The sequence below is a fragment of the Schistocerca gregaria genome, chromosome 5 (genome assembly GCF_023897955.1).
Source record: "Schistocerca gregaria isolate iqSchGreg1 chromosome 5, iqSchGreg1.2, whole genome shotgun sequence".
NCBI classification, from domain to species: Eukaryota; Metazoa; Arthropoda; class Insecta; order Orthoptera; family Acrididae; genus Schistocerca; species Schistocerca gregaria.
Genome location: NC_064924.1, coordinates 514533261 through 514653798, shown reverse-complemented (window position 1 = coordinate 514653798; position 120538 = coordinate 514533261). Strand labels below are relative to the sequence as shown.

Here is a 120538-nt window from a genome sequence, read left to right as displayed (position 1 = left end):
AACGCCTCCGAGTTTTTTGCGATGTGAAATATTTTAAAATAAAACAAGAGTTATTAATATTCTACAACTTCATTCTTCATGTCTACATATTTGCAGCCCTCATCCGTTAAAGGGCTCCGAATTGTAGCGTGTAACATGGAGGTTTGTAACGTAAATAAGTCTGTGCGTGAGAAACGACGTGCTGTAATCGAGTTTCGAATTGGTGCACCATTTCCTGCAGCATGACAATGTCGGGACACAAACGGGCGCTGTGGTATCTGCAACAATTCGACGCATTGCGTTCACTGCAATCGATCATCTTCCGTACAGTCCCGACTTCGCCCCATCCGATTTTCATCTGTTTCCAAAACTCGAAGTACACCTTGGAGGACTTCATTTTGATAGTGATGTAGCGATGCAATCACAGATGATGTGGCTCCGTTAGCAAAGTCAAACATTCTACAGTGACAACAAACTGGCCTCTCGTTGTGAGATATGCGTTCGTCGCCAAGGTCGCTACATTGAGAAATAAATATGTAGACATGACTAATAAAGATGTAGAATGTTAATAACGTTTGTTTTATTTAAAAAGCCTTGAGAGTTTTCATGGAAAAATTCGGGAGCATTACTTTTCAGCACATCCTTGTAGTTCGAGTTTGTTCGTCCCATTCACGTTATCTCTCGCTTATTTTCCAGAATTTGAGGTTTTTGAAATTATTTTGATTTTCTTCATCAGTGATTTTCGAACCATTAATTAAATAGTACTTATTTAGTACGAGGCAACAGTGTACTTCCCAATTATGTCGATTGGGCATACTCTAATATAACGGGCAGTCAAACAGAAACGATAGACATGGGAAAAATAAGTAAGCTGTTTGTTATTTCATAAGTAGTAGCCATAATTGTTAAGGCATTTATTCCATTGTCAGACAAGACGATCAATGCCTTCTTGGAAAAACGTTTGCGATGTGCGTGCCCACGTGTTGCCAAGGTTGTTTCGAGCATGTTGCAGAAGTTTCGCTAGTAAACACACACGTCCTCCGGACAGTCCCGACCTCTCCCCAAGCGACAATCGTCGCCGTCTACTTGCTTCGGCCGAATAGGTGCACGCCTGTGTACATTCATGGTTCCGTAGGCAAACCCAAACATTTTTCCATAAAGACATTGACTGTCTTGTCTGACAATGGAATAAATGTCTTAACAATTATGCCGATTACATTTAAAATAATATACGGTTTACTTACTTTTTTCCGTACAACTGCTCCTGACAATTACAAATAGGGCTGCAGCCGGTGTTGCCTTGAAACCTCTAGAGAATCCTACGTGTACATTCTTATCATTCGTCTCAGTATGATGCTGAAATTTTCAATTGTGATCCGTGCACCCAGTCAATCACTCAAAGGCTGACCGAGCGAGGTGGCACAGTGGTTAGCCCACTGGACTCGTATTCGGAAGGACGACGGCTCAGAGCAGCGTCCGACCATCTTGATTTTGGTTTTCCGTGATTTCCCTAAATCGCTTCAGGCAAATTCTGGTTCTTTTAAAAGGACACCGGCTATTATTTTCCCCATCCTTCACTAATCCGCGCTTGTGCCCTTTCTCTAATGACCTCGTTGTCGACGCGACTTCAAACACTAATCTCCTCCCACTCGAAGGCTGATTATTGCACTGATATGGTTTTATGATACAAAGAGAGTGCAGAGATGTGTTGTACTCTGCAGTGATGGCATGGCTATCATGTTGATAAAATTTGTTTTTAATTTTTTATTAGCATGCACACCTAGAAATATGATGCAACCTAACAGTGGGGTTCCTGGTGACAGAGATCCTACTATTAAGCACGCTATGATTAGACGCCTCTACGGGGAGGATATCAAGTAGCAGTTAGGCAGTTTCTTGTGCAGTTATTTTCAATTTATTTCCCGCACATTACTGCTGATTGTGTGAGATTGCCTCATTCACTCTTTTACCTGACTTCAGTCTGTATTCAGCAGACACCAATAATGATGTGGTCAACATAGCCAACTGTTATGTCCACTGTATTCGCCCCTTGTAATAACTAGCAAAGTAGTGTAGTCTGTAACTATGGAGCAATGGTAGTCAATCTGGTACCTACCGCCAACTAGTAGCCGTTCGAGCTTTCATGGTGAGTGGTAGGTAGTTGGGGGTGAAAGATATTTTCGTTAGGTTTTTATAAACTTTTGACATAAAGTGTTTAGTAAGTAAATGTCAATGCAGCTTTAACTTGTTGCAACTCTGCTTCATAAATTTTATGACATAAAGTTAGTTTCTTACTGTATAAATCACCATTACCAAACAACTGGTGTACAGTTAAAAAAATTTTACTACCGACGCAGATACAAAAGTGAGTGGTAGGTAAAAAAGATTAGCTGTATAGTAGGGTTGTTAAGTGCAGACACCATGCAGGTTGTAACATAACTACACACATCCACCTCCGTCTCCCCCGCCACCCCCCACCACACACACACACACACACAAAACATTGCATATTCCAGTCAATAATACAGTTGCAAAATTTATTGCATTTTATTTATGTGATTGTAAATTGTAAATTACATTAATGTAGTATTAAATTTGAATTTATTCTTTTCATACTGAAATTTCCATATTGGGAATGTTATTAAGAAACTTAGCTTAACTAATTAGTTGCTTCAATCCTGTGCAAGCCGATATTCCCAGGAGGGAAAATTACCATAATATTTTGTATTTACATGGCACCATCCAGCAAGCCGAGTTTTGTAATTTTTTTTTATTTACGGTATGTGAAGTTCAGAGCTCAAATATCAGTCAGCTTCAACAGTTCGATGTAAATCCCAAAATTCTCGAGAAATTCGAATTCGGAGTTTTCCAAAGAACTATAATTCACAAATATTAATGCAATATGTCATGACGGGCGACAGGGACCACTTGGTAGCACATCATCAGTTATTCTGCTGTCCAAATAACAAAATACGTCCATTACTTTAAGTGTTTCCTTCTTTAATCTAATGCCCTCAGCACCATCTGACCTAAATCAGTTACATTCTATTATCTTTGTTTTGCTTCTCTTGATGTTCACCTTATATCCATCCTCCTTTCAAGACACTATCCATTTCGTTTAGCTGCTCTACAAACTCCTTTGCTGTCTCTGATAGAATTACAATCTCATTAGCATACCCCAAAGTTTTTATTTCTTCTCCCTGAACCTTAGTTCCTTCTCCAAATTTTTCTTTGGTTTCTTTTATTGCTTGCACAGTGTACAGATAGAATAACATCCGAGATAGGCTACAACCATTTCTCATGTCCCTTTCAACCTCTGCTCCCTTTTCATGTCACTCGAGTCTTGTCACTGCCGTCTGGTTTCTGTACAAGTTGTAAATAAAGTTTCGCTCCCTGCATTTTACACTTGTATTCTAGTCAGCATTGTCAAAAGCTTTGTCTACGATTGCGATTACTATATATGTAGATTTGCCTTTCCTTAACCTTTCATCTAAGAGAAGTCGTAGGGTCAGTATTGCCTCAAGTGTTCCTACATTTCTCTGAAATGCACACTGATCTTCCCCAGGCTTGTCTTCTACCAGTTTTTCCATTCTTCTATAAATAATTTGTGTCAGCATTTTGCAATCATGACTTATTAAACTGATAGTTTCGTAGCATTCAGACCTGTCAGCAACTGCTTTCTTTGGAATTGGAACTATTACATTCTTCTTGAAGTCTACCTACCCGGTCTCACACGACTTGTGCACCAGTGGAATAGTTTTGTCATCAATGGATTTTCCAAAGATACCAGTTGTTCTCACAGTATGTCGTCTATTCCAGGGGCTTTATTTCGACTTAGGTCTTTCAGTTCTTTGTCAAATTCTTCTCGCAGTATCATATCTCACAACTCATCTTTCTACACATCCTCTTCCCTTAATGTAACATTTACTTGTACAGCCCCTCTATATGTAACTTTCACCTTTGAGTTTTCCCTTCTTTGCTAGGTACTGGTTTTCCATCTACGCTCTTGACATTCATATAACTGCTTCTCTCTTCTCCAAAGTCCTCTTTAATTTTCCTATCGGCTGTATCTGTCTTTCCCCCTGTTAAATACTTCTATAGTCTTCTATTTGTCGTTCATGCATTCCTGCTTAGCCATTTTACAGTTTCTGTCAGTCTCATTCGCTAGACGCCTGTATTCCCTTTTGCCTGCTTGATTTGCTGCATTTTTATATTTTCTCCTTTCATGAGTTTATTTAAATATCTTCTGTGGTATACACAGATTTTTACTAGGCCTTGTCTCTTTACCTATTTGACCCTCCGCTGCGCTCATTATTTCAACTATCAAAGCTACCCATTCATCTTCTACTATACACCTTCCCCTGTTTCAGTCAATCGTTCCCTAATTGTACCACTGAAACTCTCAACTACGTCTGGTTCTTTCAACTTATCTAAGTACTTAACCACTGACCCTTTGGCAGTTTCTTTAGTTATAATCTACAGTTCATAACCAATAAAAATATTGTAGTCAGAGTCCACATCAGACACTGCAATTATCTTAAAGTCTAAGAGCTGACTTCGAAATATCTGTTTTAACATTATGTGATCAGTGTGAGCCTTTCTGCTGTCTCTAGGTCTTTTACACGCAATACAGTCTTCTTTCATGGTTGATAAACCAAGTGTTAGCGATGTTTAAAATAGCTCTGTGCAAAATTCTACCACACGGCTTCCTCTTTAATTCCTTTCGGTTCGTTCATATCCTACTACTTTTCCGTCTCTTCCTTTTCCTACAGTCGAATTGCAGTTCTCCATTACAACTAAATTTTTCCCCTCGCTTAACTATCTGAGTAACTTTTTTTAATCTCATAATACATTTTTTCAATCTCTTCATCACCTGCAGAGCTAGTTGGCATATAAATTTGTAGAACTGTGGTAAGCATTAGCTTCATGTCTATCTTGCTACAATAATGCGCTCACTATGCTGTTCATAGTAGCTTAGGTGCATTCCGGCTTTCTTATTCATTATTAGACGTACTCCTGTGTTACCCTTATTTGATTTGGTATTATTACCCTGTCCTTCATGCCAGCCAACTTCACAAATTCCCACTATACATAACTAGACAAGACAGTGAGTTAATAAAAACGTAGTAAAATTTGGCAGAATTGGTCCAGGCATCCCTAAGTTCTGTTTTTGTATCACCCTTTTTTCACTTTCGCCCTTTGTGGTTGCAAGTGATATGTGTGCTCAATTTGGCAGGAATTGCGTCAGGTATTACAGAGGTGCACATATAAATCGAATGAGCTATCACAGGCTCTTACTGCGCCTGTAGGGGCTGTGACACTATCTGCTAAGCACAGCCATCGTGCAGGAACTCCAACTGGACAGGTGGTGTTCTGTATTATGCTCTTTTTGTCACCTCGTTTTCAGTCCCACCTCCTTCCCTGTTGCAGGGAGGTGGTTCGTACCCCATACTGTTGCACAGTCATGCAGTTATGAATCATGTTAAAAATTTCACGTTTCTAGTTCATCGGAAAGTTAGTTTAATAATAATTGCAAATTTTGTACCAAACAGAAAGAGAGACAAGAAAACGACCTAATAAAATATGTTAAAAAAGCTGAGACACAACACCTAAGGCATTAACAACTGTATTTCAGAAATGCATTGTAGCTGTCCACTTACTTTCTTTGTGAAGCATTTGTTCATCATCATCTGGAGCCCAAGACGGATGTAGATGCTTCAGTGTTAGTTGCAGGTAGAAAAAAATGGAGGGAAGTCCATTTGACGATGAACTCGTTAAAGAAGGCCCGTGTGCTAGAACAGGACAAGGATGGAAACGGATATCATCCATGTCCTTTGCAAAGCAAGCATTCTGACAATCATCTTAATCTAGTTACGGAAAACTTTTAACTGCATAGGAGCTATTGCTGTAATCTATATTTCTAATATGAGCTATTTTTACGAAACACTACTTGTTCTTAAATCATGCATTTTTAAACAGAGTAAAATCGATACTGATAACTTTTGTGTTCTTATTCTGTTTCAAGATTTATGATTTTGTCTAAATTCATCTCCCATGAACCATGGACATTGCCGTGTTGGGGTAGAGGGTTTGCCGCAAAAATACAAATAAGCATACCATAGAGTCAACCACAGCAGAGGGGTATCTGTTGAGAGGCCAGACAAAAGTGTGGTTCCTGAAAAAAAAGGGCAGCAGCCTTTCCAGTGATTGCAGGAGCAACAGTCTAGATGATTGACTGATCTTGATTTGAAATATCAGTCAGCATGACCTTGCTGTGGTAGTAGAAGCAAGGAGACACTACAGTCGTTACTTTACCCAAGGTCATGCAACTGTATGGTCACGTAATGATGAGATCCTCCTGGATAGAACTATTCCGGAGGTAAAGTAGTCCATCATTCATAACTCTTGGTGGGCACTGCTCAGGAGGACGTCGTCATCAGGAAAACGAAAAGTAGCATTCCACAGGTCAGAGCATGGAATGTTAGATCTCTTAATCAGGCAGGTAGGTTATAAAATTTAAAAAGGGAATGAATAGGTTGAAACTTATTTGTAGATTTATAATATGTCATGTTGTTGTAAGCAAGGATGGAAAGTTGATTTAGTGTTAGTAATATTCTTAGTCATGTAAATAATAACATTACCGACGTGGTATCGAATGCATTCTACATAGGGATTTTGCTCAGCTTTGAGCGTGTCTTTTGTTATTTCTATATCTTTTGCCGAGTTACTCGTATGGTTTTGAATTGATCCACAATTATACGCAAACTTTGATTGTATCTTGTGTATAGACAATGTTGTCCTATCCCACATAAATTTTTGAGAACGCCACAGTATTACGAAGTCTGACAAGAAACGTGAAAGAAAATAATATTATTGATAGCAAACTCCTGGATCAAGTGCAGGAAAGAGACGCATCGAAGTGGAAGTCACAACTGCTAAAGCGAGAGCAGTAAGAATCATAATACCTGCAGAAACACTTTGGAACGCGTGGTTTAGAAGCTGCTGAAATTTCAAAAATTCCTTCCTCTGCTGACACAATCAACTGCCGAGTTTCTGACATGTCCAGTGACATCTCAGACATTTTGAATGAGAAAATACAGAGCGGTCGTGAGTTCTCTTTTCAGATTATCAAGTCAGTCTATATTGGCAGTCATGGACAGCTTCTTTCCTACATAACACATGTTGATGGGTATGCAACTACAAGTAATTTCTTTTGTTGCGAAGAACTACACAAACGAGCAGCTAGTGAAGAAATATTTCATGTGATTAATTAATACTTGCTACACAATGAATTAACATGGGAGGATTCCGTTAGTGTTTGCACAGATGGAGCTTGTGTGACAGGCCAAGTATAAGTATTCATGGGTTAAGTACGTAAAACAAATTCTAACTTATGAACTGACCAATGTCTCGTTCACCGTGAAGCCATTGTTGCTATCTCTTTGCCACCTCTTCCTAGAGTTGTGAAATCTTACTAGCAATCTGCCTACATTGAAGTACTTATGAGTCATATTCCAAGCTCATATGGGATACAAAATGGGAATGAAGCAGCTCCAGTTCTTAAAGCCATAATCTCGGAACTCGCCTTAAGCCTTTTAAAAAAGGAAACCGTGGAAAATCTAAATCTGGATGCACGAACAGAGATTCGATCCCAGAGACTTTGGGAAGTTGTAAATATCATGTATGAAAGAAGAAATTTTATAGCAGATGTAGGTAACATGATGTAGATGTGTAATCGTAAGATAATTAGTAGCCAGAGAGAGCACTTGTATAGCCATCAGTTGTTCACCGGCAGCCAGTGTGTGCTATTGAATAGAACAATGACTTTGTTTTATTGGTATTGTTTTGACAGTGGAGTGACTTGTCAACTTATGAAACGCAGAAGAAATAAGCGAGGTTATGGACTCATTCTATAAATAGTGACAGATATTCCTTAGATAAGAACTAAAAAAATTTCATGAAAAATTTTATTTGTATTGTTGTTGTTGTGGTCTTCAGTCCAGAGACTGGTTTGATGCAGCTCTCCATGCTACTCTATCCCGAGCAAGCTTCTTCATCTCCAAATGCCTGCTGCAACCTACATCCTTCTGAATCTTCTTAGTGTATTCATCTCTTAGTCTCCCTCTACGATTTTTACCCTCCACGATTCCCTCCAATACTAAATTAGTGATCCCTTGATGCCTCAGAACATGTCCTACCAACCGATCACATCTTCTAGTTATGACATAGGCGACATAAAAATGAAAAAGCTTGCATAATTTGCCTACTTTCATTCCATAATGTCATATGGTACAATATTTTGGGGTAACTCTTCAAGTCAAACAAAAGTTTTCAGAGTCCAAAAGCGTGTAATATGTATTATTTGTGGAGTTAATTCACAGACGTCCTGTAGAAACCTCTTCAAAGAACTGGGTATACTAACTACTGCCTCTCAGTATATTTACACATTAATGAAATTTTTCCTAAACAATATATCTCTTTTTCCAACAAACAGCTCTGTTCATACATACAATACGAGGAACAAAAATGATCTGCAAAAGGAGTTAAAAGCACTTACTTTAGTTCAAAAAGGGGTCCACTACTCAGGAACACTCATCTTCAATAATTTGCCAGCAAACACAAAAAATTTAGTTACAAATAAAAATCAGTTTAAAAGAAGCGTGAAAGACTTACCCGTGGCCAACTCCTTCTACTGCATTGACGAATTTTTTAGTAGAAACAAATGATGTATTGTATTTACTCATACTATTAGTATTGTTACTTCAGCTTAAAAATGATGTATTGTATGTACTCATACTATTAGTATTGTTATTTCAGGCTTTAAAAAAGTGACATATTCCGCATCCACAAGTTTCTCCTCAGTATGGATCTATGGAACGAAAAACTAATCTAATCGAATCTAATCTAATTACCCACAACCACACAGCTTAATTGATGTCGCCAAAGGTGTATCACAAATTCATGATCATTGCTTCACGTCGTTCGGTTCATTTTAAAAGAGGTTTTCTCTTCATTCCCACCGCTACCTTTATCCCAACGACTACATTTATTCCAAACACTGTCATTTAAAATTACAAAATTGCGAAAGTTTCGCACACGTCCCCTGGTAGGAAACTACCACGGAAGCTACAGGGAAAAATCAGATTCAGTCCTTGTTGATCAACCTTCGTACGTGCAACTGTTGACCAACTAACCACCCAGATGAACCAAGGAGCAACCATCAGTGTCTCGTCGATGACTGGGCCTCTGCAACTGCGTCTTGGTTCATGCACCCACGCTGACTGCTGTTCTTCGGCGACGAAGGTTGCAGTTTGCAGGCCAATACCACAACTGCTCGTCCACTGAGTGGCAAGAGATGGTCTTTTCAGATGATTCACGTTTTATGCTCCATCAGACAGATGGCTGTTGGCGTGTACACCTTAAAACGTCTGAAAGCAAACACCCTGCGGCAATCGTTGGAATGCTTCATGCTGGAGGGAGGGTGTTATAGTCTAGGGAATGTTTCCATAGTATTCCCTGGCTGATCTCGTCAATCTACAAGACACAGTGGATCGACACAACTATGCATCTTTCCTTGGCGTGTGTTTTTTTCTCAGCACGATGCCATCTACCAGCAGGACAATGCAATGTGTTACACCACTCGCAGTACGTGTGTGGTGTGGAGAGCACCAAGATGCGTTTACCATACTCACCGGATTTAAACCCAATAGGGCGTCTGGGGACCAGCTCGATCGGGCTGTACACGCCATGGATCCTCAATGGACAAACACAGCGCAGGTTGCTAACGCACAGAAGTAGGCATGGGTCCACATTCCTGTCGGTACCGTCCACTACATCACTGACTCTCTTCCTGGGCGTCTCGCAACGGTCCACCATGCAAAAGGTGGTTATTCAGGTTTTTGACAGGTGGCCACATTGATGTGACTCTACAGTGTATGTCCACTATCAGGTAGGCAATTTTGGCTATAAATGAGAGAGAGAGCACATGACATTATATAGTAGTCAACATCTCGATGAGCTGAAAGTTAGATATCAGTTGCACGCGGCTTACCCAACGAACGTTAATGTTTATTTGATGTGGTCTTATTGTTTTGGTGGTGCATTATGCAACATTTGACTGCCTGTAAAAATTATGGAAGAGAATAATGCGTCGTTCCACAGGCAAAAATGATTTAGAAATACCAGAATTTTGATAAGACGTTTCTCTAGATCAAATAATAGAATTATAGCATGAAAGAAAGGAGGAACATCACTGCTGAGCAGATCCGGGCGATTTCTACATCTACATGACTACTCTGCAATTCACATTTAAGTGCTTGGGAGAGGGTTCATCGAACCACAATCATACTATCTCTCTACTATTCCACTCCCGAACAGCGAGCGGGAAAAACGAACACCTAAACCTTTCTGTTCGAGCTCTGATTTCTCTTATTTTATATTGATGATCATTCCTACCTATGTAGGTTGGGCTCAACAAAATATTTTCGCATTCGGAAGAGAAAGTTGGTGACTGAAATTTCGTAAAAAGGTCTCGCCGCGACGAAAAACGTCTATGCTGTAATGACTTCCATCCCAACTCGTGCATCATATCTGCCACCCTCTCTCCCCTATAACGTGATAATACAAAACGAGCTGCCCTTTTTTGCACCCTTTCGATGTCCTCCGTCAATCCCACCTGGTAAGGATCCCACACCGCGCAGCAATATTCTAACAGAGGACGAACGAGTGTAGTGTAAGCTGTCTCTTTAGTGGACTTGTTGCATCTTCTAAGTGTCCTGCCAATGAAACGCAACCTTTGGCTCGCCTTCCCGACAATATTATCTATGTGGTCCTTCCAACTGAAGTTGTTCGTAATTTTAACACCCAGGTACTTAGTTGAATTGACAGCCTTGAGAATTGTACTATTTATCGAGTAATCGAATTCCAACGGATTTCTTTTGGAACTCATGTGGATCATCTCACACTTTTCGTTATTTAGCGTCAACTGCCACCTGACACACCATACAGCAATCTTTTCTAAATCGCTTTGCAACTGATACTGGTCTTCGGATGACCTTACTAGACGGTAAATTACAGCATCATCTGCGAAAAGTCTAAGAGAACTGCTCAGATTGTCACCCAGGTCATTTATATAGATCAGGAACAGTAGAGGTCCCAGGACGCTTCCCTGGGGAACACCTGATATCACTTCAGTTTTACTCGATGATTTGGCGTCTGTTACTACGAACTGCTACCTTCCTGACAGGAAATCACGAATTCAGTCGCACAACTGAGACGATACCCAATAGCTCCGCAGCTTGATTAGAAGTCGCTTGTGAGGAACGGTGTCAAAAGCTTTCCGGAAATCTAGAAATACGGAATCAACTTGAGATCCCCTGTCGATAGCGGCCATTACTTCGTGCGAATAAAGAGCTAGCTGCGTTGCACAAGAGCGATGTTTTCTGAAGCCATGCTGATTACGTGTCAATAGATCGTTCCCTTCGAGGTGATTCATAATGTTTGAATACAGTATATGCTCCAAAACCCTACTGCAAACCGACGTCAATGATATAGGTCTGTAGTTAAATGGATTACTCCTACTACCCTTCTTGAACACTGGTGCGACCTGCGCAATTTTCCAATCTGCAGGTACAGATCTATCGGTGAGCGAGCGGTTGTATATGAGTGCTAAGTAGGGAGCTATAGTATCAGCGTAATCTGAAAGGAACCTAATCGGTATACAATCTGGACATGAAGACTGGCCCGTATCAAGCGATTTGAGTTGCTTCGCAACCCCTAAGGTATCTACTTCTAAGAGACTCATGCTAGCAGATGTTCGTGTTTCAAATTCTGGAATATTCCATTCGTCTTCCCTGGTGAAGGAATTTCGGAAAACTGCGTTCAATAACTCCGCTTTAGCGGCACAGTCGTCGATAACAGTACCATCGGCACTGCGCAGCGAAGGTATTGACAGCGTCTTGCCACTTGTGTACTTTACATACGACCAGAATTTCTTCGGATTTTCTACCAAATTTCGAGATAATGTTTCGTTGTGGAACCTATTAAAGGCATCTCGCATCGAAGTACGTGCCAAATTTCGCGCGTCTGTAAATTTTAGCCCATCTTCGGGATTTCGCGTTCTTCTGAACTTCGCATGCTTTTTCCGTTGCCTCTGCAACAGCGTTCGGACCTTTTTTGTGTACCACGGGTGATCCGTTCCATCTCTTACCAATTTATGAGGTATGAATATCTCAATTGCTGTTGCTACTATATCTTTGAATTTGAGCCACATCTCGTCTACATTCGCATAGTCAGTTCGGAAGGAATGGAAATTGTCTTTTAGGAAGGCTTCTAGTGGCACTTTATCCGCTTTTTTAAATAAAATTATTTTGCGTTTGTTTCTGATGGATTTGGAAGAAATGGTATTGAGCCTAGCTACAATGACCTTGTGATCACTAATCCCTGTATCAGTCATGATGCTCTCTATCAGCTCTGGATTGTTTGTGGCTAAGAGGTCAAGTGTGTTTTCGCAACCATTTACAATTCGCGATTTATTTACGAGAAACTATTTGTGTATCAATGACGTGTCTTTATTTATAAAATAGTTTGTGTATCTGTCTCATAAATGTTCGTGTAAGGTATTAATAGATCGTCATTCCTTTTTTCTGTCCATGCTACGAACTTCTGAAGTTCTTTTTACATAATTATAAATTCTGTTAATGGTCTTTTGCTGATTAAATACGAAGGAAGATTTAGACCCACTTGTTTTATGTTGGAATGAAACTATATCCAGATGCTGTGTCATCGCATTTGGCACCTGTTGGTACCAGTAGGATTCTAGGATAAAGAGTAGGGTATTATTTTATCTGTACTTTTATCCGTATGACTGTAAAGTAAATTGTTATGCAAAGGTTTCAACAGCTTAAAGCTGCGGTCTCATATCATCTGAGACTGTATTTAGCTGAAGTTTGCTTTATTCTGATAAAAGAAATTCCTATATATTACATTAGTTAAAAGTAGGACTGAACTAGGTGCTCAGTTTGAAAACTCGATGAATGACTAACTTTCTGAGGTGATAATATGTTAATATTATCTTACATATACGAGATATTTCTGAGTACTCAACGTTTTGTAATATACTGTATTCTACTTCTTGTCTTCATATTATTTCAGTATCTGTACTACATGTACCAAAAACCAATAAACGTAAGCGGTTTTGTGTAAAAACCGGCCATAATGAAAAAGAAGCAGATGTCATTTCTTTCAGCAATAATAAATCGGTCTCACACATAGTATTGAGGAATTGTCTGCGGTAGAAATTCTTTCACAAACGTTGATAATCTCGCAGAAAATACGATAGTTATTGCTCGGCTTTACTCCACCTTACGTGACTTCGATGTTCGTTTTAAGGCACATCACAGTAAAGACAGCGGCATGTGCAGTCTATAGAGTAGCAACTGTCTTGTAAAACTGACGATGTGTTGCTAGTTGATGAGCTGTGCTCCAGCGTCCCTTTGTACAGTGCTGTTTTCAGACATATATTTTTCTGCTGTGTGTTTGCGACATGTTGCTGAGCAATTTTTCAATTTCACATACGTAACTTTGTTTGGATAGTTTTGCTTAATATTCAGAAGGTATCAAAGATAATATTGCAGATTCGCGATGAATATCTGCCAACACGGCTAATCGATATAGCTGCAGTTTTATAAATTGTTTCATCGAACATACATGATACTTTGGTATCTAGCCTAGTGTGAATGGTACAGTTTGCAGTGCTTTTCTTTACAGACTGTTTGAATTTGATGTACTATGTACACCAAAGTACCAGAATTTAATGTCACCTTCTCTCCAGTGATTCTCCTTGGAGTTCCCGCAGCATTTCCGTAACACTAGCCTGTTGTTCGAACATGCCGATAACAAATCTAACAGAGGGGTCTCTGAACTGCTGCTATATCTTCATTTAATCCGACATGGCACGGATCCCAAACACTTGAGCAGTACCCAAGAAGAGATCGCACTTCTGTATTATATGCGGCCTCCTTTACAGATGAACCACACTTTTCCAAAATTCTCCCAATAAATCTAAGTTGACCATTCGCCTTCCCTGCCATAATCTTCACATCCTTGCTCCATTTCATATCACTTTGCAACGTTTCAAACATATATTCAAACGACGTGACTGTGTCAAGCAAGACAATACTAATCCTGTAACCGAACATTATGGACTTTTTCCCTTCTGATCCACATTAACTTGCATTTTTCTGCATTTAGAGCTAGGTGTAATCCGTCACACTAAAAAGAAATTTTGTCTGAATTATCTTGTATCGTCCTACAGTCACTCAGTTTCGGCAGATTACAGAGCACCATTGCATCATCAGCAAACAACTGCAGATTGCTGGCCACCATGTTCGCCAAGTCATAGTGCTCCTACCACACTTACTCCTTACGAAGAGCCGGCTGGAGTGGAGGAGCGGTTCTAGGCGCTACAATCTGGAACCGCGCGACCGCTAGAGTCGCAGGTTCGAATCCTGCCTTGGGCGTGGATGTGTGTGATGTCCTTAGGTTAGTTAGGTTTAAGTAGTTCTAAGTTCTAGGGGACTGATGACCACAGCAATCAAGTCCCATAGTGCTCAGAGCCATTAGAAATATCTTTTGAATCTTTCGAAGAGGAAGCCCTTGGTGTCAAAGGCAAAATCATACAGGATGCAGATTTGTAAACAAGTAGGTCAAATCTTTCTCAAAGGCGCTTTCTTGTCATTCTCCTTAAACCACGCAAGGGAAGCATGGAAAACATATCTGTATGGGCAGGGACGAGTACCCAATCACTCTAAATGTGGGTCCAGTGCCTTAACACTATGCAACCCCTGTCAACAGAATTAGAAAACTCTTTGGAATATGGATGCTGCATCTGTTGAACGCTAACTGAAAGTAAAAAAGAAAGAATCAACTCATTCGTAATGTATGCACTGTCTTGAAAGGAACACAACCGATATTGTGTGTCAGCTTCAGGCATGGAAATAAGTTATTTGACTTATTCACTTCAATAGGATCAGTTTACTGATAGGAAAGGAGCTGAATAAAAAGTACTACTAAATTGAGAAAAATACTCTTTGAACATTTATTGATCGTTTTCTAATTTCACTTCCTGCACACAAGTATTAATGTTTGTGATGGTATAAATACTGTGCGTGAAAGAAGAAGTGTTACAGCAGATGTAGGTAACATGAGGTAGACAAGTAATTATAAGTGAATCATTTCCACACAGTTTGACCTGCAAGAGACATACAGGAATGGCGAGTGCCTTGACGAGGCCAGAGATTGCGGGCAGGGCTTGGGCTACTGCCAGTTGCCGTAGTACACGGAGGCTCCAACAGGTGGTGCTGGTGCAGGTGCCGGTGCTGCCGCCACCACAGGTGCGTACGGGTACGTGTAGTAGGGATACGTGTAGGCATACGGGTAGTAGTAGGGCGCTGCGGGGACGACGCCTTCACCGTCCGAGCGCGCCACTTGCGAAGGCGCCGCGAGAGCCACATACGGCCAGTAGTACGTCGAGTATGGATACCTGGAAATGACAAACAGTCTTAGTGTGAGATCCATTTCAGTTTGGGGCAAAGTGAGTCCGCACTTTCATCTTCCTAGTGTAAACCTATTTGCATCCTGCACCACACAATGCGTATCCAGCATCATCTATATTCTCTTAGAAAAGAGACCACTTAAATGAAACTGCAGCTAAAAAAGTGTAAAATCACCATGTTTATCACAGCAAGCCTCTCAGACTTCATTAGCTGACTGTGCAGTTTGATACAAAGATCTACAAGGTGGCGTCGACCAGTCCCCCTAAGAAACATTTAGTGACGCATGTGACACTATCTCCCATACATTTTAATCACACTGTTCATGAACCACTACTGCCTGACCATGCTGCATCCCCAATTTACTGCAACCAGTTGTTGCACTCTTCCCCCATAACTGATACACATATACCATAACATAAAACATTATTTTACATCTCTCCTCCCACACTTCCAGTGAGCTAAATATCTAATATTTTCGAACCTATGTAAAAAAATACCTCAGTCGGTATATTAGTGACACCTTACATATGGCTACCTAGCCTTTCTTCCAGATTTCCCATGTCTTCCTGCAGCATACCCATATCCCCAGACTACGTCACGTACTCTTTATAGATAGTAAATTAGTTCAAAAACGAATGGGAGGCTATCTGTTTCCACATTATCTGAGTATATGATTACCTTTACCAGTCTCAGCTCCCTCCCACGTCTAATTCTGACGATCCAATTCCTCTCAGCAACTTAGTGAATTGCCTTGAATGAATCTTAGGTATCACTGTAACATACATTCTCCAGTTCACTGTTGATCACCATAAAGCCACCTTTAAATTAAGTTTCTAACTCAACACTACCAGTTTTCTGGAGCTCATCAAATGTCTTGATCTCTTAGTTAAAGCAATTAAACCTTCACTGAACCAGCACTACCCTCCAATCCGTCACAGCTTGTAAATGTCTGCGAATGTTTCAGATTTGCAACTGCCTGCCGACCTTTGTGTTTTCTAACCTGTATAGCACATCGAGTCAGAATGCTCCCATAGCTTATAATATTCCATAATCACCTCGATATACAGCTTCATTTCCTAAAAGTGCATAATCGAAACATTTTCACACTATCAATAAAGGTACACTATTGTTACATTTTATTTTTTATCTTCAGTCCATTCTACACCTACTGCATTTAATACCACAGCAGCTTCCGCTACTTTCTACATGCTTGTCTTTATTTGTATCTACCACCGGGAGGAAACTTTTTTTAAGTTTATCACCGTCCTTGTAATGTTCCTGTCTTCGTCTTCTATGTGAAACAATGATATATGTCGAATATTCCGTCAATACAGACAATACAGTGGTTATCCTGCTTATTAACAGACGTACTGAGCTACTGCTACTGTTACATTCTTTTATCCATCCATTTCTCCAACATTATACTCTGTTTTTACTACGTTGCAATTGTTAACAATTTTCTTTACAGTATCTTGATGACCACGCAACGACTCAGATAAAATATGTTCCTTACTTCACTCTACCAGTCATGACTCAGGAATTATTATTTCGTACATACGTTCCTACAATCCTCTGCTGGTTCCTGGGTGCAGGATTTTTATTCATTACGGTATTCGCACACATTTCTAGCAATGGTTACCACCCACTGTAATGAAGTGCGGATTAAACAGTGCTGAGCACCATGGGAAATACCGTGATTTTAGCAGTCTCTGTATGTCGATCTTAGATTTTTTGGTTGTCAGTCTTTTCACTGGAAATTACATGTTCTCTCTATGGACTGGCGCCGTTTTAAACCCTATGGAATGCTATGCAGCGCCAGATGCAGCGGTAGAGCTACAAATACTGCTGTCCAGTTAGCATGAATGCACAATAATGTGAGCAACTGAAACAATGAGGACCGCCTTGTTTCAGCCTCAACTGTTAAAAGTTTCTCCACCCAGTTTGAGGGTAGTTTTGGGAGACTTCTCACATTCATCCAGTCGAATGCTGCTCCTGGTTTTCACTACTTCCAACCAATAAAAAAAAAGTAACTTTAGAAACACATTCTTTTTTCAGTTTTAGTCATGGCAGTCAACATTCAAAATAGAAACGTTGAAGTTTACAGTAAATCCATTAACCTGATCAGATGTGAAGTTTTGCAAGCAAACAAATATAAAAAGTATTTTTTAAAGTTTATTCCTTGTTTCTTCGCTTCGTAGAACATTAATGTGGCACTTTTTGCCGATATCCAACAGGATTTTCTCAACCATTCCGAACTTTTATATTATAGATTTTATAATTTCACTGTTATCCAAACACCGTTGGAATATAATAGCTTTTTCGCGAATATTTTTTTTTGTATGTATTTCATAGGTCGTTAGTTATCCTGAATGTAATCATATTATGGTATCATTTCAGATTATTAAATGTTAAAAGATTTCATACACTATTGAGATATGCATATTGCTCTGGTATCAAAGTGATCTATTTTAAAAGTACAAATTGGATGATTCTGTCATTTCAAGTAAGTTAGTTTTGCATAAGTCCTATCTAAATTAATACTTGCGGCATAACACGTTTTTACATTCAAATTCAGTTATATCAAAAATGGCAGTTTTAGAATTTTGCCTGCTTTTGGATAAATTTCTGCGGACACACACGCTCTTTCTAAGGTTATCACACATCCGCAATTTCTATAATTGGTCAGTGTTTCATCTCTCGCATAAGTACTGCTGTGTGTTTGCACTAAATTTTAAGCAATTTTGACAAACATCTCCAGGCTCACGGATGCTGTCAGTACCAAGAGTATTAAGAACATTACCATTGCTATAGCGCGAAATTCCTTTCCTTTCCTGCTATATACAGCGAAAGCAATTTGAAGTATGAGTAGATGTATTCAGTGCAAGCATTACAATTACGTAACTCAATGTGTCAAAAAAATACTAAGCTAGAAATCCGGTGCGTGTTCTAGATTACAGCTGCACTGTTTAAGTGGATTGCTCAAAACAGATACTAATATTCGCAGCTGTGGATATAAGCTATGTTATGGAAATATAAAATGAATAGCCATCTGTTCTTATTTCTTTTCAGCCTCCATGTGACACCGAAAATTTGATCTTACGATGATATTTATTTTAGAGAAGGAACTAATTGTTATAAAGAACAGAAAGCAGTAATTAGGTCTAATGAAAAAATTTCAGACAGGCAATACTGACATTTTGAGGGAGATTTCTTACAACGAAAGCTTATTAACAAAATTTATTAAAGCTGGAAGTTTATGTGGAAGCAACTGAACTAGTGAAAAAAGAAAATTATCATTCATTGTACCTGATGACGAACCTTATATAAAGAACGACTGATTGCAACAAAAAAATAGTTAGATAATATTGTGTTCGTTTCTTCCATGTTTGGTGAAAGGGAATACTTTTGTAGAATGCGACATACCAATCACTTTTGGTAAAAAAAAAAGAGATTTCATATTCTTGTTTCTGCAATTTCTCCCTCGTGCACGACACCTCATGGGAGCGTCAGGGATCATGTGGCGGTCGTAATAGCCGTAAAGTCACGTCTTTCACGTTCCATGTATCAACTGTTCAAGAAAGGGAAAAATTGTGTTAATAATAACAATGGTTCACTGTTCCAAGATTTAAAAGCGGGAATTATGTTACACTTGTTGAATGCTGAATTCTTTAACACTAGCGGTAACTTCTTTTTGTTTTGATCACGATATTACTTTTTTAACGATTCAACATACATTACGAGCGTCAGGTTAGCTCCAGCATCAAACAAAAGTAAGTGTTGTTACAGATCTGAACGTGGGGCTACTACGAAACGATCAATGCCTGTCGACTGCTTAATAAAGATTTTTGGCAATCGAGACAAAAGATAGTTACGAGTAGTGTTGTATATGGCAGCAGATCTCGTGAAAGACTTTCGGTCCAAAACGATGGTGACGCCGTCAGTGAGGGTTTGTAGCCTGTGACTAGAGTGCCACCAGACGAGTGTCGAGCGGTACTCGGTTTGTAGCCTGTGACTAGAGTGCCACCAGACGAGTGTCGAGCGGTACTCACGGGTAGATGGGCGCTGCCGGGACGGCGCTCCTTTCGCCGATGTCGCCGACCGCAGTCCTGGAGCCGAGGTCCACCTCCTTCCCCTCTGCCTTGGCTTCAACCGTCTTCCCTTCCGCTTTGACCTCTTGACCTTTCTCATCCATCACGACGGGCTTCGCCACGTTCACTGCTTCGTCCGCAACGACGGCGCCCATCACGACTACCAACAACTGCAATCATATTCCATATCTCCATTTACCTGTCACATTTGGTTACAAACGGAGGTAATAATAACACTTTCACACGCTTTGAGGAAAGTTGAAAAGAATATAGAAATGTTTTAAACATTCTCTGATCAATGGTCAGTGCTGTTTCTGAACTTGCTGTGTAAGAAGAACCTGAACAAAAATTTTAGGAAAATACTTTAAAACTTAATTATTTTCCACCTTTTGTCAGTTACATTGAATTTTTAATAAATTTCTGGCATCCTTGGAGGTTTATATGTGCTATAAGACATTCGTAGACACCAAATGCACATAAAAATGTGTTCATATCCAGAGACATTATTGTAGCAAAAAATCAGGCTATAATTGTTTATTGCTTGATTTTTTTATCTGCTTTTTCAGTATTACAATATTGTTAAATGGATGCCGAAGATGTATTTTGATCAAAACTGCGCTATTGTTGAGAGGCCAACTTTCGAAAGTCAATCAATTCGAAACCCCTATTGCCTTTGCCATTGTTGTAAATGGATTAGTAACGAAAATAAATATATTCAAGCAATTATTCAGGTACATAAAATGGCCTGCAACAGACCGTGGAGAAATCAAAATCCCATGCTATCAATATTGTACGGTGTGATGTGCACATCCAAATTTCTTTATCTTATTAAAGGCAATGTTTTCGGAATAATGGTTTCGAGGATTTCCACCAAACTTTCAAGTCTAATCTGTAAGGGCATCAAGCCTTGAACTTGTGCTTCAGAGATGAAAATATAAAGCTGGGCTTGAACAACAAGGAGCAGTGTAGTATTTTGACTCAAAAGCTACTCAGATGTAAAAAGCCAAAAGAGAAAATTACCTAATACCAATCTACCCCACGTACTGCCCAACTCACATCCACCATCTAGGACCGAAATTAAACAGATTTTTGATGGTCTCACTAGCATCATGAGCGTTCTGCCTAAAGGCAGATTTTCACATGCCCTCTTGTCTTCTGCCATCCTCTTCATACCCACGTACTTTCCGTTTCCCTTCATGTCGTCTATCATCTTGTATCTATCCCTTCCCCTCAATCTCCAACTGTAAACTAGACCTTCGAAAGCATCTGTCAGTAAGCATATCTGTCTCAACGACTGTCCCATCCAGTCCTTCCTGTCTGTGCACGAGTGTTCTTTTCTCTCCAGCCATTTCCGACACCCTTTCGTTACTCACTCTTTCAACCCGGCTTATCTTCTCCACTCTCATTCACATATCAAACTATTTTAACCTTGTTGTTTCCATCATATATTTTAACCTTGTTTCATCCTGTCGTCTCATTGTCCATGTTTCCCCCACACTCCAGACAAAAGACTTGCCAAGCTTTCTTCTCAGACCTTTATCTCCATTGGTACATAACAAACTACTCTTTCTATTAAATGCCTCCTTCGCTGTAGCAGTATCTTAATATTTGTCGTTCTTCTTCCTATGCCGATCACCTTGGTTTTTTTTCTGTACTGGTTCCCAGTCCAACTTCCACAAAAGCTTCCGTCAGATCTTTTAGAATTTTATTTACAGGTCGTTCACTTTCTGCCACTAATACGACGTCATCAGCAAAAAAGAATAATAAAGCAGTTGGAGACCACTCAATTGTGGCGGAGCTCCCGAAACTGGCCAATGAAGATACTCTCAACAAATCAGATGAACTCTTTGACGAGATATGGAGAGCTGGTAGGGTACTATCTGGCTGCCAGTCGGCACTAATCCACCGACTTCTTCAAAAACGAGACAAGAAGAACGTCAGAAGGAATTAGGAGTAGATAATAATGCACAAAAAATGAAATGAAATGATCGTGTTACATTGTTGGCCTGGAGGCCCCAACCGGGGAAGTTCGGCCGTTCGGCCGCCGGATTGCAAGTCTTTTTGAGGTGATGCCACAATGGAAAACTTGCGCGACCGTTATGATGAAATGATGATGACAACACAACGCCCAGTCCACGAGCGGGAGATAATACAGAAATCTGATTAAACAGACTCTGATAAACATAGAGCTAAAAGTGAATTCTGTTCGACAAATCTCGGACCTCTTCGAGATCAAAACTGGCGTCAGAGAGGTCATGGACTCTCGCCACCCTTTAACTATGTTTTGGAAAGCCTTACTTGAAAACGTAGGAAGTCTCTGACCCAAGTGCAGGGGAATGAAGACCAGTTCAAACTAGGACCCAAACCGAAAGCCTTATCAGGTGACTTATCCACTTTTGGCCAATAGTATTAAGTGAGCAATCATAAAGATTGATCGACATACAGAGGTAGCTGAGGAAATAGAACACAGATCTCCTTTTCGAAGAGAAAATACGTAGTAAACGTCATCGATGGACCAGGTTGAATGGTTTGAAGCCAAGGAGAGGTTAATGTTGTGAAGAAATTTAGATACCTGGGTAAGGCAATTCAACAGAAATAGCATACAACAGGAACTGATCAGTCTTAGGATCTGTAAATTGAAACCAGTATATCTCCTGACGGAAAACTTCTGCAATAACAAGTCGCTCAGCATTGAAGTCAAACTAAGACACTACATTAGAGTTGTTAAACCACAAGGATTATGAGCTTGAGAGACTTTGACTATTAATAGAAGGGAGCTGGTGGATGATTTATTTAAAAGAGAAGGCAGGACATTTAGGAAGATTTTAGTCAACAGCTATATTAATGGGTGGACATATTTGAGATCAAATGAGGAATTGTGCGACAAGCCGTCAGAAATCATCTACTGAGTTACTTAGCGACGATACTGGCACCGAAGTCGAAGACGACAGAGAATATCCCGGGTTACTGAATTTGGTCTTCCGAAATTGTTTCACTGGGGAAGATCGCAACACGGTCGCTAACTTCAATCACCATACGATCGCCAAAATGACAAGTGATTGCGGAACAGAAAAGCAACTACAGTCGCTTAGCAGTGGAAACGTATCTGGACAAATGAGATACCTGTAAGGCTGTACAGAGATTATACGAAAGACCTTGCTCACCCTCTAGGTCTCTCTAGCAACGAAGGGTACCTAGCGACTGGAAAAAGTGTAGGTCATTCCCGTTTTCAAGAAGGGTCGTGGGACAAATCACATGATTGAAGGCCTACATCGCTGAAGTCATTATGTTGTAGAATTATGGAACGTGTTTTATGCTCAGGTATTATGACGTTTTTGGACAATGAAAATCTCCTCTAGAAAAATCAGCATGGATTCCACAGTCATAGAATTAAACACGGCGCTCTTAATGGAACAAAATCGTCAGATGTAAAGCTAATTTCTGGAGTTCCCGAAGGAAGTATGATAGGACCTACTGTGTATATTACACTACTGGCCATTAAAATTGCTACACCACGAAAATGACGTGCTGCAGACGCGAAATTTAACCGACAGGTAGAAGATCCTGTGATATGCAAATGATAAGCTTTTCAGATCATTCACACAAGGTTGGCCCCGTTGGCGACACCTACAACGTGCTGACTTGAGGAACGTTTCCAACCGATTTCTCATACACAAACAGCAGTTGACCGGCGTTTCCTGGTGAAACGTTGTTGTGATACCTCGAGTAAGGAGGAGAAATGCGTACCATCACGTTTCCGACGATGATAAAGGTCAGATTGTAGCCTATCACGATTTCGGTTTATCGTATCGCGACATTGCTGGTCGCATTGATCGACATCCAATGACTGGTAGCAGAATAAGGAATAGGTGGGTTCAGAAGGGTAATACGGAACACCGTGTTGGATCCCAACGGCGTCGTATCACTAGCAGTCGAGATGACAGGCATCTTATCGACATGGCTGTAACGGATCGTGCAGCCACGTCTCGATCCCTGAGTCAACAGATGCGGACGTATGCAAGACAACAACCATTTGCACGAACAGTTCGACGTCGTTTGCAGCAACATGGACTATCATCTCGGAGACCATGGCTACGGTTACCGTTAACGCTGCATCACATACAGGAGCGCCTGCGAACCTGGGTGCACGTCATTTTTTCGGATGAATCCAGATTCTGTTTACAGCATCATGATGGTCGCATCCGTGTTTGGCGATATCGCGGTGAACGCACACTGAAAGCGTGTATTCGTCTTCGCCATACTGGCGTATCACCCACGTGATGGTATGGGGTGCCATTGGTTACACGTCTCGGTCACCTCTTGTTTGCATTGACGGCACTTTGAACAGTGGTCGTTACATTTCAGATGTGTTACGACCCGTGGCTCTGCCCTTCATTCGATCCCTGCGAAACCTTACATTTCAGTAGGATAATGCACGACCGCATGTTGCAGGTCCTGTACGGGCCTTTCTGGATACAGAAAATGTTAGACTGCTGCCCTGGCCAGCACATTCTCCAGATCTCTCACCAATTGAAAAAGTCTGGTCAATGGTGGCCGAGCAACTGGCTCGTCACAATACGAAGCTGTATGGGCAGCTGTACCTGTACACGCCTTCCAAGCTCTGTTTGACTCAATGCCCAGGCGTATCAGGGCAGTTATTACGGCCAGAGGTGGTTGTTCTGGGTACTGATTTCTCAGGAGCTACGCACCCAAAGTGCGTGAAAATGTAATCACATGTCAGATCTCGTATAATATATTTGTCCTATGAGTATCCGTTTATCATCTGCATTTCTTCTTGTTGTAGCAATTTTAATGGCCAGTAGCGTATAAATAAATGATTTTGTGCATAAGGTCTGAAACTCCACAATGCTGTTCGCAGATAATGTGGTTGTCTAGAAGAAGGTAGGAACGCCGCAGGAAACTGTAGCGGTTTGGAGGAAGATCTACAAAAGATTGATGAATAGTGCGAAACTGGCAGTTGACCCTGAACGCAAATGAATGTAACATGACGTCCATTCATAGGAGAAGAAATCCACTATTGTAAAATTACACTAAATCCACTACTGTAAAATTACACAATTAACTACAAACTGCTGCGAATAATGACTACCATAAAATATCTAGGATACAATTCGCCTGGTAACGAGGTATTTGGCTACCTTAAGAGAGTCACAGTTACTCCTGCCAGGTGTTCATCCAGTTTGACTACCTCAAGAGTGTCATAGTAACTCCTGGCAGTGGCTCCTCCTTTCTACCACCATCACATCTTCAACTCAATCTGGTCACTCCACAAGAAGCGATTTGCAAATATTAGGTACCAGAAGCTTTTCATAGTTACTCCTGCCAATTGCTAATAGAGTATCGTGATGTATTTCGCCTGGTGACGAGGCATTTGGCTACCTTAAAAGAGTCATAGTAACTCCTGTCCGTTCCTCCCCCTTTTTGACGACATTCACATTTTCAAGCTTACTGTAGCTATTCCAGCAGAAGCGATACCCCATTATTTATCCACCTTAATACTGTCACAGTTAATCCTGCCAGGTGCTCCTCCAGTTTACTGATGTATTTCACCCGATGACGAGGCATTTGACTACCTTAAGAGAGTCATAGTTACTCTTGCCCGTTGCTCTTCATTTTAACCACCACCACAACTTCAAGCTTAATCTGGCCAATCTGCCAGAAGCGATATGCAACTACACTCCTGGAAATGGAAAAAAGAACACATTGACACCGGTGTGTCAGACCCACCATACTTGCTCCGGACACTGCGAGAGGGCTGTACAAGCAATGATCACACGCACGGCACAGCGGACACACCAGGAACCGCGGTGTTGGCCGCGCAGCATTTGTGCACCGCCGCCGTCAGTGTCAGCCAGTTTGCCGTGGCATACGGAGCTCCATCGCAGTCTTTAACACTGGTAGCATGCCGCGACAGCGTGGACGTGAACCGTATGTGCAGTTGACGGACTTTGAGCGACGGCGTATAGTGGGCATGCGGGAGGCCGGGTGGACGTACCGCCGAATTGCTCAACACGTGGAGCGTGAGGTCTCCACAGTACATCGATGTTGTCGCCAGTGGTCGGCGGAAGGTGCAAGTGCCCGTCGACCTGGGACCGGACCGCAGCGACGCACGGATGCACGCCAAGACCGTAGGATCCTACGCAGTGCCGTAGGGGACCGCACCGCCACTTCCCAGCAAATTAGGGTCACTGTTGCTCCTGGGGTATCGGCGAGGACCATTCGCAACCGTCTCCATGAAGCTGGGCTACGGTCCCGCACACCGTTAGGCCGTCTTCCGCTCACGCCCCAACATCGTGCAGCCCGCCACCAGTAGTGTCGCGACAGACGTGAATGGAGGGACGATTGGAGACATGTCGTCTTCAGCGATGAGAGTCGCTTCTGCGTTGGTGCCAATGATGGTCGTATGCGTGTTTGGCGCCGTGCAGGTGAGCGCCACAATCAGGACTGCATACGACCGAGGCACACAGGGCCAACACCCGGCATCATGGTGTGGGGAGCGATCTACTACACTGGCCGTACACCTCTGGTGATCGTCGAGGGGACACTGAATAGTGCACGGTACATCCAAACCGTCATCGAACCCATCGTTCTACCATTCCTAGACCGGCAAGGGAACTTGCTGTTCCAACAGGACAATGCACGTCCGCATGTATCCCGTGCCACCCAACGTGCTCTAGAAGGTGTAAGTCAACTACCCTGGCCAGCAAGATCTCCGGATCTGTCCCCCATTGAGCATGTTTGGGACTGGATGAAGCGTCGTCTCACGCGGTCTGCACGTCCAGCACGAACGCTGGTCCAACTGAGGCGCCAGGTGGAAATGGCATGGCAATCCGTTCCACAGGACTACATCCAGCATCTCTACGATCGTCTCCATGGGAGACTAGCAGCCTGCATAGCTGCGAAAGGTGGATATACACTGTACTAGTGCTGACATTGTGCATGCTCTGTTGCCTGTGTCTATGTGCCTGTGGTTCTGTCAGTGTGATCATGTGATGTATCTGACCCCAGGAATGTGTCAATAAAGTTTCCCCTTCCTGGGACAATGAATTCACAGTGTTCTTATTTCAATTTCCAGGAGTGTAGATAAAAGAAACAAGAAAAGCAGGTGCCAGACAGACTAGTAGGAATGATCTTAAGGTAATGTCATTCCTCCTCGAAAGATGTGGCTTACAAAACACTTGCTCCATCGATTCTTGAGTGTTGCTCATCAGACTGGATTAACAGAAGAGAGAGACAAGATTCAACAAAGAATGGGGCGTTTCGTCACGGGATCGTTTAGTCGGTGCGAGAGTTTTACCGAGGTTCTCATCAAGCTCCAGTGGCAGTCGCTACAAGAGAGGCAATGTGCATCGCGGTGAGGTTTACTGTTGGAGTTGCGGCAGAGTAAGTTCAGGGAAGAGTCGAACAACATAGTGCTTCCTCACACAACGTCACGCGAAATGACCACAACGACGAAGTTCGAGAAATTAGAGCTAATACTGAGATTTACCGACAATCATTCTTCCCAAGAGAATTCGCGAATGGTGGAGGGAAAGGGGGATCAGTTAATAGTTCCAGAAGTACTCACTGCCTCACACAGTCAGTTCTTTAGCGGGGTATGGATGAAGATCCACAGAAAGACAGAACCACTAACATCAGTTAAAAAGAAAAGGTGTTGTTTTGCGGGCACATCTTGTGAATGCCCAACGATCGTTGGGCAAGCACAAGATGTGCCCGCAGAACAACAAACTTTTCTTTAAGATTTATATCACGTTCCGTTAACCATCCCAATATTTTGAAAATCTTAAAGAAAAATCGGTATCCCTGAGTACACAACCACGGCTAGGATAGAATTTAGACAACTGATAAAATAGTACCCGGCGATTTAAACAGAGAGAAGAACTCAGTAGACGACGGGGGTCTGTGTCAGAACGGAAGAAGGCTCTAAATGACGGGCTCACGAGATGCTGACGGGTCACTATAGTAGGCAGATGCACAAGGGCTATAAATAGAAAATTACCTAAATCTGTGAATTCGTAGTTCTTAGTGGCTCAGTTCAAAGTTAAGAATAAACCAATATGTAAATGACTGTACATTCCAGTAATGTACATGTACACTGTAAATGATCTCTGAATACAGGATTAAAATGAGCCATAAATAGATAGTATCAATTTTTATCACGTTGCATATATAACGTTACTAATAATGAAAAGTTTTCCAGGACAATACAAGCAGAGTAAAACGCCGTTAATGGAAATATTTACCACGACAGTAGCTACCTTCATGGATTCTCACTTTCTACTTGGCGGTTTTAATCAACTCTTTAGAAGTGTACATGAATACTGCACTGACAGATATTTATAAAACAGAGAAAAATGTGAGGAATTTCAGGAGCCGCTAACACGCATGACAGGTTTTTTAAAAACAAGATCATAATTCCACTATCTTTGGTTTTCTTTCCCTTTCTGTATCCCAGGTCATTGCATTTTGTTTAACCTGCGTTAGTAGCCTTACATTCCGAAGTCAAAAGAGAACTGCAGATCTATGTTTTCTTTGGTGGTACGGTAGTGAGGACCTTTGTTGGTATTCTGCCAAAATGTAGTTATACCAACAAGGAATTTTTTATATAAAATTTTGAGAGTGGATCATGAACATTAGATAATGTTACTTTATTATTCGTAGTAAATTTGAAATACCTTTGCTAAAACTTGTTATTGTTTTATGGGAGGGTGTGCTGAAAAGTACTGCGTCCGAATTTTTTATTGAAAACTGTTAGGGATTTTTAAGTAAAACAAACATTATTAACCCATCCTACATCTTCATTGCTCATATCTACATATTTATTTCTCAGCAAAAGCACCCTGGCGATGAACACCTCTCTCCCAAAGTGAAGTTCTCGAATTGAATCGGATGGGGCGAAGTCGGGATTGTATGGAGGATTATCGATGACGATGAATCCAAGGCGGGAATTGTTGCAGATGTCGCAGCGCTCGTGTGTCAAACTGAAGAAGAGGGTGCTCTGTATGTGGAGGAACTCTTCCAATTTGAAACTCAATTACAGAACATTTTTTCTTATGCTCCGAATTACCGTAATTACGTTACACATCACTATGTACATGCTAAAATCCGGTGTACTCTAGCGACGGAGGGCTGCAAATACGTAGACACGAAGAATAAAGATGTGAAATGTTAATAACGTTTGTTTTATTTGAAAATCCTTAACAGTTTTCACCAAATAATTCGGAGGCATTTCTTTTCAAGACGCCCTCGTAATTGTCCTGGCATTTACCATTAGCAGTGGGCAGCACTTAGTGGACACATCGATGAAATTATGTAAGATCTGGATAGAGCTTTCGGACACTGTTGAACTCAAAATATCTATCACGGAATGCAGAACGACGTGTGATCAAATTAGTGGGAGTTCTAATGTCACGACACAGTCCAGTTTTATGTATAAGTGATAGTGGTTGTCAATTTTAGGACGTTAATGTAACAGCGTTTTGTAGTGAAGTAAACGCAACAGTTGTTCATCCAGAGAGAGCTTCAAAAGCCATGGCCCCGCTACAAGCAGCCACGAACATAGCTTTCAATTTTTGAAGCCGTTATCTCACAAATCTCCGCTCTGTTCTACATCTACATCTACATCCATACTCCGCAATTCACCTGACGGTGTGTGGTGGAGGGTACCCTGAGTACCTCTATCGGTTCTCCCTTCTATTCCAGTCTCGTATTGTTCGTGGAAAGAAGGATTGTCGGTATGCTTCTGTGTGGGCTCTAATCTCTCTGATTTTATCACCATGGTCTCTTCGCGAGATATACGTAAGAGGGAGCAATATACAGCTTGACTCTTCGGTGAAGGTATGTTCCAAAAGCCCGTACCGAGCTACTGAGCGTCTCTCCTGCAGAGTCTTCCACTGGAGTTTATCTATCATCTCCGTAACGCTTTCGCGATTACTAAATGATCCTGTAACGAAGCGCGCTGCTCTCCATTGGATCTTCTCTAACTTCTATCAACCCTGTCTGGTACGGATTCCACACTGCTGAGCAGTATTCAAGCAGTGGGCGAAGAAGCGTACTGTAATCTACTTCCTTTGTTTTCGGATTGCATTTCCTTAGCATTCTTCCAATGAATCTGTCTGGCATCTGCTTTACCGACGACCAACTCCATATGATCATTCCATTTTAAATCACTCCTAATGCGTACTCCCAGGTAATTTATGGAATTAACTGCTTCCAGTTGCTGACCTGCTATTTTGTAGCTATGTTAAAGGCACCACTTCTTTAAAAAAAATTACTCTGCAACTTCCTCGCCATTATTTTACTTCTTACTGTTTCTGATTAAAAGTTTCCTATTCAACTTCTTGCCAAAGACCTTGTCGCAGTGGTAACACCGGCTCTCGTCAGATCACCGAAGTTAAGCGGTGTCGGGCTGGGCTAGCACTTGAATGGATGACCGTCCGATCTGCCGAGCGCTGTTGGTAAGCGGGATTCACTCAGCCCTTGTGAGGCAAAGTGAGCAGTTACTTGATTGAGAAGTAGCGGCTCCTGTCTCAGAAACTGACATACGGCCGGGAGAGCGGTGTGCTGACCACATGCTCTTCCACACCCGCATCCAGTGACGCCTGTGGGCTGAGGATGACATGGCGGCCGGTCAGTACTGTTGATCCTTCATGGCCTGTTCGGGAGGAGTTTAGTTGTAGTTATTCAACTTCTTAGAGACTTTGAAATAACTTTTAACGCAATTACTGCTGGCTTCCGGCCGCGGTGGTCTCGCGGTTCTAGGCGCGCAGTCCGGAACCGTGCGACTGCTACGGTCGCAGGTTCGAATCCTGCCTCGGGCATGGATGTGTGTGATGTCCTTAGGTTAGTTAGGTTTAAGTAGTTCTAAGTTCTAGTGGACTAATGACCACAGCAGTTGAGTCCCATAGTGCTCAGAGCCATTTGATCCATTTTTTTTTTGCTGGCTTCCTCTATTAATTGCGTAACTATGCCTAAATACTTAACGTGTAAGATATTAAACCTGTTTTGCCTGACAGTTAACGTCAGATCAACCCCAGACACAAAAACAAATAGGAAAGCTATAGGAATAAATATATTTTGTCTGTATATGACATGTCGAAGGTGACCGTAAAAGTGTAAGATATTAAACCTGTTTTGCCTGACAGTTAACGTCAGATCAACCCCAGACACAAAAACAAATAGGAAAGCTATAGGAATAAATATATTTTGTCTGTATATGACATGTCGAAGATGACCGTAAAAGTGTGAAAAATAACAAACTTGTTTAACAGCTACCAGCCACCAAATAGATTCCAAATCTGAGGACTGGTCGGCAGAGTTTTTATCGATCCTTTAACTTGTAGGAATGTTTTTTCGTCTTGAGAAACTCTACGGACGTGTAAAAATTCCACATATATGTTACATAAGTTATAGACAGCTTTAGGTGGATAAATTTTTAACGAAACAGAGCGGTCATCGAGCCGAAAGGGGCTTAAAAGACTGCTTTCTTTACATGTCGTGGTCATTGTAGGTGGTACCACGTCGTCGTCACACTTCACAGCACAGCTAGTGAATGCGGCGATATGTAGTTTAATGCGAAGCCTAAACCATAGTGCGACGTCAAATTTTACCAGAACACCTTCCATCCACGCATAATACAAGAGGTGCCTCGAGCACGAACGTCTGAGTTACAACGTTGGTGCTTCATCCACCGACTGACAAAAGCATCAAATAAGAGTTGGGTAGCCATGCTCACTGAGTATAATGAACTTGAATGTACTGTGTCAAATTGCTAATTAATTATGCTACTTCTCACTGTTGGTTGCAATCTGGCGAGCGCTGTGGCACGGGGTTTAAATCCCTGTCACACTCAAATTAAATTCTTCGTGGTCGACTCACATCACCAAAGAACATGCCAGGAGCTGGCTTTAGAATCAATACGACAGGTTTGCCTCCTCATCCTTGATATAACCCAACTTTCGCTGCCAATAATACCCTCATCGTCGACGAGATCTTAAATTCCAATCTGACTTCATTATTTTTCGTTGCTTGTAATAAATTAACCCGATGTTACTACAGTTAGTAGTAACAGGTGGCGTAATGCACTGCTACTTCCTTGCAAAGTCTGCTAAAAAAATTTTCCTTCGAGTTTTCGCGATCAGTAAGATCACTCTTTCTTCTTTTCACGGTAAGAAACAGCTGCCGAGGTGAATACTTTGTGTATGTTAAGCTTATAAGAAAAGTTGTGGTTCGTTCCACAGAGATTAACTGTAAACAACACTGATACACTTAATCACATGAAACTACAAAAACCTCCCTTTGGATGGTTATGCTTTGCGTATAATTCCCGTGTAGTTTAGCTACTGTTCAGTCAGTTAAAGGGCAACCCAGTTTTTGATCGATGGATATGAGAATGAAAGAAGCACGCTATTACATTGAACATCGGTGAGGAACTGCAGGTAAGGACCACAACCCCACCAAAAATGTCACTACATATATTTTTCATAATTCGGGCCACAGTCATAATATATTTCTTTAGTCAGTACCGCCATTAGCCGGCCGCTGTGGCCGAGCGGTTCTAGGCGCTTCAGTCCGGAACCACGCTGCTGCAACGGTCGCAGGTTCTAATCCTGCCTCGGGCATGGATGTGTGTGATGTCCTTAGGTTAGTTAGGTTTAAGTAGTTCTAAGTCTAGGGGACTGATGACCTCAGAAGTTAAGTCCCATAGTGCTTAGAGCCATTTGAATCATTTTGAAGTACACTGTTGTTTATATACAGTGTTACATTTACAAGACTTCAAAGTGCCATTTTCAAGTGTTTTAAGTGTTATAAATTGCCTAAGATGGATTACTATCGTATTAAAATACAGTGTTATAGAATACAGTGTTATAAATTGCCTAAGATGCCATCTTAGGCAGTTTATAACACTTAAAACACTTGAAAATGGCACTTTAAAGCCGTGTAAATGTAACTGTAAATAAACAAGTCTAATGGTGGTACCGACTTTAAAGAAATGTCATTACAGTCTGCCTTGTTAAATACGAATCAAAATTCGCATTCGATTTATGGAAGTCCATAAGAAGATATAATTTAACGAATTGTTATTTTTGTCATGCCATTGTGGGTAGGTAGCTGGTAACAGTTTTGCTGCACAGCTCGGCGTACACCCACTTCATGTTTACTTCTGCATCTACATCCATACTCCGCAAGCCGTCTTACGGTGCGTGACGGAGGTTACTTTGTGTGCCACACCCACTCTCCTGCTTTTCTGTTGCAGTTGCGAATGTTCTCGGGAAGAACGATCAGTGGTTAAACTCTCTGTGTGCTCGAATATCTCTGATTTTACTTTCAAGGCCTTTCCTCGAGATATGCGAAGGAGTAAGCAATATACTAGTCGATTCTTCTAGGAGTCTACTCTCTTGGAATTACAACAGTAAGCTCCAAAGTGATGCAGAACGCCTCTTCTGCAGCGTCTGTCACTGTAGTTGACTGAGCGTCTACGTGACACTTTCGTGTTGTCACGCCGTTTAACAACGCTTAAAACGAATATTTAAGTTGAAGTGCGACCTTTTTCACTTAAATCAGATAACTGAGACATGCTACTTACGAGAAACGCCCTCATGATGACTCGTTCTGTCTGAAGACTGAGAAACTATTGTTCCGATAGAGCAACCCGCTGTGTATATATGCTGCAGAAGTCGTTATCCAACCTCAGCCTCATATCTTAATAGTATCTCTCCTCCAGGACATCCTACTCACCCGCCGGAGATTTCAGAATGGGATTTCTGTGACGTGTTTCGAGAAGCGTAGCGTGCCACAATGAATGAGAATGAAAATAACTAACGAAACTTGCTGTCGCTTCAAGAAGATGTACAAACGCTGCTACAAAACAGTGAAAAATATACGTAGTTTGTGAACTACTGCGTAATGTTTATACGTTATTTTTTTCTCCGTCATTATCAGTGTCATTTCAGAGATGTATTAGCGATGGGAATGTTACCGATAACAGTGCCAATAAAACGCAGTTACCAAAAACAGTATTCGAAAATTCTTTCGGCAAAGAAAACGAAGTAAATATTCCATAATTCGAAATAAGAGCTGCTGGCGACATAAGTAACATAGAAGTAGATATCCTCAGTGTAGCGAAGCAGCTCTATTCACTTAAGAAACACGTCTTACTGTCCAAGTTGTATACTAGTTAGATTCCTTTCAGACTATGCTCTTATAAAGCTTCATACTTAGCTGTCATATACAGCCGCTCGTTTTACTAAATATCAGTAACTAAAGACGAGAAAGTTGCACAGATTATACCAATAATCAAGAAAGGAAACATGAGTAATCAGGTGAAGTCCACACCCATTTCAGTAATGATGATTTGCAGTAGGATTTTGGAAGATGAACTATGATTGAACGAATGTTATGAATTACGTCGAGGAAAACGATCTATTGACACATTGTCGGCACGGATTCAGAAACTATCGTTCCTGTGCAACGCAAGTAGCTCCTTATTCTCAGGGGATCTCAAAACGATTCTATATTTCTGTATTTCCAGAATGATTTTCATACCGTTCTTCACAAGAAGCTTCTAATCAGGTTGCATGCCTGTGGAGTATCGTCTCAGTTGTGCTACTATATTCGTGATTTCCTATGAGCAAGGTCACAGTTCGTAGAAATTGACGGAAACCCATTGAGTGAAATAGTTGATATGCGCCGTTCCTCAACGAAGTGTAATAGGCCTCTGCTGTTCCTGATCTACATCAACGTTTTGATTGTTTGCAGAAGATGCAGTCATTTACTGTGCCGTAAAGTCATCATAAGACCAAAACCAATTCCAAAATGGTTTACACAAAATATCTGTACGGTGCGAAAAATGGTAGTTGACCCAAAATAATGAGAAGTGTGAGATCATCTAAATAATTACTAAAAGGAAATCGCTAAATTTCGGTTACACGATAAAGCACACAAATCTAAAAGCTGTCTATTTGGCTAAATAGGATTACAGCAGTGAACAACTTAGATTGAAATGATCACGTGGCGAAGACACACCAATGACTGCGTTTGGTTGGCAGAACACTTAGATGTAACAGTTCTACTAAAGCGACAGCCTACACTAGACTTATCCGTCCTGTTTTGGAGTACTGCTGAGCGGTATAAGATACATACCAGATAGGATAGTCGAAGGACATCGAAAACAAAGAAGGGCATCTCGTTTCAACTATCGCGAAACAGGGGGAGGGGGGGGGGGGGGGAGTGTCAGAGATAAGATACGGGAGTCGAGGTGGCAATCATTAAAACAAAGCCTTTTTTGTTACCATGAGATATTTTCACAAAATTTCCGTCACCAACTTTTTCCTCCGATAGCGAAAATATTTAGTTGGCGTCAACCAACGTACGGAGAAATGCTCATCGAAATGAAATAGAGAAATCAGAGCTCGCACGAAAAGATTTAAGTGTTCGTTTTTCCCGCGCGCTATTCGAGAGTGGAACGGTACAGAGATAGTGAACGTGGTTCGATGAGCTCTCTGACGGGAACTTAAATATGAACTGGAGAATAGTACTATAAATGGAGATGTATACCTATTAACAGTGACACAGGGACATAGTGACATCGAACTTTGTAAATTCCTAGGAAAAAGAAGGAAACCACGTACTACGAGGGAATTATCCGAATGGGTCTGAGATCGGTAGATGTGATGTACATGTACAAACGAGCAAATGATTACAATTTCAGAAAAATTGGATGATTTATCCAAGGGAAACGATTTTTACATTTGACCAAGTCAATAACGCTCTGGTCCACTTCCAGACTTTTTGCAACCGATTATTCGCCTTGGCATTGATTGATAGAGTTGTTGGATGCCCTCCTGAGGGATATCGTGCCAAATTCTGTCAAACTGGCACATTATATCGTCAAAATCCCGAGCTGGTTCGAGAAACCTGCCCATAGTGCTTCAAACGTTCTCAATTTGGGAGGAATCCGGCGACCTCGTTGGTCGAGGTAGGGTTCGGCTACGAAGACAGGCATTGGAAACTCTCACCGTGTGCCGGCGAACATTATCCTGCTGGAATGACAGTTCAGGATTGCTTGGCAGGAAAGCCAATAAAACGGGACATAGAATATCGTTGACCTATCGCTGTACTGCAAGGACGCCGTGGACGACAACCAAGGGGGTCTTACTATGAAATGAAATCACTCTCCAGACCATCACTCATGGGTGTCGGGCCACGTGGCAGACGGCAGTTAGGTTGCTATCTCACCATTGTCCATGGCGTCTCCAGACCTGTCTTCGGCCAGGAATCTCGTTGAGTGGAGTAGAACTGTCCTCAATGATGAGTCTCACTGCGAACTGAGCCCCAACGGTCAACAAAGACGTGATTGGGGAAGCACCAGACAACAGTGAGGTACTAAATTGAATGCTGGCCGTGGTGGCAGAGCGGTTCTAGGCGCTTCAGTCCGCAACCTCGCCGCTGCCACGGTCACAGGTTCGAATCCTGCTTCGGGCATGGATGCGTCTGATGTGCTTAGGTTAGTTAGGTTTAAGTAGTTCTAAGTCTAGAGGACTGATGACCTCCAGTGTTAAGTCCCATAGAGCCTAGAGCCATTTTTTTTACTAAACTGACTGTCGCCCGCCATACGCCAAGACAAGTAGGGTTGCTGCTCTGGGGTATCATTTCATGGTATGACCTCTTAGCTATCTGGGGCATCCCTACAGCACAGCGGTAGCATACGTCGACGACATTCTGCGCCGTGTTTTGTTACCTTCATGGCAAGCCGTCCTGGGCTTACATTTCAGCAAGATAATGCCCGCCCTCACAGGGGGAGAGTTTTTACTGCTTGTGTATTCCAAACCCCACCTTGGCCAGCAAAGTCCCCGGATCGCTTCCCTATTTACAACGTTTGGGGTTTTATCGACAGGGCCTTTCAACCAGCTTCGGATTTTGACGGTCTAACGCGCAGTTTAAACGGAATTTGGTACGATGTCCCTCACGGGATCACACACCAACATAGTGAGTGAGGTAAATATAGGAATGGCTGGGGAAATGCCTGCTGACTATATAATAACTCCCAACTGATAGTGAGTGAGGCAAATATAGGAATGGCTGAGGAAATGCCTGCCGATTATATAATAACTCAGAGGTGCTCGACGAGCCTTACAATACATTAATTAGAAGCGGGGAGAAATGGGAAAAAACAGTTCGACACTGTACATGGGACATCGTTTGTTTCACTGATGGGTCGAAAATAGACCAATGCGTTGGGGCAGGGGTGTATGGGCTTCAGCCAAAACTGGAGGGCAACATCTCTCTAGGAAAACTGGCCTGTGTAGTCCGAAGTGGAATTATCGCAATCAGGGCATGTGTGGAGAGAATATGCGTAGGTGCTACATCTACTCAGCCAGACAGCCCTGAAATCATTGACAGCTCCTGCAACAAGATCTAAGATTGTTCTAGAATGCCACAGGGCTCTGGAGGAGCTAGGGGAAGGCAATAGGGTAAACTTAGTGTGGGTCCCTGGCCACTCAGGGATCTGTAGCAATGAACAAGCAGACAGATTGGCTAGGATGGGGGCAACAACTCCATTTATTGGACCGGAACCTGTCCTGACAATCACCAAGGCTATGATTAAATTAGAACTACGGAACTCGCTTAGGAAACAACACGTAGAATATTGGACCAAGGTCCATAAACAAAAATATGGTAAGGTAATGATGCCCAAGCCATGTTTTAAAAGAAGCTCTGTAATCCTGGGATTGAACAGGAAAGAGATCAGACTCATGACTAGACTGATGACCGCCCATGGGAATTTCAAAAAACACCTACACACAATGGATATAACGGAAGAGGACTCTAAATGTAGGATCTTCGAATGCATGGCATTGGAGAGTAAAAGATACAGAATCTTCGGGACAACTAGACCTGAAGAAATTGTGTCTAACAAAAAACTAGTAGAGGGACTCCTTGCACTATTTAAGGGCACTGGTTGGCTTTACTAGATAGACAGGGAGCTATAACGCACAGTAAACTTAGTTTCCGTGCGGGCAGTGGCGGGTTAGACCTAAGCTGTTTTAGCTTTCCTGTTATAATCAAATCAAGTCAAATCAAATCCCTCAGGAGAACATCCAACAACCTATGCCTGGCAGAGGTTCATCGAACCCCGTTCATTCTGTTTCTGAACCGTTCCACTACCGAACAGCGTGCGGGAAAAATGGACTCTATAATCTTTCCGTGTGAGCTGTGATTTCTTTTATTTTATTATTCTTGAATGGTGTGTTGTTTTTTTTGTCTTAGAGTGTGTATTAAAAGTACCACATTCATAATCTTGTTCTGAAACTGTGTTGCTGTCTTAACAATAGGAATATCTATTTTGCCTTTGACAGTGACACAGGAAAACTTATTTGTTTCCCTTGCTCAAATCTATTAGTTCTAGGTTATTTTTGGCCAACACTGCATTTACAACGAAAATTTTTAGTCAAGAAAAGGGCTTTCAATTCGACCTATGGCGTCCGTCTGCCATTCAGACCGTTGTTCTGCCGTGTCAGAATTCTAGCTTTGTGATCCCTAAACATACTCTCCAATGGGGCTTGTCGTTTACGGAGAAGAATTGGGCATTATGGTCTGCCTAAACGGACCAAACCGTCATTTTGATGGGTGCAGTTTTATTTACCTTTTTTACAACAGTGAACAATTTGGTTGCACATATGTCAATTTATTTCATGCTATTTATACAATCTACAGGGACATAGTTTTACGGTTTTTCAGAAGAATTACCAGAATGAAACTGCTCTTGAGACTTATGTACCCACACCATTGAATAGGTTATGAATGAATTCTCAAACTACTCAGCTTCACTACCACCAATGCTTATACTAAAATATGAATACCTGCAAGGATAGATTCGAGAGGTTGTTCCATTACCTGATTGTTCAAAATTATGATACAGTGATTCAATGAAATTGGCTTTCTCTAAGATTCAGGAGGTTGGAGATAAATTCAGAAGATTTCGTAGTATTAAGATGCCAGTGTTGTTATACACTGTGGAGCAAAATGTGTTTTTAAATGTCATAAATTTTCAGGGAAAAGAATTCACTGCCTCACAAGTATCTTCCTGTTTATGTGACACCATTCCAGGCAAAGCAAGTGTTACATCAATACACAGTGGAAGTGGAGATGCTGAGTACTAAGACATCTCGAGGTCTGCACAACATCTCATATGTTAAGGCTTTCTGTGTGAAGGCTTGTGTATGATACTGTGGTGTCACCGCCAGACACCGCACTTGCTAGGTGGTAGCCTTTAAATCGGCCCCGATCCGGTAGTATACGTCGGACCCGCGTGTCGCCACTATCATTGATTGCAGACCGAGCGCCGCCACACGGCAGATCTAGAGAGACTTCCTAGCACTAGCCCCAGTTGTACAGGCGACTTTGCTAGCGATGGTTCACTGACAAAATACGCTCTCATTTGCCGAGACGATAGTTAGCATAGCCTTCAGCTACGTTATTTGCTGCGACCTAGCAAGGCGCCAGTATCCGTACTATTGATATTGTGAATCATGTACCATAAAGAGCGACGTTCACCATCAATGGATTAAAGTTAAGTATTCCACCAGCTACGTCCGTTTTTCTGAAGTCTAAATTCCTCGTCCTGTTCCAGACCTTACGCCAGCCTGCGTGAGCTAAAACGCGTGCCTTTCGGCCTCCTCTAGTAACACGGTGTTGGCTCTCCTGCCAACCACAACAGATACCATAGGGAAACTGGAGATGAAATTCATTTAAAACTGTATGTACATTACAATCATGTGTGGATAATCCTTAACATGGTTTCAGATAAATTTGCAGCATTAGAATCAATTATTTATGTGTGTATGTTAAGGGTAAAAGAATAACTACCGAGTACAGCAAGGAACTTCAAGTTGATGAATATACATGGTCACACAAAGAATGATTATTTGGATGGATCGAATTGTAGATCAGTTTAAAGTGATGTAGGTGAAGGTTGAATGGTAACAGGTATTAAGGCTACAATGTTAAGGTAAGAACTCGATTACTACAAAGGTTTGAGATGAAGAACATAGGGAATAAATATTTTGTATTTTGTATAAGTGGCTATATTTCATTTGTAAGATTTTTTGTGAGTCAATTTTCTACACTGAATGTGAGTTTATGATATTTCAAATCAGATCTATAGATCACCTACGCCTGAGGTACAGGCAGAATTTCCCCATTACGTCCAATGCTGGGGTGCTATTTCCGTGCTGGAGAGCCTCAGCAATTGTGAAGCTGAAGATTTGAATTGAAGTTTGTGTTAGGAAGGGCACTGGACCTGGATGGTACATGCAACTGTGTTAGCAATAACTCTGTGATGATGTGGTGGCTAGCATACCTGCCTAGTAAGCAGGGAGACCCATGGCATAAATGTTAATTCATTTCTTCAGCTTCTACTGTTATAGTAGATAAAATGAGACTCAAATTCCTCAAGAAAAATTTAATTATATCAGACCTGTACTCACATTGTTTTCATTGTCAAGGTATCAGAAGGATCTGTGTTTACTGAAATATAAAATAATAAGATGCTACAGTAGTGACCTGACTTTCACTTTCAGGTGGAATGATAAAGAGTTTCTGACGTCATAACGTGTACTGCTGTATTGTACATTATTATTTATAAGATTTTTCTTTTCAGGTGTAGATGATTCATATCTGTGTTTATTATATCGACATACGTATATTTTTGCATTGCTTTTCTCATCAGTTGGATATTTTTAAAGTTGGAAAGCTCATCCTCAGTGTCCAGTACTTTATTTGACACTTAGAAGCAATTCCCATGTAAGCTGAATAGTTATGCGTTGAACACGGCCTAATGGAAGTGTAGAGCTGCGAGTAGTGTAAAGTGCTACAATTTGTGTATAATGTATCTAGTGTGTAGTTTATGGTAAAGGACAAATGTTGCCTTACTGTAATGTAACTTTCTTGGATCAGAAAAGCAGTTAGCTGAATACAATTAGCAAACAAGCTATTACTTGTAGTGACACATCTGACTGGATTCATTATTTTTTAATCATATAATTTACACCCTTAACATACTGATTCCTCCTTATATGAAAATTTTATTGCAAATCAATGTGAAGAATATTTACACAATAGAATGTACCTGCACAGAATTCCTTGCAGTTATGTGACCACATTTGTACACCACAGAGAAACTGAAGGAAGGAAATTATTAATTGCTAATTTTATTACTTTATGAATATACACATTATCACGCCAACATGAGAGGGACACTATCAGAAAATCATGTGCCTGTACAATGTTTCCTTCTTCCAAAAGAAACTATTATTAATATTTTCATGTTTTCTGATTTATGGACTAGTATAATGTCAAAATGAATGTACAAGCATGGAAGGAAACTGAAAATAACTTATATCAATGAAAACACAAACCGAGTATCTTGCTATTTACACAATGTTTTAACTTTTGATCTGTCTTGGAAGTGATATTTAACAATTTACATGTTGCCCACAAGTGCTGTTTAAGAAAGTCATGCACTCATATCGGTAAATTTGACCAAAACTTAACTCGCTAGAAAGCTATTGTCTGTGAAACAATATTTGTGTAATGATAGTGAAATTTGGAACTTGAGTATAAACAATATACCTGGACACGTTTTAAATACAAACCTTTGAGCAGAACTTTCCTATTATATATTTGTAATTACTGTATTTTGATCTGCTACACTATGTCACGATTCATGATCACTGAAGTCAATTCCATGTTCTACTGATTTTTGAGGAATTTTATACTACGTTTCTGCCAATTAGCTTAAGTTTTATTTTTGACAGAGTATCGTATCTGATTCTCATCTACGATACTCTGTGGGTGGGGGGCGAGAGTGCTCAAACATACCAATATATGATCGATAGCATAACAATAACATGAAGTGTTGACTTCAGGTGTCAGACTACCACATTTACATAAATTTTGTAACAACATTGTTTCAATTACCTGGTCGTTAAAAACTCAATTTTTTATACTGTTTCATATTCTGTCATTAATTTCATTTTGACTTTAGCAAGCATACATATATCTCTGTGCTGGTTCGACTGTTACAAATCGATACGTGAACATATAACGAAAACAAAACTAATTTTGTAATAGGATAGTTTTTGTGGGGGTTGAAATATACACGGTTTAAATACAAACCTTTGTGCTGAACTTTCCTATTATGTATCTGTTATTTTTGTTTATTTGATCTGCTACACTCGCCGTCACGTTTCATGATCACTGAAGTCAACTCCATGTTGTACTGATTTTTGGGGAATTTTATACTATGTTTTTATTTGTATAATAAACTAATGGAAATATTAGCAAATTCCCCAATGGATAATATCCATGATATAAGCAACTCTATAAAAAACATTGCTGGCGAACGTATTTTACGAATTTCAATACTTATTTCCAAAAGCTATGTAAAACTTTATATTGCAATGTAAGGGGAACGAATTAATGTGTAAATGAATGACGACAGTTCGTGTGTACCAGCAAGATTTTGATTGAAATCCATACATTTTCTGTTTCTAATAATGGACGACGAAGGCAATAATAGTTACAAATATATATAAGGGGTGGCGAATCAGCCATGTGTGTCATTATTACCCAATAAACATGTGATTTTGAAAGAGAACGTTGTGACAACCGAAATTTCTCTTAGTAGTACCAAATAAATAGCTACAGTATCAAAAACTCAGCAGTTTGCAGCAAGTTTAGGTGGAACAGACAACTCGCAAATTCTTTTACAACTACTGCAGCCTCGGAGATCGCCGAGAAATTAAGATGAGTATTTGCTAATTAATTGGTACACCCTGGTGTATATCAGCCTCCTCTCAGTCATATAGCGAAATCGCAGATAACAGTGAGCGTATTAGAACTTGATGAATCAAACCATTTCATTAGGGAAAGTAGCACTTCCTGTTAAGTTATATTCAGACACGACAATAATAATAGCTTTCAGGAGAAAACGACGTAATTTGTTACTATTCCCTTCCATCTTTCTTTAGCATTTCATTTTAAATTGTTGCGCCAACTTTGTAGACTCATTAATGTACCCGTTATTAATATACGCATTTTACATTTTTATGGTAGAATTATACCCTCCTCGATTTTGAATTTTTTGTACCAACTATGAGGCCCAATTAATTTTGAATATTATGTCTTATATTTATGTAAACTTCTTTAAAACGTTCATTTTACATGTTTGTGCCAAAATTGTTTTGAACATTACGTTTATGCACTTTTAGAAAACAATATATGCATTTGTGTAATTTATTATAAATGAATATTGTGATTAGCTTTGTAGGCAGGAACTTATATGATCAATTTGGAATGTCTTCTGCTGGTCTTTCAAAAATGTAAGCGGAGTGTGATGAAAGTCGCTAATCAAATAATTTTCAGAACTATTCCTTCTTCTGTGTATTCTCAATCGCAAACATACTACAGAGATGTTTGTGTATCAAGTAGTCAGTTATTTAATGTATCTCAGCCTTTGACGGACTCAGAAGGGGTGTCTCAAGTGCAAGACTTAGCGAGTCGTAGGAGTAACCAATGGAAGGCGAGCGCAAGTGCTTGTTTCACTGTGGGAAGGCCGTTTGAACGGCTTTGTAGTCCTGTCTGAGCCTTCATGTCGGCGCTTTCCGGATGGAGCAGTGCTGAGATGGATAAGTAATGTACTAAGTTGCTTGGAAATCACTTTCTGTTCGTCATTCTGGCTCACATCCCGCAGCATGGTGTAACTTTATCTGCAGCATTTCCAGAATTTTAATATGCATTTATTTACGCCCAAACTTATCATTAATTTTTCAATGAGGTGGTCAGAATTCGAGGCACATTTTACATATTCTGATATTTGATTAATCCATTGGAATAATAGGACTGTTGAATGCACCACATTCTCGTCTAGCAAAATGCTTCCTTCATTTTCTAATGAGTATGGAGTGCTTATTCAGACCTTTAATTGTGGTCATCCACGACGTGTTTCACGCACAGACGAGTTCATGCTTTTACTGTAATAGTGACTGTGTTTTAGATGAAATAATTATCACCTGAATCAAAGCTTATGAGATTTATTCATAATCCCGTGTCACTGTGCAATTCACATTTGAAGATTCTAGTATTTTTACTGTATTGTTTGCGTATTGCAACCTACATCGAACTACAGCACGCAGCTTTACAAACTTGCTACCTTCAGCAATAATTCCAGTCATAGTGAGACACTATTATAACCGATATATATGTTTCTCAAAACTGCAGTCAGCAGAACGTTTCGGTCTTTTCTTTGCATACTTTGAAGTCAGAAAGTGTCATCACCTGGCACACAGAGAGAGGTAACAGTACGTCGTCGTATGCACAATATGATTACCGTATTACTTTAGATTTCTAAATACATTAGGTTAACAACTGAACCACGCATGCTCGTTGCACGGGAGTTAGGTGCAAGGTAAGCTATCTACTCGTTCCTGAAATTTATGAACATACTACAAGTGAGTATGATCACAGAATTCATTCAAATATTCGTTAATGCCAGCTAGTGTTGCACAAAGTAAGTTGTGCCTACCCTTCAGTATGTTTCTTTCCTTTTAAATCTCCCAGAGAGCGCTGCAAATCATTTCTTTGATCTAAATTGTATGTAAAATAGGTCATTTATCCAAAAAATGTTGCTGGATACATATTTTCATGTGCTTCCAATACTTTTAGGTGCGTGGGTATCATACAAGGTAGATATAAAAAATTAAATTTTCTGCTTGATTATCGGCCTTTCCAGAATTCTTTTATTGGGCCCACCAGTAAAATGAACCCGTCAAAACGTTCTACAACTACTGATGTATGCCACTGAATTTGTAGAAATGCAGTTATGTATTACGCATTATGCACATTATGCCAAGGAATAAGTGATTTTATAATAAGAATTATTGATACATGCGATTGACTTCAGTCCTTTGGATGTGTTGTGTATGTTTCATAGTCACTCAGAATCATTAGCTGAATATTATTCTAATTCACGCTAATGATGAAGGACAGAAGCGCGGTATAAGGAACCATGACACCTACATCTACACAGATTCTCCGCAAGCCACCATATGGTGCGTTGCGGAGGGTACCCTGTACCACTGCTTCTCATTTCTCTTCCTGGTCCACTCGCAAACAGAGCGAGTGGAAAACGAATGTCTGTATGCCTCCATAAGAGCCCTAATTTCTCGTATCTTATCTCTGTGATCCTTAAGCGGAGTGTATGTTGGCAGTAGTAGAATCGTTCGTCAGTCAGCTTCAAATGCCGGTTCTCTAAATTTTCTCAATAGTGTTTTTTTTTAAAAGAACGTCGCCTTCCCTCCAGGGATTTCCATTTTAAGTTCCCGTAGCATCTTGATAACACTTACGAGTTGTTCGAATCCACCGGTAACAAATCTAGCAGCCCGCCTCTGAATTGCTTCGATGTCTTCCTTCAATCCGACCTGGTACGGATCCCGAACACTCTGGTACTACTCAAGAATAGGTCGCACCAGCGTCCTATATGCAGTCTCCTTTGCAGGTGAATCACTCTTTCCGAAAATTCTCTCAATAAACGGAAGTCGAACATTCGCCTTCCCTACCACAGTTCTCAGCTGAAATCGCTTTGCAACGTTACGCTCATATATGTAACGACTTGACTTTGCCAAGTAGGAGACTAGTAATATTGTATCCGAACATTAGAGGTTTGCACTTCCTAATCATCCGCATTAACTTACATTTTTCCCACATTTAGGGCTAGCTGTCATTCATCACACCAACTGGAAATTTTGTCTACGTCTTCCTGTATCTTCCTACAGTCACTCCACTTCTAAACTCTACCGCACACCATGGCGTCATCAGCAAACAACTGCAGATTGCTGCCCACCCTACCTGCAAAATGTGTGATGTATATAAAGTACAACGGTGGTCGTATCACACTTCCTTGGGGCACTCCTGGCGATCCCCTTTCTCCGATGTACACTCGCCGTCGAGGCTGGGTTCTATTATTTAAGAAGTCTTCGAGCCACTCACATGTCTGTGAACTTATTCCATATGCTTGTACCCTCTTTAACAGCCTGCAAAAGTCTGCCTGTTGCCCTTCGTCCATAGCTTGCAGCATATCACGTGGGAAAAGAGAAGCTGGATTTCGTGTGAGCGATGCTGTCTAAAAACCATGCTGATTCGTGGACATAAGCTTCTCAGTCTCAAGAAATCTTGTAAGCGTGTCTTGTAAGCGTGTCATCAAGAGGGGGTTGAGCTGGCAAGAAATTACCTTCTTGCATTATAAGTTATTACGTTGCACTCATTGTCTTTACTGACTTTTGAATTGAAAATATGTTCAAGGACGCAGCAGCTCACGTAAGTTAGAGAGCGATTATCAGAACTAACGCTTTGTGGCCCTACAGTGCAAACTTAGAGAGAAGAGGGATCACTTCTTCATAAATTCTTTCTTGTTTATTTACTTGTATGACACATATCCTGGTGGAAATCTTTCCAGTTGAAGCCCGCTGGACGGCTTGTGTACGACGTGTCTAAAGAGTGTCTCCTGTCGGTGACTATTGTGTGTGTGTGTGGTTGTGTGTGTGTGTGTGTGTGTGTGTGTGTGTGTGTGTGTGTAGTGTAACGTCATGTTAGTGTCGTTGATGTTGACAGAGACGGTATTGAGTGAAACCTGGTGCCTGCACATGGCCTACTTCTGTAGAATGGGACACCAGCTGCTGGCCGAGTTCAACGTACTACCCGATAGACGCACCACCATTAACTGTAAGGCAGTCATGTCCTCGCTCCATAAGACAATGCTTAAAGGCATAAAATATAGCCCAGAACATTGGTACAAAGTCTTGGGAACACGAATTCTATGGTACCACCTTCTCACTCCTTGTGAAAATTTCTGTCACCACTAGGATTCAAACCCAATACCTCAGAAACCACTGTGAACTCATTGTTCCTGAATATCTCTAGTCATTGTTGAAAAACCAGAAGATGGGAGAGTAAAATAGCCTTATTGTCCCTGGTAATATAGTTACAACTTCCAAACACGTCTGACACAACACAAATAATTAAAATATTATTGGCGTGGGTCAGTTTCAAATCTTTACATACCTCCGCCACTCTAAGCACAGACTGTATGACTTTGCCAGATTCCTTTGTTCTTGCATCTATCTGAAAACGAAGCCAGTAATCTGTATCTTGTAAGCGTGTCATCATGAGGGGGTTGAGCTGGCAAGAAATTACCTTCTTGCACTATAAGTTATTACGTTGCACTCATTGTCTTTACTGACTTTTTCAAACAAGCACTAGAAATATCTTGACATATTATACGAGATCGATATCTTAAAATGGTATATCCCATGCTAGTAGACAGGCATAAAGTACAAATTTACGATTCGTTTTATAAAGTGCTGCAAGAAACAGGCGTTTAATTTATGAAATGAAACAATATGTGTGTGCGGCGGAAAATGGTCACATCAACAAAGTTGTTACAACTTTACTGTTTGGAATGAAACCGAGATGGTGAGATGAGCTCATCAGTCTACCTAGATGAACCAGTTTCATGATATGTGCAGAACATTTAACCCCATGGCAAAGACAAATATCAGTCCTTGTGTAGCAATACTAACGATGCAGACATTCAAAACATATAAATGTAGATTTTTGTAAGCAACTATGCACATATCTTCATTCAGTATAGTAGCGCCGTAATTTTTCTGTCTCTTTATACCAATGAAGCACCCCCTCCTAAAACTCCCCACCTGTGAGAAAGCAGCTAAGGCTGAGGAAAGTGACACCATGTGGATCTCATAATGGCCATTCGCCTGGATCACAGGAGTGAAACTAAAAAGTGAGTAGAAGCAAGAAGCACCTGATTTTACAACTTTGCAACGAGAACAGACACATTCGTCTCCCTAAGCCAGTCAAGTACTTTCGACTAGGTCTAGATAGGAAACTAACGTGGATTGATCACTTCCTCTTCATTGAACACAAAACCCCAACTACTAACAGGCCGTACTTGGGCATGTACAACGTTCTGCCATTATCCATCAGGGGTCTACGGGAGTCTCTTCATGAGGTTTCATTTAAAGTAACGTCATCTTAATGTCTCTGGGACCTCATTTCACGGTGCAGTGAGTAAATTTCCTCTGGTGTAAAAAGGGCAAGCAACAGAGAGCGTTCGTATCAGCTACAGTTCACATACTTTTCATATCTTATACTAAAGTTTCTCATTGCCCGATTCATGTGCACTTGTGTAAAGTCCATTAAGTTTTAGTACTTCTATGAGTCTCACAGTCGTATTATCAATGACTCAACCCCATATTCCGCGGTACCTGTCCTTTCGATTCCCTCCAGCCATAAAAAAACGATTGAATGTGTTTGTGCTGTTACCAATTCTATGTGCATAGCCACGAGAGTAGAGTAGTCTCCTAGTGTGACAGTAGAACCAACTTTTGTAGATGCTTGGTGGGTAGCAAAGAAGTTTGTGTTTCCCTTGTTAGGTTGGCACAATACAATAAGCCTCTTTTCTGGTCGCTTTTATTGGAGGGATAAATCCTGGTTTCGTTAAAGTGTTCTACATTGCCCGCTGGGATCGACTGTGTGATATTCGCTATTTCTGACTTCATTAAAACAGCAAATACGAGTAGTTAATACTTTCAGCCAGAAGGCAAATACTCGTTTATAAATAATGATTAATGTATAATAAGGCGTCGCATAGCGACGGTGGAATTTTCTAAATAATGTAATTCGTCGTCTTTGCACGGCAATATAAACAGAAAAATACGGATAGATATGCGATCCTTCACTATTTTGTTCGCTGGAGAACAAATGAAGCCTTGAGCGCTAAAGACTTGTACTGTTTTTTTCTTAAGTAAGACGGACGCAGATTTGTGGCGGTCTGATCTAATCTTTTACTAAATAAATAAAAACGTGTTCCGTCTAAGTTTAAGTGAAGTGTAAGAAGAACTGTTATAACTTATCGTGACGACGCACGGGTCACTCAAAAGGATAATGGTTATATAAAAGAGCGCTCAATGGACATGATACGGACATAAAAATCTACCGGCAATGTAGTACTAAGCTTTAGGTACGATATATGTTTTAGCTATAATAAATATTTGTTCTGGGAATACTGAATTATTGAGCAGTGCTCATTCCTATCATCTCCTGAGTATTATTTTCATTTTAATGATGCATTTTGCTAAGATTACAGACACCAAGATCAGCAGTCCAATGTGCGTGTTACATTGATAAAAAGAAAACTGTTTTATCGTCATCCTGTATCAGCTTTAATATTGAATTTCCCTTTTTCCCTTTTATGTGATGTTACAGTTGTTTTTGCGCCCTTAAGAACTTTCTGGTCCCTTACGAAATTGTTTTGTCATAACAATAACTTCACAACCCGGTATGATCGTATCTACGATCATGAAGTAATTAGAAAGACGATAATGCAATTTCTTCATCAATAGCACGCTAGCTGTGACTGCTTCAGCAAGTAAAAACTATTCACATTTCATAATGCAATATTTTATGACAGTGATCAATCCATGATTCTTACGCCAATTGTGATTGATAAAACAGTAAGCAAATCTCAATTTCCAACTTTTCCATTGAATAACAACCTCACTTTTATTTTGTAACATCACAACTGCTCGTAAGAGCTCCTCCTTGTCATTCTAATTAATGTCTGAATTCGTTTAAGTTTTCAATCTAGCTGAAGCCCTAATGCTCTTCTCTTGTAGCCTTATAGTCTGTTAGTTCGCGTGACGAATTTTACTTTAATATCGCGAATGTTGAATATCTTGAAATTTCATAGGCAATTCACCTAGTCATTTGAACACATGGAGTTGTGTTGAATGGTTAACGATTCAGTCCATCAGCTTCTCATTTTACAAACAACTAGTGCGTGTACATTACACAATGAGATGACGGAAGCCGTGAGATACCTTCTAATATCGTGTCGGACCTCCTTTTGCCTGGTGCAGTGCAGCAACTCGGCGTGACGTGGACTCAACAAGCCGTTGGAAGTCCCTTGACGGAATATTGAGCAATGCTGCCTCTACAGCCTTCCATAACTGCTAAAGTGTTGCCGGTGTAGGATGTTATGCACGAACTGACCTCTCGATTATGTCCCATAAATGATCGCTGGGATTAAAGTCGAGCGATCTAGGCGTCCAGATCATTAGCTCAAACTGTCTACAATGTTCTTCAAACCAATCGCGAGTGACAAGGCGCATTGTCAGTCGTAAAAATTCCATCGTTGTTTGAGAACGTGAACTCCAAGAATGGCTGAAATATGTCCCCAAGCAGCCGAACATAACCATTTCCAGTCGACGATTGGTTGAGTTGGAGAACGTGAAGTCCAAGAATGGCTGAAATATGTCCCCAAGCAGCCGAACATAACCATTTCCAGTCGACGATTGGTTGAGTTGGAGAACGTGAAGTCCAAGAACGGCTGAAAAATGTCCCCAAGCAGCCGAGCATAACCATTTCCAGTCGACGATTGGTTGAGTTGGACCAGAGGACCCAGTCTATTCCACATAAACACAGACTATACCATAAATATTCTTTAATTTACGTCTATGGTCACAAAATTTTTGTTCACAGGCTACCGTTTCCCGTCTATAATGACCATCTTCAGATCCGCAGCAAAAAATATGGGAAAAACATAAATACACTCACAGGTTATCTACAGCTTAAAAACAATGCAACAGACCATAAAGAAAATTGCTATTGACATGTATATACATGTGTGCGCTTTAAGTATGAAGAAGGATACCTGTGGTTTATAAAAAGTGTCCCCTCCCCTTTACTTTAAGCTGTTCAATTAATCACTGAAAACTAGTATATGCCTACAGTAGCGACATCTGATGAACTTGCGACACAAACATCTTGTGGCTACTGTATGGCACCTTGTTTTGAACAGCAATGCTACTGACAACATGACTCGTGCATATGCTGTTATTTATATATATTTGACGATGCTGGTACTGATTTTGTATTTAACGTTTGACGATGCCACTATGGCTGCAGTACATTAGGACACTGTTTCTATAAACCACAGGTATGCTTCTTCATACTTAAGCGCACAAATGTATATATATATATATATATATATATATATATATATATATATATATGTCAATAGTAATTTTCACTATGGTCTGTTGCAATGTTTTTAAGCTGCAGATAATCTGTGAGTGTATTTATGTTTTACCCATATTTTTTGCTGCAGAGCTAAAGATGGTCATTATAGACCGAAACCTGTAATCTGTGAACAAAAAGTTTGTGACCATAGATGTAAATTAAAGGAAATTTATTCTATATACGCGTCACTGTTTTATTCGCGACGATGTCGCAGCTTGTGAAACAGGCTATACCATTATGGAGCTATTACCAGCTTGCACAGTGCCTCGCTAATGAGCTGCGTCATAGCTCCATGGGATCTGCGACACATTTTAATCCTCCATCATCTCTTACCAACTGAAATTGGGACTCATCTGACCAGGACACGGTTTTCCAGTCATCTAGGGTCCAACTGATATGGCCATGAGCCCAGGAGACGACGCTGCAGAGAATGTAGTGTTGTTAGCAAAGGCGCTCACGCCGATCGCCTGTTAACATATCCCATTAACGCCAACTTTCGCCGCACTATCCTAACGGATGCGTTCGTCGAACGTCCCACATTGATTTGTCCGGTTGTTTCAAGCATTGCTGCTTGTCTGTTAGCACTGGCAACTCTACACAAACGCCGTCGTTCTCGGTCGCTAAGTAAAAGCCATTGGCCACTTCGTTGTCCGCAGTGAGAGGTAACTCCTGAAATTTGGTACACTCGGCAACTCTTGACACTGTGGATCTTGGTAAACTGAATTCCCTATAGGTTTCCGAAATGGAATGTCCCTTGCGTCTAGCTCCAACTGCCACTCCACATTTAAAGTCTGTTAATTCCAGTCGTGTTGCCATAATCACGTCGAAAGCCTTTTCACATGAATCACCAGAGTACAAATGACACGTCTGCAACGCACTGCTCTTTTATACTTTGTACACGCGAGATTACCGCCATTTGCATATGTGCGTATCGCTACACCATAACTTTTCTCCCGTCACTGTATGATACCACTGTGATTTTGTCACTCATTTTTCAATCCGTTTTATTCTGTAGCTTCCATTGTTTAGTGTGTGCCGTTGTTCATTACCACCACGTGTTAGTGTTCATATTTATCATGTTTAAGAGCTTTCAGCTCTCACGTCTTGATACTTTTGTGATACACGCAGTGCAATTCCACTTGGTTTATTCTGAAATTTCTACTTGTTCCTTACTTACCTTTCTTCATTTCCACCACATGTTTGTGTTCTGGTTTAAGAGCTTTCTGTGCCATTACTTCCGTAATCTTCCTCTTGCGCAGTGTATTTAAATTAAATGTGTTTTTACTTCACGTTTATTCCTTCATTGGTGTATTTCCCTGGTAATTTTAAGCATTCATTCCGGGTGTTAAAATCGAAGGAGCAGCATCTCTCTGCCTGCCACCGTTGGTTATAGTGGAGGAGCTTTGCCCATCTCTTTTCTCCTCCGTGTACCTCAGCAAATGCATGTGGATGCTAAGTGCGTATATGGTTAACCCATCCTTTGATTATTACCGTCCCATATTCCAAGAATTTAGTAACAGACTCAAAACTAAGGTTTAAGATTTATCAAGCACGCAACTTAAGATGTAGCCAATGGCCTTGCCGCAGTGGTAACACCGGCTCCCGTCAGATCATCGAAGTTCAGCGCTGTCGGGCTGGGGTAGCACTTGGATGGGTCACCATCCGTGTCTGCCGAGCTCTGATCAAGTGGGGTGCACTCAGCCCTTGTGAGGCCAATTCAGGAGCTAAATGACTGTGAAGTAGCCGCTCCGGTTACGAAAACTGTCGACGGCCGGGAGAGCGGTGTTCTGACCACATGCCCAGACATATCGGCTCCCGGTGACGCCTTTCAGCTGAGGGTGACACGGCGATCGGAACGTACCGTTGGGGATTCCGATGGCTGTGCGGATGGAGTAAGGAAAATAACTTAAAATGTATCAGGCACCAGCTTGTCATATTTTATTATGTCTACAAGTGCTTTAATCTATGTATCATTTTACCAGTAATTGTATTTAGGCTTTCAATAGCTCAGATTCATCCCACACTCCATCTACCTCTGACCCGGGGCGCAGCGTACAGCATTTCCTCGAGCAATAATTGAATACAGTCCCTTTTTTCATGAATTGTGAATTGTACTTAGATTAGCGCCAGCTTAGACAGGCCTGTTTTTCACTTTCTAAATGCACGGCTTTAAACTATCAAACCAGAGCCAAGACTAATCAGGCTGCAGCCGCAGTCTTTGTTATTGTTGTGGTCTTCAGTCCTGAGACTGGTTTGATGCAGCTCTCCATGCTACTCTATCCTGTGCAAGCTTCTTCATCTCCCAGTACCTACTGCAGCCTACATCCTTCTGAATCTGCTTAGTGTATTCATCTCTTGGTCTCCATCTACGATTTTTACCCTCCACGTTGCCCTCCAGTACTAAATTGATGATCCCTTGATGCCTCAGAACACGTCCTATCAACTGATCCCTTCTTCTAGTCAAGTTGTGCCACAAACTCCTCTTCTCCCCAATTCTATTCAATACCTCCTCATTAGTTATGTCATCTACCCATCTAATCTTCAGCACTCTTCTGTAACTCCAGATTTCGAAAGCTTCTATTCTTGTCTAATCTATTTATCGTCCATGTTTCACTTCCATACATGGCTACACTCCATACAAATACTTTCAGAAACGACTTCCTGAAACTAATCTTTACGTTATCGAAATCCCGTAAAATACTCTAGCTAGCGCTAACAGCAGCGATCAAATTGTATCTCTGTTCAACATTGTAATCTTTTACACCTGACATAGCAACCTTCTATTTTTGCCTACTGAGTCCTCATTAATCCCATCATAACCTATACCAAAGTTGTTTGGGTCTCCATCCCACCCAAATTTTACAAATCTCTTGAAATTCTAAGGACGTGTACTCTTATTTCCCATTCGTACAGACCTGCCTTGCTCAAACTGCTCCCTATACCAGCTCATCCAGTTCCCACACATTCTTCTCAGATTGGAACACATTAGAACCCAATAAATTAACCGGAAAATCCAGTAGCAACACACGAATCTGTGCCCAACAATCAAGATATTGTACTGTGGCGTTCAACCCTCCATGTCTCTCCTATCCTCTACTGCCAAAATTTTAATCCTCTCTCACTCTCCAACAAAGAAATCAACCCCAATGCTATCAAAATTTCGAAATTTGATCAGCAATATTTTCTGTTTGTTTTGCTATCAGGGACCTGTGGCCTCCATTGCCTCGTTTCACAGTAACTGCATTTAATTTGATCTCTTACCCATATTTACCTCTGTATTGCACCGAAAATATGTGCAAAACAGTGCAGATATCGACGGTGTGCGCTGTCTATATCGTTTGGGAACAAAGTTGTTCCATTCATTCACGGTAGTTGCTGTTGACAACCATAATGCACAGCTTACGCTTCACCCCCTAGCTTGCCTTTAAGATTGCTCAGTTCTTTCTCGGCTTTGCTTAGGCGGAAATGTTGGCTGTACGTTAACAGTCGCTGTGCATGATGTCGTGATCATGGTTACCAATAGGGTGATCAATACCTGAAAGGGGAGAGTTCTGCATTTGCTACGTTCTGTACTGTACATTGACATAACACATTAAACACTCTTTTAGTGGAATGCACGTGTTTTGTCTGAGGATTGTTCCATTACTTTGTATTTTCTGTTTTGGTAATTGCATATTACAGATTTCTTCACTGTTGTGAAGGTTTTTCCACAGAGATAAAGGTAATTGGGCTAAATTATAATCAGATTATTTCTCTGTAATGGGCTACCGGGTAGCACGGATCCCTGATACCATAATATTCAGAAAATGATCCCGGATCAACCCCAGACATTTTCTCAGCAGGGTTTTAGTCTAGCCACAGCTAACCACGTCCCACACTCAGTTCACGTCTGCCTAACCCTTCACCTCTTGCCCCTCCCTACACTCCATGTCCTCATAAGAAGCAGTCGTATTTTCGTCTCCGTGATGAACTTGATCATTGCCATTCCCAAATGCGATATCGTTTCACAGTAGTATCTATTTTAAGTCCTTAAAATCGGTTACTGTAATGTGTTAAACATTCCTGTAATTTTACTATTTTAAACTATAAAATTCTCCTTTATTTATAGGTGTAAACACCGCATTACTGTCTAGTTTGTTTGATTTTATAATTTTAAGTTATACTCGTCTTTTGACTGAATAGCGTATTTTTTTCCCGCTACCAGCTAAAATACAGGAAAAAAAGTTTTGTGACTTATTTAGATGTTATGACTGAACTGACGTTGTAAATATACAGAGGGATCAAAAAAAATGTATCCACTTTTTAAAAGTCCATAACTTGCAAACTAATTGTCGGAGTTGTCTCATTTTTGGTGAAAGAGTAGCTTAAAGTCCAACTTAAATATGTCACAGTAATGTTCGAAATGGTCACCATTAACATCCACACACAAACGATGCCGCCGGACTGCAGCACGAACTACTGACTGCAACGTGTTCAGTTGGATATTTGCACATGAATGTAGGATGGATTCTCGAAGTTCATCCAATGTGCATGGCTTCTGTCGATAAACGACGTCCTTTAGTGTTCCCCACAGGTTAAAGTCCAGAGGAGTTAGGTCTGGGGAACGTGGTGGATACTCCACAGCACCTCTACGGTCTATCCATCTTCCTGGTAGATTTTCGTCGAGATACGCCCTAACACGATTTTGGTAGTGGGCTGGGGCTCCATCTTGTTGAAAGTAAACTCTTCCGTCCCCATACAAGTCCCGGATGGCAGGTAAAATGGATGTCTGAAGCTTGTGAAGGTACACCTCACAGGTAACTGTGCCGTCAAAGAAGAATGGCCCAATCAAGCTCCGGTAAGACAACCCACACCTGGCAAATTCACGGCTTTGTCTACATGGACGTTCGGGTTTTCGGCGGCCCAGTAGCTGCAGTTGTGACGATTTACTGTACCACTGAGTTTGATCTGTGCCTCATCAGACCATACAATCATCTCTGCAAACTCTTCATCGTTACGCTCCATGTTAGTAAACCACTCATGGGACTCCATTCTCGCCGGCCGCGGTGGTCTCGCGGTTCTAGGCGCGCAGTCCGGAACCGTGCGACTGCTACGGTCGCAGGTTCGAATCCTGCCTCGGGCATGGATGTGTCTGATGTCCTTAGGTTAGTTAGGTTTAAGTAGTTCTAAGTTCTAGGGCACTAATGTCCACAGCAGTTGAGTCCCATAGTGCTCAGAGCCATTTGAACCATTTGACTCCATTCTAAGATATGGGTCGTCCTCGTTCATTACGTGTAGGAATCGTGGGATGTAGCACATCCACTTTGCTGTCTTCAAAATTCGCCGAACACTTGAGCAACTCACTCCAGTTTCACGGCCACAAGACTTCTGTGGTGAGCGAGTGAATTGTTGTAACACACGACGGGAGTTAGCTGGACTTATTACTGTTACAGGTCGTCCAGATCGTTGTTTATTTACATCTTTAACACAGCCTTCGGCTTCAAATTTGTCTCGAATGCGACGAATCGTTAAACGTGTCGGTGGCTCTGTTTGATACTCGTCTCGCCATTGCCGTTGAACCTCATTAATGTTTTCATACTTAAAATACCACTTCAAAACTGACTTCCTTTCATCGAATGTAAGCCTTGCACCAGCCATGTTTATTCGAGTAACTAGGTGCAACTAAGAACAAAACACTGACCATCTGGCGACTGTCATCTGACAAAACATTGCCGGAACTACAGAGTATTACACCACCAACGATGAGACAACTCCGTCAATTACTTTGTCAGTTATGGACTTTTAAACAGTAGATACATTTTTTTGATACCTCTATATTTACAGAACAGATAAATTAACAGTAGTGTTGGTGAGTCTGTTATGATGTAACTAGTAAAATTTTAATAGGTTGTTGTACAAATAAGTACAATGAAATTAATTTGATATTTCACAACAGTTTTGACTTTTCAAAATGCAAATGTATTTCTACAGCTACCAAACGTGAAAGATGCAAAAAATTCTGCTATAAATAGTAGTAATACATGTAGTATCTAATAGTCATAAGACATCAAACATCAATAATCGATGATTTGTTGAGGTGCGTGAATGAAATTAATTTGATATTTCACAACAGTTTTGACTTTTCAAAATGCAAATGTAATTCTACAGTTACCAAACGTGAAAGATGCAAAAAATTCTGCTATAAAAGTAGTAATACATGTATCTAATAGTCATAAGACATCAAACATCAATAATCGATGATTTGTTGAGGTGCGTGAATGAAATTAATTTGATATTTCACAACAGTTTTGACTTTTCAACATGCAAATGTAATTCTACAGTTACCAAACGTGAAAGATGCAAAAAATTCTGCTATAAAAAGTAGTAATACATGTATCTAATAATCAAAAAACATCAAACATCAATAACCGATGATTTGTTGAGGTCCGTGAAGGCGATATTCCGTGAGAGTACGTTACTTCCGCCAGCTGTCGTAGTACCAACTGTACGGGTAGTACCAGCTGTACGGGTAATAGTAGCCGTACGGGTAGTAAGCGTCGTACCAGCTGTACTCGCTGTACGGGTCGTACGTCCAGTAGTACCTGAAAACGACAAACAACTCGTGTGTGACGTGCGGCTGAAACCAGTACAAGGTAACTTTCTACTTCACTTTTTCTAGGCGCGCAGTCCGGAACCGTGAGACTGCAACGGTCGCAGGTTCGAAACCTGCTTCGGGCATGGATGTGTGTGATGTCCTTAGGTTATTTAGGTTTAAGTAGTTCTAAGTTCTAGGGGACTAATCACCACAGCAGTTGAGTCCCATAGTGCTCAGAGCCATTTGAACCATTTTTTTTTTCTGCTTCACTTTTCTCAGAGTGGGCGAACATCCATCCCTTGCCTCATGGATCTGATCTTGTCTTTTCTATATTCTCCTCGAATCCATTCCAAACGAGTCAAACTACTGCTATCAAAAACTAATATATCTTCTCTGACTTTTCATGACTGTCCGATTGTAATCCCCTGTAGGTGATAAAGTTGATAAACTTCATTACCTTACCGTTTATTCTTGAGATAAATAAATGAAAAATAATCGTGTATGTAACTTCCTGGAAGATTAAAACTGCATGCCGTACCGAGACTGCAACTCGGGACCTTCACCTTTCGCGGGCAAATGCTGTACCACGTTTTTTTCTTTGTTAACAGAAATGAGTATACAGTCTCACCATCAGCAGCAACCCAATTTTTTTTTTTGGGGGGGGGGGGGGGGGGCTCAGGAGAAAGAAAACAAATAGGCTCCAGATAGTGAGCTATGCGTGAAAAGGATAAACATGTGCAAGGAAAAAAAAAACTTAGAAGAGGAGAAAAGAGAAGTGGAATAAAATAGGAATACTTTCCGCGCCATGCTCCACTTTGGCACGCCATCAGAACAAAATGCATTCTATCATTGACCATTAAAGGGGAACGTGGGATAGTCCAGTCTCGGCTGGCACGGTTCGTTGAGATTCGTTGAGTGGAAACCACAAAAGATAATCAGAAACATTTCATTTGCAATAGTTAGCTACACCTTCCAGCTGCTTCTGTACATTTGTGACAAAATAAAACACCTACAGTCGTCCTTCCTTATGATTTTATTTTGTTGCCGGCCACTGTGGCCGAGTGGTCCTAGGTGCTTCACTCCGGAACTGCGCTGCTGCTACGGTCGCAGGTTCGAATCCTGCCTCGGGCATAGGTGTGTGTGATGTTCTTAGGTTAGTTAGGTTTAAGTAGTTCTAAGTCTAGGGGACTGATGACCTCAGATGTTAAGACCCATAGTGCTTAGAGCCATTTGAACCATTTTTTTATTTTATTTTGTTGCAACCAGTTTCAGCGCTTCAATGCGCCATCTTCAGGCTGTAGTTGATGCGGAAAGGGTTGATACGATCTTTATATATATCACATCAGTTGCCAGCATAACTGGATACGCAGATAATGTGTCAGCACTCTAACCATCAACTGCCAACTGACTGGAGAAACATTCAAATACTGGTTGAAACAAAATAAAATAAAATCATAAGCACTGCTGTAGGTGTTTTATTTTGTCACAATAGTAAACGGCCGTCGTCCTAAAGACCTCCTGCCAAAAGGATGGACATACAAAAACTTCTCTACATAGTCGCTGTTTCGACTTCGACATTTTTGGGGGCGTTGTACCAACTTTCCAATACCCTCGACACAGAAGGCAGTCGCCTGAGCTTTCCACCAATTCTGTGCGCTTGTCTGTATGGTGGGTGATCAAACATTTCCTACCGTAAACGCTGGAGGAGCGTCTTCATTGTCCCTGCACTATGCACCCCAGAACTATTATGAAGAAGAAAATGCATGACAGTTACGTTATGTGGACTGCATGAAATCAGGCTAAATCTCTTAGCAAGCACTCATACTTGGCCGGACATGGTACAGAGTGTTTCAAAAAGGATATACGGGTTTTAAGGCTTTGTAGCGCATGTTACATCACGTTACAATTATAAGTAATACACCAAATGAAAAGGAAACAGAAACAGTTTTTCTTACAATTACTCAGTGTGAACACCGATCACACATCGAATCGATAAGCGAGTTGTTCCGAAACCTTGATCAATGTGTCAAGAGTAACTGTTGCAATAACACTGTTTCTAAAGTCGGATGGATCAGCTGGTGACGGAGGCACATACACATGATCGCGTCAGATCGAGTGTGACCATGGAGGTCATGCATAAAAAGCTGTGTCAACCAGCCCCTTGCGCCCAACCCACTGGTCGGATACGACGTCGTTTAACCAGCCGCGTACTGCGTTATGGCAGTGAGGCGGCGCAACATCTTGCTTCCAGATAAGATGTGTTGTCCAGCTTCTTGCCACTGAGGCACGGACCATAGCTGTAGCACATCAAGATAAGAAACATCAGTTACAGTTGATTCACCGAAAAAGAAAGGCCCATAGACTTTCCGCGGTGATATTTTTTGGGGCTAAGCGTGAAAGACTCACACTCATTCAACACGTTTTTCAGTTGCTCTGTGTCATTCCATACTCTTCCCGTTGCGCTCAAGTATACAAACAAAACTGTTTAAGTTGCACTTCCATTTGGTGTATTGTTTAAAATTGTCAGTTGATCCTAATAAATGCTACAACGCTTCAAAGCGGTATGTTCATTTTGAAACACCCTGTATTTTCTAAGCATCTATACTTAGCAGGACATAGTATTTTCTGAACTTCTTTACGTGCTCAGAACTGAAAAGAGCGACCTGACGCAATCGACAAGAGACACTGCCAAACACATCTGTGCAAAGCTTAATCGGATTTTCGCTGTGGTTTCCATTTCGCGACCGATCGGACCTGAATAAACGAGTAGACCTCGTTCGTCGGCGCGTGAGAAATGACATGCTGTAATAGAGTTTCTCACCGCAGGAAAGGTGCCCCAAGACTGAAAGCTGTGTACGGTGATGATTATTTCAACATCAGTAATGCGCGATGTTGGGTTGTTCGTGATCGTAATGAAGGAAGCGGTGGTGCAAACCTCAACCGGTGTCAACGAGAAATACGGGCCCTGCAACGGACTTGTGACGCCAAACTAGTCGTTTTTCCTCCACGCTTCGTGAATGCTAGACTCCGTGCAGAGATCACAGGAAATCAATATTTAATTGAAAAAGAAAGCCTCTAAAGTTAAGTTAAAGTGAACAGTTAAGATCGCAATAATATTTGTTTATTAACCGGGTTCAGCTTAAATAACAGCTATCTTAAGAATTTGTGACCTTGCAAACAAATAACAGCAAAGTTACAAACATTTACAATTTCATATGGCCTTAAAATAAGATACGGAAAAACTATGCTAAAAATTACAAACAGCGCTATTGTATATGGCGTTAAAAAATAGAGAATGGTTATAGCGTTTACTCCTAAGGCTGGTGTTGGCGGCTCCTCGTTTTTCTCGGGGTAACCACGATCGTACAATGACTGATGGCTGTGGAGCCACGGGTTAAATAGTGGGCAATTTGCGGGCCGACTAAGGCTTACGTCATAGCCAGCGAATGGCAAACTCTTCACAAGAGCCTGTATGAAACTTGCACAGTAAGGTTCTTTTTTTTTTTGTTATGGTTTTCGGGCGCAAAGCAGTTATGGACATAAGCACCCATACTGTGTCTTAGTGAAGTGTGAAAACAGGATTTTAAATCAACAGCTATGGGAGCGAAACTCAAGAAGGAGGAAAACTAAAAACGGAAGAAAACCTTAGAAAAGTGCTGTTGAAGGGGGGTTGTTTTACCCGAAAAGAGATTCAAATGACCGATGTCATCCCACTAACACTTATAAAATCAAGGACGCGATCGGCAGAGCGCGCGTCGTCTGCTAAAAAGGAACGTACACACACCAAAAAAAGGTTTGCATCACTTCGGCTCCGAGAGTTCCGGACCCTGTACAGAAAATTGGAATAGAGATCAACATAAACATCATTTCCGCCCTTTTCATTGCTCATGAAGACCATGCATTGCTTGTTATACAACCATACAGCGTAACTCTAAATATAGATAAATGTAAATTAATGCAGATGAATAGGAAAAAGAATCCCGCAATGTTTGAATACTGCATTAGCAGTGTAGCGCTTGACACAGTCACGTCGTTTAGATATTTGAGAGTAACATTGCAAAGCGATATGAAATGGGACAAGCATGTAATGGCAGTTGTGGAGAAGGTGGATAGTCGCCTTTGGTTCATTGGTAGAATTTTGGGAAGATGTGGTTCATCTCTAAAGGAGACCGCTTATAAAACACTAATACGACTTACTCTTGAGTACTGCTCGAGCGTTTGGGATACCTATCAGGTCGGTTTGAGGGAGGACATAGAAGCAATTCAGAGGCGGGCTGATAGATTTGTAACTGGTAGGTTTGATCATCACGCGAATGCTACAGAAATGCTTCAGGAAAAAAATCGAGCGGGAGTCTCTGGAGGAAAGGAGGCGTTCTTTTCGTGAATCGCTACTGAGGAAAATGAGAGAACCAGCATTTGAGGCTGACTGCAGAACAATTTTACTGCCGCCAACTTATATTTCGCGGAAAGACCACAAAGGTAAGATAAGAAAGATTAGGGCACGTACTGAGCCATATAGGCAGTCTTTTTCCCTCGTTCTGTTTGGGACTGGAACAGGGAGAGAAGATGTGGTACGAGGTACCCTCCGCCACGCACCGTATGGTGGATTGCGGAGTATGTATGTAGATGTAGGTGTAGACCTTCAGAGGTGCTGGTCTAGATTGCTGTACACCCCGGTACCTCTAGTACCCAGTAGCACGTCCTCTTGCGTTGATGCATGCCTGTATTCGTCGTAGCATACTATCCACAAGTTCATCAAGGCACTGTTGGTCCATATTGTCCCACTCCTCAAAGGCGATTCGGCGTACATCCCTCAGAGTGGTTGGTGGGTCACGTCGTCCATAAACAGCTCTTTTCAAGCTGTCCCAGGCATTTGGGATAGTGTTCATGTCTGGAGAACATGCTGGACACTCTAGTCGAGCAATGTTGTTATCCTGAAGGAAGTCATTCACAAGATGTGCACGAGGGGGACGCTAATTATCGTCCATGAAGAGGAATGCCCCGCCAATATGCTGCCGATATGGTTGCATTGTCGGTCGGAGGATGGCACTCACCTATCGTACAGCCATATTGGGGCCTTCCATGAGCATCAGCGGCGTGCGCCGGCCCCACATAATGCCACCCTAAACAGCAGGTAACCTTCACCTTACTGCACTCGCTGTCCGGTGTGTCTAAGACGTTCAGCCTGACCGGGTTGCCGGGTTGAAGGCATATGCGACACTCATTGGTGCGTACAGTTCGAATCGTGACACGACGTCCTGTGGATCCACGAAAAGTAATATTCAACTTGGTGGCATTGCCGTCAGAGTTCCTCCGAGCCATAATCTATAGGAAGCGGTCGTCCACTGTAGTAGTAGCCCTTGAGCCGCCTGAGCGAGGTATGTCATTGACAGTTCCTGTCTCCTCCATGTCCGAACAACATAGCTTTCGTTCACCCCGAGACGCCTGGAGCGGTCCGATGTTGACAGCCCTCCCTGGCACAAAGTAACAATGCGGATGCATTGAATGTAACAGTGAATGTAGCAGTTGACGGAAGCAGACTCCCAGTGCTAGTAGAGAGGAAGGACTGCCTGAACACCCTTAATCCAAGGAGGCGTGGAAAAAAAAGGCATGGGTTGGATGAGCAGGCATGGAAAACAGATGACTATCATAACGACTCAGAAAGACAGCTTGCCGATTGGACAACGGAGGTACAGCAGTCTCAGCGTAAAGTCTCTCCACAGAGCTAGTGTAAAAAGCTCCAGACACTAAACGCAATCCACTGCGGTGGACAGAATCTAGACGCTGAAGAATAGACGGCCGTGCAGAGGAGTAACTGTGCTTCTACAGTCTAATTTCGAGCGCACTAAGGCGCGATATAGGAAGAGGAGGAACGCTCCGTCCGCTCACCAGGAGATACCACTCAGAACACGGTGGGTATTGAGGGATCGCAGGTAGTAAGCTGAAAGATACGAAACGTGGGAAGACGAGCACCGTTTTCTGTCAAACATAAATCACAAGAATTTGGCAACGTCCTTGAACGGAAGGTCAATAGGGTCTCGATAGAGGGAAGGCGGATAGAACTTTGTGCGACGTTAAAATTTATACAGACGGTGTTAATGGGAGAAAATCGGAAGCCGGTTTCGATGCTCCATGAATGGAGACGATCGAGAGATCCTTTAAGGCGTCGTTCAAGAAGGCTGATCCTTTGAGAGCTGTAGTAGATTGTAAAATCGTCGACAGAGAGGGAGCCCGAGCCATCGGTAAGGGGACAATCGTCCGCGCGGGGTAGCCGCACGGTCTAGCGCGCCTTGTGATGGTCGGCGTGGCTCGCGGCTCCCCCCCCTCCCCCCCCCCCCCCATCCGTCGGAAGTTCGAGTCCTTCCTCGGGCATGGGTGTGTGTGTTATCATTAGTTTAAGTCAGTTATATTAAGTAGTGCATAAGGTTAGGAACCGATGACCTTAGTAGATTGGTCCCATAAGACCTTACCACAACTGTAACTATATATGAAGAGAATCCATAATTGGATTTATGGTGATGGCAAACACCTAGCACATAGCCCTGGGGCACCCCGTTTTCTTGGGAGAAAGGGATAGAGTAGTGTTCACTTGCACCTTGAATGTGCGCTCTGTTATAAATTCACGGATGAAAAGGGGTCGCCGACCTCGAAAGCCTCAAGACAGAGGATGCCCGTCCTTCAACAGGTATCGTATGCCCACGCACGATCAAAAAGTATAGCTATTGCTTGGCGTTTCCTGAGAAAATTGTTCATGATTCAAGTGGAGAGAGCAACAAAATGGTCAACTGTGCAACGATGCTTTCGGAAACCGCATTAGGCAGTTGTTAAAAGGTTTTGGCACTCCAGCCACCAGCCTAAATCACGATTTACCAAATGCTTCAAACCCTTACATACATTACTCGTGAGAGAGATTAGCCTATAGGTAGAAGGGAGATGATGTTTGTCCTTTCCAGGTTTTGGAAGAGAAATGACGATAGCTTCCTGCCATCTTCTGGGAAAGGTACTGTCCGTCCAAATTCGATTATAAAGGCGAAGGGGGTAATGCAGACTAGGGAATGTTAAATGCAGCAACATTTGGACGTAGACGCCACGCGGTCCTGGGGTGGAAGAGCGAGAGGAAAAGAGTGCGTGTTGAAGTTCCCGCGTAGAAAGAAACGGTATTATAGCTTTCGCGATTTTGAGAGGAGAAAGCAAGAGGTCGCACTTCCGTTGCTCGTTTCTTCGGTAGAAAGGCTAGTAGGCTATTAAAAGAGTTCGAAATCTCAGCAAAGTGTTGACCCAATGAGTTAGAAATTGCTACTGGGTCCACTAAGGTATCTTGTGCGACTGTTAGCCCAGAGATCGGGGAAAAACTAAACGTACCAGATAACCATCGAGTTCGACTCCAAACTACACATGAGGGAGTGAAGGTATTAAAGGAACTGGTAAAGAAATTCCAGCTTGCCCTCTTGCTATCGCGTATGATGTGACAGCATCGCGCACGTAACTGCTTATAGCGGATACAGTTGGCGAACGTAGGATGAAGAGCACGTCTCTGCTCCCGTATTGCGTCACGGCATGCCTCGTTCCATCAAGGAACTGGGGGGCGCCGGGGCGAAGGGAAGGTACGAGGTATAGAACATTCCGTGGCTGTAAAAATAACTTCCGTGACGTGAGTGACCTGATCGTCGATCCTAGGAAATTAACTGCCCTCAAATGTCGCTAGAGAGGAGAAAAGTGTCCAATCGGCTTGGGAAAGTTTTCAGCGTCTTGGTCCCATAGATAGCAGCTGTGTCTGTAATCGAAGGACACATAGAACCCTATTGGAGCGAATTCCTCGGACATTCCAACGGATAATTGATATAGGGTAGACAAAAAAGGGAAAAATCTCACCAAGGTTGATGTCAACTCAGCGACCGCTGAGAGCCAGTAGCCAACGGCGTAGAATGGCATTGTCAGAGGCAGAAGAACCTGATCCAGAGGTTGTTTGGGGGCAGTTCCTGCCGCCAGTGATCGGCTGGTTGATCGGCTGGTTGATCGGCCACCAGCGGTGAGTCTTGGCGACAGGGAAGACGGCCGAGGGCGAATACTGATGGGTGGTGCTGTAGAAGAGACACGCCATGGCGGAGAAGGAGAGGAAGTGTCTTTCTTATGAGCCTTCTTGGAGGCAGGACGTTGAGATGAAGGAGATGCTGAGGGTTGTGAGGTCTGGAAAAGTAAAACATCTCCACGAGTAGGCTTTTTTTGGAAGTCTGGGTATCCGATTTTGGGGATTGTAATTTAGCATGAGCCAATGAAGATTGGGCCTTAGCGTGAGTAGTTGAAAGTGGGGAGGCTGAACGGGCGATCTTTGGGCCGGCCGATCTGACGACTGTGGTGCTAAAGGTGAGATCACAAGCCTGCATGGCCACCTTAGTAGGTTGAGGAGAGGTGAGGACAGTGCTATTTTACCCGCTGGGAGCACAATGGGCTTTCTACTGGCAAATAACTTGTGAGCAGCGAAGGAAGACATCTTTTCCTTCACTCGGATTTCCTGAATAAATCGTTCATCTTTAAAAATAGGGGAATCTCTTGAGGAAGCAGCGTGGTCGCCCATACAGTTGATGCAACGAGGGATGGGGTGGACAATCACCCTCATGGGCATCCCTGACACAAGTAACGCATTTGGCCAGATTGGAACACGTCTAGCAGGTATGATTATACCTCTGACATTGATAGCAACATATAGAATTGGCGATGTAAGGGCAAAATGAAATTATCTCATAGCACTCTTTAATGTGTGATGGAAGTTGAACTCTGTCAAACATTAAGAAGAGAGCCGGAACCTATTCCTTTTCAACTCTTTTCATTTCTCGATGTACAGCCGTTACTCCCTGAGCAGACAGGTAATTCGGAATGCCCTCATTTGATAATCCGTCGAGTGATCTTGTGTAACCACCCAGCACAGTGAGTTTAAAGTATGGTACACTCCCACCTGGTCAGGGAAGGTGTGTAGCAGTGTAGTTCGAAGCAGTTTGTGTGCCTGGAGGGCACTGTCTGTTTCTAACAACAAGGTGCCATTTCGTAACCTGGAACAAGATTTATAGGACCTGCAAATGTGTCATCTTTCTGAATATTGAAAGGGTTTACTGTTGAGAAGTCTTGACCTTCGTCAGACCGAGAAATAACTAGGAACTTTATCACTGACGGAAGAAGTTTCCGTGGCTGAGACTCTCTTGTGGGCAGAAGTTGTATAAGTAGAAGAAAATATTGCGAAAGTATCGCCCATGGTTACCGGCCTCTCCGGCGGTGTGACCCTTCCTAGTGGGGGCCCTCTCTGACGTCACTCCAGCCTTAGGTGATTGTCTATACCTCAGGTCACACCTTCTGAGAAACAAAGGGACCAATCGACATGTTCGGAAGGTACCCGCTCAGGTAATCACCCCTCCCAGGACCTGGTCTTCACCAGGTGTTTTGAATATGTCCTACTTGTCTAGCTGGAGTGGAGAATTACGTGTTACCACAACGCCAGCTGCATGTGGGGATGTATGGTTAGGCCTTCAGACATACGCAGGGAGGAAAGAAATGAAAAGGGAGGATCAAAGAAAAGGAAAGAAGAGATCTCAAACGCCGCAGCAGAGAAGAAGGTAATTAGAAGAATCAAGGAAAGAGAAGGACAAACTAAGGACAGATACTTTACATTGTAGAGATAAGAGAAGAGAAATCACTAGCATCCATCTCCAGACACAGGCACAAATCATACTCCCAAAGAGAGAGAAAAGGGGAAGGGAAAAGGTGGGAGGGGGTGGGGGGGTGGGAGGGGAAGGTTCGGGGACAGGGAGGGATGTGGAAAGGAAAGAGAGCTGCGCAAACTCAGGGTCCCTTGCTCACAACGCACATACCAAAAACTGATGTGGGCCCTCTGGGAGAGCACAGTAAGTCCTCGTAGCCCACGTATGAGTACATAACATGTTAAAACATTATCAAGCATAATGCCAGTAGTCATTTATGAAAATAAATGAACTAGCTTACGAAACAACAGAAGAAGCAGTGTAACCTATTGACACTGGTGTGAGAGACAAACACATCGTTCCTACTAATATTTTGTCGATAAAAGAATAAACAAGAGAGTGGTAATTATATGCACATATATATTACATAAAGAGATAATGAGAGGTAAAATTACATTAAAAGATACAACCACTAAAATATATACACGCCATTGTATATTTACTAAGCAGTGCCCTCTGGTAAGAATTTCAAACGACGCCGTTTCCTAACCAATGTGAAGGTTAAGATGGTCGTCATGATATCATAGAAGGGTGTACTAAAAAGGACGCGGTGGTCATGGTTATGTAACGGCCAAAATGGAAACCGAGAAACCAAAGAAGTACACCTGGGGACACTAAGATCCAGGTATCGATTCAGGTCGATATCACCAAAGACATTTATGCTAATGACTCATAAATAAACGCTGTAAGAAAGTTACTTACTATCCTCCAGCGTCATTATTGAGACCAAATGTGTCAGCTTTCTACGGACATTTACATGGCACGGGCTTCTAAAAACGTGAGTACATATATGACATCATATCGTTGGTAATATGATAATAAAAGGCTATACAGGTCATAACAGCATTCATATATATTAATGTTATTCTATTAATTTACAGGAAGACCGAGACATCCACTACCCCATCACTGTGGAAGATGTATAGGTCACCACCTTTGGATAGCTGTTGGAAATGCTCTACAATGCCACAAACTCTTCCTGTTTCCATATGCTGCAATGTATTCCACATTTTTGTCAATGAGAAATGGAAACGTTCCTATGCTCCAGACTCATCCTATTTCCATGTGTTGCGATGTACTCCACATGTTTTTATTTTTTGTATTTTGTAAGATAACAGTATCTCTTTTTATTTCTACTTCCTTGTGCATGTTGTGAAAGGCACCTTCCGACTATGATCAATACTGGAAAAGTAATCATGTATTGACTGCAAAATGAGGAAACAACACTCTTCGAAATGTGATGCCAAGGCATCTGCTACCCTGTCGCTGTGGAAGATGATATTAACTGTATAGGTTGTCACCTTCGGATAGATGTTGGAAACGCTCTACAATGCTGCAAATTCTTCCAGTTTCTATATGTTGGGAAATCTTCCACATTTTTGTCAATGAGAATCATCGCCTCTGTGTTTCTACCAACCTGTATGTTGTGAGAGCTGTATAGTTTACTCCATGTGATGTTCAGGTTTCTGTGAGAGACAAAGGATCAAAACCTGTCAATGTCGGTTTATCAGCTGACACAGATCTCCAAGCCATGGTAGAAAAACAAGGTGTATGGCAGTGTATAAATCTGTGGTCATGCACTGCTTGGGTGTGTTACAGTCTAAAAAAAAAACAATGTATTAAACTGGTTATAAAGAATCGGTATAGGAACCCTCACTTGTAATGGATAGTCTATCGAATATTTTCTTCCTCCAGTACAGTTGACAAAACATTACACAGATCCGTGCAAACGACTTCGAGCACTGGCCGAGTGCTCCAATGGAGCAATACGTTTATAGGTAATATGCTTGAAGTCAACATACAGACAGTATTTGTCTTTACAATGTACTGGAAGAGAAAGATGCAATATTCTTAGAGGAGGTTGTATTACAAGGAGACGTATAACTGGTTAAAGTCTCGATGCAGATAACTCTCTCAAGACTACACCGATTTTGCTTATAAAACTAATAGAAATCGGCTGTATCTATTCTCATGGAATCATAACGGTTTTTATTATTATCGTCAGAACTGCTTGTTTATAAAATGGATGTTACTGCAACTGCTGTGTTATTTCATACTTTGTAACTTCTAATTATAAAGTAGACACCACTTGAGTTATAATAAAGTACACTAGTCTAACCTTCCTCTCCTGCATCTGGACAGTTTCCATGTGTTGGGGGATGCACTTGGGCTGTCTGCCCAGAAGGACCAGAGTTCAAGTCCCAGAAATGGCAGTGCCGTTTTTAAGGCCCCACCAATTCCCAGAGGGTGGAGGGGGGGGGAGGGTTAGGATGGCACATCAGCACAGCCCTGGGATAAACCAATTCCTGTCAAAACTGGAAGTTCCCGCTAAAATTTGAAATACCTACCAATAGCGTAGGTTGGGAAGAGAGAGGGAGAGGGAGTGGGGATCCAAGTGCTAGCTGAGTAAAACACATGCCGTAATCTGGGGATGTGGGTGGAGGTGGGTGTGGTTGGGGATGGGTGGGTGGGAGCAATTATTAATCAATTTAATTAATTTGCATATCAATTTGATACCAAAATTGCATCAGTGCTGCCCTTATCCTATTGCTCATTGTGAGTATGCAGATGTATCTTGGTTAAGTTTCTAAATCTAAACTTAAGAGTACGAATTTCTGCAAGAGAAGATCATGCAGGTGAGGACATAGCCATAGAATAATGGAAAGAAGGTAGCACAGTATTTAACGATTTAGATAATACACTGCCTGACAAAAAGGTGAAGCAACCAGAAGGAGTTGAGGAAACGAAATGAAATCATTATTTGAGAGGGCATGTGATGTGCAATCGATACAAAGTCGAGTGAAATTTATAGAGAATGTGACAGTGCAAGCCCAGTTATCTGTATGGCTTTGCACCCGTTTTGGTCTTGGTGCATGCACTCATTCAGTTGGTAGCTATACAGCCGTTGTACCCAGTCATGAGTCATGAGCAAGCTGGCTCATAACTGCTGTAACTGGTCCTTGGTATTCTTGATACTGTCACTGGGATGGAGTCACAGTTTGAGACGATCTCACACGTGATCTATTGTGGACATCTGGGAATCTTGCTGGCCACAGGAGTACCTGAACACTACTCTGGCAGATCGTAACAACACGTGCCATGTGTCGATGATCATTGTAGTTTTGAGAAATGGCACCACGATATTATCGCATAAAGAGGTAACACATGAGGACCCGGAATATCCGATACATATTGCAGTACTGTCAAGAATTCCCTCAGTCGTTACCTGCTGTGACCTGAGGTCACACCTGCTGGCTCTCCACACCATGACGTCAGGAGTATCTCCCTACAGTACTGGAAGAATGGGATCTGTCCCCAGGTTGTCGCCATGTATGGTGACGATGGGAATCTGCGGTAGAGCAGAATCGCGATTTGTATCTGAACACAGTGTGAAGCGGCAGCCTACGCATTGGATGGTACACCGCTAGTCCAGCTGCTGCTAGTCTTCCACCAGTGTGAAAGACCACAGGGACACCATTACCTGTTCTCAGAATGCAGGAGCAGATGTGCTTGGTACACAATGTGGCGAACCTCCCCATTGGGTGGTCAGACGTTCTGGACTGGAACCTTGAAGTCAAATATACCTGCTCTCACGCTTACCTGCGGTCCAGTGTCGGGTCACTGTCACATATGAATCTCATCTGGAAATCGGACGATTCTACCAGCAAGCAAATGGAGACCCACAATGAGGCCACTTTCAAACTGTGCCTGGTACCGATAACACTGTATGACTCAAGTACGCTGCATCTCCAGGTCCTTCACAGTGCTCATTCATCATCTGACTCTGGTCACGACTCTTAGATACCCTGCCAGGCCACGTAACAACAGCAGACACGAACAGCAGTAATGCATTCCGGTGGGCGTTCCACCCTGTCACAGGGTTCAAATGGCTCTTAGCACTATGTGACCTAACATCTGTGGTCATCAGTCCCCTAGAACTTAGAACTACTTAAACCTAACTAATCTAAGGACATCACACACATCGATGCCCGAGGCAGTATTCGAACCTGCGACCGTAGCAGTCGCGCGGTTCCGGACTGAGCGCCTTAACCGCGAGACCGCCGCGGCCGGCCCTGTCACAGGGAATTGCAACTTCAACCATGTACATACCAGCTGATGGGACCGAGCGAGGTGGCGCAGTGGTTAGCACACTGGACTCGCATTCGGGAGGACGACGTTTCAATCCCGTCTCCGGCCATCCTGATTTAGGTTTTCCGTGATTTCCCTAAATCGTTTCAGGCAAATGCCGGGATGGTTCCTTTGAAAGGGCACGGCCGATTTCCTTCCCAATCCTTCCCTAACCCGAGCTTGCGCTCCGTCTCTAAAGACCTCGTTGTCGACGGGACGTTAAACACTAACCACCACCACCAGCTGATGGTGTGTGTGTGTGTGTGTGTGTGTGTGTGTGTGTGTGAGAGAGAGAGAGAGAGAGAGAGAGAGAGAGAGAGAGAGTGTACGAATTTACATTGACATCTGACCATGTCTTCAGGGTGCTTCACTATTTTTGTCAGGCAGTGGAAGGGCCATAACAGAAATAACAACTGATGAAGAGACAAAGATGCTGACACATGTTCAACCCGTCAGCAGTTCAGCAAGGGGAGAGACCAATTTAGATTCCATTAACTGTCGATCGCGCTATTCTTACAACATTTTGGTTACGCCACAGTCTACCATAACAGTTATGACACTCCATCTCTCTTTTGGTACCCGCTACGGTTCCAGTGCTCCAATCAACCAGCAAATGACGCCTCTGAATGCGGTATCGGATGAGTGCGAATAATGTAATTTACATTGATTTGTAACAAAGTTTTTAGAATAGGAAGCAGATGCAGTGCGCTAGAAATCGTCATAACTGAAAAAAAAAATGGTACCACATTTGTCATGTTTTAGTTTCCTAAGGACCCTGTGAGGCAAGAAACGGTACATTACAAGACAGTTTATTTATGATTCTCTTGTAACATACAGTTATTTACTGATAAATGTCGTTTTTCTTCAGAAACAAAAAATGCTAGTAATCACGAGAAGACTCTATTTTTTGCAGGAAGGCGTCGTAAATCTACTCATCAACCTAAAGTTTTCTTCGCTACACTTCCAGGAACGTAAGAAAGATACACTGAAGCTCCAAAGAAACTGGTATTGGCCTGCGTATTCAAATTCAGAGATATATAAATAGGCAGAATATGGGGTTGCGGCCAGCAACGCCTGTGTAAGACAAGAAGTGTCTGGCGCAGTTGTTAGATCGGTTACTGCTCCTACAATGGAAGGTTATCAAGATTTAAGTGAGTTTGAATGTGGTTTAATGGTCGGCGCAAGAGCGATGGAACCCGGCACCCCTGAGGTAGCCATGAAGGATTTCCCGTACGACCATTTCACGAGTGTACCGTGAATATGAGGAATCCGGAAAAACATCAAATCTCCGACATTGCTGCGGCCGGAAAAAGATCCTGCAAGAACGGGACCAATGACGACTGAAGAGAATCGTTCAACATGACAGAAGTGCAACCCTTCCGCAAACTGCTCCAGATTTCAATGTTGGCCCATCAACAAGAGGCAGCGTACAAACCATTCAACGAAACATCATCGATGTGGGCTTTCGGAGACGAAGGCCCACTCGTGTACCCTTGATGACTGCACGACACGAAGCTTTACGCCTCACCTGGGCCCGTCAACATCGACATTGGACTATTGATGAATGGAAACATGTTACCTGGTTGGACGAGTCTTGTTTCAGATTGTATCAAGTGGAGGGCCGTGTACGGGTATGGAGACAACCTCATGAATCCATGGATCCTGCATGTCAGCAAGGAACTGTCCAAGTTGGTGGAGGCTCTGTAATGGTGTGGGGCGTGTGCAGTTGGAGTTGTATAGGACCCCTGATATGTCTAAATACGATTCTGACATATGACATGTACGTAATCATCCTGTCTGATCACCCGCATCCATTCATGTCCATTGCGCATTTCGACGGTTTTAGGCAATTCCAGCAGGACAATGCGGCGCCCCACAAGTGCTGAACTGTTACGTTGAAGAGATGAATTGAAGAGTGACCCCAGGAACACTCTTCTGAGTTTAAACGCTTCCACTGGCCACCAAACTCCCCAGACATGATCGTTATTGTGCAAATATGGAATGCCTTGCAACGTGCTGTTCGGAAGAGATCTCTACCCCCCCTCGTACTCTTGCGGATTCATGGTGTCAGTTCCCTCCAGCAGTACTTCCGACATTAGTCGAGTCCATTCCACGTCGTCAGTGTATGTAGAATGCAATACCTATAGTATTTAAAGTACACTATAAGCAACTACTCTTGTAGCTGAATGGCAAACCACATAGATATGACAATAAAACGTCAAACGCAAGATGACTGTTTCCCAACACAGAAGAGAGCAGTTCCACAACTGTTGATACATCCGAGCCACAAACGGCAAGATATTTCAACACATTCACTTTCGACGAAAAATCAACTAAATTCATGTATTAAAGTGAGTGAAGTGAAAGAATGGGTGAATCATTAGGTTCAAGGAAAGTGCCTAGCGTAATAACAGACAACAACAGAAGTATATGCTTCTTATGCATGGAATAAGTGTTTATATTCTCTTGCTGTCAGAGGAATAACAGGCAATTACACACACATTCGAAAGTATTTCTTCATGAATTATTTGTAGCTTGACTCATGGAATCGGTGAGATACGGCTGGTTTTGCATGTACATCACGTTATTTTGTGTCTCATGGGAATTTGATAATGAACAGAATGCATAAGTGTAACCATTATTTCGTTAATTAAGTAAAAAAACTAAAAACAAACATTATCCTTACAATACATATACCATACATAACATAGACCGCGCATGTTCCTATCTCTGCCGCGTTAATGCTTGAAAGCAAAATCAAAGTCATGTAACTCGGGGCAGAAAGCTGAGTTCCTGCCCTTAAGCGCTGAATGAAATGGAGCTGAAAATTACAGTTTCCCTCATTTATAGCTGAAACCAAGCACTGATTTTGGCAATTAAATATTCCCACATATAGTAGTCCAGTTAACCTAATTTCTCCGAAACTGCTGATAATAAAGCAGCGGTTATCCTTTTCACGTGGTCAAGTTGAAACGTATTGAAAGTTCGTTTAACAAGCTACAGAGTGTCTGCTCTTTAGTGAATAGTTTTTCTTTCTATTGTTTTTTCACTGTGAATTCTTGTACTTCACGGCTTCCAGATGAGTGGAAGATAAAATAATAATTTCGAACGCAGCATTAGTTTTTTTAACGATTCCACAAGACTATGTGTGAAATGCTTTAGTAAACTTTTGTAAGAAGGGAAATTCGTTTATGAGCATAATGTCATGTGTTTTCACGAAATAACCACTTCCGTTTTCTGACTTTTGCTTACTCCGTTACTGATACCGAAACAATGTCAAGATAGTGTAATATATTACAAAACAATGATTATACTGGTCTAGTGAGCTAGATATTAACGACATGTCGTCTCAAAAGCTTAGTAATTCAGCTAGCTTTACATCCAAGGCAAGTATTTTAAAGCAATTCACTTACATAACTGAGATCTTCGTCATTTTATCTAATCTGTAGGATACAAAACAAGACTTCTCTGAGCATGTGTGAAGGTCTTTACTTCTGTATCTAGTGACAAGCACAACATTTGACCTGTAACAAAAATGTCATACATTGTGCGCTGTAAGTGCGTGACGACATACTCGGCTTAACGCTCCGAGTCCCGTGACTTACATTTTGATTTCAGTAAAATGACTACATGCGCAGTCTACGTTATCTATGGTCTGTGTTACAACGCATGTGACAGTCTGCTTTCTCACCGTCTGGAGTGCTGGTGTCGCTCCAACTGTCAAACGGTAACAACTTTCGCACCACAGAGTAGCGCGACTGTATGTATTACACTGTTGTTACACTACATGATCAAAAGTATGCGGACACCCACAAAAACATACGTTTTTCATATTAGGAGCATTGTACTGCCAGGTACTCCATATCAGCGACCTCAGACATCGTGAGAGAGCAGAATGGGGCGCTCCGCGGAACTCACGGACTTCCAACTTCAGGTGATTGAGTGCCAATTGTGTCATACGTCTGTACGCGAGATTTCCACACTCATAAACATCGCTAGGTCCACTGTTTCCGGTGTGATAGTGAAGTGGAAACCTGAAGGGACACGTACAGCACAAAAGCGTACAGGCCGACCTCGTCTGTTGACTGACAGAGGCCGCCGACAGTTGGAGAGGGTCGTAATATGTAACAAACAGACATCTAGCCAGACCATCACACAGGAGTTCCAAACTGCATCAGGATCCACTGCAAGTACTATGACAGTTAGGCGGGAGGTGAGAAAACTTGGATTTCATAGTCGAGCGGCTGCTCATAAGCCACACTTCACACCGGTAAATGCCAAACGACTCCTTGCTTGGTGTAAGGTGCGTAAACATGGACAATTGAACAGTGGAAAAAGTCGTGTGGAGCGACGAAACACGGCACACAATGTGGCGATACGATGGTGTGGTTATTGCGAATGCCCAGTGAACGTCATCTGCCAACAGTAAAATTCGGAGGCGGTGGTGTACGGTCTGGTCGTGTTTTTCATGGAGGGGCTTGCACCCCTTGTTGTTTTGCGTGGCACTATAACAGCACAGGCCTACATTGATGTTTTAAGCACCTTATTGCTTCCCACTGTCGAAGAGCAATTCGGGGATGCCGATTGCATCTTTCGACACGATCGAGCACCCGTTCATAATGCACGGCATGTGGCAGACTGGTTACACGACAGTAACATCCCTGTAATGGACTGGCCTGCACAGAGTCCTGACCTGAATCCTATAGAACACCTTTGGGATGTTTTGGAACGCCGTGCCAGGCCTCACCGATCGACATCGATAGTTTTGCTCAGTGCAGAACTGCGTGAAGAACCGGCTGCCATTTCCCAAGAAACCTTCCAGTACCTGATTGAACGTATGCCTGCGAGAATGGAAGCTGACATCAAGGCTAAGGATGGGCCAACACCTATTGATTCCATCATTACCGATGGAGGGCGCCACGAACTTGTAAGTCATTTTCATACAGGTGTCCGGATACTTTTATCACATAGTATATGTCACATTGTTTGCAACGCGCCGTGAAACAGCGGTCTCCTTATCCTGCGAGCTGTCAGCCGCGTGCCAGCCTGTTCGAGGAAGTACTCACTCGTTATCGGACGGCGCCTGGACGCCGCCCCTCTCGCCGACGTCGCCGGCCGCCGTCCTGGAGCCGAGCTCCACCCCCTCCTGCGCCGCCCTCACCAGCGCCGCCCTGTCCTTCTCCTCCACTTTTAGTGCTTCGTCCGCGAGGGCCGCAGCCGCCACTAGAGCCAACAGCTGGCAACACAACACAGATCTAGAGTTACTTTTAAAGAAAATTACTTACCCCCACAGATGAAAAAATTCCTATATTTTGGGACACAAGACGTAGCAGGTAGGTCATCGAATCTTACACTACTGCCCATTAAAACACATACACCAAGAAGAAATGCAGATGAGAAAAGGGTATTCATTGGACAAATATATTATACTAGAACTGACATGTGATAACATTTTCACGCAATTTGGGTGAACAGATCCTGAGAAATCAGTACTCAGAATAACTACCTCTGGCGGTAATAACGGCCTTGATACACGTGGGCATTGAGTCAAACAGAGCTTGGATGGCGTGTACAGGTACAGCCGCCCATGCAGCTTCAACACCATACCACAGTTCATCACGAGAAGTGACTGGCGTATTGTGACGAGCCAGTTGCTCGGCCACCATTGACCAGACGTTTTCAATTGGTGAGAGATCTGGACCTGCACATGCGGTCGTGCATTATCCTACTGAAATGTAGGGTTTCGCAGGGATCGAATGAAGGGTAGAGCCACGGGTCGTAACACATCTGAAATGTAGCGACCACTGTTCAAAGTGCCGTCAGTGCGAGCAAGAGGAGACCGAGACGTGTAACCAATGGCACCCCATACCATCACGTGGGTGATACGCCAGTATGGCGATGACGAATACACCCTTCCAATGTGCGTTCACCGCGATGTAGCCAAACACGAATGCGACCATCATGAAGCTGTAAAAAGAACCTGGATTCATCCGAAAAATTGACGGTTTGCCATTCGTGCACCCCGGTTCGTCGTTGGTGAGACCATCGCAAGCGCTCCTGTCTGTGATGCAGCGTCAAGGGTAACCGCAGCCATGGTCTCCGAGCTGATAGTCCATGCTGCTGCAAACGTCGTCGAACTGTTCGTGCAGATGGTTGTTGTCTTGCAAACGTCCCCATCTGTTGACTCGGGGATCGAGACGTGGCTGCACGATCCGTTACAGCCATGAGGATAAGATGCCTGTCATCTCGACTGCTAGTGGTACGACGCCGTTGGGATCCAGCACGGCGTTCCGTATTACCCTCCTGAACCCACCGATTCCATATTCTGCTAACAGTCATTGGATCTCGACCAACGCGAGCAACAATGTCGCGATACGATAAACCGCAATCACGATAGGCTACAATCCGACCTTTATCAAAGTCGGAAACGTGATGGTACGCATTTCTCCTCCTTACATGAGGCATCACAACAACGTTTCACCAGGCAACGCCGGTCAACTGCTGTTTGTGTATCAGAAATCGGTTGGAATCTTTCCTCATGTCAGCACGTTTTAGGTGTCGACACCGGCGCCAACCTTGTGTGAATGCTCTGAAACGCTAATCATTTGCATATCACAGCATCTTCTTCCTGTCGGTAAAATTTCGCGTCTGTAGCACTTCATCTTCGTGGTGTAGCAGTTGTAATGGCCAGTCGTGTAGTTTTTAATAAGTTTGCTCGCAGTCCTCTCAAGCGGATGAATGTTCTGTACAGAATAGGGAAGTTTCCTGTACTGTTACGATGTTAAATATAATATATGTATCGGTCTGCAGTCACAACAAAACCGAAAATAGTAATACTAATGATGTGTGTACACTGGACCGATCGCAGAGTTCAAATGGTTCTAATGGCTCTGAGCACTATGGGACTTAGCTTCTGAGGTCATCAGTCTTCTAGAGCTTAGAACTATTTAAACCTAACTAACCTAAGGACATCACTCACATCCATGCCCGAGGCAGGATTCGAACCTGCGACCGTAGCGGTCGCGCGGTTCCAGACTGTAGCGCCTAGAACCGCACGGCCACTCCGTTCGGCGATCGCAGAGTGATTGGACATCCAAAAGCATTGTGTTAGCCTGGTATCATTTTGCTGTAATTGTTTTACTATTGTTGTTTTTGAAGAATGTGAATCAATTAGCAAATAATGGATGATGTCGTAACCTGGAACGTAGCTCTTCCATGAATTGCTGCCTTCTGACTTGCTGGAGCTCAATCACGTTAGTGTCGTTTAATGTTTACAAACTTTCGTCCTTTACAAACTTTGTACGTTCTTGCAAGTATTGTGGTGTCCAATACTCCACATTGTTCTTTCCAAATTAGCTTGACTATGAAGGAGAAGTGTAAGATCTGTTCTATAATAGAACATCGGGAGATCTGTAGCAAATCTTGTAAGAAATAGGGTGGAATGTACTGGAGAGAATGATGGGGCAATTAACTAGGTTCTCTCCTGGAACTGCAGAGTATGAAGCAGACACATTTTGACAGAAGATCATGAAGGGAAAATCTGTGCCCTTCAGGCATAGTTCGAGGAAGCAAAGAAGTAGCTGGTAAGGATCAAGGGACTCAGAAGTGATGAGGGTGATTAGAGACAACAAGTTGATTGGAAGGCAGGGACAAGAAGAACGCCGTCTGGTACTTTCACCATAAACAGAAACCACAGGTATCAACCGCCGCCAGAGTTAAGTGAAGATGCCATCAGGTAGAACCAGGAGCAGCAAATGTGCATAGGGGTGTGCAAAAGTCAGAAAGAAGAAACTTCTTCTGTAAGGTAGTACACATGAGCGAGGTGTAGTTCGTAATATAAACATCAAAAAGTTTAGCATCAGCCCGGTTCCCAGAACTCCTGAAGATAGCCGTTGGCTGTGGATATTGTATCACAAACATAGTCCCTTCGATTGTTCAGAGATGTCACTAAACCCGCCCAGAGGTGTAAATAACCATGCGTGAGCAGTGCCTATTAGACGGAGGGGGTCCGACAGCCGATCAGTTCCAGTCATATCTCCAGGAAGGAGGTACACGGCTCGTGTTGCCTGTAGTTCAACTATGCTTAGACGGTCAATAGAGCGATTCGATTCCGTCCGCATTGTTACTTTGTGCCAGGAAGGGCTCTCAACAAGGGACCGCTCCAGGCGTCTCGGAGTGAACCAAAGCGATGTTGTTCGGACATGGAGAGATACAGAGAGACAGGAACTGTCGATGACATGCCTCGCTCAGATGGCCCAAGGGCTACTACTGCTGTGGATGACCGCTTCCTATGGATTATGGATCGGAGGAACCCTGACAACAACGCCACCACGTTGAATTGTACTTTTCGTGCGGCCACACGACGTCGTGTTACGACCCAAACCGTGAGCGGTAGGTTGCATGACGCGCAACTTCACTCCCGACATCCATGGCGAGTTCCATCTTAGCAACCACGACACCGTGCAGCGCGGTACAGATGGGTCCAACAACATGCCGAAGGACCTCTCAGGATTGGCATCACGTTCTCCTCAGCGAAGAGTGACGCATATGCTTTCAACCAGACAATTGCCGGAAACGTTTCTGGAGGCAACGTGGTCAGGCTGAACGCCTTAGACATACTGTATAGCGAGTGGAGCAAGGTGGAAGTTCTCTGCTGTTTAGGGTGGCATTATGTGGGGCCGGCGCACGCCGCTGGCGGTCATGGAAGGTGCCGTAACAGCTGTACGATACGTGAATGTCATCCTCCGACCGATAGTGCAACCATATCGGCAGCATATTGGCGGGGCATTCCTCTTCATGGACGACAATTAGCGTCCCGATCGTGCACATCTTGTGAATGACTTCCTTCAGGATAATGTCATCTCTCGACTAGAGTGACCAGCATGTTCTCCAGATATGAACCCTATTGAACATGCCTGGGATAGATTGAAAAATACTGTTTATGGAAGTGACCCAGCAACCATTCTGAGGGATCCAAGCTGAATCGCCGTTGAGGAGTGGGACAATCTGGACCAACAGTACCTTGATGAACTTGTGCATTTCAGTATGAAATTTTCACTGTGCAGCGTAATGTGTTCTGATATGACACTTCCCGACAGATTAAAACTGTGTCGGACCGAGACTCGAACTCAGGACCTTTGCCTTTCTCGGGCAAGTGCTCTACCAACTGAGCTACCCAAACAGGACTCACGACCCGTCCGTACAGCTTAAATTTCGTCAGTACCACGTCTCCTACCTTCCAAACTCCACAGAAGCTCTTCTGCTAACCTTGCAGTACTAGCACTCCTGGAAGAAAGGATATTGCGGAGACATGGCTTAGCCACATCCTGGGGTAGAGCACTTGGCCGCGAAAGGCAAAGGTCCCGAGTTCGACTCTCGGTCTGGCACACAGTTTTAATCTGCCAGGAAGTTTCAACTTGTGGATAGTATGTCACGACGAATACAGGCATGCGTCACTGCAAGAGGACGTGCTACTGGGCACTAGAGGTACAGCAATCTGGACCACCACCTCTGAAGGTCTCGCTGTATGGTGGTACGACGTGTAATGTATGGATTTCATGAGCAATGAACAGGGCGGAAATGATGTTTATTTCGATCTCTATTCCCATTTTCTGTACAGGTTCAGGAACTCACGGAATCGTGTTGATGCAATACTTTTTTTATGTATGTAATTGACAGAAAGTCATTGTGTGAAACAGAAGTAACATCTGGTGTTCCTAAGGAAGTGTATTAGGCTCTGTGTTATTACTAATCTACAGGATGATTATAATAAAAGTTAAACTTTCAAACAGCTGTAGAGAAACACCACTGGTCAGAATGACGTGATATTGCAACGGAATATTATCAGAGAAGTAAGAAAACGTATGGGAGAAAAAAAATAGTTACAAAATGTAGCAATAGATGGGCTGTTAGCATCATTATTTAATATTGGTCGGCTACAGATGACAAATGAATCATACAACAATGCCTAAGGTGTACGTTTGACGTTAAACAAACTGTTTTACTCAGTGTGAATAGGTATGATACTGTTAGTTACGTAAACCTATCCACCACAGCAAGGTCATATCACACTGGACGGGAAAAACCGGTTTTTGATTCTCCTGAGGCCAAAAACCGATCAAAAGCATCAATCACATCGGGTTTTAATTGTCCTGAGCCCAAAAATCGCATAAATAACATTAATCAAAATAAAAGCCGATTATTAATTTCCGTGTGACTGGCGCAAAACATGTTCAATATGCTGTCCACCGTTTTCTGCAACAAGTTGAAATCGAGAAACAGCATGTTCCACAACTGATTGAACTGTTTCCGGGGTCACGTTCAGAATATGTTGCGCAATGAGTGCCTTCAAGTGCAGCTAAGTTTGCAGTCGGGACACTGAACACAACTCCTCTCAGATAGCCCCACAGCCAGAAGTCACACGGATTAAGATAAGGTGATCGGGACGTCCAGGCTGTAGGGAAATGGCGGCTGATAATTCTAGCATTTCCGAAATGGCGCTTCAGCAGCTGCTTAACTGGATTTTTAAGGTGCGGAGGTGCTCTGTCTTGCAATAAAATGATACCATCCACACATCCACGCTATTGGAGAGGTGGAATTATGTGCTTGCGCAAAACACACTCATAGCGCTTACCAGTGAGGGTACAGGTAACGGGACCGGAACCACATGTCTCTTTCAGAAAATATCGACCTATGATAAATGATGCCGTAAACCCGCACCACACAGTCACCTTCTCGGGATGAAATGGTACTGGTTGATTTCCGGTGGATTTTACGCTGCCCATATTCGACAATTCTGTTTATTGACATATCCTGTAACATGGAAGTGGGCTTCGTCTGTCCACAAAATCTTCCATAGCCAATCATTGTCCACTTCAATGCGAGCAAGAAATTCTAAAGCAATGGTCAACAGGAAGCACCTGTTGAACATGGGTAATTTTGAGTGGATAGCAAAGAAGGATGTTTCGTAGGTTTTTGCCCATCGTGCTCGCGGGTATGTCCAATGTTCGGGCATTTATCCGTGCACTACACGTTTGCACGCCACCACTCGTCTCCTACTGCATTGAGGGCAACTGCTTCCACTGACGTCGAATCAATTCGTTTCCTCCCTCTACCAGGCAGCACACCAAAAGGACCCGTCTTTTCGAATTTCCAAATCATTTACTCCAGATCCACGGCAGTCATCGGACCAACGCTTTTTTTCACACCGTTCAGTGTCCGGGACTGCTGCAGAGTGACGTGTGCACAGTCACCATTCTTGTAATACAGCTTTACAAGCGGAGCGCGATCCTGCATTGAGGCAGTGATGGCGAACGTCGCAGACGCGAAAGGAGGAAAACCCGTGTAACCGGCGTGTTTACACCAACTTGAGTGGGACATGTGCATGATAGGTGTTTTCATTTACGTATTGTGACACATACAGCGCCATCTATTGATCAGTTTTCACACTATTTTTGTTCTTTTGCCATACGTTTTCCCTCTTTTCCGATAATATTCCTTTGCAATTTGACATCTTTCTGATCAGTGGTGGTATTTCTACAGTGTTTTGATAGTTTAACATCAATTATAATCACCCTACACATAAACAATCTGAGCAGTGTTCTTAGATTGTTTGCAAATGATGCTGTAATTTACCGTCATGTAAAGTGAAAAGATCATAGTCAATTGCAAAATGATGTAGACACGATATCTGTATCGTGCGAAAAATGGCAGTTGACTCTAAATAATCAAAAGTGTGAAGTCATCTACACGAGCACTAAAAAGAATTCGCTAAATTTCAGTTAGACGATAAATCACAAATATCTAAAGGCTGTAAACTCAACTAAACACTTAGGGCTGCAGTTAGCGAATAACTTAAACTGGAACGAGCAGATAGATAATGTTGTGGGTAAAACACACCAACGATTACGATTTACTGGCGAAATACCGAGAAAATGCAACAGGTTTATTAAAGAGACTGCCTACACTAGGCTTGTCCGCCCTCTTCTGGAGTACTGCTGTGCGATGTGGGATCCGCATCCGATAGGATCGATGGATGACACTGAAAAAATTCAAACAAGGGCAGTTCGTTTTGTAGTATCGCGAAATGGGGGAGAGAGTGCCACTGGTATGATACACGGTTTGGGATGGCACTCATTAAAACAAAGGCGTTTTGCGTTGCGGCAGGACCTTCTCACTAATGTTCAATGACCATCATTCTCCTCAGAGTCTATTTTGCGGGCTGCCACCGAAATAGGGTGAAATGATTATGATGATAAAATAAGAGAAATCAGAGCACACACGGAAAGTTTAAGGGTTCCTTTTCCCACGCACTGTTCGAGACTGAAACGGCAGAGAAGCAGCTTATTGGTGATTCTACGAACCCTCTGCCAGTCTCTTAATTGTGAATTGCAGAAAAATCATGTTGATGCAGATGTAAGACCTCACTTACAGGAAATTTTAGGAGCAGTGTAACAGGCCATCATCGTATTCAAACCAAGTGCACGATGCTAAGGCAACTAATAGTGGGCATAGGACCTTCAGAAGAAAAAAAATAAAGTGATGGTTCAAATGGCCCTGAGCACTATGGGACTTAACTTCTAAGGTCATCAGTCCCCTAGAACTTAGAACTACTTAAACCTAACTAACCTAAGGACATCACACACATCCATGCCCGAGACAGGATTCGAACCTGCGACCGTAGCAGTTCCGCGGTTCCGGACTGAGCGCCTAGAACCGCGAGACCACCGCGGCCGGCTGGTCAAGAAGAAGTACAGGTAAAATTATAATGTAAGTTAAACGATCTCTGACTTTCGGATAATTTGTATCAAATAATAACGGTACTTCTACATTTCGACCTAACTGTCGTAAGGAGTGTGACCATAACGTAAGTGTTTATTTAACATCACAACAGTGAAGCAATAGTCAGAGCACATTAAAAAAAAATTCTTTAAAATATGGGGTTACACTACCGGTTTCAAAGAACTAAGTCGTCATTTTAAAATGTAAAACATTAGTTGGCGAATATATAATGGGAATTATGACCATACGTTTGACAAAAATTACGAGAAATAATGAGACCAGGCAACCGAGGCAATGGTAGCACAACAATGTCACTACAAGTTATGCCCATGCTTGCCTAACCGTTCTTTCCATGTCCCAATGTAGAATAGATAAAAACTACGCCAGGGAAAAAACTGCCAAGAGTATCAGTCCTATATAAGAGTACAGTGTGTTTTGAGATTCTTTTTTCGGAACATAGTAAAATTATATGCTGCATTCCATATGGAAGCCTGTTATGCTTGATACACTTACGACTTGTGAATTTATATCAGCCATACAATCATTATGGCACAGCAGAGCACTTTGCAAGAATCCTTGGTAATTTTTACCCTGGTGTAGTTTTTATCTAATCTACATTAGGACATGGAATGAACGGCTGGGCAAGCATGGTCATAACATGTAGTGACTTGGTTGTCCCACTATTGCCTCTGTAGCCTGGTCTCATTATTTCTTGTAATTGTTGTCAGATGTATGGTCATAATTCCCACTACATGTTCTCCAAATGGTGTTTTACGTTTGAAAATGACGACGTATTTCTTAGATACCGGTAATGTAACCCCCTTTCTTTTCTTTTTAAGGAAAACAATGTTCTTTGACTATTGCTTCATTGTTGTAGTGTTACATAAACATTTAAGTAATAATAGTAGAATCAGTTATGAAAACAAACCCCAAAACTACGGACTCTATTCAGAAGTCAGAATGCAAGTTTTTTAAAGAGAACTGGAAAACATAATTTGGGACTAATCTTATAAATCAAATAAAGTAAGTATGAAATTATCGAAGTTCGCAACTTTGTAACGTTACACACATGTAGGCGAGAGACTTGGCCTCCTGGAGCTAGTTTGAGGGGAGATGAATTTGCTTGCGTGGCTGAGGAATAGCTGTGCGACTCCAGCGTCGAGGGCGCGATGCGTCCTTTACCGGCCAGCCAGGTGCAGAGAGAAGCAGCTTCGCCAGAAATGGGTGAATCTCAAACCTGGAAATCTGGATGGAAGATGCTCGCATGGCCTTTGTGCGGGAGACTAGGCTTGAAGAAATGCCGGTTTGTCAGACAAGCTGAAAGCTGGATTCTTACAGCCCTTCAAGAATGTGTAGTAATTCATATTAAAGTATTAAAGCAAATCTGAATACCTCTGCGATCTCACAAAAACACGGTGCATCCCATGACACAACAATATTTAAATATCTTTAAAACTACAGAAGTTAATATTACGAGTGAATAAACATTTTCTCAATGGCCCTCTGAATTAACAACTTTTAAATGTACTTGTAAATAATAGATTTCAGCTATCAGTCGTCCTTTTTAATTTTTTTTAATTGTCAGATCTATATTTCGGCTAGAAACTAGCCATACTCATGCACAATCATTTTTTATCAATGCATGTAATGCCTGTTGGTCGGGCTTCATCCACAGTTCATTGAACCTTCTGAACGGAAGGTAACCTGATGAACTTTTAAATGCTTTAGATGATTTCAACATACAGTATCTCAGATGATGGCACTGCATTATAGATATCATCCTTGAAAGTGACATGACTATATCTATTTTATTTATTGATTTGTTTTGTATATCTTTTCATTGTGTAAATGTTCGTCACAACATCACATCCTTCACAAATACACAGGAAATAAATACACCATGAATACCTCATATTTTGTCATACTTATATATTTATTTAATGAACAATTTACTACTTTGCCAGTAATAAATTGCAACTGACAATACATAATCATGAAACTTTAAGAAGCGGTCGATTGCATGTGTTTGCTGATACCACCTCTGTAAAAGAGTTCCAAAAAAACTCTGCTAACAAGAAGGCCTAAATAATTGTTTAAAAAATATTTAAAAACAGTCTATTGTCGTTCGTCATGAGTGCACTATCACAAGAATATTGGCTTATTTATTACTGAAGGAATCTTGATTTATGTTCGTTCTTCATCTGTCTATCTACCATCTACATCCATACTCCGCAAGCCACCTGACGGTGACTCCTGCAGAGTCTTCCACTGGAGTTTATCTATCATCTCCATAACGCTTTCGCGATTACTAAACGATCCTGTAACGAAGCGCGCTGCTCTCCGTTGGATCTTCTCTATCTCTTCTATCAACCCTATCTGGTACGAATCCCACACTGCTGAGCAGTATTCAAGCAGTGGGCGAACAAGCGTACTGTAACCTACTTCCTTTGTTTTCGGATTGCATTTCCTTAGGATTCTTCCAATGAATCTGTCTGGCATCTGCCTTACCGACGATCAACTTTATATGATCATTTCATTTTAAATCACTCCTAATGCGTACTCCCAGATAATTTATGGAATTAACTGCTTCCAGTTGCTGACCTACTATTTTGTAGCTAAATGATAAGGGATCTATCTTTCTATGTACTCGCAGCACATTACACTTGTCTACATTGAGATTCAATTGTCATTCCCTGCACCATGCGTCAATTCGCTGCACATCCTCCTGCATTTCAGTACAATTTTCCATTGTTACAACCTCTCGATACACCACAGCATCATCTGCAAAAAGCCTCAGTGAACTTCCTATGTCATCCACGAGATCATTTACGTATTTTGTGATTAGCAACGGTCCTACGACACTCCCCTGCGGCACACCTGAAATCACTCTTACTTCGGAAGACTTCTCTCCATGAGAATGACATGCTGCGTTCTGTTATCTAGGAACTCTTCAATCCAATCATACAGTTGGTCTGATAGTCGATATGCTCTTACTTTGTTCTGAGAGTGAGAGAATCTTTCTAACATTTATTTTATTTAAATATTGTTGTGCAGGAAAATGTCCAGGTTGGGTCAAATGACGTCTGTAGAACTTGAGAACTATGTATTTTTGGTGGGAACAGCCTCCTTCAGCCAATGGAAAAGCAGACAGTAGTGGAACAGTACGGCATTCTAGTGGAGACTGGGACTTTTTCGAATGAAGAGCTCAAGGGAGTGATTCGGTGCACTTTTACTGGAAGAAGGCAGACCTGCCTATGGTAACAAGTGGTATTCGATTGTGGAGGTGTTTGATTCTGAATGGTGAATGACTGCTGGAGTACTTAACCTTCTGAAGAGATTCTATATTTAAAGAGATCTGAATGTGTTCGAGGGTAGAATTCTACATTTTTCCAGTTGTACTACGGAACAGAGGATAGACAGAATAGCCGTTATGCTGCGTGTAATAATTTGCAAATCATCATGTTGAACTCTGAAGTGGTGAATATTTTTTCTATTGTAATTATGAGGTGGACTTAGTTTCTGCATAACTTTCATTACAATTTAGTTTGCGGATTTTGCTATCATACTCGTAACACTCACAGCGCAACTTTACTGCTCTTGATAAGGGGATTTTCTGTCTGCATTGTAAAAGAATATTGTAGGGCCACTTCCCATTAATTTGCTATATCCTTTCTTCAATAAAGATTATTCAATATAATTCTGTCATCTACATCAATTGCAGGCATTAGAATAGAAACTTAGTTATTGAATTATTCATTTAACTTTTATTTTGTATTTCTGCATTAATTCGCAACTCTAGCCAATGCACAGGCTATTCAACTGCAGGATAATAGTACAGATTATTATTTACAGCGAGTTAGCTGCGAGGCACAGAAACACAGGTGTGCGGCTCAACCCTATGCCTACATCAAGCTATTCTTTTTATAAACAGAGCTGTATATTCCCAACTACCTAAATTACTTGTAGTATCAGGGAAAGTCGTAACTGATTTGTTCGTAGGAATGTTATTCGGAAGAGCAACTACTCAACAGTACCTGTTAGCTACTATAATAACTAATTCAGTTTGAAGTCTGAATGTACGTATCTAAAATTACCTACCTCAGTGAGTGTCACAAAACCAAAGTAACAGCAACAGGAATGAAAAATCCTCCCAGGCCCTTAAGTTGCTCGGTTTCATTTGAAAGAGTTAGTCTGAGCTCTTATATTCTACCACACATATGAAAAAAATTATTGTATGTGACAGCTAATTGCTGCAAAAAATCGTCTAATCAGAAAATAATATACAAAGCTGAGAATAATATCAAACTCGTTTGGGTTGTGATAAAACAAGAAAAGGGGAGAGAACAAATAAAGATATATCATAGGCAAGGAAGAGGATAAAGTAATAAATGATGTATATCACCTTACAAACTTAATGAATGGGCATTTTTTAAATATGGCAGAGGAATTACAACAAAAATCTCTAAAACATGAATGTATAACAGATATAATTGCACAAAAACTAAAAAATAAGGAACGAGGAGCCCCACATGAAGCATCTGTGAACAAAGTGTATAGAGCAAACAAACTTCTTCTACAGACATAATAAATGAAACTTCCTGGCACATTAAACTGTGTGCCAGACTAAGACTTGAACTCAGGTTTCAGTTTTAATCTATCAGGAAATTTCTAATTGGTGCATACTCCGCAAGTAGAGTGAAAATTCATTCCAGTATATTTAAAACCGACAACAGTTGTGCCTCTGATAAATAAAGGTAATGTAGAAATACAGAGTAGAGGATCGGCCATAATAGAATTTACAAATCCGGTACTTGATACTTTTGACACAGTTAATTGTATGACAGGCATATTCTTAGATTCATCTAAGATTTTTGATGCTGTAAACCATAAGTTTCTACTAAATAAGCTAGAATAATTAAGATTTAAAGACTTTTCTAACAACTATTTCTGACACATTACAAGTAAGGCTACAGTTCAATACAGTTCAGATTTTCAGTACAATGTAAAACGCTGTTTATTGTATAAAACAGGCACATTTCTTTAATAAATGTGTTTATTCCACATGCAAATTCGTGATGAATACTGTAGTAAGTTGAAATGGGTGCAAATTATGCACCAAAGACATATCCAAAATTTTTATCTTTTGTCATTGTTACCTATTAAATTGCAAACGTAAATTCGATTCTACTCAATTCGGTGCTCACATTTTACAGTTAACTGTACAGTTTTAAAAAAGTGTACGAGGTTGTCACAGTAGTTTTTTATTTAATAAGATTTAATTTCGTTTTAAGTTTTACATTAGACAACATATTGTAAAAATGACTGTTGGACACTGGACTTTTTATACGTCTTCCAGCATCTTGGAATCATAATTAAACTGATGAAGTTCACGCGGATGTATGATTTCTGTGACAAATTTCTGAAATGAAATTTCAAGTCTCTGGATATACACTCTATAGGTGATAAAGCGTCCAAGAAGGGCTTGTGTGATGGTATGAACGCCGCTTTAGTGTGTTGGCTGAGTGAGCGCCTTCATTTGTCTTCAACCTCGCCGTGTATTGGAGAATATGTAAAGTACCCCTGTCATTTCGCACCTTCTTGTTTGGTCTGCGGATGTGATGCTGTCAAAGGGCATACCATATTATGAAACGATGCTAAGTTAAGAATTCCGGCGCTGAATCATTTTCAGGTTGGGGATAGCTTTACTTTCTTTATCCTTCCGAAGTTTTCTCACCATATTTCTGATTTATCGAGGCTGACCGCATGGTCTTTTTCCCCATTAACGAATTATGAAGAAACGATAATGAGAGAGGGGTATAAACGGTGCATGGCGGTATATATATATATATATATATATATATATATATATATATATATATATATATATATATATATATATATATATATAAAGAGAGAGAAACAGAGAGATACGGTAAGAGTAATTTCTATGTGAGTGTCATATGTGTCGCATAATAACTACTTTGTCGTATAAAACAAAATATTTGTTTCCAGTTTTCATAAAAATTTGTTGTAGTTACATATGTCGCAGAAGGCGTGGGGAATGTAGCGTTTAAGCTTTTGATACAAAAGAAAAGACGTGCGAGATAATAAGACTGAAGAGCTGCAAATACTAAACCACGCTGGGTGGCTATTTTACTAACAATCTATTTTACCATAAAATCAGAAACTAATAATATTTTATGAGAAGTTTTTGAGAAAAAATGTGTTCTGGAATTACCATCGTTTTATGTTTTTTATGACTGTCCCCCAGCAGGTCATAGGCACTTTTGTGTAATGAGTTCTGAATACAGCACGCCACGTACAAAATCCCATAGCTGTACGAGAACTCCAGATTTACACCGAAGCTAAAACTACTTTCTCCGAGAGTTGGCACTGTTACTTACGACAAATGTCTTCATAGTGAGTCGTGTAAGTTGTTTCTGCCTCGAAGCTGACAAACTAATGTTCCACGAAGGAGCCGGTGTGTATATAAACGTCAAAGGTCATTATGCAGACTCTGATTAGAACCTTAATAGTCCCCCTGCTCCAGGGTTACCTAAATCTGTTCGGCGATGAGGCGCTGGTTTCGTGATGTGTTACGAGGACACAGACCACAGGTGGCGGGTGGAAGAAGAAATAGATACCGTCTATGAGTGTACAAACCTGACGACAAGAAATAAAAAATTAGAGTAACTTGACAAGTAATGTATCTGTGTAGACGACTAGAAGGCTATTTCTATTACCACCGCCTTTAATGTAATTTCAGACATAACATATATGATATTATGGAGTTAGTCGGTTTTTTGTGCTTTTAAATAGTAGTATGTAAAGTGTACTAGAATGTCCTCGAAAAAAATAGTTGTCAGTCGCCAAAGCGAAACATTAATCTCGCCACGGTGGCAGCACCATCGAATTTTTTCCCGAGATGTAGAGAGGGGGAAGTGATACTGCTGTCACGCCGCTAGTCCATCTCCAAGTTTACTTGCGACACAGTTTCCGGACGACGACATCTAATTTCGAAATCAAAATTCGATTTTCGCTGTCATGTTTACATGTTGGGCCCAAGTATATTTTCCTAACGTGATCAAATGTCGGTTTCCTAGTGTCACTTGTCCGACACGGAAGGATTAAGTTGGGGAACACAGAGACAACAGACATGATCAACAAAGGGGAAATAACAGGGATTATAATGGAAATGAAAGGGATAGAAATTTTGGAAATAGGAACAGGTGGGAAGACAGAAACACAGGGGATCCAGACTGGAGGCAAGATAAGAGAGAAAAGAGACAGGGCCACCTCAATCAGGGACTGCAGTTTTGGGGTGAGGAAATTTAATCAAAATAGGACCTACACTGACAGTTGGGAAGAAGCAAACAAGTGGAAAGGTAGAAATGTAAATTACTATTATCAAGAAACCAGTGAAAGACAAGCTAAGTGTACACCACAAGTAACAGACACTCATGTTGAGTACCAAATCAACACTTTACATTTTGATCAGAAATGTTGGAACACTATGAGGGAGAGTAAACATGTTGAAAATAATAAAGTAACAACTTTTGAAAACAAGCCAGATGAGGATATTGCAGTTTTGTCATAATTTTATGATTGGGTTGAGATTGACAGCCAAAGTAGCACTAAAGCATCTGGTGAACATTACAGTTCTGATTTAAATAAATTATTTGATGAACGTGGAGAGCATTGTAAGAATAATAAAGTGAAACCTAATGTAACTGTGAGTAGGTTGCAAGAATGAGAAAACTTTGATTTTGATGAGAATGTGAATGCTGATACTGTTGTAGAGAATATTATAGAGGTAAGTAATACTGTGGTTATTGGTGAAGGTGAGTTTCAGGTGTTTGTTGAGACTATTCCTACATAGTGGTGAAGTTGTGTGATGATGATTATAATTGTAAGGATAATAAGGCGAGTGTGATTTGCAATGAGGAGGTTGATATTCATGCATAAGAACAGGTAAAATTAATCTCATGCAATCAGGCTGAGGTTATTGAGAACTGTAATGTTATGTCTAACTGTAGTGTGAAACATTTGAACCAATACATAAATTTTGAAGGAAAGGGTGAGAAATTTTTAAAAACATTATGGGGTAGTTGTAATCACAAGTAGGAAAGTATTTTTGAACTGGGTAGCTAAGATCTGCAAAACATTATATCCCCACTGGTGGCAAATAATGAAAAGTAATGAACAGTTATTGTATACTCATCCCATAGTATCCATGGTAAATGGTAATGAAAGTGTTAATGTGTGTATACAATTATTGAAAATTAATCAGGGAAATAATGAGGGAAATTTTAAAGAAATTGAAAGTGATCTGTTGCATGAACCATTAGGAGAACAGGTGGAAGAATATGAATTAGGATGTTCTTATGTTAAAGTGAACAATTGGGAAGGCAAATATCTCATTGACACAGGGAGTCCTATTTCAGCTATTTCAGAAAAATTTAGGAACAAGATTAGAAACAGTGATGATTGCGTTGAAGCACCTGTGATGGGAGTAAAGATAAGAGGAGCCACAGGAAAGCATAGCATGTTATTACAAGTGAAGTATTTGTGTCATTTGAAATAGAAAATGTAAACTTTGAAAAAGGATGTCTTGTAGTGCCAAACTTAGAAGAAAACATACTATTTGGTATGGACTGGGTATTGAAGGTAAGTGCTGCGTTTAGCTGGAATGAAATGAAATTAATTGTTTGTGAACCAAAGAAGAATATTACTGTATGTACACAGATAAGCATAATACACTGTGGAGATAATTGCCGTCATGTTAGGAAGGTTATAAATTATGAAGAGAATTTGTATTTATATAATGATAAACCTGAGAAAAATTATACTAGTCAAAATTATAAAACCTCAGTCAGATGTAAAGAAGATGAAGCAATCAATCTGAACACTCATCAAAATAAACAGTTAGAAAATTTACTGTGGGCATTTCAAGAGGTATTTAGTGAATAACCTGGAAGAGTAAAAGACTATCAATGTTCCTTACATCTTAAAAATCATGAGCCTTTTTTCCTTAAACTTTAGAGCAAGCCATTTCCAAAGAGGAGAGCAGTTGAAAATGAAATACAAAAAGTGGAAGCATGGGGGACAATTGAAAGAAGTTACAGTGATTATAATAATCCATTGGTGGTGGTTTCTAAATGTAGCGGAGGTGTTAGGCTAGTACTTGGCTCTAGGCACTTAAATAAATCTTTGAAGAGAAAAATGACCGTCCTGAAAACATAGATGAGCTGTTGCAAAATTTGAGTGTGTGAAATTTATGAGCAGTTTGGATTTAACCTCAGTTGTTCACCAAATTTCTTTGGAAATAAATTCTATAAGCTACACTGCATTTCTGTATGAAACTAAGAAGTTACCATTATTGTGTTGTGTCATTTGGACTTACCGTCTCTGTAGCTGAATTTATTAGGGCATTGGATCTTGTTTTGGGGGATGTGTTACAGTCAAAGCTTACTGTATATGTAGATGACATCTTAATTTCTGGTAAAACGTGGAAAGAACATTTTGAATTGTTAATGCAGGTATGTGCAAAATTGAGGGAGTGGGGTATGACTTTGAAATTGGAGAAATTTAAACTTGGGGTAAGTGATTTGGAATTTTTGGGCCACATTATTTCTGAGAAAGTGATTGAACCTGGCAGGGAGAAAATCAAAACAATAGAAAACTTTCCTATTCCTAAAAACAAAAAACAGTTAAAATCTTTTTTTTGTCTTGCTGGATTTTACAGAAAATATGTCAGTATTTATGTTATGAATGTTACTTGTTTATGCAATTTATTAAAAAAGAACACTGTGTGGGATTGGTCTACTGAATGTCAAAAAGCGTTTGATGAAATAAAGAAACAGCTTCCATAGAGTAAAATTTTATTTCGACCAGTCATGACTTTACCTCTTTACCTTTCTGCTTGACGACAGATAGTAGTGACAAAGGACTAGGAGCACATTTTTTTTCAGGAAAAGTTTGTGGAGATCACATTGACCATCACACCCTATTGCATTTGCCAGTCGAGTATTACAAAAGTATGAAATAACTAACACTGTTACTGAAAAGGAACTTTTGGCTATACATTGGGATTTCAATAAATTTAAAAATTATCTGCCTGGACACAAAGTAATTGTTTTCCCTGAGCACAAAGCTTTAAGCTATTTACAGGAGTGTAGGCTATACCATAGTAGAATAACCAGGTGGGATTTATTCTTACAACAGTTTGATTATGGAATTAAATATATTAAGGGGAAGGAAAATGTAATAGCTGATGCTCTTTCTAGATCACCTATTGGGCTAAATTTTGAAAAAAATATAGGAAATGATGACAGAAATTTCAAAATTATGTACTTGAGAGGAATAAAAGAGAAAGGGGAAATTTTGAAAATTTGTAATGACATTAGAAGACACCAAAATCATTATGAGAATTGGAAATTAGTAAAGAGTTATTTGGGAATTAAACCAAAAGTGGATGAGAAGTACAAGGTACACAAGGGAATTTTGTTTAGGAAATGAAGACCTGATTTAGATGATTGGAAATTATGCTGTCCTGAACAACATGTAGACACCTTAATTAAATACATACATGAAAGTTTTGGACATTGTGGTTCTACTAAGTGCATACAAAAGATTCAAGAAAACATATATATCTACAATATTGGTAGAAGATTGAAGAAAAAGTTAGCAACCTATGACTGGTGTCAGAGAGTGAAGGTAAGAAATCAAACATGTAGAGGAATGATGCCAAATTTTTGCCTAAAAAAATTTGGATCAAACAACCTATGACATCTACAGACCCGTTCCCAAGTGAAAAGGGGCTACTGCTATATTTTTGTGATTGTTGACATATTTTCAAAATTTATCGAATTATAACCTTTGAGAAAAGCTACTAGTAAACAGATCGCATCTAAATTAAAAAGTGATTATTTCAAGACGGTAGGTACAGTACATCTGACAACGGATCACAGTTTACATCAAAAGTATGGACAGACCTTGTTGAAAATGCAAACATAAAACACATTTTGATTTCAGTTTACCATCCATCTAGTAATCCTGCAGAGAGATACATGAGGGAGATAGGATACCTTCGTAGAATATGTTCTAGCAAAAATCATGTGAATGGCTTTGAAGATATAACGAACAGTTTGCAACACAAATCCACTAGCATTTCATCATTTGAAATTATGTTTAATAAAAGACCTGCTAGTTTCATTTCTGAGCACATAGAATTTCCAGTATGCCATATTTTATCACCACAGGAAAGAGAACAGGGTGAATATAGTAAGAAAAGACATGATGCTAAAGGTAAGTGTTTTCATTTTGATATCGGGGACTTAGTTCTAGTAAAGATGAAAGCGAAATCTAAGCTAATGACATCAGAATTGAAGAAATTATTTGACATTTATATAGGACCATTTGAGATAAAATTAAATCCCCTTCTAATGCTTACAGATTAATTTACCTAAAGTCAAGAAAACTATTTCGATTACGTAATGTAACAGAGCTGAAGCTCTAGAAGTCTGATGCTTAAGATAAAATGTGTTAATTTTGATAACCTGGATAATAATTTAAAAAGAGTTTTGAAACACAAGAAAAATTTTTCATGCTGTGCAATACTTATGAAATATATTTACTGTCATGTGTTGTGAGGATTGCATATAGTAATGAAATTTATTTACTATTGGAAAGAGGTACAGAATACTGATTGTTTTTGACTACCTATTGGACCATTTATTGTATAGAGATACTTGTTTTCACATTTTACTTTGTTTATATATTTTGGCATGTACTATATTAGCTGTATTTGGTGCATATTATTAATTCGATATTTTATTAGCTATATGAGGATATTATGACATTTATATTTTTTGTGTGCACTCTATTGGTTTAAAGTAGTGGTAGTATGTTGAGGGACTGTGTATCTTGGAAAGTTAAAAGTGATGAACAGGTGGCGATAACATATTAGACCTTCTGGTGAAAAACAGACCCGAAGTATTTGAATCAGTTAATGCAGAACAGGGAATAAGCGATCATAAAGCGGTTACTGCATCGATGATTTCAGCCGTAAATAGAAATATTAAAAAAGGTAGGAAGATTTTTCTGTTTAGCAAAAGTGACAAAAAGCAGATTACAGAGTACCTGACGGCTCAACACAAAAGTTTTGTCTCAAGTGCAGATAGTGTTGAGGATCAGTGGACAAAGTTCAAAACCATGGTACAATATGCGTTAGATGAGTATGTGCCAAACAAGATCGTAAGAGATTGGAAAGAGCCACCGTGGTACAACAACCGAGTTAGAAAACTGCTGCCGAAGCAAAGGGAACTTCACAGCAAACATAAACATAGCCAAAGCCTTGCACACAAACAAAAATTACGCGAAGCGAAATGTAGTGTGAGGAGGGCTATGCGAGAGGCTTTCAATGAATTCGAAAGTAAAGTTCTATGTACTGACTTGGCAGAAAATGCTAAGAAATTTTGGTTCTATGTCAAAGCGGTAGGTGGATCAAAACATAATGTCCAGACCCTCTGTGACCAAAATGGTACTGAAAATGAGGATGACAGACTAAAGGCCGAATTACTAAATGTCTTCTTCCAAAGCTGTTTCACAGAGGAAGACTGCACTGTGCTTCCTTCTCTAGATTGTCGCACAGTTGACAAAATGGTAGATATCGAAGTAGACGACAGAGGGATAGAGAAACAATTAAAATCGCTCAAAAGAGGAAAGGCCGCTGGTCCTGATGGGATACCAGTTCGATTTTACACAGAGTACGCGAAGGAACTTGCCCCCCTTCTTGCAGCGGTGTACCGTAGGTCTCTAGAAGAGCGAAGCGTTCCAAAGGATTGGAAAAGGGCACAGGTCATCCCAGTTTTCAAGAAGGGACGTCGAACAGATGTGCAGAACTATAGACCTATATCTCTAACGTCGATCAGTTGTAGAATTTTGGAACACGTATTATGTTCGAGTATAATGTCTTTTCTGGAGACTAGAAATCTACTCTGTAGGAATCAGCATGGGTTTCGAAAAAGACGGTCGTGTGAAACCCAGCTCGCGCTATTCGTCCACGAGACTCAGAGGGCCTTAGACACGGGTTCACAGGTAGATGCCGTGTTTCTTGACTTCCGCAAGGCGTTTGACACAGTTCCCCACAGTCGTTTAATGAACAAAGTAAGAGCATACGGACTATCAGATCAATTGTGTGATTGGATTGAGGAGTTCCTAGATAACAGAACGCAGCATGTCATTCTCAATGGAGAGAAGTCTTCCGAAGTAAGAGTGATTTCAGGTGTGCCGCAGGGGAGTGTCATAGGACCGTTGCTATTCACAATATACATAAATGACCTGGTGGATGACATCGGAAGTTCACTGAGGCTTTTTGCAGATGATGCTGTGGTGTATCGAGAGGTTGCAACAATGGAAAATTGTACTGAAATGCAGGAGGATCTGCAGCGAATTGACGCATGGTGCACGGAATGGCAATTGAATCTCAATATAGACAAGTGTAATGTGATGCGAATACATAGAAAGATAGGTCCCTTATCATTTAGCTACAAAATAGCAGGTCAGCAACTGGAAGCAGTTAATTCCATAAATTATCTGGGAGTACGCATTAGGAGTGATTTAAAATGGAATGATCATATAAAGTTGGTCGTCGGTAAAGCAGATGCCAGACAGATTCATTGGAAGAATCCTAAGGAAATGCAATCCGACAACAAAGGAAGTAGGTTACAGTACGCTTGTTCGCCCAATGCTTGAATACTGCTCAGCAGTGTGGGATCCGTACCAGGTAGGGTTGATAGAAGAGATAGAGAGGATCCAACGGAGAGCAGCGCGCTTCGTTACAGGATCATTTAGTAATTGCGAAAGCGTTACGGAGATGATAGATAAACTCCAGTGGAAGACTCTGCAGGAGAGACGCTCAGTAGCTCGGTACGGGCTTTTGTTAAAGTTTAGAGAACATACCTTCACCGAAGAGTCAAGCAGTATATTGCTCCCTCCTACGTATATCTCGCGAAGAGAGATTAGAGCCCACACAGAAGCATACCGACAATCCTTCTTTCCACGTACAATACGAGACTGGAATAGAAGGGAGAACCGATAGAGGTACTCAGGGTACCCTCCGCCACACACCGTCAGGTGGCTTGCGGAGTTGGATGTAGATGTAGATGTAGATGTTCAATTTTGCCATACTCTGCTATTAATTGGATAAGTTGTCATGTACATATGCTTAGTTTTACATTTATTTTTTTCTTGTGCTATAGCATTTGTATTTTGTGCATTACATTATTATTGCATTTTTGAACCTATATGTTAGGACTGAGAGACTGAAAACCAATTTACAGGTGAAAGAAGTTTGTGGGTGAACCCTTGATGAGGAAGCTATGTAAGTTTTATATGTGTTAATATGAAGATATTTTACCTATTTGATTATTAATTTCAGAACTGAAATTTGTATAATTGAGAAAAACTTCTCATACTGTGCAACAATTATATATGACATTTGTTCATTTGATGATGGAAAGGTTGTGTTATGCTAGGAGATAAATTTTAATCTGAATTGTGTATTTATAGATAATAAGTAACTTATACTATCCATCTATTGCATTTGCTATGTCATTTTTCAATTCTGTGTTCTTTTATGTCAGACCACTAAAGACTTTTGAATGACAGGAACACAATGAAAATAATAAAGCGACAAAAGTTTGAGTGTTTTATCTATCTATCTCCATGAACCATGGACCTTGCCGTTGATGGGGAGGCTTGTGTGCCTCAATGATACAGATAGACGTACCATAGGTGCAACCACAATGGAGGTGTATCTGTTGAGAGGCCAGACAAACGTGTGGTTCCTGAAGAGGGGCAGCAGCCTTTTCAGTAGTTGCAGGGGCAACAGTCTGGATGATTGACTGATCTGGCCTTGTAACACTAACCAAAACGGCCTTGCTGTGCTGGTACTACGAACGGCTGTAAGCAAGGGGAATTACAGCAGTAATTTTTCCCGAGGGCATGCAGCTTTACTGTATGGTTAAATGATGATGGCGTCCTCTTGGGTAAAATATTCTGGAGGTAAAATAGTCCCCCATTCGGATCTCCAGGCAGGGACTACTCAAGAGGACGTCATTATCAGGAAAAAGAAAACTGGCATTCTACAGATCGGAGTGTGGAACGTCAGATCCATTAATCGGGCAGGTAGGTTAGGAAATTTAAAAAGGGAAATGGATAAGATAAAGTTATATGTAGTGGGAATTAGTGAAGTTCGGTGGCATGAGGAACAAGACTTTTGGTCGGGTGAATACAGGGTTATAAACACAAAATCAAATAGTGTAATGCAGGTGTAGGTTTAATAATGAATAAAAAATAGGAGTACGGGTAATCTACTACAAACAGCATAGTGACCGCGTTATTGTGGCCAGGATAGATACGAATCCCACTTCTAGCACAGTACTACAAGTTTATATGCCAACTAGCTCCGCAGATGATGAAGAGATTGATGAAATGCATGATGAGATAAAAGAAATTATTCAGGTAGTGAAGGGAGACTAAAATTTAACAGTCATGGATGACTGGAATTCGGTAGTAGGAAAAGGGAGAGAAGGAAATATAGTAGGTGAATATGGACTGGGGTTAAGAAATGAAAGAGGAAGCCGCCTGGTAGAATTTTGCGCAGAGCATAACTTGATCATAGCGAACACTTGGTTCAAGAATCATGAAAGAAGGTTGTATACATGGAAGAACCCTGGAGATACTAAAAGGTATCAGATAGATTATATAATGCTAAGACAGAGATTTAGGAACTAGGTTTTAAATTGTAAGACATTTCCAGGGGCAGATGTGGACTCTGACCACAATCTATTGGTTACGAACTGCATGTTAAAACTGAAGAAACTGCAAAAAGGTGGGAATTTAAGGAGATGGGAGCTGGATAAACTGAAAGAACCAGAGGTTTACAGAGTTTCAGGGAGAGCCTAAGGGAATAATTGACAGGACTGGGGGAAAGAAATAAAGTAGAATGGGTAGCTTTGAGGGATGAAGTAGTGAAGGCAGCAGAGGATCAAGTTGGTAAAAAGATGAGGGCTTGTAGAAGCCCTTGGGTAACAGAAGAAATATTGAATTTAATTGATGGAAGGAGAAAATATAAAAATGCAGTAAATGAAGCAGGCAAAAAGGAATACAAACGCCTCAAAAATGAGATCGACAGGAAGTGCAAAATGGCTAAGCAGGGATGGCTAGAGGACAAATGTAAGAATTTAGAGGCTTATCTCACTAGAGGTAAGATAGATACTGTTTACAGGAAAATTAAAGAGACCTTAGGAGAAAGGAGAACCATTTGCATGAATATCTAGAGCTTTAATGGAAACCCAGTTCTAAGCAAAGAAGGGAAAGCAGAAAGATGGAAGGAGTATATACAGGGTCTATACAAGGGTGACATACTTAAGGACAATATTATGGAAATGGAAGAGGAGGTAGATGAAGATGAAATGGGAAATATGATACTGCGTAAAGCGTTTGACAAAGCACTGAAAGACCTGAGTCGAAACAAGGCCCCCGGAGTAGACAACATTCCATTAGAACTTGTGACAGCCTTGCGAGAGCCAGCCCTCCCAAAACTATACCATCTGGTGAGTAAGCTGTATGAAACAGGCGAAATACCCTCAAACTTCAAGCAGAATATAATAATTCCAATCCCAAAGAAAGCAGGTGTTGACAGATGTGAAAATTACCGAACTATCAGTTTAGTAAGTCACAGCTGCAAAATACTAGCGCGAATTCTTTACAGACGAATGGAAAAACTGATAGAAGCCGACCTCGGGGAAGATCAGTTTGGATTCCGTAGAAATGTTGGAACACGTGAGGCAATGCTGTCCCTACGACTTATCTTAGAAGAAAGATTAAGGAAAGGCAAACCTTCGTTTCTAGCATCTGCAGACTTGGATAAAGCTTTTGACAATGTTGAATGGAATACTCTCTTTCAAATTCTGAAGGTGGCAGGGGTAAAATACAGGGAGCGAAAGGCTATTTACAATTTGTACAGAAAGCAGATGGAAGTAATAAGAGTCGAGGGGTATGAAAGGGAAGCAGTGGTTGGGAAGGGAGTGAGATAGGGTTGTAGCCTATCCCTGATGTTATTCAATCTGTATATTGAGCAAGCAATAAAGGAAACAAAAGAAAAGTTCGGAGTAGGTATTAAAATCCATGGAGAAGAAATAAAAACTTTGAGGTTCGCCGATGATATTGTAATTCAGTGAGAGACGGCAAAGGACTTGGAAGAGCAGTTGAATGGAATAGACAGTGTTTTGAAAGAGGGATATAAGGTGAACATCAACAAAAGCAAAACGAGGATAATGGAATGTAGTCGGATTAAATCGGGTGATGCTGAGGGAATTAGATTAGGAAATGAGACACTTAAAGTAGTAAAGGAGTTATGCTATTTGGGGGCAAAATAACTGATGATGGTCGAAGTAGAGAGGATATAAAATGTAGACTGGCAATGGGAAGGAAAGCGTTTCTGAAGAAGAGAAATTTGTTAACATCGAGTATAGATTCAGATGTCAGGAAGTCGTTTCTGGAAGTATTTGTATGGAGTGTAGCCATGTATGGAAGTGAAACATGGACGATAAATAGTTTAGACAAGAAGAGAATAGAAGCTTTCGAAATGTGGTGCTACAGAAGAGTACTGAAGATTAGATGGGTAGATCACGATTTTTATCCTCTACGATTTTTACCCTCCACGCTGCCCTCCAATACTAAATTGGTGATCCCTCGACGTCTCAGAACATGTCCTACCAACCGATCCCTGCTTCTAGTCAAGTTGTGCCAGAAGCTCATCTTCTTCCCAATTCTATTCAATACCTCCTCATTAGGAGCGGGTTTGGTGGGCGCGGACCGCAGGGGCAACACCTAGAACCGCAGCGGACGGAAAACGATGCAGCAACGCTCCAGCAGGTCGCAGGGAATGGGCGCGGACCACCGAGGAAGCGCCTGGAGCCGTTGGTTGACGGGGAAGGCCATAGGCATAAATACTGGACCAGGTCCACGCGAGGAGCAGTCTCAGGTCGCACCTGATGAAGGTTACGAGCTACGTGACCGAAATGTCGTGCAAGTACGCCGCTGATATCCGGCAGAACACTCGACAGCCCAAGATGTCATTAGATCGCTGGGAAAGCCTGAAGAGTTACATCGAAAGTCTCTATGGGGAGGAGATGTATCAGAATATCAAGAAGCTGAACAAGCTTCGGCAGAAGAAAGGGAAGATGCTGAGTTGTCTCAGTTTTTTGCTGAGGTGTCGAGATGGAGAAGTGGTACCAGGATTTGCCAGAATGAAACATCACATCAACTCCAGAGCGGCGAACAAGATAAAAAACAGAGCCAGCATGGCACTGGTGAGAGAGAGGTTTCGAGGTATGCGCCACAGGTTAGATGTTGTGGCCAGGGAGCTATTACACATTCATCTGTACATGGCAGCCTCCTTAACAAGAGAAGATTGGGATTGGGTAGACCGTGCCTCCTGGTCTTTAGCTGAGTGTGCTAGAAGGAATGCCTCATCTTGCCAATCTGCAAAGTTTGACCACATGAGTAAGAAAGCATAGCAGATGGAAGAGACACGCACTGTGACGAATCTGAGTGGCATATAGTTTGATGATACAACCTTAAAGGTACTCAACAAGGGTCTCAACTTTGCTACAAACCCTAGAAACGTACCCATTTCAGGTTTCGTCAGTACAATAGAGCAAGTTGCAGCCACACTTCCACCTAATGTGGCAGAGGAAGTCCGCCGAGAGACCTGCAAGTCTCTCACCAAGGCCAGGCCGCCGAAATCGAACATCACAACCGAGGAGAGACTTGCACTCAAGAAACTCCGGTAAGACAACAGCATTGTGGTACTGCCAGCAGACAAAGGGAACTTCACTGTCATCTTGCAGCAGGTGGATTATGATGAGAAAGTACGCCAACTTCTGGAGGACCCTGCATACAGAATTCTGGAGTGTGACCCCACGGACAAGGTGGCCAAGAAGACTGGTGCTCTCTTGAAGGAAACAGGGACGCCCGATAAGATCATCAAACAACTACGGGAAAAAGCGTCAGTGCCACCTAGACTGTATGGCCTGCCTAAAATACACAAGGAGGGCGTGCCCCAACGTCCAATTGTCAGTAATATTGGGGCACCTACGTACACAACAGCCAAGTACTTGAAAGGTCTCCTGTCTCCGTATGTGGGGAAATGTATTCACCACATCGACAACTCAGAAGATTTCCTGGAACGCCTCAAGCAACTGCACATCACAGATTCGGACATCATGCTTAGTTTTGATGTGGTATTTATGTTCACCAGGGTCCCACTGAAGGACTCACTAGAACTGATTGCAGAGAAATTTGACGGTGCTCTGTTGGACCTGTTCAGTCATACACTGACATCCACATATTTATTGTACAGAAACCAATATTACGAGCAAACTCAAGGTGTAGTTAAGGGCAGCCCACTGTCCCCTGTGGTTGCCAACATGTTTATGGAGAGTTTTGAGGAGAGGGCATTGGAGACAGCCACATTTAAACCCACATGATTCTTTAGGTATGTGGATGACACCTTCGTGATCTGGCCACATGGGATGGACAGTCTCAATGAGTTTCTTGAACATCTTAACTCATGCCACCCTAATATCAAGTTCACCATGGAACTGGAGAAGAATGGCCAGCTGCCATTTCTGGATATACTAGTCCAGAGGATAGCAGATGGATCAACTGGCCGCAGTGTGTACCTAAAACCAACACACACTGATTTATATCTGCAGGCCAGCAGCTGTCACCACCCCGCACAGAAGAATGGAGTTCTGAAGACTTTGGTCTACAGAGCACATGCCCTGCCAGACCAAGAGAATCTACCTACAGGGATAGAACGTCTCAAAACAGTTTTCTCCAAGAATGGATACACAGACAGACAAATTGAGAGGGCACTCCAACCAGCCACTATACCACAGGTTCCTGAAGAAGACCAAGATGAAGCAAAGCAGGTGGCGTATCTGCCCTATGCTGGCTCTATTTCTGCCATAATCAGTAGGATCCTCCGTAAACACAATATCAAGTGTGTTTTCTGTTCATGCAACAAGATCGGGGGACTGCTGGGGAGTGTCAAAGACGACCTGGGTTTACGAAAACCAGGGATTTACAATATACCTTGTCAATGTGGCATGTCCTACATTGGCCAGACGACAAGAACTGTGGAGATCAGGTGCAAAGAACATAAGAGGCACACTAGATTAAGACAGGTGACGAAGTCAGCCATTGCTGAACACCGTCTAGAACTAGATCATGCCATGAAGTGTGAGGATACCAAGATTCTAGCACAAACACCCAGATTTTGGAACAGTGTTATAAGAAATAAAAATGGCTAACTATCTCATGAACCGCGACACAGGTACCAGCTAAGCAGAGCCTGGGATCCGGCTCTGGAATTGTTAAAGGAGCAAGGGGGTCAGCTGCAACACTACACAAGCAGAAGAACCAGAGGCACTGAGATGGAAAAAGAGCCCACCAGGCGCACCAGGCCGAAGATGGAACACCCAGAAGTGGGACTGGTGGGCGCGGACCGCAGAGGGAACATCCAGAGCCGCAGCGGACGAAAAACGGGGCGGCAACGCTCCAACAGGTCATGGTGAGCGGGCGCGGACCGCAGGGGGAACGCATGGTACCCCAGACCGTAGATGAAACCCCCAAGAGCGGGTTTGGTGGGTGCGGACCGCAGGGGAAACACCTAGAACCGCAGCGGACGAAAAACGAAGTAGCAACGCTCCAGCAGGTCGCAGGGAATGGGCGCGGACCACAGAGGAAGCGCCTGTAGCCACTGGTGGACGGGGAAGGCCATAGGCCAGGTCCACTTGAGGAGCAGTCTCAGGTCACACCTGATGAAGGTTACGAGCTACGTGACCGAAATATCGTGCAAGTACGACGCTGATATCCGGCAGAACACCCGACAACCCAAGATGTTAATAAGGTTATTAATTTTCTTCAACGTGTAACACCGAAAATGCAGATAAAATACTTTCCGGAATATCCAAAAATTTTCGGCGTTTAGTATCCGATGATAACTTGTACTGTACTTATGATTCTGAGGCTCTAATCGGTTTAAAAGTGTATTTATTTCTGACTGTATGTAGTCGATTGTAATTATAATGAAAATATTGTAAATTGCTGGGTAACAGCCAAGGAAACATTATTTAATGTATCGATAGCAACGACGAAATGGCAGTAACTGCGTTGTTATTTATCTTTGCATATGGAGAGTCTCCGTCGCGTTACGATCTGAGAGGGGGACAGCAGCTTGAGTGATGAAAGCAATCCGATACTTTTTTTGGCGCTCCCACCGATGCGGTGTGCAGCTATGCTCGTATCACTGTAGACGCACCTGGTTCGTTAAATGTAAATGTCGTGTGACTAGGGTCTCCCGTCGGGTAGACCGTTCGCCAGGTGCAAGTCTTTCGATTTGACGCCGCTTCGGCGAGTTGCGCAACGATGGGGATGAAATGATGATTATTAGGACAACACAACACCCAGTCCGGAGCGGAGAAATTCTCCGACCCAGCCGGGAAACGAACGCGGGCCCTTAGGATTGAAATTCTGGTGTGCTGATTACTCAGTTACCGGGTGGGCGGACACCTGGTTCATTATCCCGCGAGTATTGAGAGCACAATAGGAGTGGACAGGTGGAGGAAGCTGCAATTCTAACTATTGGCTGTCCCGTAATTACCTGTGGCTCTGAAGGAGACTCAGGGTTTTCAAACAGCAGTAGCAGCGGTAGCTCAGCATTGTCGTCGGCTACATTCTTCGTCATCCGCACAGCTGCAACATCATAAGACAGTCAAATGACAGATATAGTCATGTAGAGCCTTTACCCAGTTGATTTTCTTTAACAAAGTATGACTAACTTGAATAATAACTTGTAAAAACTTGTAGGGCATATGTGTTGTCATTGTCCTCTGACATTATTACCAAGCAAGGTCCCTCTTCCTTTCCAAGCAATCATCGAGTGTCTTAGGAATATGAAAATTGATTAACTATTTACTGTCAGTTTTGTGTGTTTGCTAATGACCAGTTTCAGTAAAAAATTTTCTGTCTCGTAGCTGTTCAGGCTTATATTCCATAACAGAAGCTTAACTAATTTGCTATTTTGTGTATTAGCTTCATTCACTTAAGTTAACGTAAAATTTCACCGGCAAAACTAATAACTAAAGATACAGCACAAGAGAGCGCAATTTCATTTATACTGTATTTGTCTTAAGAAGTGACTTCTGCTGGTTTGGTATGTATCTTACTGAAGTTATTTTAAAAATAAAATCAGTTGCACATTTTCTTAAAGTAAATTCAATTCAGTCTTTCAACAATCAAAAATAAATTGCTTGCCGTTTTCTAAATTTTGCATTATGTCACACTGTTGTTGTTGTTGTGGTCTTCAGTCCTGAGACTGGTTTGATGCAGCTCTCCATGCTACCCTATCCTGTGCAAGCTTCTTCATCTCCCAGTAACTACTGCAACCTAAATCCTTCTGAATCTGCTTAGCGTATTCATCTCTTGGTCTCCCTCTATGATTTTTACCCTCCACGCTGCCCTCCAATACTAAATTGGTGATCCCTGAATGCATCAGAACATGTCCTACCAACCGTCCCTTCTTCTAGTCAAGTTGTGCCACAAACTCCTCTTCTCCCCAATTCTATTCAATACCTCCTCATTAGTTATGTCATCTACCCATCTAATCTTCAGCATTCTTCTGTAACACCACATTTCAAAAGCTTCTATTCTATTCTTGTCCAAACTATTTATCGTCCATGTTTCACTTCCATACATGGTTACACTCCATACAAATACTTTCAGAAACGACTTCCTGACACTTAAATCTATACTTGATGTTAACAAATTTCTCTTCTTCAGAAACGCTTTCCTTCCCATTGCCAGTCTACATTTTATATCCTCTCTACTTCTACTGAAAGTCTTTTTCACATAACAAAATTCAAGTTAAGCCAGTCGTTCATTTAACCGGTAACTCCATTTAATTTTACTTTCAAAATTTAGTATTTCAGAATAAATAACTGCGAACTCAGTGCTTTCTGAATCATTTATTTTCATGTGAACTGTTGTGCCGTGGTTTTTGCTTAAATTTATTTGCCATTACCTTTCTCAAGATTGTGGAGATTCGTTGCCCTAGCGGGCTGGCAACCGTTTAATTATTCCCTTTTAGTTAATCAGTGTTTTTGTAGTAAATATTACGTGGTACGCATTTTCCCCCCTGTGCGGTTTGTGAGCGATTGCACTACACTCCATCCATTTAAATTTATCATCAGTATTTAGCTTAAGTTTAGAATAGATTCTTCCTTGAGCAGAGTCTGTTGTACACTTTTCTCCAACTAGCTGCCGCTATTTTCCTTCGGTAACGATAGCCTTGCTCACTGTAAAATTTTATTAGGCATATGCGATCACGGTCAGGTATATCGCAGTCGAGTAGGCCAATTAGGAAGGGGAGGTCACAAGCGATGACTATCTTCAGACCTAAAAATAAGCATACAGATGTAGTTTGACGTAGAATGTTTCCAAATTACACGAAAAACAGAATCAAAATTGGTTCAAATGGCTCTGAGCACTATGGAACTTAACTTCTGAGGTCATCAATCCCATAAAACTTAGAACTACTTTAACCTAACTAACCTAAAGACATCACACACATCCATGCCCGAGGCAGGATTCGAAACCGCGACCGTAGAGGTCGCGCGGTTCCAGAATGAAGCGCCAAGAACCGCTCGGTCACACCGGCCGGCCAAAATACAGAATCAGAAATCACTATAAGCAAATATGACAACTTGTCCATGCCTCAGTAAATGCAGTAACTACACAATTCGTATAGTGTGTAATTTTGAAACGTGAAGCTCTATATGCTCATTTTCAGGTCTGAAGATGGTCGTCGTTGACAGAAATTAAAAACATAATTAATAAATATTTGTCGTCAGTGTCTGGATTTATAATAAAAAGAATTGTTCCTGAATTGGTAGAGAACGTCATATTGGTTATGTCGCAACGCGTGAATCTTATAGATAGTTTCCAAAAGTTGTCCCACCCCACCCCTTGTGATTTGCGGGCTGTTTTGTCAGCAACAAAAGACTAAGGACGAGAGCGTCTGCCAGTAAGAGAAAGTGGGTATAACAATTTTCAAAGTAGCATGGCAAAAAAGGACAATACGGTTGTCACCAATTAGTTTTGTTTTGTTAATTCAGGAAACGTTTCAGTATTTAAAAACCTAATGTAATACGCCTTTGTTGCAATTGCTTTCTCTCGTCTTAGCACGTAACAACACGTTTATTTTGGCACTTATTAAAACTAAAGCCCACACAAAAAACACTTTTCTAAGTTTCCTGGCTGGCGTTGAAGTCCAGTTCTGCACGACAAAAGCTGTTTTTGTAAACCGTACTACTATTATTCAACACTTTGGCTGCACGTTTCGTCGCTTGGTTCGCCACCACGACAAATCCCTTCTCTTTTCCACCGCCAACAAATCTGATAATGTTAACCGCAAGTAGTCACGCCTCTCTTCCTAAAAAAATTTTCGCGCTCATCTTCCACACTAGGGATTGGAAAAACCGGCCGCTAAAAACCGAGACCGGTATTTTACTCCTGTATAACCTATATTTTTCAGTATTTTGTCTGGACTCGGCTATAACGGGTGTTTTTTTATTTTTTACTAATAACCTAGTAAAAAAACGACAAAATATCAGTTATCCATAGCGACATTGCTAAAATTATTCGGTTTTAAATACATCTTGTATTTTAAAAAAGCATTGATTTTTATTCGTAACGTTTTCGTTGATTTTCTATATGAAAATGGGAAACGCGATCAGCGCTATTTTAATAACAATGCGGACAGAAACGAGCAACAAACACGTGGCATAAGAACTGATACAGGATTTCTTACACGTTAATGTCTCTGTTGCAATGTTACGTGGCTTTAACTACGTGTACGTAGGGTTGCCATATGTCGTTGGGACCTCATTGGCACACTCTGAGATGGGGATGCAGAAATTAATTAAATTTATTTAATGTAATTACTTTTTAAGTAGAGCACAGTTACATGGAACTAGTTACGGCAGAAGTACTTGGTACACATTATTCGAAAGATTTCAGCTTTGTCAGCAAATGTTTTTTTTTTTTCGTTTTACGTATTTGTTTAACTCCATGCTAGTCAGCTTGTAGTTAAACTGACTGTGTAACATTGATTCCGCAGTCCCTGGTAGAAGTCGATTTCTTTCATCAGTCCGCTTGACCGAGATAAGTGAAAATACTTCTTCCACAGTGGTGTCGTGTGCGGGAACAGAAAACAAATACTCGCATGATTTTAGCAGTTGGCACTTGCGTTCAGGATTTTTATTCCCTTAAGAAAGTAAATCAACCTTTTTTCCACGGAGTGTTTAGATTTAGTTTCTTAAAAGCACTTCAGGTACTTCAGGTACATATATTCATGTAAACAATTTTCGCCTGAAATCTTGTCACTATTTTTAGTATATACTATACAAAAGATTTTTCAATCATCACCGAATCTGGGGTTTCAGACAGCACCATCCCATAAAATACTTGATATTTATTAAAAGAAATAGCTCATTTCTTCACGTAACCAAATGCTATGGTATAGGAAGCCATTGTCTCTTCCTCAAATTTCGAAATCATGTTAACTGTTTCTTGGTCAGGTTTCTCATTCTTTAATTTGTTCAGATTCATCTTACTTTGCATGCCAATAAAATTGGAAGTCTTCCTTGTATTCATACATATTTGAATGACGATTAATGTAGTTCTTATTTCAGTTATCGAGACTTTATTCTTCTGCATGGTTTTTGTATTTTTTTCAGAGGCAAATTTGATTGCAGTAACATGAAGTAAATTTCACTCATCGGACTACTGAAGAAATATGGAATTATTTTAGGTGGCCTGTCTTCGCCGTCAAAATATTGTTTAAATGGAATCAAAAGCTTAAGAATTTTTTCAACTCATGACATTAACGACTGCGATCTTATTTTTGAGTGAGATAGAAGAGCCTATTAATTGTCATCAACGTATAAGCAGAACGTTTCAGCTTCTCTGTCCTTAACGTGTATTTTGAAAAATAACTAAATAGTTTCACGACGATTAATTCAATGTCGACAGTTAAGACTCCAGCAGCGCTTGATATGGTACTGTGGAGAATATGGGCAGAGAATCCAGTTCCTTCCACATTTTTTCTAGTTCTTTAATTTGGTGAAACACATTCCACTGGCCGCGTCGATGAAACCGTCCGAAGTTGGTGTTGGTATTGTCTCCACAAAAAGGATTAATTTATTTAATGGAATTTGCAGTTGCCTTAAAGTGTCTGGACAAAACTTTCCAATTGTCTCCGATGTTTCGTTTTCAGCGAATCAAACTTCAACAGCTTCTATTGGATTCCGTCAGTTTCATTAAAGTATTGCAAACTAAAGAGAACATCTTTTCAGCCTTGTGGTTCGATGCGTCGGTACCTTTGCTGTTAAACGACACTTCCTGCAATTTTTTTATGCATTCGGCCTCGGAGTGTGGTGCGAGGAAATTTTTAACATCGCTGTAACTTTGGTCCTGGCTGCAGACTGCTTTGCGGCGGCTTTGTAGTCAGGGTACACTGTGGTATTCAGTTTTACGGTACAGTCAAGAGAACTGAAGGATTGATGATGCCTGACTACTTTGTAAGCTGTTAGTTCTGCAGCAGCAACGAGCAACTCTTTCTAGGTATCCTCATTAATCATGAATGTAGAAATATGCTTTGATGTCGATGCTACCGTGAATCTATTTGTATGATTCTTGGTAGAAATGTGATGCCTCACATCTGCCCTTCCTCCGTGAGTTACTGAGATGAAGCAGATACAAATCTAAGCACCTACAAATCTCACACAACGATTCCTGATCCCTACGTCCTTCTTGACAAAAGACCACTCTTTTGTGTAATCGTGCGAAAAGTGACACTTTCTCTTTCCATCCTTAAGCATTTTCGTAAGCTATGATAAGTTTATTAGACGATAAACAGTCGACAGTAACACTTTAGTTAATCGAACTACAGGTCACTATACACTTCACGGCCTAGATACTTGTAGTAAACACATCACACATTATTAACTTGCAATCGTTGTTAGTATTACTCTTAGAAAGACTCGTCTTATCGGATCGCTATTCAAATGAGAACTTAACCGATTCTTTTGCGTCGTATATTGGAGAGGTTGGTATTTTCTCGAATGACAGAGCTGAATCTAGAAGGTACTTACATTGTAGATACAAGATACATAACATGCAACACCGTCTGAGAGACGACCTTGTCAATATTAAGTTGTTGAGATAAATAAAACTAACTGAGGCTGACAGATGAGATTACTTCAGTACTTGACCCAAGCTAGTAACAGTATTTTGCAAAATCGGTACATTATGTCTTGTCGGGATGTGAGAACAAGAGTGTCCATATATCGGGATGGATGAAACCCTATGTGTATGTATAGCGTGCAAGACTTGCCCCCACCTGGGCTATACGGTAGTTTCTCGGTGTTCTCGTTGTACATTCGTTGTGCTGCAGAATGGCACCAACCATAGTCTGGAGTTTTTACGAAGTAACCTAGCAAAGAAATATTATGCTCATTTACTTTAAGAGATCAAAGATATGTCAGCCACTTCTAGGAAACAATAGAAGAGAAAGGAAATTATGATAACAGTAATAAATCAGAAACTTAACAGCAGTTCATTTGTAGTATACAATAAAAATAAAAAGTCGCTGTCTGTGTCTACATAATGTACTTTTATCTGCTTATAGTTCTCGAAAATGGACAAATGGACATGAAAAAAGTTTTCATCCTTTAGCACTTACTTTAGTAATGCTAAACAAGTGATATAATCACCAATTACAACATGATTTATGAGTAGAGTTTCATAAAAGTTAGAATCAATGGGAGAATATAGATGATTGTAGTATGCAACCACTTATCATTTGTCGAGAAAAGCAGCGAAAGGTGGACAGACTAAGCTTTCTTTTATTTTACTGTATACTGATAATTTTTACTTTTTGGACCGTCTGACTACAACTAAATCAAACACAATTTTCGTACCATACGCGTTTCGCCTTTATTCTTTGCAAGGAATCTTCAGTGGCCTAGAATATGTACACATTTTACTCTTAAGTTTACACTTTCGGGCAACATACCTATAGGTTATAAACTGTTCTGGTGGTTCGTTTTTGCTACGATGTACTAATATTTCAAATTCTACTTACAGGTTGCGTGGGCGATTTTCTACATATTATGTTTCAGTTCAATTTCTGGTGTTGTTCGTCTTCTTATAATTGCCACTTGAGGTTTTTCCCACATTTCACAACACTGGGAACTGAACACCCGTTTTTATGTAATGTTTAGGTTTGTGTTGCCGACTGTCGGATGTGATTGCTAAAGATCGAATATCATTTATGTTGTGTATGATTGTGTGTGTGTGATGTGTTTTGGTGTGAAAATTTATTTGGGTGCGAAACTATTTTTTTTTTTGTGTGTGTGTGATGTGTTTTGGTGTGAAAATTTATTTGGGTGCGAAAGTATTTTTTTTTTTTTTTTTTTTTTTTGCTGCTTGTGAGAGAGGAACAATCTCTATCTTATCATTTCTTTTATTAAGTGTAGGAGGGAGTCTGTACTGATGTGTGTGTGCGTGTGTGCTCATTTATCACATGTTTGTTTTCAGTGGTGGCTTTCTGAATGTGGAAGTTTCCTTGCATTTGTATAAGGTGTTTGTGATGGTTGCGTATTCTCACTATTTTCTTTTCTTGTTCCATGTTTGTAAGATGGTGGTTATGGTTTTTTAAATGTTCTACAAATGTGGAACGGTTTGTTTAGTACTTCCAATGCCTGATATGTTCTTTGTACCATGTTCTAAAATTCCTGCATGTCGTGCTTATGAATACTGCATCACAACTATGACATTCAAGTTTCAATATTCCTGGTCTGTTGAATGTATCTCTCTTGGTAGTTGGTTGGCTTAGGTGTGATTGGAGGGTTTGCCCAGTCTTAAATGCTATTCGGAAGGCCTGTCTCTTTAGTGTGTTTGCAACACTACGTGTGTAAGTCATAGTGTATCGTATGCTTCTTTTCTGTGTGATGTTGTCATTGTTTGTTTGTTGAGTGAGTTATCTTGTATTCTGGAAGTGTTGTGTTTGTTTTGTATTTGTGTTTTTATTTTTTGGTTGAGCCTGTTTACTGCTTGTGCATCATACCCATTGTTTCTAGATATTTGTATGATTGTAATCATTTGTTTTTCATAGTTTCTCTAAGTGAGTGGAATTCTGTTTAATCTATGTAACATATGTCTTAGTGCTACAAGCTTCTGATTATGGGGTTGATTAGATGTGGAAAGTATTGTTGTGTCTGTGGTTGTTGCTTTTCAAAAGATATTAAATGTATTTTTGCCATTTTCTTTTTTATTGTTGCACCAAGAAAATATATTTGATTTTCCTTTTCTTTTTCAAGGGTGAATTTTATGTTCAGATGTGCTTTATTGATTTCCGAGTGGCGTTCATCTATTTTTTCATTTGGCTCATCTAGCAGACAAATAATGTCATCCACATATCAGTACCAATATATGATTTTAAAACTTTCGTTAGTGGTTATCTTTTCAAATATCTGATTTTCTAGATGACTGATGAAAGGTTATCTTTTCAAATATCTGATTTTCTAGATGACTGTTGAAAATGTTTGCTAATGTTCATGATATTGGAGATCTCATGGGCAGTCCATCACTTTGTAGGTAATATTCACTCTCGAACTGAAAGTACTTTTGTTTGGATGTCAGTCTGAGTATATTTGTTATTTCTTTTATTGCTTCTGCAGTGAGGTTGCTGTAAGATTTTGTTCTATGATTGTTATTGTTTCTGTGATGGGGATGGAGGTATACCTATTTTCTACGTCAAATGAAGTCATTGATGCTGTGTGTGCTACCTGTATGTTCTGGATGTGTTCTATTGGGTTTCCTGTGTTTATCACAGTTCTGTTGTTTTCTATTTTATAGTATTTGCTAATTAACTTTCGGAGATGTTTGGCTATGTGCTGCGTTGGGGCTTTTCTGAAGTTAATCACGGCTCTCTTTGGCATACCATTTTTATGTATCTTTGGTTGGCTGTGGAGTGTTGGTGCTTGTGAGTTTTTCTGTGTTATGTAGTATTTCTGTTTGTCTGTGAGTATGTGTTCAGTGTTTTTCAATGTTAGTTTCAGGTTTGCCCGGAACTGTATAGTTTGATCTGACTTCAGTTTTTGTATGGCGTTGGTGTTTATGTATTCGTTGGTTTTTGTGATGTATTGCTCTTTGTCCATAAGTACTGTTACATTTCCTTTGTCTGCTCTTGTTATTATTATGTAGCTGTTTCTCAACTTTTGATTTAAGCTTTTTGTCGTGGCTGCTTCTATTTGGTTGTTCTTATTGTGCATCTGATGTGTTTGTTTTATTATGCCTTTTATTCCTTTTTTACTGGTTATCTTGTCAGTCCTATATTTATTTCACAATTATTTTGTTGTTCTTCTTGTGTAAGGATCTGTTTGGTTTCTACTATGAGATTTTCTATGTATTGGATGTTTACTTTGATGTTGGTACAGTGTTTCGACCCTTTTTCCAAAAGCATTTTTTCTTTTTCTTGTAGTTCTGTCTCTGTTAGATTAACTAAACGCAGGTGGCATGTGTAGGAATGTGTTTTGGTGTTCTTGTGGTCTCACATTTAAAATGTAATCGTATTTTTGTGTCTTTCTTATTGTTAGTTTCATTATTTTCTGTTTATGCTTGTTTTGTAAATGTTTCACTGCTGTGTATGTGGGGTGGTCAGTTTTTTCTGTTAGTGCCACGAGAGGTATGGGGTTTCCTATCTTTTGTGACAATTCTAGATGAGTCTCATGGAGTATCAGTTTAAGTACTGTTTTTTCTAATCTAGCCTCTTAATTTCATTTAGTAGCCAACTTCGTTCCGCAACTGAGCTCGACTTTTGTGCCCCTGTAGAACTACAGTATTTTTAACCTTAGCATTAATATAACTTGGATTAAATCGTTCTTTTTGGAAGTTTTGTTGAATTTTATGTGCTATATCGTCTTATTAGCCTATTTAATTTAACATTTTGGTTCTACGTATCTTGCAACTGAGAGAGCCAAATTTTTCATTCTGTGTTCGATTTCTACGTTTATTACATGTAATAATAGGAATAAAAACAGAAAAATCAGTTATTTCAGAAACCGGTTATTTTTAGCGATTTTAACAATCAGATTAAACTGGCGGGGTAAAAAGGAAGTAACTGAATACTGGTAGTTTCAGCGGTAACCGCCATCCTTATTCCGCAATCCCACTGCGATGTGCACTACTTTAATCAGAGCGTAACTGCACCTAGTCACATGCTCAAGTTAGTTCCTGCTACAGCCGCCGTAGTACTTCATTTAGCCGGGAATAAGTAATTAATTTTTTATTTGTTTGCAGGTACATGTACGTATGTAAGCAGTCATGGTACACACAGCAATCCTCGGGCCACTCTACCGCAGCAGGCAAATAAAAGGTCGGAAACAAAATATCGAACTCTATTCATATAGTGAAGTAACTCATTTTCTGCCTTTGAAGGGGGACAACAATGAATACCGTGTGCTGAGTTGGTGGAGCCGTACAGAAACAATGGAACGTCACATGGCACAGTGGATAGATGCCAAAGGTGTTGTAAAATATGTCTGAATGATGTAGAAAGAAGTTACAGACCATCTGTCTGTGAAGAACGGTGAATCAAAAGAGCAGCACAGTCATGAGTCAGGTTCCACCGTCTTCCACAGGCCTTTTGAACTTGACAAAGGCCATCAAATGCTGTGTTTTGTAGCGCTTCACGTCCATTCAGGACGCCCGCCGAATCAATGCAGCAGTAGGAATGTTTGCAACTGCGTCAGGCCAACCCATATGGCCACCGTGGACCTTGGCTGAGCGCATTACCATGACTAGAGTGGCCGGCACGGAAGTAGAGTCCTCAAGGTCACAGCCTCTGCCTGCCGTCAGCAGGGGCTGAAGGCTGTGATTCGCCCTCCTCTCGGCTTTGTTGCCATGTAGGTACCATTAGTAGTGCGGTAGGTCATCGCAGCTGAAAGCTCAGTGTCACCGTGCTATATCGAGTGCTCACGTCTGATCTCAGTGCTTTGACGTGTGTTCGGTGGTGAGCAACAATGCAGGAGCAACGGCCGACTTGTATTACTCATCTGGTCGGTGTGCGTAAAGGGCGGAAAGACATTCGTAAACAATCGAAAATTATCATGTCGAATGTACTCAAGTTTTTTACTGATATAGCCGATAGTGAAGAAGCGAGGAATGACTTAAATTTTGCACAAATTCATAAACTTACTGCTTAAGCGTGTGGTGTTTCCAAGCCAAATGCAGGCCATATTAGCATATCTGTGTCATTGGCAGAATCTCTGGGCCGAATGAATGTTTCGATTCTCCGAGAAAAGGATACTAACGTGAACGGAAATCGACCGACTTTGACGATTTTAACAAAGAACTCGTGCATATAACTCTATTTGGATATTACGAAAGAGCAGAGTATCCAACGGCTAAAAAATTACAAGCTGACCTGCGTGAAAAAATTAATTACTCGGGCTCAGAGACCTCCATTCTTCGTCTTCTCCACTCCCTTGGTTTCCGATTCAAGAAGTCTAATGACGGACGGAAATTCTTAATGGAACACAGAGACGTTGCAGCAGGAAGAGCGAAGTTTTTGCATACAATGCACTGCTCGCGTGTTGAAGACACCAGGCCTGTAGTGTACTTGGATGAAACTTGGGTTTCACAGAACCACAGCAGTTAAGTATATATGGCACGACTTCAAAGGAAACGGCGGTTTTTAAAGTGCCTACTGGTAGAGGTGGTCGATTAATCATCGCCCAAGCTAGTTCATTAACCACAGGCTTCATACCTGAGGCTAAACGTGTTTTTCGTGGTGGGAAAAGTCCTTGCCAGTCCGATTATAATTCAGAAATGAGTGGAGCTTTTAAGAATTGGTTTATTCGACTGTTGTCTGTGCTAGAAGAAGGGTCAATTATCGTGATGGATAGATGGATAACGCCAGCTACCACTGCATTGTGATAGAAAAGCTGCCATGCTGAAACCAGATATTATGGAGTGGTTAAAGAAAAAGGATGTTTCATTTTCAGTCGATGAAACGAATGCTGAACTGTCTAAGGAAGAAATCGTAGGTGCCAAAAACACTTACGAATCAGATCAATTGGCAAACGAAATGGGAGATCAAGCGGTCCGTCTACCATCGTATCACTGCCAGTATAATCCCACTGAACTGATATGGGCAGAAGTAAAGCGAGAAGTAGTGAAAAGAAATACTACTTCCAAACTTGCTGATGTTGAGAAGCTAGCACACGAAGGTCTTGACAATGTTACTCTGAAGAACTGGGAGAGGTGCGTAAAACACGCAGAAGCATTGCAAGAAACTGATTTCTTGAAACAGGGTTTAAGGGACTCCATAGTGAAATCTGTGATGGTACACCTGGCTCAAACAAGCGACAGTGAATCTGCAGACATTGAGCCAGAAGATCCTTCAGTTTCGGTAAGTGCCGTCTATGTAAATAGCTGACTTGATTTAAATGTTTGTCTCTTCATGTCAGTAATAGAGGACATACTGCGAATGTTTTTCCCCTACAGTAGAGACGTCTGATAGATTTATCACAAATCGTGGCCATTTCTTTACTCGACAGTAACTGTCAATTAAAATAAGATTGTCAATTCTGCATTAATTATCAACAGTTTTTCCTAAGAACCTTGAAACGTCCCCTTAGAAAAATTATCAATGACTGTGCTTAAACTGACACACAATATTTTTTGCGCAACGCAATCTGACTTTCAGTAATCCCTACAAGAGAATGGCCCTGACTAACATTAACCTATACGTTTCACAAATCACTTACCTCACAAAAATCTTCGTTACTCAAACTACTGCAATACAGCGAGCACCACTAGTGCCAGCTAAATAAAAGATTCAAACTACTGAAGGCACTAACTACTGATAGGCATAGTTAGCAAATGAAAGATTTTGATAGAGAACAAATAATATATTTACCTTAATAGTGTTCAAAAGTCATAATATATATAGCAATTCATGACATCTAGTCTTACAAATTTACTTTCTCTGATGGACACACGTTCTGATCATCTGCTCTCGAAACTCCGCCATCTCTCCCCCCATCCACCACTGCTGGCGGCTCACCTCCAATTGCGCAACGCTACGCGCTGTTAACAGCCAACAGCCCAACACTACAATAGCGAATATTACAACAATGCTAACCAGCCACAGACTTCACACATCACAGCCAGTGATTTTCATACAGAGCGCTACGTGGCGTTACCAACATAAAAACCTAAGCAGCGTACTTACGACCTGTATCAAATGTCTTTACATTCGGATATAATCTTACTGCATTCAGTTTACTTCTACATTCGAAATTTAACTCCTGTTTTTCATAGAGGGATTTTCTGGCCGTTTCGTAATAAGGGTAAAGCAGTTCATAAAATGACAAAACGTTGTGGTGCTTCTGCATCTACTGTATATGTAAAAAGTGCAGTAATATCAGAACAGTCCCAGCACCTATTCTGACTCTCCGAGAAGAGCATAGAAATCTATGACATTTGACGACTTTTACAAAAAGCTAGAAGGTAGAATTGTATTATTTTAGTATGGCAGAGGATAGTATCCAATGGCTTGAGAAATACAGGGTAACGTCCGTGATAAAATTGATTATTCTGACCAGTCACTTCATTGCACTGTCTTCTGCGTCCACTTGGTTTGTAATTCAGAGACTGTAATGATGGACGAAATTTGTAACACAAAACATAGACACGAGATGACCTTGAAGCCCTATTTCCGTGCCAGGTACTTACGTTACCCATTTGTTGGTGGTAAGTTGCTATGGGACCCAACTGCTGAGGTCATCGGTCCTAGGCTTACACACTACTTAATCTAACTTAAACTGAATTACGTTAAGGACAACACACACACACACCCATGCCCGAGAGAGGACTCGAAGCTCTGACGGCGCGGCTACCCAGCACGACCCGTGACTAGGAGAAAAGGGTATAGAGTCGAGTGAAAAGAGCAAAAGCTAGCAGTCGAAACGTATGGTTTCACCGCCGCAGAAAATTACGACTAGTGTGGTGTGCGCTAACAGATTATGTTCGTAAGGGACAAACCGTCACAGGAGCATATCATCTAAATCTCCAGACGAGGTTACGGGAGATTATAAAGACGAAGAGTTGCAGGAAGCTGTCCAAGGAGTTCTCTTCGCTCCACATACCATTCAAATCTATTCATCATAATGTCTGTATATCTTTTCAGAGAAAGGTTGCGGGACTCGGTTGTTCGCTACAGGATGTCAAATCAAACACCTTTCAGCCGTCTAATTTCCACACTTATTTTATGTGGCTACCAGTTTCGGCCATTTACTACGCCATCTTCAGGCCCATGACCGACGTGTGGAAGATTCCACCTCGGTTCTCATCAAAATATGGGCCAGCATTAAAATACTGGTATTGTAGGTTTCTGCTTGCCATAAAGATCAACCTTCAACTGTTATTAGCAGACATTTCCGAAAGAACAGATATTATCTTCATGTAGTTAAGGCTAACCAGCCATTGATTTTCTTCTTCTGTGTGGATGCACACATATTGCCCGATCTTTTACGGGACTCGGTAAGATTGTCTGCAGCGAGTAATGAGTGTAATGGGGAGGGGCACTATGTATGTAGTGTGTGGACATGAAGTTGGGAATGTGTGTCTCACGGGAAGCGTGCAAGGGATAAGTCCCTGCAGTCCTCTGTGGCTCAGATCGATAGAGCGTCCGCTAGGTAAGCAGGAGATCTCGGGTTCGAGTCCCGATCCGGGCACACATTTTCAACTGTCCCCGTTGATGTATATCAGCGTCTGTCGACAGCGTGGGGTCTTGATTTAATTATCATTTCATTCTAGAGCGCTGCATGCTCATCGATGGTGTCTGTTCTTTCGGACATCTTCATAAAGAAAAAAGTCTCTGGCTGTACCGCAAACCGAACCAGTGTCCTCCGCATGGAAGTCAGCCGCTCTGACCACTCAGCTACGGAGGTGCAGCCCTCCGCACACACTGGGTGACATCAGCAGACGCGCCGTCGTAGGGTGGAATAGGCATAAGTGAAAATCTCTCTAAGAAGGACCGAAGCTTGTTGGACAGCACTTGTGAACCAACACAGTAGTGAGTGATACTGTCCAGTAGACGTTGTTACCAAAGATATACCCCTCTGTTTGGGTTGTTTTAATTTTGTTTTGGAGTAATCTAACATTTTTAGTTTCACTAGACTTATACTTTCATTCCTTGCTCTCCTTGAGTCTAAGCCGATACCCGTTCTCACATATGATGCAGGTGGTGAAAAACTGTTTCTGAGAAGTTTAATTGGCCTACTAGAATACTTTAAATCTTGT

At 41.4% G+C, this 120538-nt stretch overlaps 2 protein-coding genes across 2 annotated transcripts; both read right to left on the bottom strand.

Moving 5' to 3' along the window:
* Positions 1–15052: 15052 nt before the first annotated feature.
* LOC126272049 (vitelline membrane protein Vm26Ab-like) lies at positions 15053–33309 on the bottom strand. The gene is made up of 3 exons (XM_049974564.1): positions 33228–33309; positions 19583–19791; positions 15053–15520 (listed from the first exon to the last, which is right to left on the bottom strand). Exons 1-3 carry the CDS (start codon positions 33240–33242, stop codon positions 15295–15297), a joined length of 450 nt encoding a protein of 149 aa, XP_049830521.1. The 5' UTR covers positions 33243–33309; the 3' UTR covers positions 15053–15294.
* A 23345-nt stretch (positions 33310–56654) lies between these two features.
* LOC126272052 (uncharacterized) lies at positions 56655–90511 on the bottom strand. Its single transcript, XM_049974568.1, has 3 exons — positions 90433–90511; positions 76315–76484; positions 56655–57378 (listed from the first exon to the last, which is right to left on the bottom strand). The coding sequence occupies exons 1-3, from the start codon at positions 90445–90447 to the stop codon at positions 57252–57254; spliced, it is 312 nt and encodes a 103-aa protein (XP_049830525.1). The 5' UTR covers positions 90448–90511; the 3' UTR covers positions 56655–57251.
* Positions 90512–120538: the final 30027 nt, after the last annotated feature.

Excerpts from the sequence above, each read along its gene's own strand:
- LOC126272052 (XM_049974568.1), bottom strand. Across the intron at positions 57,379-76,314 it reads CAGGCGCCGTCCGATAACGA|GTACTACTGGACGTACGACC; the intron begins GTGAGTACTTCC and ends TGTCGTTTTCAG.
- LOC126272049 (XM_049974564.1), bottom strand. Across the intron at positions 15,521-19,582 it reads CCGGCAGCGCCCATCTACCC|GTATCCATACTCGACGTACT; the intron begins GTGAGTACCGCT and ends TGTCATTTCCAG.